At 40.0% G+C, this 144,179-nt stretch overlaps 5 protein-coding genes and 1 long non-coding RNA gene across 6 annotated transcripts in view; 4 read left to right on the forward strand and 2 right to left on the reverse strand.

The window, feature by feature from the left end:
- The first annotated feature begins 12,949 nt into the window (after positions 1-12,949).
- LOC124407719 lies at positions 12,950-97,272 on the forward strand. The gene is made up of 28 exons (XM_046884149.1): positions 12,950-13,211; positions 45,465-45,616; positions 47,806-47,882; positions 48,193-48,261; positions 54,779-54,862; positions 56,406-61,625; positions 66,202-66,249; positions 68,005-68,213; positions 68,531-68,732; positions 68,876-68,974; positions 69,483-69,622; positions 69,921-69,993; positions 70,261-70,296; positions 71,391-71,538; positions 71,630-71,741; positions 73,407-73,439; positions 74,374-74,529; positions 75,934-75,980; positions 76,122-76,291; positions 77,195-82,267; positions 82,819-82,878; positions 93,977-94,181; positions 95,126-95,384; positions 95,793-95,910; positions 95,988-96,110; positions 96,287-96,441; positions 96,888-96,967; positions 97,077-97,272. Exons 1-28 carry the CDS (start codon positions 13,116-13,118, stop codon positions 97,243-97,245), a joined length of 13,413 nt encoding a protein of 4,470 aa, XP_046740105.1. The 5' UTR covers positions 12,950-13,115; the 3' UTR covers positions 97,246-97,272.
- On the forward strand, positions 85,549-86,525 carry LOC124407734. The gene is made up of 2 exons (XR_006929349.1): positions 85,549-85,594; positions 86,432-86,525. It is a non-coding gene; the product is annotated as an uncharacterized LOC124407734 (long non-coding RNA).
- Positions 97,273-100,582: 3,310 nt separating the features above from the next.
- Positions 100,583-107,168, reverse strand: LOC124407726 (A disintegrin and metalloproteinase with thrombospondin motifs 3-like). The gene is made up of 14 exons (XM_046884163.1): positions 105,993-107,168; positions 105,778-105,902; positions 105,137-105,229; positions 104,809-105,044; positions 104,574-104,726; positions 104,366-104,479; positions 104,156-104,288; positions 103,907-104,076; positions 103,353-103,656; positions 102,522-102,654; positions 102,163-102,428; positions 101,828-102,093; positions 101,081-101,333; positions 100,583-100,837 (listed from the first exon to the last, which is right to left on the reverse strand). The coding sequence occupies exons 1-14, from the start codon at positions 106,957-106,959 to the stop codon at positions 100,583-100,585; spliced, it is 3,468 nt and encodes a 1,155-aa protein (XP_046740119.1). The 5' UTR covers positions 106,960-107,168.
- Positions 107,169-110,375: 3,207 nt separating this feature from the next.
- Positions 110,376-111,562, reverse strand: LOC124413924. Its single transcript, XM_046894768.1, has 3 exons — positions 111,349-111,562; positions 110,943-111,112; positions 110,376-110,668 (listed from the first exon to the last, which is right to left on the reverse strand). Exons 1-3 carry the CDS (start codon positions 111,413-111,415, stop codon positions 110,399-110,401), a joined length of 507 nt encoding a protein of 168 aa, XP_046750724.1. The 5' UTR covers positions 111,416-111,562; the 3' UTR covers positions 110,376-110,398.
- Positions 111,563-120,568: 9,006 nt separating this feature from the next.
- Positions 120,569-144,179, forward strand: part of LOC124406709 — a 38,019-nt gene continuing 14,408 nt past the window's right edge. Inside the window, exons 1-2 of the mRNA XM_046882244.1 lie at positions 120,569-120,700; positions 134,971-135,026. The gene's annotated coding sequence lies outside the window, so the exon portion shown is untranslated. The remainder of the gene's footprint in view (positions 120,701-134,970; positions 135,027-144,179) is intronic.
- The window catches only part of LOC124409149 (defensin-2-like), a 449-nt gene continuing 411 nt past the window's right edge, over positions 144,142-144,179 (forward strand). Inside the window, exon 1 of the mRNA XM_046886565.1 lies at positions 144,142-144,179. This exon is cut by the window's right edge and continues 56 nt beyond it. Coding sequence (XP_046742521.1) covers positions 144,142-144,179 — 38 coding nt within the window.

The following is a 144,179-nucleotide window of genomic DNA, read 5'->3' on the forward strand; positions in this document are numbered from 1 at the left end:
TCCTTTCATAAGTTAAACTCTGTGCATCAGGTGATTGAAATAACGAACCTCGGTTATTCTTCGTGACGTATAAATTAAATACGTTTGATTCCGACGCGAATTTTTTCATTTAAAATTATTATCACCATTTGGTTGATTGAGTTAGCAGCGAGAAAATATTTGAAAATATTATGCATCTCGGGCTGGCTGTGAGTTGCGTATTAAATTATATCTGGCTCAAATTGTTTGTGCATATAAAACGAGGGTAAATACAGCAAGTGAAATAGTGGACTAGAAATTGTTAAGGATTCATCGATAAAGAGAAAGCGAAATTGGGGTAGAAATTTTATTTTATCAAATTATCGTTTTTTGGTTTACACGTTTTGGTGTTTCAGTCTTGCTTCAAAATCTCGGAACAAAAGATCCAATATTTCTGTCTTGATTTTTGCGCATGACTTTAAGATTTTTGATAGCTGAATTCTAGCAAACATTTAATTTCTTCGTTCACGCAAGATTCGACGCAAGAAAAAAGTATCAGTTGTACATCATTTTAGTAAGAAAAAGCATGATCTAGACTGTAAAGTGTTTAAAAAGTTTGAAAAATTTAGTTAGTTATCAGCAGTAGGCATTTGTTAGTTGTAAAATCTCGATATAATTTATTACGATTATTGATGATCGAAAAAGGAGAGAAAAATTTCGGAAAATTCAACCGTGAAAAAAAAAAATGCAAAAAAAATATTAGGGAGCTTGTATGAATTCGATTAAAAAAAAAATTTTCCCAGTGCCTAAAAGTGAAGATTCCGGTTCTTCGTCGTGTACTTTCGAAAATTTCACCAAAACAAATCTGGCCTGAAAGACCAAATTAGTCTTGAGACCATGACGAAATGGAAACACGTTGGAAATCCGATCTTTCTCTCTCATTCTCTCTCTCCTCCCCGTCTCACTTTGGAGTTTCCAACGCAGTAAACTCGACTTGAAAATAACAATGGGCATCTACCTATACAAGCGGGGGGCCTAGCGAGATCCCGACGAAATAAATAACGACAAAAGGCTTGACTTACCACCCGGGAGACTTTCCTTATTCAACCTTTCAAGGCTCATTGTACAATTTGAACCCACCACCCTTAATTTTACAGCCCTGTGACAAACCTTGCGCGATTTTACAATTCCGGATACAATAGCACAGTTTTGTCTCACTCTGGCGACGTAATATATAATTTATTACATTATTATAAACAGGCGCAAAAATCTGACCAAAGATAAGGCTGAAAGAAATTACACGTCTCTTTTCGTTTTCTGTTCACTCGATTATCATCCGGTAGTTTTCACGATTCGCCCATCCGTAGTTTCCCCGTTGTCTCCCAGTTTCGAATCTTATCGCTTTGTAGCTAACACTCACACCTCCCCAGGTACCGGAAGAAGAAGCTGGACGCTCGTTCAACGGGGAAAAACTTGGATCATCGGTGTCCCAGAGACGAAGGACCACCCTGGATGAATGGAATGACCAAATGGCGGAAATCAGTTCATTCGTGTCAGAAATGATCCGACGCGAGGCGAAACCTGGACCAAAAAATAGCCAAATTCAAATGCAAATTGAACCAATTCGCTGACAATCATCACCCGCGAATCAGACAGTTTTTGACGGGGGTTGAGACAAAGAAAAGGAATCTCGTTCATCGATTAAAAATGTTTCACAACGGCTTTGATCATCGACTGGAATTGTACCGTGGAATTCTGTAAATACTCCATGCAGTTTTTTTTCTCTTTTCTTCTTTTACTAAGAAGACCGAAGACTGATCTTCGCGCCAATTTTTATGGAAGCCAAACGATCTTAATACACAGAATACAGCTGAAGAAGAAGCTCAAAGTTTCTACATTTCGGTAAAAACCGTGGAACGATTCGAGAATCAAATTCAAAAGAGGTAATCCGTTCCCACGGTTTCACAGACGACAATTATTATCATTGGACAATTGGTTGTACCAAAACGGAAATCATATCACTTTGAGCATGGTAGATAACACGTTGAAAATCATTCGAGAACGGACGTAACAAGCTTTTCAAAATCGTTGTTTCAGACTTATTTTTTTATTCGTGATAACAGGGCAAAGTAGAAAAAAATTGGTCAACCAGCCAATTCATGGCCTCTCAATTATCGCACGTTCAGTTCCAAACACTTCAACCCTGAACCTGTCGTTTCGCATATCGGGACCAAAGACAAATTCACCGAATCCGATTGTTCCCTGAGAGAGCGATTCAGCGCGAGGGATTAATTGATCTGATTGAAAATTGACGGTTCCATTGCTCACATTTTACGATAAAAATTAAATCAAAGACACTTGCTTGAATCACAAAAGCACCAAATTTACACAGCGAGTGAAACGTAACGACAAAGATTCTGAACACGCGATGCTGCTGTTCGGTAAAACAAAAATTTGGAAAGTTCCAATCGATTTCCAGGAAACAAGTTCGTCGTACGGTCAAGTTCGTTCGGTCTAATTTAAAGCAATAAAATTCAGTCCAGTTCTATCCAATTCCCAAAATTCAGAGTTCCTCGTCAAGATTGGGAGAAAAACACTGTTCTGCAAATCAATCAAGTTAACTGTATTAAAAAACGACACATCGTCGACGCGAAAATTATTGTTTAAATACCGTACGAGAAAGAAGAGGTAAGATCTCTTACCGATGAAAAAAAAGGTACCGGACTCAAACCGACGATGTTACAAATCCGAAATTCAAGGTGCGGAATCAAAACCACGAAGGATCGTCAAGCAGCACCCGAAAATTAGAATTCTAACGCACATATCGTTGCTCTGAAGTTCGCGTTAAAAAACGTTAATGTTATCGGCCCGAAATCGCAAGAATCTGAATACGACACAGGCCCAAGAAAATCATCGAGAAACATGATGAGCGGCAAGGCATTCGACTCCAAAACCCAATCACTGAAATGCAATATATCAGAGCATTTTTTTCATCGATTCATTTTACTTCCAAAAATCTGAAACTACATTCCGACGCCAAAATCCAATCACTGAAATGCAATATGTCAAAACATTTTTTTCATCGATTCATTTTACTTTTAAAAATCTGAAACAACCTTCCGACGCCAAAATCCATCATCTGCATTCACGTATTGACGATATTCGCGGTCTTTCGCGACCTTAATAAACCGGCAAACCACTTGAATGGGTGATAAAAGTACCCGAAACAGACAAGAAGAGGAAAACTGAGAGCCAAATTCATTCGTCTGGACACGCAATTGAAACGGGGAGGAAAAACTAGACGCACAAAAATGAGCAGACATCAGCAGCCAACATCGCCAAATTTGTACAACAAAACAAATCCGAAAATCTACAAATCATACGAGCATAATTAAACTAAATCTTAGGTAACGCGACGTTCTTTACGAAGGCTGATCGAAGCGGATGAACCGCGGATCATTGAATAATTAAGAATTGCTAGATCATATAAAATATAGAGTCGCTGAACACAGGTTCAAAGGGGAGTTCAAACTTCGAATTAGGTATCGAAGCCAATCACTTGGGCATTCTTATTCACCGAGGGAGCTTTCTTCTCGTCGAGGAGACGACATCGAGTCACCGTCGTGGAATAATCAAGCATGATCTGACCACCGAGCTGAGAAATCAACACGCAACGACAACAACAACAACAACAACAACAAAAAGTAATAACTTTTGTTTTAATACTTTAATATGCATAGTTGTTTAACGCTTATATATCGTATTATATGTAGCATAATTAACAGCACAGCCGATGTAAAATACCTAATTATTATTATTATTATTATTATTATTTTAACATTTGAAGAACTCTAATAGTTCAGACATATTTAGACAACGAGAATCTCCAAATGATTCGGCTCAATTGTCAAATTTCACAGACGATCGTACACGGTTCATTGTCATAATTATATTATAACTATTTTTTTCATTTTACTTTCATTTTTTCACTTTCATTATCACTGAGATCTGAGACTGGCTTGAAATTCACACGGCTGTTTAGTGTGTACGTCATAAGTTAGCTTCATTTTATTATAATTTTAAGTTTATTTCTTATTTCCACAAAATTTTTTTCTACCGTTACATTATTATTTCATTTCTTTTCAATTATCGTTCTTTTTTATTTCACTTTCCTTATTTATTTTCATCAATTTTTAAATACCTGCAACACCGTCGCAAAGTTCAAAAATCAATTCAATTCAATTCATTCACAATCAATGATTGCTTTGTTGAATTATATTTTCGAAATTTAGAGAACATTGTGACAGTTTTACAGACGGAATTTTTCTTCAATGTTTCATTGTATTATAATTTTATGGTTTCACTTGGTTTTTTCGTTCGACTTGTTTGGTTATTTTATTTTGAAAAAAAAAAAAATACATGAGTAAAGAATCAAAAGAAAAAACAAAAAAAAAAAAAAAAACGGAAGGAAATAAGAGAAAGGGGAACGGGAAGGGGAAAAAGTAAACAAAAATACACATCGAGAGAGAAACGCATCGAAAAACAAATTTATGTTACCGTTGAAACCTTTTTGGATGGTTCGATGTTATATACCGGTTGCAAATTTTTTTTTTTCATTCAAACGCATCAAAATTGACCTTTTGTACATAATCCGGATCGAGAAATAAATTTCGGTTATTAAAAATTAGCTGTTAAATTTCTATATGTCAATTTTAACAAAAAACATTGTTATGTAGTTGTTTAGAATTTGTTACCCAGTGCGTGCGTTCTTTGAAATATGTTAAGAAGGGTTAATTTCACGAAATCGCGCGAAATCTAATATCCGTTATAAGTTTGATTTTCAATAACAGCTTGACGACAAACCGCAATAGATAATTTACAGTTTACAGCAAATAGAAAATCCCTGCTGTAATTTTCAGCGATGGTTTGACATTGTGTAAATTATATCACAGGTTTACTCTGTTGGTCAGAGATCTTTTCAAAAAGATAACAAATTATACGGAGACACGTGATCTGGCGAAATTTCCTGTATAAGGTTTCCGACAACGCACGCTATATATAATTTATTATAATTAAACGCTTTTTGAACGATCAAAAATAATATCCGATTCAAAGAGTTGACGATTATAATTTTTATAACGCACCTGTTTTGGTTGATTATTATTATATTTTATTTATTTATGACCATTATTATTTTTTTATTCTCCTTTTTATTTCGTTTTCTTTTTCGTCATTAATGTACTCTTCTTGCATCTGTAAGATAGCTTGTTTTTTCTGATTTCGTTTATATTATTTTACACTTCGACTTCGTCGAAGCTCGTTAAACCGGTCCATTCCGTTACTTCATTTTTATTCTTACAATGGGAGCAAAATTATCTAAATTAACGTTTCTCACTGCTGGCAGTGAGCAAAGAGGTTCTTTTTTTTCTCTGTTCTGGCTATGAATCCGAACCTTGTTGAAAATTTCTTTTCAAATTGTTTGTTTGATTCTTTTCATTCAATTTGATGTATTGGAGCAGCGAGCTTTTCGACGTTGTCGAGTATTCCTTATTGTTATATTTTTAATTTAATCTTTAGTTTGAATTTAATGTTCATTTGCTTTGACGCAATGACAATAAGAGGATGAGTATCCCGGTGAAAAAAAAAAAAATAGAATTGATCAAACTACCGAAAACTCCTGAAAAGGAACGACGGAGTTTTGGTTACTTTGTCGTATTTTTATTAGATTAGACTTAGGATAGGTTAGCATTAGGGCGAAGTTTTGTTCGCGTGTTTGAACACTTACGTATATCCTTTGTGTGTTTCTCATTAATCAAGTAGAATGTAGGTCAACTTTTATTTTACCAACTTTTTCTCTTTATTTATACTCAAGTTACATTCATCTGGGATAAGTCCAATCGTCGCTTGAGGGTTAATCAATTATATCAATTCGAATAATACAAGTTTCTTTCGAATAGAATCAACAGTTTTCCAATCGTTAATATGAATTCTTTTTATCGAACACAGTATTTTTGCACTTGAGTTTAATCTAGTAATAGTAAGGGTATATATTCGCTTCACGGGTATAAAATAGATCGTTAGTTTAACGCGTGCTACACTTAATTAGGATATGGAAAAGTAAATGAAAAACAAGAAAACAAGAAAAAAAAACAATCTTTAAATAATTAGGGATAATTCATACCAGCTAGGTTAACTTAGAATTATTTTATGCACATTTCACATGGTATTAGGGAAAGTATTCAGTGAAACGTTGGCGTTAAATCATCCTATAATTTTGGATTACTATTTTGGATAGATTATTAAAAATTTGTTCATTTGTTAGATATATCGTCTCGGCATCCAGATTTCTGCCTAATTTCTCGTCGTTTTTGCTTTCTTGTTTTCAAAATTACCTTATTGTTTGTTACATTTTATTAAATTTTCGCCGTCAAAGATTCAATTGATAACGCAGTTTGTTGTTAATTTGTTACCATGAAGTTTACATGGTCCGACGTTTTTTTTTTTAACAATATGTTTTTATTGTCATTGTTAAAACGTTAAACACTTACGGTAAAATCGGTTATTCAAATTCATCGTTCGGTTGTTTCATTTAAGTTTCAAAATTGTTGTTTTTTGGGTGGATTTTCACAGTTTTACCGTTGTGAAGATAAATTATTCTCGTGGTTAACGCGTGTTAAGTTTTTATCGTTGAACATTTGTTGCCGTGTTGTTATCGAAACGTTACTTTCTGCATGTTATTTTTCGGTCATGTTTTTTTATAAAATTTTAACGATTCACGTTGATGTTAAGTTTCATCAAATTACTGTTCTTGTTAACAATTTCTTTTCACAGTTTCGATCTTAAAAATTTACCTCCAGAATAAAAAATATCAAGACCTCAAAATTTCCGTTTTCAAGATCCGTATATTCGATCATTTCTGTTTTCTTTTTGGAACAAACGTTATTTTTCGACTCAAATTTTAGCTGCTGCATATTTTTGGACAGAAAATTTTCATCATGCACCAACTATCACTCAGTTGAATCGACTTTAAATATTCTTTGAAATTCTCAGGTATTTTCGATTACGTATCAAAATTTTTATTTCACGATGCCGTAAAATATGAACACTGAAAATTTAACCGATTTGTTGATTTAATGCATGAAATTACGATTAAGTTTTTGACTAATTTGAAAATTTCTATGCAGTTACCGTTATGCAACTCCGTTGATTTATCACGCACGTATACTAAACGCATGTTATTATAAACATTTTTCATGGAATTATTTTACGATGGTTATAAAAAAGTTGACTTTATAGATACAGTTGAAGTTATTCGTTCTAACGACAATGTATGTTACTGTTTTGGTTTCTTTGATTTTTCAATGTTTCATCCGGTTGTTATACATTCTTGTTCGATATCTCTTTAATCATTAAGTTTTCTTTATATGTTTGACATTTCAAAATTACGTTTCTTGTTTGAAAAATTATCACCGTTATTTCTCTCCCACGTTTCAAAATATTACGTTTCTAGTTCAATTTATATAAACCTGTTAACATGTGAAAGCTGAGGATGAAAACAGACATGGACCAACGTCTTCGAAACTAGAAACTCTGAAATTGAAAAAAAAACAAACACACAAACATAACAAAATTTATTCAACTCAATTTCATCAGTCTGGCATGGGTTCAAAATTTTTCTTCCAAACAGCTCAATACGTCATATTTCGTTTCAAATCACTGTTGACACAATTTGGCCGCCACGTATTTCTATATTGGAAAACTTTGTACCATATTTTCATCGTTCTCTCACATTGTAGCGAATTGTTATTACAGTTCGATTACTTCTTATTACATGTGTAAGTTACGGTTGAAGTTATTTGTTACTCAGGAAAAAATTGACTAAAAAGAAAAAAAAAAAATGCAAAACCGAAAACAAAAATTACGGCAAAAAATTATCGAATCCAATTGTCTGAAATTTTTTTTTTAATCAATCAACTGGCATCAATGTTCATTCCCAAATTATTCCCCTTTTTTCGACGAGTTATCGCCGATGGTATATACATAAATATATTGTCCTTCGATTTTATACCGTATTTTGTTTAATCTTTGGCAACGATTGTTTATTGTTACAAGTTGCATAATGATTACCTATGTTACCTCTTAACTGTTATACATACTTATTATAGTAATAAGTACGGGTATTTCAATCCTGCAACTGTCAAACGTAGATTGTACAGCAAATTTATTTCGATCGAAGCATACTTGTATTTTTTTAAATTCTACCATCAGCTTTGAAGGCTTCAGTTTTTCATTATGCTGAAACAAATTGACAACAAACTACTAAACGCAGATGCAGTATCGATACTCGTTATTTGCAAGACTCAAAAATCTGTACCATCAATGCTAGTCACGAGAATTTTATTGTTATTCCTTTCGTTGCTGGCCTGGGTTCAGATTTTTGAGCTCTCTGATGATCGATTGACGACGTTTTCAAATCTTGAATTGAAATCGGAGTGTTTAAATTACTAATTAACATAGTCTATCATTTATACTTGGTTTTCACCGCAGTGCCTTAATTTTACCATTATAACACGTTTCACGATACTTTCCATAATCTTAATATATCACTATTTCATAAGTTAGATATTAATATTTAGACGATAATCGTGTTTAGTTATTAAGTTAGACATACTACTTGCATTATTACCACTATTCAATAGGAATATACGGGATTTTATAATAATTCAATCGTAATTCCTGAATCAACACGCTATTTTACACATGTAACCGAGTTTTTCGCACAAATATATAATAAGAGAATAAAAAAAAAAAAAAAAACATTAAAAAAAACACCTCTACGCGCTTATCTCTTCTATAATCAAATTTATCCTGAATGCCTGTTTAAAAATTTCTTTCTTTCCCGTTGATAAAATTAATTCCAAACTTGGGAATAAAAAAAAAAAAATCTAAGAACGTTGAATATTTTACAAGCTCTATAAATAAAAAAAACCCTTCAATACCCATTGAGGAACATTTACACCGCGTGTGACCAAAGGCAGATACATTCTCGACGGAAAGTACAAAGTCAGTACCTTACCACGGTTGGCTAAGCGATCGATGGGGTTGTGCAGCAGTCGATAAAAGTTCGCGACTCTTCCGCTCACAACAAGGGTAAAAGCTCAAACTTCCCGATAAATTGGGGCTGGACTACCCATCGCAGGTATAGGAGGGTGGAGCCTGGAACGTTGAGGAAAATCGCATCAGATCACACTGCATTTCCCTTGTCGCGAAGTCGCATGCGCGCGGAAAATGGTGGCTCAATATTACACGGTGAAAAACACTTATCGAACACGGGATAAATATATATAGTTTTGGCGGAGGGCCGGTCTTTGATCCCGATTAGAATTCCCTTCCTGGTCACCACTTCCGGGTGACTAATTCACGCCGAAGTCAATCATGTGCGCGGCGCGATTGGCAGCTAAGGTGACTCCATCTGCAGAGGAAATTGGGAAACCAGGGAAAGGGTAGCAGGTAATGAATTTCACCAATCATCGTTATTTTTTCGAGAACACCCCCGAAGCGAACCTCCATTCGTCATATTCGTCGGAACTCGAACTTCCCTCCGATTTATTTTCCCCAAAAACCTCCCCCCAACCCCTAAACAAATCCAAATTTATGGAGACGAAGGAATTTATCTCATCTTTCACTGTCCGGTATTAAGTATTTCGCGAAACACTTGGTATCCTGTAACCATAATCAGACACCCACCCCTGCAAGCATTAATCTACGTATAAACTTCCCCAGTTTTGCTTTTTATCTCGATATTTCGAAGCCCGATGAAGTATCTTATGGATCGCGGATTTCACCAGACTCTTCCATTCGTCGTACGCGATAAGGCGAAATCGCTCTGCGGAATCCGTATAGATTCCCGAGGTATAATGAAAGGAAAATGTTATTCCAACGATCCAATTTCCCCGACAGGAGCTTTTTACTTGGTATGTTATATTTCTATAATAACAAGATGTTATAAAATACTTCGATAGATTATTACAGGGAAAAAATTATCCTACTGATAATAACGTTCGCTAAACCTATATACTTTCGTATCACCCAAATCGTAGAAATTTTCTCACACTTAAATCCATATTCGAAATGATCTGACCAGATAATGCGAAAAATTATTCCGAATTCAACTCTTTCGTCATCATTCAAAAACCGAAACTCAAAGTCTTGCGTTCCTCGCAATCAATCGTGCATTTCTTAACTAAGGAACTTTCTCAGCACTTGTTAACCCATGCAGTCATCGTTTTCTCTGGACAAATTCAGTCCAACATCGATTCCGCACAAACCAATCACTCTCACTCTCGTCAATTCTATTCCACATTCCGTTTCATACGTATTATACCTGTGATCGAGTATTCCATCCAAAACTATCGAAATACAGTCGGTATTTGGTGTTTGCTGAAATATAACAACTGCAGTTTCGTCAATCAGGATCATCGATTTCGATCCCGATGTCCGTCCGTCAATGATGCGTCGAGAGTTGGGCAGACGGTTATTCCGATATACATATTAACCGATAAGTTTTATATATCACTAGTTTCAAGAGGCTAGATTATAATGCAATCTCGCTAATTTCAATAGTCTTTCCACTGCGCTTATATCCCTTCGCGTTTCTGTAAATAACACAATAAATCCTCGGTGAGATCAAGCCGTCAAATTTTTCTCCCGACTTCGGTTCCAGGATTCACAATTTGAATTTGGAAATTTTTCCTGCGGCTCCTGTAACGAGACGATCGTGTTGGAAAGAGGAAAATGAACTCCCAAACCTTGGGCAACGCGTCTGATCAAGTTCCGAAGCCTCTCTCTCTCTCTTTCTCTCTCCCTCTCTCTCAGTGACGGTTGGTCTAAGCTCACGTTCGAAACCGTTTAACGGGTCGCCGTTTTCCCCACTGACCGACTCTCCAGTCCCTCCGATCAGCTGTCGTCCGGTTGTTAAACCGCTACTTACTTCTCTGTCTGTAAGTCAGCGGGAATTATGACAGCAAGCTTTGCGCAATAGCGATGATGACGTGTGTGAATTATTTTAGAGATTAGCTAAGCAGCAGACGATCCGTAACGTCGGGCCAACGCAAATAAACTCGAGACGAATCAATTAGTGTGAATTTAGAAGAACGGAGAAATAGAAGCGAGAGGGACAAGCAAACGGTGTGAAAAAATATAATATTGTTTAGATTTTTTTTTTTTGCAAATTTCACCTCAAATTATTCCTTCAGCGGCGCAGAAATGTAGGTGTTTAAAGTTGTGTCGTTTTTTTTATCTAAATTTCAGTCACGTTGAGAGATAAAAAATGATCGGTTGATCGTAGTTGGTACTTTATACTTTAACGAACGATCAGAGATTAGGAAATCTAATATCTAAACAGCGGTCATAAATAGGCGAGCAGCTTCGGCCTTGTCCGCTTGTAGTTTAGTTTCAAATCCTTACATAACCAGAGTGTAAAGTCGAAATAACGTTGCTCCAGAATATATGTATCCTCCAGACACCTCTGAGTTGCTGAAAAAGGAAGAAAATACCTCTTTTAAGACAGACACGTACCCTCTCAGACCCCTTCGTGCAACGGATAAAGAATGAGAAGCTTATGCGGAGAAGGAGAGAGAGAGAGAGAGAGGAGCGGAAAAATAGTGGCGCTACGTAGGAGTTGGTGAAATAGCATGTAGTGCTGGATGTAATAAAATCTAGTGAAGTGAAGATCATACAGAGCAGCGCTTTAAAGCTGATACAGGATAAAAATACTTGAGAGTAAACGTGCAGTGAAAATTAATTTTGCAATTCAAATGCGAACAATAATTGCAATAATAACGGAGAATAATTTATTGGAGAAGATTTTAATAGAGTCGGTATTGTTGGAACGAGGGTTTAAATATTGTTAGAATTATAAACAAATACATGGTCTAATCATACTTGTCAATACAACATTTTATGATTATTGCAAGATTGAATCTGCAGATTATCCGGATAAACTATTTTACTTCTATTTCAGTCATGATAAAAAAAATGGAATATTGTTTACAACGAGCGTATATATATATATATATATATATGTATACACATACTATGTACATAGTAACCTACACAGCAGTAGGTCAAATTTCTCTTTCCGATGAAGTAACTATCAGTAACACGTGCTTTAATCCAAAATCTTTTAAAAAGCAAAATGATAAAACGAATTAAAACAAGAGATAACAATTAAAAAAATAATAATAATAATATGAAAAAGAATTAGAAAACTGTATCGAGGATGAGAGGCATTAAGATCAAAAGCAGAACAATCACTCATATCTGATCTGCCAATCGGTCTATATACTGTCCTAAACAGCGTATAAATACAGGTGTAATCCTGTTGAACAAGCATATGTGCAACGTGCGCCGGATGTAGGTGAAAGCGTACAAAAACAAATCTCGTAAACAAAACCAAAAAAAAAAAAAAAAAAAAAAAGTAATTATACATCCGTACAACATCTTCCAGGTATAATTATAAGTACCAATATTATAATCTTCCTAAAGTATCCCGATAGTGAGTGGGGTGAACAGAGTCCACGGCGAGGGGGGGGAGGAGGAAGAAGAAAGAAGATTGACAACAACGGCGCCGGCATATGTAGCGTGTACGCGGTGTATATACATCGAAACGATGTTTGTTTTCGAAGATGATGAGACGAAAGGTGGAAAGTGGCGGCAGGGGGGGTGGGAGTGAGGGGGGGGGGGCAATTGTACCATCCACACATGACACAACAAACGCCGACACAAATCGCACACCTCTCCTACACACACCTGGAGGAGGGCGTCGCGATCTGGCACAAGTATAGCCTCCCCCTCCCCCCCCCCCCGCCCCCCTCTCTCGGGCTCTCTCTCTCTCTTCGAGGCTGCGCTGATCGCTGTGTGTAGTGGATCAGCTGATTGGCGTTGGCGTGGCTTTGAGCGAGGGCGTAGCGGCGTACGTAGAGCGGAAGGGGCCAGGTTAGTGTTAGTGCGGAGCGAACCGCTGCGGAGTGCGGTGCAGGCTGCGAGGAGGAGGACGCGATCTTTCGCGACTTCCGGTTAATAACGCGACACCTCCACCTTGCTGCCTTTCACCCCCTCGACTCGAGGGACGGACCGGAAGATACGGAAACTGCGATATGAGCGCGCGCGAAGTCGTCCTACAAGGTGGATCCCCATGGGGATTCCGTATGCACGGTGGCAGCGACCTTCACCAACCCCTGCGCATATCAAGGGTGAGTAGAGAGACATTTTTTTGGAAATTTTTAACACTCGGGAAAGGAAAATTTGGAATCTTATTCGTCGGTTGGAATGTTATTGTTGAATTATCGGTATCGTTGTGATTAATTGTTTAGAGATTTTTAGAAAGTTGAAGGTGAAAAAGAAAAAAGAAAAATAGAGTCATTATGGTTTTCGATAATAATTAAATTTTGTGGACATCGAAACGTGCGAATCTGACTCTTCGGCTTGTACTGAAGGAAATACATTTTCTTTAATCAAACAAGAGTTTGATATCAATTCAAATAAAAAAGAACACTATCAGATACGCACTAGATTTTATAGCCATACAGTTTCAATAATTTCTCATTTTCATTTTTTATAACTCATTAGCACATATTCTTCCGTATCAATAAAAATCGAAAATATTTTAGTACTCTTTTCTGCCACAAAATTTCTCCTAGTATTCACAAGGTACACAAGCCCGGCGCACGTGGATTTAGAATCGGGGGTTCAAATTTTTCACCAATAGTGTAAAGCTTGTTCCGCATTTTGGTCGAAGGTATTTTTCAGCCGTAGAATCTGATGTGTATTCACGTATTGTATAATACAGTGTAATGGGATAAAAAAAATTTCCCCCACTCCAAGATTCTCGAGCAAAATCGGCTTATTACTTAAAGTTTAAACTGTGCCAAGTGAATCCAATGCATCCGCCCTCCGCTTACGGAGCTTCGGCTATAATTTTCACCGAACAGTCTCTTCCCTTCTCTTATCATGATTCCCTGCGGGCTTCACCGTTTTTCAAGCTTTTCCACTGCTGTCTGAAATACGACTTTGCGTATTGCCTTAATTTTTATTTTTTTATTTTTGTCTTTTTCTTTTTTTGCCAAAAAGTATATTCCAAATTCCAAACCGGTGAATCGATCATCTGACCGCTCGATCGTGAAGGAATGATAAATTTTGTGGTCACGAGTTGATTCGGGATTCAGGTAACGAGTGTATAAAAACATTCTTTCGTTGATTCAGTCATCGATATGTTTTTTTTTTTTTTTGTTTTTTTTTTTAACGCTCCAACAAGAATTTAAAAAAAAAAACAATAATTTCGCGCGAGTTGCAATGGTTCAAAAAGAAAAAGAAAAGGATAAAACTAACGAGCAGACATCAGTGACCAGAATAGATCGTGATAGTGATGGATTTAAGAGAGACATACAATGAATGGAAAGCTCGTGGTTGAATAGCTCAGCATATATTATAATAAAGTATGTAAATTGACAAATTAATGAGGGTTCACATCACGCTGCGTCACCCTGGTCATCGATTACGTAAATCCATGTCCGAGGATCGGTTATCACAGGTATATTTATGTAATAATATATGTATCGAAAAAAATTTTAGCCCATGATAGAGAAACGAGAGAAGGCTTTATGCAGACATGTGTGTGTGTTTTTTCCGCTATCCAAGGACGGAATAATGGTTCGGTAACTGTATGACGCGCAGTGACATCATTCACCTGTTTAACCATTTAAATTCATATCATTGAATCAAGTTTACCGTTAAACCTTGCGCGTTATATGGGACTCGAGCGGTCAGTTGGTCAGCTGTTTCCAGCAGAGGACGAGAAAATTATGCAATTTTCCCAACGAAGCCGAGGTCTTTGAAAAGACGCAATTTTTCTCATCGTCATCGTCATTTTATCATTGATGACACTACCTTTAACGATTCTGTGAAAAAAAAGCACGCTTCACGCAAGCTCGTACTTGCTATACGCTTTCGCGATGCGTATCAAGCCGTGAACTAGTTTGTTTGAACTGAAAACCGGGCGAATAAACATTCGTTAAAATAAACCGTCGCTCGGTACGATTTCTCGGTTTTAAACATCACGGAAGCAAAAATCTTCCGCCTAAACGTGTATTTTTAACTACGTGATTAACGCAGATACTATTCAGGGTCCTATAAATTTGCCAAAAATTTCTTCATCGACGATTGCTTATTGCTATAAAGCAGCAACGTACGTGTACGTTACACATCGGTTACTCTTCCTGGTATAAAAACATGGCGATTTACAGCCACGTTAAAATCTTCAAAGATAAAAATTACTCTCAAATGGACTGTCGGAAACGAAAAATTAATCCTTTCGGTTGCTTATACGATTATCTGTGTTTATATATATTTTTAGAAATGAAAATACATCCGGTATCTGAAATTTTACAACATCAGGTATCCAATCTGCTCGTGAAACAATCAACCAATCATTCAACGTCTCGCAGCACAATTTTCACTTTCTTTATCGATCCTGAACCTGTTCAATTATCACGCTAGAAATCGAGTTTACCAAGTTTTACTGAGTTGTGTCGTTTAACTGAAATTCGGCCACTTGTCGTTCCCTCTAATTAGGCCGCTCTCATAATTGCTGCCGCGGTGGTGAATAAACTAGACTAGCGCAACCTGTCGCATGCAATACCTCCGAGATGGAAATTATTCCGTTAGCAAAATTTCGCATATTTCATTCCGTTGGCATAAAACAATAAATACGGTTATCGAAGATCGTCAGAGAGCAATGCGATTACTTAAAATCGTATAATAATCGAACTAAAACGAGTTCAAGTTCCAAGCGAGCTATGATTGGAACGAGTTAGCAAAGCAGAAACGATTGCTACGTACAATCGTTGTCTAATTTCAGTTATAAATAGGAAAGATAATTAAATCCTCAACATAAATAGATAAATTCTCCAGTTTCTTTTTTAAAAAAGTCATTTATTCCGGGGCAATTTAACGCTTGGATAAAGTTGAGGAGCGAGCCGCAAATGAAATGCGAATGGGTCGGAAAATAAATATTTGTATTATATATGTATACATAGATGTTCCATGCTCTGCGGGAAATACTCTAGATTCAAGAAAGAAACGCGAAGAAGAAGAAATACACAAAGCGAGGAAGAGGAAAATGAAGGAGGAAAAATTAAACCTCGTCGGTTAAGAGTGTAGAAGGAGAAAAAAATAAATAAAAAAACAACAATAACCCCTCCAACCTGAGACAGCCACTTAGTTTTCGTTGGCGATGAGATAAGCATCTGGACACTGGATTCTCGTGCAATGTCGCCGTTATTTAAATCTCCCGAGCTATCTCGAATTGCCTCAACTCAATTATTCTTACACCTGCGACTTCGCGTAACTGTGCGGCAAATTTTCCGCCAATTGTAAGCCCTCTTTGTTATCTTTTTCCGCGAAAATTGGCTGGCAGATTACACCGATGAAGAATATCTTTCATCTGATATAATAATAAGATTAAAGAAAAAAAAATCATGATAATCAACAGTACAATCTGCCAATTAACATGGAAATTGATAATAGCTAATACCAATCATTTTCCTATCAGTTTATATTTTGATAATTAATGGTATTAAAAAAAATTTCGATTATATTAACCGATCAGAATTTCTTGCCAAATTTCTCGATCAAAAAACGTTTCAATCGTTGAATTTTAATTTCGGGCGTGTCAGAGGAAACGGGCACGATCGATTAACCGGCGGCATTGCAGGCGTGATAAGCTCGTGACTTCCAACCTTTGCAGCCGAGAGCAAGTAAACCATTGTCCTTATCGGATTCAAGGGTGTGCGTATAACGCACCTATATATATATATATATATATAGAAAAGCGAATCGCGTTATAGCTCAGGTCTGATTCGGAGGACCACGTAGAGTCGATATTTCTCTCAATTTATCTCAAGCCTGAAACCTACGTCCATCCATTAATATATATGTATATATATAATATATTTATATCTGCGTATATCGCGCCATTTGTATACAAATCAAAATTTATTTCACCCCAAGGATCTGGAGGAAGGATTCTTTTCTCGAACCGAGAGAGACAAGAACGGTCGTTATTCTTCAGTCAGTCTTGAGTTATAAATTTTGGCCTATTTCGCTTTATGATTAACGCGAAGCTAAAGAAAAAACTAAAAAATATTTTTTATCTGGCCACTCGCCACGATCGGTGGATTCTTCGCGATCAGGAATTCGTTTCACATGGCTTCTGGCTGTAATAACAGTACATATCTCCCGAAATAAGCTCAGAAACATCCTCTGCGTCTGCGTATAGTTATTACGAGCTACGCTACGAAATTTTGCATTCTCAATGTCGCGAAATGTTGTAACAATTTCGTAACAATTTCCACAAACAACGGCGAACGAAACTTATACACGTCAGCTAATATCACAAGTCGAAATATCTGTTACTGGATCTCCTGCACGGATATTCTTACTCTGAGACTGTCTAATATTAGATCAAATCATAATCAAGTAGGGGTTCTAAAACCGCGGGAATTTTCTTAACAACCTCGTTACTCTTGTCTCTCCTATGATCAGGCGTAGCAGTATAACGTTACATACTCTTTGAACGAGTACAACGGCTTTTAGCAGGGAAGGGACAAGCTTGCGATCGAACCCATTAGCCTCGGCCCTTTTAAGCCTCGAGCCAATTATTGGCGAAGGTGCACCACTCGTTTAGGTTTGCGGTTTCAAAATCACACTTCGTTTCAGACCACCGAATTTTATTGATCCCGGAAATTGAAACGGACTTTTTCAAGTACCTTAAGGCTTTCTTTGATGTCGCAGTTTCGCGAATATTCATCCATTTTTATTTAATTTGTTGCTCTAATTGATCACGTTTACGTGAATTTGTCCGATGAATTTATTTTCATCAACGCATTTGTCGCTTGATTAAATTGAAAATTCAATCAGACGAACTGAGAAGTCATTAAGGATTATTCAAATAACTTCAGTCTGTTTTATCAAGTGTACAGAAATTATAGAGGGATAAATTGAAGACTTTAAAGGTAGCGAAGTGTGGCCACGTGCTGAGGATGGATCGATTATTCCCTGCTTAACACTCGAGAGTCAAATTTCAAGTCCCGAGTTATTTTGGCGCCTCGAAATCGAGGCTATCGCGAGTTTTTCTTACTTCATTCTTCGACTTCTTTTCACACTTGGAACCAAAAATTGATCACCGGTCGCAGAGAGGAGCTGCCGAAGACCGATCAATCCGGTTTCATTAATCAACAACTATTTTCAAAGCGCCGTAACACCTTCGATACGCAGCTGCCTTGGATTTATAACATTTTTTTTTTTTTTTCTTTTTTTGTCGTGTTAATGTTTCGTGTACGCAATCGACGCGCCCGATTCCTTGAAGCTGTCGTTCACTTTGGTAATTTAGAAAGCAGCCCGTCACAGTGACCTTGAATTTCAGTCACGTGACGTGGCAACTCTTGGATAATTATACGGAAGATCGTCACACTCAATTTCTCTTTCGATCAAACTCTAATCTAACTCTGATCTCATTAGAGAAAACTGCAGATTCATGTAATTTGAAGAAACTTTAATTAGGTTATTGCTGATAATAGTGAGCCCTAAGGTTCGTTTTTTGAGTGAAAATTTATCAATCTTTTATCATTTTTGTCAATCTTTGGGTACAAGGTACTCGAATTTGAATGCGTTTTTTTACAGATATTTTCAAACAAAATCTACACCGCAATAGTTTTCTGGAAGGTGTTCCAGCAAGTTTTCTGATTTTTACGGAACAACCAAGTTTCGAATCGTCGAAAATCTGACGGCTCAAAGTTCCGGAATGCAATGTTTTGGAAATTTAAGTTAGGATAAAGCTAAGTTCCGAAAAATGAAGTTCCGATGGAGCAAAATTACGAAAAGTAAAATATACTCACGCGACGTAGTGGGTGTAAAAAATTAGAAGAACCGAAAATCGGAATAACCAGAATTCCGAACGTAGAAATATTGAAACCAGTTATTCAAGAAATTGAAAATCTTCGATCATTCGGAATTTAGCGCCTTTCGAACTTTTCAAAATAGTAATTTCAACCCCGTCCCAAAATATATTATTATTGCATTGACTATGAAATCTTCTCGAAATGACCAAGACAAGCCGGTTTTCACGGAACGGTCATCAGAGGTTATCGAATAGGCCAGGAGACGCGAAATACCATGATAATAGATATTACGCGTCGGTAAATGTATTATGGGTTTGGAATGCTGGTTCTACTTGGTGCCTAGCTCGGACTAATCGTTCCTTTTTATATCACCACGGAGATGAATTCGGCCCAAAAAAATCAATTACTTGACCTCTCTCAAGTTTTCAAGCTGACAGAGTCAAGTTATCGCTAATTGATGATAAAATTGATCAGAACCCACACAAAAAACCGCCTCGAGTTGACTTTAAAATGTCGGAAGAAATGGCTTCAGTCACGTTTTGTAATGCGTACCAAAGAAGTATCAACTTCTGACCAAATCAAAAAACCATTCGACAATATGAATTTGAAATTATAAATCCTTGCATTTTCAAACGATTTTCATACTCTTCATTTTCTTGTCTTTTGCTGATCGAACCAGAAATAAATCTGGACATTTTTCTGAGACGATCCTTCTGCTTCGATTATTACGAGCAAGTATCTCTTGACACTGACAACCGGAAGTTGCATAACATGCATGTAATCTTCGCCAAGGGGCGAGGCCAAGATTATTGCAATTGACTCGCACCTCTTCGATTTATTCTGTCGATTAATTTTCCCAGGTGTTTTCCTACTCCTTCCTCCTCTCGGTATTTATTCCCGTTGCAGTATAATGGCCGCGGGTACGCAAATGGGCCTGATCCAACGGCTTGACAACGTCTAGCTGTTTACCTCGCGGAACGAATGCACCTGGATGTTTAGCAGCGAGGTATAAAATACGCTCACGTGTTCAAATTGACTCTAGTCTCAGGCGATGCAATACGCATATCCGCACTGCAACGCAACAAGGTCAAGTTTGCTCGGCTGCATGCGAAATCTAGTCGAATGGAATAATGAAAATTGCTGTCGAACGATCGTTTAAGACGATTCGATTAAATTGGTAGTTATATATATATATATACATATATATATATTTCATTTCACGAATTATTACACAGCGGATTAATTTATGCCGCGTAAAAGTGCAGAGTAAAGGAACAGATCGTATCATTTGGAGATATTTTTCTCCCATTAAGGGATTATATACAGTTAAATTTTTGAAAAAATCGATATTTAAAAAAAAAATTTATTCTCGTAATTTAGATGAATTTAAGTACACATACACAGAAAATTTCCTGTCAATCCAGAAAATATTGACAACTCGATGTTAGGTGAACAAAAATTTTCTACTACATGTAAAATGCTTCTGAAACTTGAAACGCGTTTTTCTCAAAACTGTGTTTTCAAAGTCGGTGAGCAAGATTTTTCGGAAATGGTTCAACCAATCAGTCTCAAATTTTAACACAAGGCCTCTAAGTACATTTTTTAGTAATTAATCGAAGGTTTTTTCTCACCGATAAATATTTTCCATTTCATAAACAATTTAAGGTCTAAGTTTTTCAATCAACAATTCGATTTTTTCGGACCTCCTAACTGTGTATAACCCCTTAAGCGAGTGAACTTACGACTAATCATCGATCATAATCAATTGTCAATGCTGCTATATTCTATTCGATATCATTGTTGAGCATGGTTGAACGGTTTTTGTTCCCTTTTACATCGACGAGACATGTTTTATCGGTGCGGAATATTCTCTCGTGCAATCGCCTTTATTGCGAGTATGCATCTGGGTCCATGCTGCACGTACGCCAGAGGAATGCATCGGGAATGCGATGCATCGAGCGCATGCCACTGCACCGCGGAATTCCGCGCTTCCAAAAACCCTGCCCACATAGTGATTCTGGTTTACAGTGCGATAAGACAGGAAATGTGTTGGAGACGATCGGTGAATTGAGAGTCAATGAACCCGCTTGAAATTGCATTCTCATAACAATGTACCAGACTTGAAACCTCCTTTGAAATACGACTCAATGAAATAATTATTATAATCAAAAATTTTCAAGACGTGCAAAATTTTTTACCTTCTTTAGACTGAATCGAAAACAATTTGCAAAAGAATAATTTCAACGCAGAAGCTCGGTTATTACAATAGATTCAATCAGAAGCTTATCACATTATTATTAGATTTCTAATATTCTAAAAGCGTATATTATCTAATTTAGAAGAATTACTTTTCTAGCTCAATTCATTGATAATAATTATTGATGCGATTGAGCTTCTGACTTTGAAATTCCAAAATTCTCATTCTAATGAACAATTTGTTCTGTACTGATGGAATGGTGGATCTTGATTTATTCATTTTTACATTGAAGTAACGTTAAGATCCTCACGATCTATTATTATTGAGGATACGGAAGTTCGGAGCTTCCAGTTTCGCACTCAATTTAGCAACAGCTGTTCGGTTTATTGTCAGGCAGACGAAGTCGAGCTTTTCTCACTGCTTCTCACTTCATTATATTATCTACGCATAAATCGTTGAATCGACGCCGTGCTGCTGAAGTATCCGTTGAAGTAAATATAAACGCGTTCATTGACTGACGACACATAAGCGAGCATTGTTTGCCTTTCAAACAGCAAAGCAACTCTCTCTTTCCGTCTCTTTTTCCATCAGCAATCACGAACGTACCAGAATTAAACGCATCCTGCATCTATCGATTTGAATTGATTTGCATTCAATGACACAATTCCAGGAGAGATGATATGTATGAAAAGGGGAAGGAATACAGAGAAATTAAACGACGAAGAATTACTTGTTTTGCTTTTGACTAAGGCGATATTTCGCGACACTCAATTTCCCCATTGCACAAGTTTTGCACCACCGCAGTACGTAATTGCGATATAAACGTCACGCGTGACGTCTCTCCCGATTTTCGACAGGATTTCTTATCGCGTTTCTTTCACTCCATGCGCAGTCCAGAATCAATTTCGTTAATCTCAAGAATCCAATAGCACCTGCAACGTTTCTCTACACTATTTTCTGGTCTTTTTTTCACCATCCTTTTCGCGAGTACAAAGCGACCGGGAAATCCGATTAGTCTCAACCGTCTGACCGTAGTTTCTTCTCACGATTTGTTTTCACCCATCCAGCCAGCGAGGTGAAAATACTTTCGCGTTACAGAAGGAGAATAAACACGATTAGCAAAGTGAATTCAGCGGGAGATGAGACGCTGCTGATCTCGCTACTGTACCGATATTATTAATATCTATCCTTTCTATTTCGATGGTGCGTCTGCGCGGAATTTCGGTCAAACTTTTTGCCGGCTTTGCGAGATTTACCGAGAGTCGCTTCATCACTTTAACGAATTACGTAACATTGTCCATTAGATTCAGCGAGTTGGTTTCATTCAACGCCAAGTAGACGCTGTTTAACCGTACTCGACGTAATATCTACGCTCTGTAATGCTGCAGAACCGTTATTACACTCTATTACACGTGGGCATACGAATCGCGAATATTTTCGGCGCTTATGCAAGTCCCGTTTTATGCTGCTACGTATTTTCCAGTATTGGCAAAAGTAAATCGTGTCTCGGGAATTTCTGCTGGTCAAACCGAGTTCGATGTCCGATTTCTCTTTAATTAACAATAAGTTCAACGTATCTACGTATTCACTGCTCGCACGCATTGCGAAGTGAATTATATATTACGTCCGAGTGACGCAATATCAGTTGTCTTCTAATACTTGTTATTTTTTCGTACCATCGCGGTGCAAAATCTCAATTTCGCCATCCTTTGATCCCCGATTTTCAACTAGCAGACCATACACATAAAGATGGTTTTTCGAGAACCGAATATATTGTAACAATTTATTTTTACCTCCCCATTCATTCGCATCTGGTTGTTATATACACAATTCTAAGAGTACTGCAGTAATAATGCCTGCCTGGCCGCCTACTCAGCCTCTCAATAACTTTAATGTCGAAGGAAGTTGGTATAAGCTCGTGCTTTTCACAATTATATAAGTGCGCTGCAGGTCACAGGCTAGAAATATGTACTTTGTACTAAAATACACGCATATAACACGTTCGTAGCAAGTATGTAAAATAGAGTAGCTGCTGCAGGTTTTCGATAGAAAAGATCGACTTTTCATTCATTTTTCCCGTATATATATATGTACATCGAGCGATCTTTTCTGCACACCGAATATCCCCCGGGAATTTTTCCTGCAAAACCCTTTCACATACCTATGCATGCGAGGGAAGAATTTATACTGCCACGTTTTGTGGGCCCGAGACCATCCAGATATTGCAAACTAAAGTCTCTTCGCGTTTTTCGTACAGAGTTCGATCGATTTCTCAATTTTGTAAAAAAAAAATACTTTTCCAGAGAATTTAAACAAAGATTTAATGATTCTTGTCATATTTGTTTAATTTATTTCTATATAATTATTTTTTTACAGAATACCGATGAAAAACCTTCACTATTTCCGCTTCTTTCCTATTTTTATCAATTTGACTTTTTAGATTAATATATTTTGGCTGGCATCGCTGTCGTAAATTATCAGCGATGACGATAATAACGGCCAAGTTCCGGCCGAAAGGGAATCTCATATATTACGTTGATAATCCTGGTGTAACCTTTGAAAAAAAATAACCGTCATACCCACGCACGTGTTCTCTGGGCAATAGGTAGCCATAATTTTTTCATGCATTCGTACAGCGTAGACCAGACGTCTATTTCGGCCGAATCTAGCCGCGGCATATAACGTATATCAGACGCCGGCGCTAACTTTGGCGATGACGGTTCATCCAAGAGCAACTGAAATAGACACTCGAATCATAGGTGATGGCTGGCTGCCGCTGTTTGCCCGTTGTCGCGATATTACCTGCACAACCATGCGGTAACCTCTGTTAGGAAATTACCAATCATTGCTAAAATTTTGCAGGAGAAAAATAACGGCGAGTCGGTTCCTCAGTTCCGTTCTTCCTCACGCGTAAGATGATTTTTATTCTGATCTAGACGTTCGCGTTTATAGTTATTAACGAGTGATCGAAAAGCGCATAATCGCTGGCTGGTACCACACGATGCATCTACGTCTGATGCATTTACTAGTGCAGCACGTTAACTGCAGTGGCAGAACAATAGCTGCGGTGTTAATTGTCGGAACAGAGTACCATAGACGTGTTCTCGTGTCGTGATGAACTCGTTGCATAATAGTTGGGTAATCACAGTGCATATTGTTCGCCTCTGCCTACCTGCAGTGTTGTTGGTATCCGCAATCGGAGACCTTGACACGACCTAGATCATAAGTTGTTGTGCCAGATTTGCATGGCATCTGTTCACGCATACATCATCCAACCTTTGAGAGTAAAAATTCAATGTCAAACGAGGTAGAGAGTTGGCTGATTTCTGAGACCTGTTTCTGTCTATAACCGCAGTCGAATTTTTCTAGCTTCTCTTTTCACCTCGTGATGCGTCTCGTTTTAAATTATCTCTTTGTCTCGATATTCGTTTGACTCGAAACGATTTCGCGCAAAAATTTATGCCACACTTGCAAATGTCGTCTACTCGTGAAATCTTGATTACCCAGTTTTTAACAGGAATACTTGAAGTCTCGACCTTGTTTTTGCACTCGATTTCTGGCTTCGTTCAACCTTCGTCGAAAGATCACTTTTATTAATTCCCAGATTGTGGGTAAAAAATTTTGAAACCGTTTCTGATTGGGGCCATTTGCATCATTCTCGCGGTTTCATAATCGAATGGTGTAGGTATTAGGTATAACGGCTGTCTTCATCTGGCATTGATAAAGGACAGATATTTACTTTCTCTCGTGTTTCATTTCCCCTCGTCTTCGCCTTTCTTTCGCTTCTTTTTTACGCTACTTCTATATCGGTTATACCGATAAGTGCCACCCTGTCTCGGCGTATGAGCGCTGTAACGAGTACCCGAGAATAGTGCCTTGGCCCTAGCTCTCGCAGTAATCAATTACTTACTATGTAGTGAGTCTAACCTGACCCGGACTGACACGCCCAGACCATAAAGCATCGCGTTATATCACCGGTCGACCAGTGATCTTTCAATAAAACAGCTGCTGCCCTCACTCTCTGACCTCCCACCTCGATCGATCAGTTCGGGACACGAAATGAAAGGGTGGATTCCACGCCTTGTCAAATCACCATAGAGATTAGGAGAAGGGGAATAAAACAAGCTCGGAATATGACTTGATGATGTATCGTTTAGCCATACGCATGAACGATCGATTGGTAACAAAAAAAAAACACTGAGAATCTATCAATCCTAAGATGCTCTTTCACTTTCGTAACTTGGAAGCAAGCTTTCTAAACCCCTAAAAATTCAATTATACATTAATTTTATGACAGTCATTCTACTTCATATGGTTATTTAGGGGATTTTTTTTTTTTTTTTGAACCAATCAAAATACTGTGCAATAATTTTTGGCGTCATCTTTGACGCAGCTTCAGGCTCACGGATAATGCGACGAATTCTTGTTCCATCCGTCCAATTGTATGCATGAAAAGGAAGGCTTAATTATATCGGATTATCATGAGGGTGAGGGTCCAGCTGCTGCGGCGCATCCGCAGGGTCACAAGTGAGCGGTACGACGTTAATTGGCTTTCTAATTGGTCGACACTCGACAAAGCCGTGCAATAGCGACGAGTTCTTGCTACTGCAGTATAAAATCTCGCGAGGAGCGCAGACCACAAATAATTCATTCAGAGACGTTGACATCGTTCGCTCTGTGTGTGTGCAGCTTGACACAAGAGGCTATTAAACGCTGAAAATTGATCTTTTCACAGGGTACCGAGGGTCAAATAGGCACTTTCGATTCATGCGAATAACCGAACGACCCGCGGTTTTTTCCCGGTAACCAATTATACCCGTAGACCGAACGGAGATTGGATCACTGATAATCATAAGGTTCGACGAAATTCGAGGAGGTACCTGACGAGATTATTCATAAAAAAAAAACGGGAACGTGGAATTTTTATTCTGATTCGATAATTTTACGATATAAATTCTCGTCCCGGAAATCGTTGTTTGACGTCTATTGAAGCTGGTCAGAACTTTTTCCGGACACGCTGGAGGCGATCGAGGAATCAGTTGAGGCCTTGTATCTCGGGTTGCAATACATGTCGGACAGCTGATGGGGTGACGATTGGTTGCGAGCTTTTTTAGGCCGCTTGCGAACGGAGAGAAGCGGCTTTCTCACCACCATGTGAAACGGATCGACCCTGCGTCGATTTACAGTTTTTCTGCTCTTTTTCACCGAGGATGATTCGCGCTGCGTCGATTCTCTCCTCCGCTTCCGTTTGTTCCTCCTCGGTGACGATGAGTCGGTTTGAAATTTTGACGAACTTACGAAGGGTGAGTCTAAGTCTAGCGAGTAGCGGCCATGCTCTCGTTTCAGGACGCCGCAATTCACGCCGCGTTTCAGCGCAGCTTCCACCTGGGAAGAGGAAGAGATCCATGAATCTTGGAACTCTGATGCAAGCATGTAAACTGATGAATAAACTTTAGTAAGAATGACCAAAAATTAATCTATTTTCGATTGAATCGATTATTTTTTACCGGTTAATCGAGTATGATCGATTAATTTTAGCTTAGTGGCCATCGATAGTACACGGCAATGTTTTTTTTTTCGCTCCTACCTGAAAAACTTGTTTTCTATAGCAAAAAAGAAATCCTCGCCAGAAAGCATCTCTCAAATCCAATTTTTAAAGGTCGCTCTCGGAAACCAAAGTTTTCTCATTTACATAAAAAGGACAAGATTTCATTGTTATTATTATTTTATATTTTATATTTTTTTTCAAACTGTCATCACTTAGTACAATTGAATTCCTTTGGGAATTTGTTCCGATGTCGAATAGTTTAGGAACTGAAAACGTTTGAAGAATAATCTTTAAACAAAAATTTATTTTTAAAACTATTACTTGAAGTTGTTTCATAAAATTAATTTTAAAACCGAGGTTTATCACTTTGACGGTTTGAGTTACGAATTTCACTCCATCGAGTGAAATATGTTGCAATATGTTTTCAGAATCAAGTCCGTATCATTAAATGCAGACGAGCGGTATCATATTAAAACAAAATTACTTCTTCCGACTTATGTTTAAGGCGGAAAACTTAGAAATGCGAGTTCGCCCTTTCACAATTTAGTTCATGAAATTCCCCTCCGCTTAAATTCTTTTTGTGAAACAAGTTTCTCGGATCTTAGAAGCGAAAAAGATAAAATATCGTTCCCAAACGATACACCCTCGCTTTTATTTTCAAGTTAATATCTCACCCGACGTTTGGCATCGGATTTGGAAATGTCTGAAACCTTAGCCACGTAGTTGAGGATTCTGGTCGGCGTGGATCCGTTCGAATTTCGCAAATTTTTCACCGCTGAGACGACGAGAAGCGGGATCTTGACCCTCCTGATTCTCGGCGAGCGTTTCGGAGCCTCCCTGCGCCTGATTCTTCTAGCCATTTCAACTCCCCCTTGAAATGAAGTAAGACGTCTCTTTCCGCATCTTATGGCAACCTCCCGTCTATCCTGATGACTGACGTATTTGGCAGCTGTCAGATTATACGACGTTGTCATGGAGACGAGATCTCGCTTGTTTTACACGTGTTTGCGAATCCTCCTAGCAGACTCCAAGTGCTCAGGATTTGATGTTCAACCCACTAGACTCGTGAAAACGCGAATTAACGATCCACGGTGAGAAATTAGGAGCCTAAGTATACGTACACAGATAGGGAGTGTTTGTTTCTGAAAACCAAAGCAGAATTCCTACCCTGAAGTTTGATTCCGGAATTATGTTGGAAACTTTGAATTTGCAGCTTGAGGTCGGTTTTTCGGTTTTAACTCGAAGTGCAGAGCGATTTTGTAGACTGCATTTTTTCGTGGAAATGTGACCATCATAATATGGGCAATTTAGGTCGCGTAAACCGCCTGCATCTATGCAATTCAGGGTGAATTCAACATAACTGTAACCTTAGTTGTCGAAATGTAGGCGGACTACGCGTAAGCGTACATATTTTGAAATTGCAAACATGCAATAAAAATTGCAGTAAAACGCTCGTGTGACATTTCCACGGAATAACTTTGTACGCAACTTGGCTTTTCGAGTGCGTGAATTATATTCGTGTTGAGTATAACTCAAGTGGATTCCAACAAAGTTCTGAAGAGCGAGTTGTACACGGTATATGAGGAAGTGTATTTTACATGTGACAAAACTTTGTTCGAGTTAGTTGAAACGAGCTGAAGCGGCGATCCATTGCGGGGAATTCTCTGACATAGAATTTCTGCGAGTAGGTAGAGAGGCGATGGGAACCCACTTGAATTTACTTTAATTAAATTTAACAGCTTCTGCCGTGCCGGTGACGAGGATGAAATCAATACCTACGGCACCTCGCTGTGTTGTTATTATAGTTGGAAGGAGTGAGAAGATCGACGATTGAAATCCTGTATGTGTTCAAAGTGTGAGAGGAGATTGACAGGCTCAATTGAATCGGAGCGGATTCATCCTGACATCGGTCATTAATTACGGGGAAAAGTTTATCGTGCGGGAACGCGAAACAAATGTTGAAGCGCATGAAACGTAAGTCCGGTGTCAAAACAGGATAATATTTTCCGCGTTGGTCTGCCCTTTGCTTTATTTTTGAGTTAAAAATATACTCCGGTAGCGAGAAAGGCGCCGCAATGCGCGTCTGTCTGGCTTCGTTATATCCCTTAGGGATTCCTGGAATTCCCTTATGTTCACGTTCACTCTTGCGGGGAAGAATTGTGCCTATTACACGTCCTGGCATTCGGCATGAAATGAAACTCTGCCTTCCCAGCTCTCGCGAATAATGGACCACCACCCCACAAAAGGTGCTATCCGTTTATTGTTGGTCCCGCCGCCTTACTGACGTTAACGATATAATATCGGAGGTGCCAATCTTCCTATTTCAGGCTTCAAGATAAACCCGGTTTTCCGCGAATCGCGAAGAAAAGCTTTGAACACAAGAGGTATTCACCTTTTCTTCAGGAATCTTTGTCCCGATGAAAATTTACACAAGAAATCAGACGGCCTGGTGGATGCTTGAATTGAAAAACGTCACTCATTCTCCCTCCCTCTTTCTCTCTATTCCTCTTTCGTCATCGATCATACCTACTCAGAATACACGCATGAACTGATTTTGACAAATGAAATCCGCAGTCAGACTGTGATTGGTTTTCTGACAGAATCAGTATAGATATACGACAATATTGACGAAGCTAAAAAGCTTCCCGAAAAGTCACTTCATTCTTTTTTGGTCATGATTGATTGTAATTAAAAATTCATTCAATTTTCAAGAATCAAAAGTTCAAGGTAAATAAGCTGGTCAGATTTTTTGTTGAAAAATTGATATCTCTATCAATCCACATGCATATTGTAGTTAATTCCTGATGATCAATGGAACAAAGCGATTCGAAATCGTTGAATGAAATCAATAAAATTTTCCCCAAAGTGGAAAGTCAACCATACCAGAAATCTATCACATCATAAACAAATCCGAATTGTCTGAACCTTCAAAACTTCACTCATGGCGTTTTTCCTTGGTACCTAAATCGCCATAAGCGCCCGGTCAGCTGAGTTCAAGTATACAGAAATGTTTCGCTGGTTGCATAGAAATAGGCTTTTTCGTTATTGGCTGAGCTCCAATGCTCGGCTGCAAATCGTGCGTAGGATTGTAGCTATACAAAATCCCGTCTGTGGTATGAAATATAAAAAATGTGTAGAAAAATCGCTCAGCTTCTCGTCTAACATTTCCCTGTGCGTCGTACAGAATTGCATACTTCTATCGGAATGTGGAAACCGTAGAATCAATAACGATTTCCGATTTTTGATACCCAATTTCTAACCCAAGAAGCACAAGCGAGTTTCCTGATAAAAATTATTTCTCACCTGACGAAAAGGAACTTTTATTTTGCTCAAATACCGCTCGTTGCCGATATTTAAATCTTCTGTAATGTCCCTGATTCTTTAATGTCAATCATAGTGTCTCTATTTTCTGCCACCTGCGTTATTTGATCATTATTTCTACTCAGCATGGCGAGAGCGAAGTGTCTGCAATATGCGGGTGGAATCGTGTTTCATTAGACTCGTGCACTAGAAGTGTCTGCAAATATAAATTATACATACATACATATGTATGTGTATGTATATATCCATGTGTCTATGTAACCGTAGATCCCATTGAGCTAGGATTTGCCAACTGTGGTTTCGCTAGCCTGAATCAGCTGATATAATTATTACACCTTATTTATTATTTCTTTACACCCTGAACACGCGCTCACTTCGAGGTCGTCAAGATGGTAAGACGTAACTGTTACCGCAACCCATACATCCATCCAAAACAGAAATACCGCAACGCGATCCGAGGGATTCTGGTTACAGGAAATCGCGATCCCGATACCACACTACATATCACACTCGACAGAAATAAGATTCCGAAAATTGAATTGCAAAGGAAATCGATAACGTGGCGTCGAATTCGATGAGCGAAAAGGAGCCTTTTTTCAACTACCAAAACCACTTACAATCACGTACTAATAATTAATTTCTCTGCAAAAAAATTCATTCCAATATTTCCATACATTATACTATACGCTGATATTTATTCGTCCATTGAACAAATTGAATTTCTAATTTGTTCACGGTTGATTAAATTTTTTTTTTTTGCTTCCTGAAGATGATAATACGGACTGCTCGAGTCGATAATGTGTATGGCCGTTCCAGTGGAGGAGGGAGGAGTCACGTTTCGAACCCTGCCTGCATTCCCGAGCCCTTTCGTTCACTTACGCCCGCGTTCCTGCTCCGGGACCCACATATGAGTGTAGAATATACAACTGTGCAGCATGTGGTTCGAGCCAGTGCTTAAAGCATTACGCTTCGCCGAGCTCAGGGACGTAGTAAAAGTCGAAGGTGCGCCCCTCGAAGTCGGGCCTTTTTCAGAAACTCATCGTCCTCTTATCTGATCCGACATTGAACGTGTCGATTGAACTTGAAACCTCTTCAATCTCTTGTATGTTTGAGAATAGTCTTGAACGTCAAAACGTCAACAAAGGTGTAACACATGTACGTATCTCGTATTCCACAGACAGCAGTTTATACATGGCTTATCGAAAAATCGTATCTGCTTTATTCTCAACTGTCCAACGATCGCGATCCTTATCATCTCCTGCAAGTGGCTTATCTCGCTTACGTAGTCAAAAAATTTTTAAATCTATTTTTACTCGCTTCTTTTATCTTATTTATCAAGTGCAAATAACAAGGAACGCTTTCTTAAATCACTTCTAGTTCCTTATTTTACGAGCTAGTAACTGAACGGTTGAAAATTTTTTATCAAACGTAAATATCGATCACGTTTTAGTATCCTCCTAATATCCATAGATCATTTACTCTAAAAAAAAAAAACAACTCTGAAATCGAAAACGAAACTCATCAAATCGTCGACAAAATGTCAATCCCATGTGACAATTTCTAGTTAAAATAAACACTCAGTGTTTGCCTTCGTATTTTTTGGGTTCCTTTTTTAGCTCACTCTCAGTGCTTGCGGCGCGTTGAAGAAGGCGTGGAACCCGCGTTTTCGATCCGCCCCTGGCAGCCCCGTGTCATGAGCGTCGTACCCTGTGCAGGCATTCTTTCATACACAACCACTTAGGATCGGTTCGTCGCTGGGCTGCGTCATTTCTCGCAGCAGTTATACACCAGGCATGCAGTAGATGAGTTGGGTGGGTGAAGAGCGTCAAGTCGAAGTCCGAAAGGCGCAGTTGTAGTTTGACGAGAGCGTTTCTAGTCGCACGTCGGTCTCGGAGGATCCTTATCATGGCCGTTCGTCAGGTCGGCGTGACAGGCGTCTAAACGTGCTTACAACGTAGGTAAAGTCCTTGCCATAATCGCGCGATAAGGCCCCAAAGTATTTCTATTCGTTTTCCTACTTGCTCGCGGTGTTTGTTTCACCGAAACGTAAAGTGAGCAGCAAACGAAGTCGCAAAGTCGAAGGAGAGACCTAAACTACAAGGTGTTAAAACTTAACTGTCAGTCGGGTTTCGACGTCTGGGCGATTAGCACCGCGATAAAAGACGCGTTTTTGGATTCGCGGTGAGTGGCGTTAAGTGGACCGAAGACTTCGCAGTGCTTTATCAATTTTCATCTCGTCGTTGGAGCGTATCGTTGGCCGGAAGTCGCCTCAAGTATGGTCCACATGAGCTACGCGCAGTGGGCTTGCTTGCCGAGCACTTATCGGAACAAGGTTTGTACAAGCTAATCGCACTTCCGATTCGCGCCCTCGCAGCCATGCCATTCCGCATAACTTTGCGGCTCTGAATTTCAAGCTGCTTTCGAACTTATTCCTGCCAATTCACCAAGCGAACTTGAATCCGTAGAATCTGACTCATTGTCAGCGTTGAATTAAATTGTTACGTTTATTGCACGTTCCCTTCGACCTGCAGCCCTCGTTTTACTTGCCCTATACACACAATATGTATAGACTGTAAAAGCACTTAACTTTATTACTCACTGTTCGAGACACTGGAACAGGCAATGCAGCTGGAACTTTAGCTGCAGGTTTAGCTACGCAGTTTGTTATTTCATTTCTGGTTTCTCCGTCTTGAAACTCGACGCGAAACGGTTGAAATAATTTTATGGAAACTAGCTAATTCAGGAATTTTATAAACTTTCTTCGTGATTTATGGAAGGCCCGCGCGCTTAGAGATTATATCTGACCTAAAAAATTCTCGAAGCAATTAACGTCCGTTTGAAATTAGACGTCTTGTCTAAAACAACTTTCATTGACCATGAATTTTCGAACTAAACCGACAATTTAGATTTCCATTTTTATCTACCCTGCATGCTTTTCGCCCCAAATAGTCGACAAAATTTATCGTTCCGTGTTCAGTCAGACTCTCACAACACGCTGATGGAACAGAAGGAGAACCGGTGAATTTCCTTCGGCATTCATGTACTCGGAATTCTTGAGGCCACTGGCCAAGGCAATAACAACCCGAAGACTTTCATTTTCGATATACTGCCTTGATCGTCAAATGATCAGGTGGTAATGTGGAATCAGTCGAATTAGCGATCCGGCATAGCAATCGGTATTGCACGGATAACTGATTTCCCGACTAGCGGCTGATGCCCCCTGAGTAATTAGCGCCCGACTGATTTCCCTTGATTGGCAACGTTGATCCCTGCTTGATTTTTTTCTTCAAATTCTCGAATAAAATGAGATACACTCAACAGCTGTCGCGATTTTACTCTACTGATTACTTTACTGATAATTGTCGCAGTCATTGATCCGACGATTGATAATTCCGATCGTGACGTCATTCTCCGATCGATGACAACTGATAGCCCGTGTAAAAGTAGACGAACGTAATCCGGGGAGAAAGGTGAGTCGTAATTCATTGGCCGGTGACGTGATAGAAAGATATATTTGTTAATGGAAGTCTAAGAGATTCCTTGGTCATTATCGGCTGTATTTCACAACCACGGCGGGCGTAATAATCGGTCTTTAACAGTCCGTCGAACGAACCGTGATACCTAATCACCTGGATCATTGCTCAGACATTGTATTCCCCATTCTGATTTTACTCTACGACGTGTAACAACGCAAGGTACCTATATATCCTTCGACAATACAGTTATATATGCAGAGTAGGTGTACGAGCCGTGCCAGTTTTATTATCTTATTATCTTATTATCTTATTATCTTATTATCTTATTATCGTGTCTTTTTCAACCACTCAACTAGACATTCGGGTGAGAGAAAAATAGCCACCAAGCGGGGACAATGGGCCACCCATTACCACTCCTTACATTATTCTTATTTTCATTCTAATCATTCCCTCCATTCGTGCGAGTGTCACGTCTTTCAGACCAACGTTCGATGGACTGACTCTAAGGCTGATATGAGGCTATAAGGGAATTGTTGTATTTGCACCCATACTTGAGCGCATTATATATACGCACTTTGGGTGTGCGTATGGCTAGAAGAATGAATTCTTACACGCGGGCCAAGCTGTATAACCCGAATCGCGTACTGAATAAACAGCTCACCTTTCGGCATATACATTTATGCTAATAAAATGATAATGACTTAAGCCCGCGAGGCGTTACGGGCAATTATTCGACATTCGTGACCCACAATCTTTACGCTTTGCGACGCTTGATCTACGGATTATTTGCCTGACTGCTCGTGGCCAGAATTAAAACTTCAGTTTTTACACCACGCATCGTGTGCTCTCGAGAATCGGAGGAATCACCTTGCTTGAAATTTCTGAACCAGAGATAGGCAAGCCGCAGCTCATTAATAACGAGCAACTCGGGCTGCCGCGATTATTCCCGAATATTCCGGTGTGTCTAAACTATGCAGCAAGCCATTCGTTGAAAACGAGCGTAAATCAAACCGACGATCTCTGCTTCGCTTATATTGAGGAAAAAATAATGTCTTTCATAGAAAAGGAGAAATTGATAGTGGTTCAGTTTGCGAACTTGTAAATTATATGCTTTAGTGAAATTTATCGTATGATTTTGATGAACTGCTTCAAAGGATTAATGGAAAATTTAACCATATTTGTTTTTGTTAATGGGGCGGGGTTGATGTTCCGAATTTGAAAAGTTCTAAAAGCGCGTAATGAGGAATTATTTGGCGGCGAAACTTTGAGTAAAGAAATCAAACAAACTTTGGAATTGTCGGAAATCAGACGGTTTAAAAATTCAAGTTACGACATAGAAAAGTTCCAAAACGTAAAATTTCCATAGAGTAATTTCATAAAATTAAAATATACTTGCACAGCGTAGTTTATTAAATTTTCTCATTCTCGCACTTTCGAAACTTTGAGCCTCGGGTTTCGAACCATTTGAATTTCGTCAGATTTTGATTTCATTACTCCAAATTTCACCCCCAAAAAATTCGGAATTCAGCGCTCTTGGAACTTTTCAAATTCGGAATTTCAACCCTCGCCCCTTGTCCTTAATTATGGAGGAAATGCAACTTTCAAATCGCAGATTTACAATTTTCTCATTTTTCCAACTCGATTTCCCCGTTATTAAAAAATGCCTTCGGACACGCGGGTCGGGTGCCAAGTGCCAACGGACGAAGAGACCGACGCATACGATGTCTAATATTGTCCTAGGCAGACCGGCGATGTTCGCGTGGACGCTCGTCCGGTTGATCCGGCAGCACAGTGGCCGTCTAAACGCCGCCAGGTCGCCTGAAGTGCTTCGAGAAATTCACGGGTTCATTGAAAAACCGAAGGAAAAATACCGGGTCAAAATTTCAGGCGCCATTCCGGAGTAGAATTTAAATAGTTGAAATTTAACATCGTCGTTCATATATACATTTACAAAAGTGCAGTTCAGGAGAAATATTTATTATCGTAAGTTTGACTCCTGTAAGCTTTCAACAATTTTTCAACTTTCTAATTATCGATAATCTGCAGTGTGCAAAACAGCTTGTCTTGACGAAGTGAACAATATATGAATTATACAGCTCAAAAATTTTTTTTTGTGATTATGTGCCGTGTTTCTGTTATTCGGTTCAGTTCGTCCTTTGCAAATTTTCCAATTTGACATTTTGGAGTCGGTGGTGGAGAAATTATTTCTCCGATTTTACCTCGCAGATTATACTTATATCTAATATTTGTCTCCGCGGTGTTGTGAGATTTTATTTTAAGCGAGACGCGAGTGTGATTTTGTTGCTTATATATTATTTATTCCACTGTTATTCTCAACTTTTTGTGCAGCATGTATAAATAAATACACTGGAAACCGGCTATTCCTGGCAAATAAAACTTACAGCGCGAATAAGCTTCGGTTCTCCAAGGTGACACGTTTCCAAAATTTCAAACTAATCGCGGAACACTGGCATTTAACCATGATCAAGGATCTTCTGCAATCTCAGATCATTCTAGCGTTAAAATATTCAATTAAATCTCTTCTATTAAATCGCGAATATTCGCCACCAACGCTGCGACCGTTTTTATTCACGATTATCATTCACGAATGCGCTATAGAAGCGAAGCAAATCGGCGGTCGTAATGTCAGAAAGTTTCATTGAAATCGGCGATGTGAATCTGAAAATTATAATACTGCTCCGCAAGCATGATAATATGACGGTAGTCAGCGCGGGGTTTAACCGGTTTATTTTTAAATATATACCTACCTATAGATACCTACACCAGTTTCGCTCGGCGTACATGTCTTAGCTCATCTTCTATTTTGCGGGAAACTCAACGTAAACCATCAAATTATATAACTCGTTTTGCCTGCACGTGAATTGCTTTTATTAACATTTTTTTTCTCTATTTTTTTCTTTTTCTTTTTCTTTTTTCTATAACACAAGCAGCAGCCGTCAGTCAATATTCTTTTTCAAAGTCTTCATCACTCCGACTGCACGCATTACGTGTGCAAGGTACACGTTCCATTTCACAGAATTCTAAATCTTATTCAACCGGATCGGATTTTTCACTTAGTTCGATCACGCGATCGAGGGAATAGAAAAAGAAGAAAGAAAGAAGAAAAAAGAAAAAAAATTCTCATCGCTGATATTTCTCCCGGCTTCCCTGTAATCTATGAAATGGGGTCCGCGATTCTTGGGCAACTCCATGAGCAAATTATCCTGCAAAAGTGTATCGCGTGCTCCTGCAGTAACGAATTGGCTAACACCTGACCCCGGTTTTTTAACCCCGGAGATGGTTATGGCTGAACAGATACTCGGATGTTATAAGTTTGTGTTTCGATCGAGTTTCGATTTTAATACAGGCTCACCTTGGCCCAGAATCGGGATCAAGTTGAGCGAAAACAACTTGGCGGTTTTATTGTGTAAAAATACATCTGGAGAGCTTTTGCGATGACGAAAGTACTTGGGCTATTGGAAATTAGGTATATATGTTTATTATATATATATTATATACAAAGATTCAGGCATTTGACACACTTGCACCTGCAGTCGTGCGATTTTCATCTTCATGGCCAATGAAATAACCACCCTGTGATTCTCGGAGTATATATATATATATATATATATATATATAACGAACAATCGGAGAGTCGAATCGGCGCAGAATCAAACGGTAACCGAGTGCTTTCAGTCTGGGGTTATTTTTACTTCATTTCCTGCCGAACCGCGATGTTGACGCCGAGCCATTGCAGCGACATTTAAACTTTCCTGTCGAGAAAATAGCGGCGATGCCTCGATCTTGATGGAAAAAAATCCCTTCAACGAATGAAAATGAAAACAAGAATGAAATTACGACTATGAAAATTCACGCGCGATGCCAAAAACGCTTTACGAGCTGACTAACCCTGCAGTCACTGATAAGACACGCGCTTGTCGTATTTAAAAGAAAAACAAGAATTCGCGATGAAAATAAGCGTACACAACGTCGTAAAAAGGCCTGTTTAATATCACTTTTTTTTCACTCGAGATTTTCTCGCGCTTTGAGAAACACAGATAAGTCAAATTATTACCGCAATGAAATAATTCACTTAACTATTACGCACTGAGCTGCTTTTAAAATAAAATTAAAAAAAAAAAAGAAACATGGGAGTATTTTTGATAAACTGTATCGAGACATTTGACGCTGCAAAAATAAAAAAAAAAAAATAAATCAAGTTCAAAAGCGTCAATAAAAATTGAATGAAGCAACCTTTACTTCCAACTATTTTAAAACGGTGATGCAGTTGGCTTTGAGATAAATCGATGGGCGTTTTAGTGTCAAGTTTCGTTTGATATAGGATATCAAAAATTTTCTCGTCCGAGAGATCAGTTCAGTGGCGAGCTTCGCGCATCGTGGAAGTTGGATCTATACAAGCAGAGTGTGAAAAGTCAATAAAAGAAATCGTATCACAGTGCGGGGTGTGAAAATTTTTGTCAAATATCTCGATCCAATCGGGTATAGCAGAATTATAATCTTGCAATTTCGTCTCCAACTTTTGCAGCTGCCGCGCGGATCTTCCGATCAACCTCGAACCCTCGAACTCGGTACAATAAAACAGCTTTCAAGTCTAACTATTCGCAGGGTGATGATCGCTGCCTGCTTTATCCCTTTCTTTAGACAGGAATCCGGGAGTTTGCGACGCGACATTAACTTCCCAGGACCAAAGCAACCGTCGTTAACTGATCTGAGCTCTTTGCTCTCCAAGAGATTTATCTCATTGCCCATCTCGTATAACCCTTCGTCGCGACCCATTGTCGGCTTGAAATAACGCCGCGTGGATTAAACCGCGTCTCTCAGACGAGATATATCGATTCTTCAAATACGGTTAAGAAGATCCTCACAATGCGGTGGCATTATTCACTCTCGTCTCCTGCAACGTCTCGGTATGAATACGGGGTTAAAGATATTTACAGAAAATGTTTCGCCTGGAGTTTGAAAAGTTTTGTACTTCGACGATCGATCGACTTTTGAATTATTAATTTTTAACCGAAGCTTCAAAATATTATACAACGAAAATTGTCAATATTTAGGGAGTTGAAGGAAAAAATTAGTGTAATTAAAATAACTGACCTACGATTCGTGCACTGTTTATAAGAAAATACGAATTATACGTTTTTCTTTTCACGCTGAGCGTTTTGAGTTTCGGATTTCTCTTCACCAGCAGTCCAGCAGTCTTTAGGGGCGGTAAAACCGTTGAGTCGAGAAGCGTGCGAGAGGCGGGAAATAAAAAAAGAGACCAAAATCTAGGCAGTATGTATGTCGTTACAGAGTTGTGGCACGATCGCTTGTCCCAACGGGGAACGAAGAACACGTCGTTGGATGTAACAGGCGTCGTTATACGTGCTGCGAGGCGTCGGGACGCGGGGGTGGAAGCCCGTCGACGTCCGCTGCATTATGCATTATCCTTGCCCAACCGACGTCCTGCGCCGAGACGCTGGGATGAGCTTTAATTGCAGTGAAGATCGTTGAATTAATAACTAGCCCTAGCTGTGGGGGCGGAACAACCCCCGGGAAATCGAATTTCCTTCGCCTCCTTTACATTTTTCGTAATTAATATTCTCTCGAATTTATACTTAAGACTTTTTTTTTTTGATAGAATAACGCGATTTTTTTCCAGTTCGATTTCATTCCAGTTTGGATAATCTAAATTGTTCCAATCATTCGGTCAGAACCTCCAGTCTTCGATTTTTATTTTGAATACCGTGACAAAATATCCTTTGAAATTATCCGATTTTTTTAATTTAAAAACAGGGAAAAAAATGAAGAATTCGAGATACTCGCAATATTCGGGACATTCGACTCGATCACTATAATTCGCGCACTTCTAATATAACTCAAACAGTGAATTGAGGTGCGGAAAAGTATCTCCACAAGACGAGGATGAGCATCCAAGAGACTAGAGAGATAAGGCGAGTCGTTCCTGTGAAAAAAAGTTGCTGGCTTTTCACGCTTCGCGGATTTCTTGCCTGCATATAACCATACACATACCGTGTTACCCGTCAAAGGAAACATCCCACTTGTTTCTTGCTCGTAGAAGAGCTCCAGTTACCATCCGCTTTTATTTATAGCGGAACGAACAATTTTTCACCGGTAAAAAGCCGAACACCGATATCATCTCTTCGTTATGTACCGTTCTATACCCAGTTACGTTCATCTTGCGTATAATGTACGTCCATTATTCAACGGTAGAAATAAAAAGTGTGCATAAGCTTCACGCGTGACTTTACATCCCCGAGAAAAATCTACTAACTTTTTAGTGTAAAAATTTTCTCCTACCCCTGATTCCAGACTAAGCATTATTATACGTAATTATCACCGTCAACTCTATAATGAAAGGCTTAGCTTAACTTAACACGGATTAATGGAGCTAAGCAAATTGCAACGATATTAACGCTTTTTATTCAGCATGGAATACATCCGGTCTTATTCCATTAGGTTCTTCAACACGCGCAATCTGCCCTCTCGATTGCATACGTATATAATGTGCAAAGTTAATTGATGGAGCGATTTTGCCCCATTACGTCGTTGTAACCATGAGACTAAACTGGACTGTAACGTATATATCTTGCCAAGTACCTACATGTCATAACTGGGTCAAAATGGTCGCGTACTTATGCCAATCGCAAGGTTATACTACGTAGCTGAAACGTTCAATTTTCACTCCATCAAAAATGATTTAGACAATTGTGGTTTATCGGTGGAACGAATGTAGTTTTCCATGGTTAATATCAACCGCGTGTTTTTGTCTCTGAACGTTCGATTTCAGGATGTTTGAAGAAAGTTTTGATCCGATCTTGAACCAGCCGATAATGCATGTGAAATAATTGCATGCTGTAGAAATCGTGGAGCTTGCTTGCTTAGGATGGATAAATTATTCCCGAAAATTGAAACGCCGCATATTTCACCATAGAGGAAAAGTGGCGAGTAAAAAAATGTAACTTCTTATGGCAGCTTATTTTTTCAAACATTGTAACAATTTTAACACCGGAACAATGACCCGACGAGTATGTAATAGTTTACTAGGCTATAACGCCAGTTTTACCTGTCGTCAACTGCAGGCGAAGCACCGAGAAGCCCGTGAGGTGCCTTGGCTAACAAATGCTGAGTACTATAAGTGCCGCTTATATCTACGTACGTACCGCGAAAAGTTGAGGGTGGTTTTTGCTGCGGTTTATGTGCATTATATACGTCCTACACGTTCTGGGAAACGTTTTTGTCGCATGTATTTCTGCGGGACCTAAGTAAAAATGTGAATAGATGAGAAAATAGAAGGGCCTAAACATGGAATTTTTATGAGGACGCGAAAATATATTTTATAACATTTGAAAATGTAGAAATAATCGAATTGTAGGAAATTGAAAATGTAGAAACGTCAGGGTGCAGAAAAACAATCTTGTGGCTTTATATGTTTTCACTCAACTTGACGATTCTATATACTTTGAAATTCTATAAACTAGATTTTCGGTGATTCATTTCTGCGTAACGCGGTTCCAGTTTCTGCTCACTTTTCATTTCACCTAAGTCTAAGAGTCTAGGAAGTCTAAAACAGGAATAAACATTCCCTCTTCTAAATTTGATCGTTCCGTATAATTCGATAATTGGCTTAATGCGCAACGCGTGCTGATTGGTGTAGTAGATTTTTTTCAATATAATCATTGACAGAGCTTTGATGATGATTGATGGCTTTCGTGCGATTTATGCACCTCATCGGGGTAGAAAATTGCCAATGGCGTCATGCGATTTCAATTTTTCACCTGTGCTTCCACGCTCCCGTTGGAGTAAAATATTTTCTACAAGCATTTTTTCATCTCCATACCTATAATCAACTCGCCACGTTTTTTTTTTCTTCACCACAATCTCACGCGATCTTAACCTGCTTCTGGTCCATTGCGCGAATCACGAAATTACTCAACTTTGCACGTAAACATTTCGCGCGGTTTTTACCGTAGCGCAAAATGCCTCGATTCTATTTTGGGTTATATTATTAATCTTTTTTCATACTTCAACGATCACGATATCCTTATTTCGTTAAATTTTTCTATTTCTTATCAAACATTCTAGGTTTTTTGTTCAAGCAGCGTTTTACCCCGGGGAACCCCTTAAGTCAAGTGTTTGCAAACTTGCGATACCACCAAACAATTCACCCCTTAAAGCTGTTTTATCCACAGTGTCATTGTAGACGAACTAAATTATATGTTCGGCGGTATACGCAGCGCGATTTTACGCTCTTCGAGCGCTAAACGCTGCGTTAAATCAAAAACGTCAATCGACTTCATGAATTATTCTAAACGCTGATTACAATATTGAGTGCTGGTACGTGTATACGTAAACTTTTGTCGTTTCCTTGGTATTATAAATTGTCCACTTTCTTTCACGACTCCCTCGCAAGATTTTCGTTTCGTATACAGCGAGGCTAACAGGAGGATGAAGCAAGGCCGTGAATTGAATAACAATTACGTCTCCAGTACCTACAGGGTTGTCGACTTGACGGCTGGTTATGGAATAAGTTTACTCGTAAATGACATCCGTTTCATTTTCCACGAAGAAAATATCCATTATGTAATATAAATATACAATATATACATATTTTTTTCCATTTATTTTCATACGAGAGAGCTTTTTTACTCAAGATTCATTTATTATTTTCAAATACAATATTCGTTTACTCCCATTACGTATATTTCATTACAAATTCGCTAGAAAATTTTCTATACCTACTGAATTTCTGTATAACTCTTTTCGCATTCAGCTAAAAATTATGGTACAAAAGTTGTGAATCACTGCAGAGAAATGCAGAGATTTGAATTTTCCTCAAAGGAATTCTATACATCACGTGCATTGAATTTAAATTCAGTGAAGGATTTCGTGTCAACCTGTAGCCAGCACGTTTACCTGGCTGGAATTCCTGGAAGGAATGTATCATTTTATCTTGCGTCTATTATACCTGCAGCAACGGATGCACCTAGCTCGAAAGGGGAAAGTCATATTTAGTCGCCATGCATGGGGTTTATGGACTCAGGGCTGAAATATCCGGGATTAAAATTTTCGACTTGTACCCAGCCGCGGGGTCACTGATGGCTATTTAATGATTTCACCGCGCCCAGGTAGAACCGCAGAGTGGGAGGCGACTCGGGGTCAGTCTTGAAGGAACACCCGCATTGATCGCATCGCTGGAAGCCAGGAGACAAGCCGAGAGCCAGCTCTAGTTGTTACAAAACTCGGGCTAGACAACAAATCGCAAAGAGAGTCGGGCTCGAAAGGCCTGCAAGGCAGAAAAAGAATTCAGATTTTTTGAGGTCTCGCTTTTTCGGAAAGCTGAAAAATAAGAAAACGCCGAGGTGACGGTGCTCATAAAAATTTCACCCACGTTTCAGCTTCATCTTTGACATTTGAGAGGGGGGGGCGGGGGGGGGGGGGGGGGGGGTAGAAATGTAAAAAAATACGTGAAAAGAAATCGTCTAGAGCCGGATAAAAATTTATTCCAAAAGTCTGCAGTGGGTGGGATTTGTAGATTCGTGATTCGAGGAAAGTTGGATTCAAAAGAAAAAAAGAAAATTCTTAGGAGGAAAACCTCACGCAGAATCATAACGGCAATGTTGTTGTACCGAAATCACTTCCGGTTTCCGTGTAAGAGCCAACATGGGACGCGGTCGCGCCGAAAGACTCGGAGGGTGGATCACCTAGAAAGACTTGCGTGTTGAGTCATCCTCTAGAGATGGGAGATGCACCCCCAGGCCTTGCGCCATCTCTCTGGCCAGGGAATTCCGTGGACTTCAGTCCTCTCGTTCACCTACTTAGGCGCGGATCGTGTAGTCTGGGGACTCGTGGATTTTTATCCGAATCCCGTACGGTCATCATGAGTGATTATTCTGGCTCGTCCAGGACGTTGTTTGAACGGGATTATCCGGTTGTCGAATTATATTCCGCCGTCAGGATTTTTCCCAAATTTCTTTGACTCTTCTTCTCGCCAGTTTCAACGAAATCGTCGTACTTGTTTGCTTTTTATTTACTCTAAGTGACGCGGTGACAGTTTTTTAATCCGAATTCTTGCTCTCTTGTAATAATTACTCCAGGTCTTATCGGTGAGCGGTGAAGAACTCAGAAAACAGAATATCAAAATTCGGTGTCGGTTTATTGTAACTAAATGGAACAATTTATCTCAGTTTGAAGATCGTAGAATGTTTGAAAAATTAATCTTTCTTTATACTTTACGAAATAAAGTCCGATTGTGAAATTGGGTTCCTGCGATTGTTGACTTTGTTTAGTAATTAGCTGAATATTTGATATTCCTGCACTTATTACGCTGCTGGAGATACACTGAGACGAATTAAAACGAGATGTCAGATGTCACTTTGATCTCTGAATTGACCTGCGCCGAATCCAGATACGTACGTTTTAATTTATCTCGCGACGAAGTGGGTCGCCTGCAGTATTTCCACAATTCAATGCAGTATATCCACAAAGCGCGGTAAACATTGTTACAATTTGGCAAAGGTTTTTCTTTGAGTTTCATGATTTTTACTCAACAATACGAAACGATAAAAATACCGACACCAGCAATTTCGATAACAATTTATGCGGTTGAAGAAAAAAAGATTGAAGTGAAGAAGTGTAAATGTCGCAGTGCAGTGTAGAAAAGATTTCACATAATTGTGTAGATTCTATTCATTGCTGAGGTTTTTCGTTCCGATATTTTTCGTTACAGCTTCTCGTTGAGACAGAGATATTATATTTGAAATTTGATTGAACAGTGCTTGTATTTTGACAGAACTATTACGAAAAATTCCCCAAGTTATCGAGATGTTGAAATTTTGCTCGCCCAGCGGACGGCGGCGTAACGCAACGGTGAGACTTAGTTGAAAATATTAAATTTTCATCATAATTTAACATTATCGGTGTCATTTAACGATTGTTAGATTTTCCCGCTTCACTTCGTATCCGTTTTTATCGTACTGATTTATTCAGTTCGTTGCCTGAACGCACGAGTGTTTATAGCTATAGTGATAATTTTTCTACCGCGGTTCTTGTTATCCGAACGTGGAAAAATTCGGCCTAAAAAAATTTCTTGCAACACTTTTACGATATCGTATGCGTATATAGCGGGCCACGTGTCGATGGGAGAAAAGCAGCCAAGGCACTATCTAATATTAGAGTTTAGTGTAAACTGGAGAACGCAGCCCGGCTAACATTCGTGTATACTTGGTGGCGGTTCGATAGGCGTGAAGTGAAGATCATCGTGTTTAGTTGCCGTCGAGGAATAGTTACTGGATTTAAACACGCCGCGATACAAAAACAAACGGAAATCAGAAAAATCACCTTACAGCTCAATCTTTAAGAAAAAATTTTATTGGAATAAATGAAATTAATCAATCAATCTCTCAAGCCATTTTGAATATTCAATCGTGTATGGAAAAATGTATCTTCGCACGTCAAGTGGTTTCTTTTGTTTAAATTATTGTTATTCTAAACCCGAAAATTATAATTTAAATTTCAATTCCCCGTGTATGAATAGTTTTCATAACCATATAGAAAAAAATACTTTTATCTCCGGAATTATTTCGGTACAATATTAATCAGAAACGTTAAACAGGTATTGTAATTTAAATCGCGTTGCCCGATCTCACATCTGTGTAACACGTATAATATAAATGCATTGAAGCATCGCGTGCCTGAGAAACTTTTAATACACTTTTTATCCCCGCATCGTAATTTACCGGAGTTGTAGAGTACATGTATATATAGTATATGAGGGGTTGCGATACCTTTAATGACATGTATTATCGATCAGACGGCATCAGCGAAGAACGCGATGGGAACTGCAATAGCCATGTTTTATTACATTTTCGACTTTTTACAGTGATCATTTTTGTACATATTCGTTACGTGTAATTTCACGCAACTTTTCAACGTTACGTATAGAATCTCTTGCAGCTCAGTTGGTATTGACGATATTTTTATTACAGGTGAATCCAGGCAGCAAAGCTGCGCAGCAAGGCGTTCGAGAGGGCGATTTGATTAGCAGCATAAACGGTAAACTGACACGAAATCTCACAAACAGTGAATCTCACGATCTTCTTCGAAGCGCCGGGGAAAAACTGACCCTCAGTTTAAACCAGTGAGTATTTATCGTAAACGATGTTTATCATTTGTTTAGTTATTTTTTTTATTTTTTTATCACATGTATATTTTATATAGATACGTATGTTTATTAGATATATATTTATACATATATATGTTTATTATGTGTATATTCGAGGCTTGAAATCCATGCCCTTAGAATTTTTTTCACTTTGAAATTTAATCCCAACGAAGAAAGATATTCGGGCAAAGAAATTCAAATAAGCCGTGAAATGCGACTGACGATAATTTTGTACGAGTCAGTGCCAGACGACGCGATAAACGAATTACACCGCGAAAAACGCCTACGAGTGATTTGCAATCTCTCTCTCTCTCTCTCTCTCTGTCTCTCCCTTCCTTTTGTATGTAATTGAAGTTTTTTAATCCCAAGAGTAAGATTTATCATAATTCAAAACCGTGTAATCTCCGAAATGGCGGTATTTGTCAAGTTTCTTAAGCTAAGATTTTCATTATTATTATCATCCCACTTCTGAGTACCTATAATGCAATTTTTCCCTCTTCGTTCCATTTTTGTCACGAATTCAACACGCGTTCTTTGATAAATAAAAAAATTTTCCGCGACCCAGTGATATTTTTTCCATCAGCTCGTTAGTTACGCGTAATCAAACATCATGGCAGTTAAATTCTAATGGATTATTGATTTGAAACTCCCTCGTGAAATTGCGTGAACACATGACGTGCAGCAATTTTTTCCACTGCACCAAGTAGAACCTGTTAAATAAACTACTCTTCCTCTGGTGTACGTTTGAAATTTGTTTTTTTTTTTTTTTTTTTTGCTTTTCTTTTTCCTTTTTCTTTCTTTCTCTCGGTAATGTATTCTACCCACAATATTATACCTACTTTCGTGCAGACAGAATTTCCCGTCTCTTATCAATGATACGGAATCCGTGTGTCCCATTAAATCGCATCACAAAATGCTGTCCGGAAATAAATCCTGCACAAACCCTGCAGTGCAGGAACAGTGATTATTTCAATCGCGTATTTCACCCGAGCTGGGCTTTGATATATGTGTGTGTATGTATGTGTGTGTGCATGTGACAGGAATACAGTTTCACCGTTAATTTCAACAATAAGAGCTTGTTCGCTAATCGTCGATGATTCACGAACGGCTGCAGCAGATACGTAATTAACAGGATTAACACTTGTAACGCAGAAGCATCGCTGCGTGTTTGCATTTATATTACGGTGCTATTTGTTAGATCGCGATTTTACTTGATAGAGTTTTTCCGCATTTGCGCTGTAATCCCTTCCGGCTTAAATGACGAATTGCGTTGTAAATCAGTGTACAGAATTGATAGATTTATTAATAATTGTATACAATAATTGCTTGCATATTTCTCTAACCATCATATATTTCGTTTTCGTGATCAAATAATCTCAACAATATCTGTGAACATTCGTAGAGAAATTCTTTAACATCGACATATTGCATATATTATTATAGTTTCTTACCTACCATTCTTAAATGGGCTCAAAAACAATTGGAGATTCGAAAAACAGGGTATATATTTATGAGTTTGCGAATGAAGAATAAAAACAAAAAAAAAAAAAAAATTTTACCGACGAAAAAGAGATGAAATTGGTAAATCCGAGTTAAGATCCACGTGGGGATCTCAAGAGGAATAAAATATCGTATACCTACCATAATAAAAGTGTCGCACAATGGGCACAGATAGACTGATGGAAGCCGGAAACACGCCGACAGGCAGTGAGGTCACGTGACGTCAGAGGGGAGCGCCGTTTTTCTTTTTTTCCCTTTATTTCTTTCCTCTTTTTTGTTCCCTCCCTCTTTCCTTCGCTCTTTTTCGGTACACTTGTATTTTCAATTGTATTCAATAGATTATTCGGTCTCGTCTCTGTACAATATCTATAGGTATAATCACCGTTCGACGTGCAGTCATCGACTTGACTCTGCGTTAGATATTACGGTCATCCCGCATGGCGAATTTGCTAAATTTAATCGCGAAACTGCTGCAGCCGTCGAATCATGCATTAATTTTCGCAGCGTGTTCAAGGGGCAAATTATTTTTAACGAATAGATTCTGTGAAGTGAAGATAAAATTTACTGTATTTTTACACAAGTCCAAGTCTGGCGCGATGATCTGATTCGTTTTTAATTTTATTAAATCAATTTAAAGTTCTTCGTTTTTTTCGCTCTTTTTACAGAGAAGGCACTAGCTCGCCAAAACGGCGGATATATAAGAGCAGTCTGCAGGAAAACACCTCCACGGAGACTTTGAAGCGTAAGTAGTAAAGAAATTCTTTATTTTATTATCCGTACTGACGGAGAAAAATTAATTTTTTACTATTAAACAACGAAGTAAATCAGTGATTATATAAATCAAGAGTTTCCAGTCCATGCAATTTAATTGGTTTAGTGTATCGCGATTATTATGATTATCATGACGGGTTTTTTTCTGTCACACATTTCTTTAAATTTATCAATAAAAATTAATGTCAGAAAAATTTTTTCATCTCATTGAACCGACCAAATCACACCGATGAATAATTCGATGTTCACAAAACGTAATATTTCGAAATTTTGTATTCCAGGGATCACGACCAAGACAATCAGTTCAAACACCAAGCTACTGACATCGGAAGTCAAGACCAACGGATCGGGTGAGTGACGTTAATAAATTTTCCATACGAGTATCTGCAGTGCGAAAATTCGCGATTCGAACTGTATAACCTTATGGCTGAAACGAATTAGGAGAGCAGTCAGAGGTTGAATTAGCAATCCCATCATCCGATTATAGTCCAGGTACGTTTCCTTAAACGCGAGTTAGAGTGTTGAACTCGAGCGAAACTCGGCGGTAATCGAAAGCCGATATTTATTCAGACAGAGGCCCTTTTCCTTCGATAACCCGAATTTCGCGAGAGGTAGAAGAGTTAGGTTGAACCGATTTTGAATAAATTACGCCGATCGTCGGGCCTCTTTATTTCTGGTTTCCTCTAACTCAACGTCTTCTGTATTATTCCGTCTGACGGATTATATTAGGGTCACGTAACTCCCGTGACAATTTAGATAAAGTCGAAAATCTATCAGGCCCAAAAATCGCTCAGGCATTTCGATGATAAAACACTTTCGATTCATTCCATCGGTTGTAGGTTGCAGATTCTGTTATTGGCCAGCTCAGCTTGATTGTGCTGAAATAATTGAAATCAAGTTACGACTGTTCATTACAGGCGGATCGTAGGATTCAATTATAATCCTATTCTAAGCACGGCTCCTTTCAACTCGACCATTCGATAATGCGACCATTCAACGTTTACGTGGGTCGTTTTCCAGTGATTACTTATTCTGTTATTCGAATACAAAGAGTTTGGATTCCATCGCGGAGATTTTTTACGTTTCTGTTTTTCGCGGTCCAAAAATTCAGCGGCTAGATCATCCTAAACACGTTGCACTTGACAGGATAATAATAAGTTCGTATATCAGGGTAAAATTTTTCTGCAAAATAAATCTGTTCAAAAATGTTGCAATTTACGAGACGATTTAAGTCTGGTAAAAATTCTAACCAATTTCTCAATAGGCACAAAATTACGATTGGCGCCGATTGCCGTCCTGCAAGACTTGCCTAATGGTTTGAGAAAATAAATAACAAGACAAACAAGCAAAAATAAATAAATAAATAGAAACCTGCAGTCTCCCCGAAAAAGGCAAGGCGACGACGAAGAGAACAGCCCACGCTTAAAATTGCCAAATTACAGAGCGGAATGCCTCGCAACTAGCAAATGAGGATCTCTGATCGGTGATCGGTGATCGGCGGACTTTCGACGCTGGGCCCGAAACTTTGTCTGGGTCCTATAGGCGGCTGCCAATTGGGCCGGCTTTGTTGTGCTTCCTTCTCTCTTCTAATGCCCACACGAACTTGGGACGATCGGATATCTCAGAAACGAAATTACCCGACGTCACGGACTCGTGGTTTCCCATCGTACTCTTGGCGCACCCTTTCTCGCTTACACTAGACGTTCTCTGACTACCGGCCAAAGCGATCGTTCTTACGAACTTCTTTTACTTTCACGAAGACCCGCGCATCGTTCATTCGATCCTTTTCGCCTTCTTGACGTACCGATCGTCGGACCGATCTCGTTTATTCGTGGTGACGAATCTTCTCTTCACTCTTCACACTTGGAATTTCAAACGGATTCGAAAGAGAGGAATCGATCAAGCAACACGTGTGTTTCAAACACGTGACGTTTTACTTCATAATAATTGTGACGTACCGAATGGAGTTTGTGCTGTGAATACATGAATAGTTAATATGTAATTGATCGAGTTCCTTTTTTTTTCTCATTTACAAGTGAAATTTTCTTTCATTAATGTTTCACCCTTGGATTGTTTTAATTATTGATTACGCTTGGTGACGTTCAAATGTAATTTAATACTTTTTGTTTCACGCATGTGGGTTTGTATATACACATATATACATATATATATACGTACATATATGTATACATAGAAAGAATATGGCAAACCACGTGTTGAATCATGGAACATCACAACGCAACGTAAAACTTCGGGACGTGTTTTAATTATTGATGAGTCGCGAACCGAATTGCGGTGCGCAAACTTTGGTGATAAATTAAATAATTGACAAAGTTTGATGAAACATGATTTCAAGTATAAATCTAAACTAAACGATAAATGAAAGAAAACCTGCGCTCCGTTCCCCCCTTGACGTCTCGGTTATCCTCATGGACATTTATTGAGGACGGTAATTAGTCAACGGTAGAATTTGACATTGAGCCTGATCGAGCGACAGCTAAATCCATAGACAATAAAGCCGGGAGGTGGGAAATGAAATTGTTTGTGAAATTTAAACAGTTGATTAAACGTCGTGCAATTATTGAACAGTAATGAAAATTTCGATCAGAGAAAAGAGCGAAATATTAAACCTGAAATTTGCGTGGAAGAAATGAAGCTGCTCGCATGTTCTCGGTGCTTATCAAGCGTCGATCAGGATCAGCCAGGATCGTCGCGGCGTCTCGGCTCAACCGAGATCGCAAATCCGTTGATCATAACAAAGCGACCTGTTATGAACTCCCCGAAGAAGACGTCTTTCCCTTCGAAAAGATCGCTGCCAAGAGTATTTAGGGCTCTCGCAGCTCCGTGGAAATCGAGGAAGTCTAAGCCGAAGGCGAAACTCGTTGAAACTCGACGAAGGGTGAAGAAACGCGACTTGCTAAGGGAGGAAAAATCCGGGGGAGTTTCATTATACAGCGACCTGAATGATAAATCTTGGAAAAGATCCAGCGACGAATCGAGTAAATTTTATCTCGAACCTCTATCGCCGGAGCATATCGAGAGGATCAAGATTTTGGATAATCGGAGATCGGAAGAGACGGTCGGCGGAAGTTCCGCGCGGAAAGACGGGAAGGCGGATGATCTCGAAGCTGAATATTACAGGCACTTGGAGGCTCTCAGATTTTTCATCGACCCGCCGCCCCGATTCAAGGATTATCACAAGGACGAGAGTGATTATGCTAAGGATAGACTTAACGCACAGGATTTTGAACGGATGAACACGATCGCCGTGCCGGAAGATGAGAAAACGAACGACGTGAACCGCAGCTTCGAGAGCAAACTGAGCACCTTGGATTTCAGAAAAATGAACACCGTTGGCATATCGAGCGAATTTTGCCTAGAACCGTTGGACGAAATGATACAGGAACAGGTTAAAATCGAAAGAGCCAGGATCAACTTGTTTGGTAACAACGAATCGATTCTCAAGAGAAATCTATACGATACATCAAAACGATCCTCGAACCCTAAACGAGAGGGCAAGTCTGTACGATTCAAAGTCCTGGAGGAAGAACAAAAGGAACAGGATAACGAACGCGAGAGAATCGTTGTCGATAGTCTGTGGAACGTTCAACGAGAAGCTGAGGATCTGAACAAGGCGTTTGCCGTCAAAAAGTCAATGAGTATCGACGATCTCATCGCGGTCACGAATCTCGATTTATTTAACGAAATTCTGCGCCCGTTGGATGTCAGAACATTGATAGGTACGTTTTTGTACTCGGATGCTGGTTCAGGGAGAAACGATCATCCTGAGATTCGGTTTGGAGTATAGATAAAATTACTGTTCTCGAAAAATTTTGAAAAAGTTGATGAAGTCCTTTGATTGTTTTGAAAATGAAAATTTCATTCACGTACTGCGATGTGAGTTCATAATAAAAATTGAGATATTAGGAAGAAGGAATTTTTTGACAGTCGATCTGAAGTAGAAAATTGCACGGATCAATTTATTCCTCTTCTCTTATCCTTTTACCCCTCATTTTCTCGCAACTCATCCTTATGACACGGTGAATATATTCTTACGAAGTATTAGCTCGGCCGCACCTTCTTTCGCGGATGAAATAATACAGCAGCGAGTGATTAATGGAGAGTAATGACTAAAGGACACACCAAACCTCGCAGACTGACAACCGGTCAAGCTCATCAAAGCGTTCTGCCTACGGAGATGCGCGCATTTATATACTATTCTCGGTTGAACAATGCTTCCCGGAAATAGCTATCTCCGTTGTTGTTGTTGCTGTTGTTGTTGCTCCTCTTGTTGGTATTTTCTGTCGCGTTCTATGCTCGTTGCCTACCTACGATTCAGCCGTTTGAAACGATACAGGAAATTGTTCCTTTATCGATCAAGTCACTCGGATGGCATCCGAGTTTGTTTCACAAAGGATCCCTCTGTCGAAATGGATCAGGTGACAACACAACTGACGCTACTCCAATGACTCAGGAATTTTCTCATATCCTGAACTTAATTAGTGCGTAAATTTTGCGATAATCTCACCTCAGTTGCAAACATTTCATTGTTTTTTTTTTCTTCTTGATGATTGAATCAAATTTCATTCGGATGAATTCGTGTTTAGATTCGTTCATTCGACGTAAAATATTACGATTTAAAATAAATTTTGTTTTTGATTGATCTTTCAATTGATTTTAAAACACTATCTTGAATTGAGGAAATTTTTCAGTAAGGCCAGTTTTGATTTTCATTTCATTTTTCAATAAAGAACAAATTGGTAACAATAATCATCGTTTCGAGAATCTTGCACAATTTGACTCAGCATAGTTCCAAAATACTCGACAATTGAACACCGGACATTAGATACAAATTACTCAACCAATACTAATAATGAAAAAAAACACCAAGAATAGATCGCCAAAATGACGTGATCGATACACGATATACTCAAACAATAATAACGATCTCGAATAAGTTTGTAAGAAGCTTGATTCACTGTGATTTGATGCAAAGACAAGAAAAATGAAATAGTCAAGAAAAAAAAAAAACAAATAAACAAATAAAGAAAGAAAGATCTAAAAAATTGGGAAACCCATTTCCCACCCAAATTTCAATTCGTTGTGTAATTCGCCCATTGTAGAAAAGCGATTATGCGTTATAGGCAACGAATGCGTGCGAAGGGCCGATCGCGGCGAGTTAAACGCTTGGACACGTCGGTATATCAATAAAAGCATTTTACACCGAGTATCCCATCGACTCGTATGGGGCCCCATGGGACACCGTCATGCAGATGGGTGCGTCGTCACGGGCCAAATCCGCCAAGCCCTCGCTTCCGCAAGTCGTCATCCATCTTCCGCATGGTCGCATCACCGGGCCCCTTTTTTCACCCTCCCCCCCCCCCCCCCCCTTCGCTTCCCTTCCCTTCCCCGCCCATCCCCCTTCCTCTCTCGTTTTCGTCCCGCTCCCATTTTAGCGCCACGGTCAAATGTGTAACGCGTTTGGATTTAAGGAGAATGATACGCGTCTGTGCGTAATGCAATTATGTAATCCAATCCAACCCCACGACCTAATTCTGCGTTTTGTTACGCTCGATTGGAATATCTTCTATAATTAGAGAAGAAAATTTAAATTTTTCTTACCAAATTGCTAGACTTTACTTTCAGACCTCTTTCTTGTACTCGTCTCGAGAAACGCTTTTGCGAGAACTAATTGGAATCTCTCATCTGCGCACCTTTGTTCTAGAAAAAAAAAATGTATAAGTCTGTTTTTTTTTATCCTCGATACAGAAGGAACTGAATAATTATTATTATACATGAAAAATACAGGTAATACTAGTTTCCGAAGGGTATAAAATCGGTTGAAAAAGAGTGATTAACGTTACGGTTGATTGATGATCTCTGACCTATTATTGTTGATTGAAAATTGAGATGACGTGTACACGAAGTTCTTGGTCATAGATCGTAGTATCTTGAATTAATTTAAGAAAATTAGTTTTTTCGATTAGCTTGCGATGTTGTGGAACGATGTTATCGAAATTGACCTAAAAATAAAGTTCAACGAAATCGCGAATGTCGATTACATCTGTTCCGATTTTCCTCTCGCTCGTATACAGCAACGCCCGTTCTTTATCCACGTATATATGTGTTTTTACTAATACATACATATGTGTGATAAAAAAAGAATAAAAAAAAAATATTACATATCGTTCGGTGTGATCAGGCACGCTGGCGTAATGAGGCGAGTTGGTAGCGGGAGGAATCGAGAGGGGAAAACGGACGAAGAGGGATGAATATAGAGACACGGAAGGAAGTGGGGCTTGGAAATGTCGCGATGCGTGATCGGAGGGCCTCATGGGTGGGGATGCGGCTAAAATCACGGCGGAAAGCTCACCTCGGTTTGCGTGCATTTCCACACTCGGTACTCGGTGGGTCGGCTTCAAACGCGTAACATTGGGCCATCGGGATTACAATTTTTTTTAAACATACGTGGAATATTGTGTGGAATTCGTTTCTTTCATCTCCGGCACGAATTGGTGCAAATTGTGTCGATTTCAGCCTGCGTTTCAGTGATCCAGTGACGTTTGCGTGGTCAACTGTCAACTGTTTCGTCAGGTGAGCCGAAAATCCAACTTCGAACGTATCGCGTTATTCGAAAATATTCGCGAAATTCTTCTTCGGGCAAGAATATAATTTTCTGTCTAATTTGAAAAAAAAAGTGTTGAACGATTACCGAGAAAACTAAGAAAAGGAATCAAAGCTTTTTGCGATAAGAAATAAATGACGAAAATTGAGATTCAGTCTGCATTGCTATTAGTATAATAATCTGCATAATCGATCATGGCAGTCTTATTAAACTCGTGCAATTTCCGTTTTCCGATGTTTCAGATGATACGAAAAATGACAAAGTATACGTCAACGAAAACGGTGGCCTGAACACATCGACGAATCACAGCAACGGTGACGTCAAAAGTAAGTTTCATCCTTTGACTTGATTATAACATGCACGAAAAACTATTGCAAATAGATCTAACAAGTTTTCCTTGACATGAATAAAACTGGACTAAAATCATCTCATCTGCGCCCTTCATTCTCTCGCTGTAATATAAAACTTATCGATGCACGAAGACTGCATGACGCCAATAATAACAACAACAACGGGATCCTTTTTTACCTCCTAAATTACACCCATGCATATATATATACCAGACCTTATACCTCATACCTACGTATAATACACGAAGCGATAACACGGCTGCTCAAATGTTTGCCAACGTAAAACACACACACACACGCACGCAGGTTGATTGCCAGACACAACATATGTTATCGACATCTACCTACAACAGGTTGAACCGATGACTCTCCTTAGGTCACGTGGTTCCTGAAAAATCCGGAGTACATACCTGTTACTTACCTACTTAACTTTAATCTCGCGACCAATAAAGCCGACCAATGTTAGCCTGCACACGAGGAGTAAGGCCAACAGTGTACGTAGTATATATAGTATATTCTAATCGTATATATATGTATATATATCTTCACCTGTATTGGTGATACGGTCGCAGCTGTCATCTCAGTTTCTCCAAGACACGCTGCTCGTGCTCTCTTTCTTATCGTTTCTTATCAACCGAAGGTGCGTTCGCGCTGGTGAATTTTACACACACGTTTTGACAGTTACTTGCCTGACTTCGTCGTAGCTGGCGGCAGTGTGCGAATGGCGGACACATTTTTCCCTCCCACCTGATCTCTCTTTCTCTCTCTTTTTCCTTAAGTGATTTACGACGGTTTGTTGTGGTTCTATTTTTTCTTCAACGATTTTCAGTGCGTTTTTTACTCTTCGTTTTTACTTCAATCCTCATCTTCATCGCATTGTTTTACTTTATCGCTCTCTCGCGTACAGCTGAGATAAGTTTAGATTCAAACCGGAGTGGCCGGAGGCATGATCGTATATTAATAAATGTGACTCGTTATACTAGCTTGTGGAAATTATAATAACTGTGGCTTGTGAATATTTTCTGCATTACATACCTAAACTATACACATTATACTATATAAATAATATGAATTGTTATACGATCTCGTGTTCATTATTCATCCTGATCGCGCAATAGTGTGACGTGTTATCGCCTCATCTTTACATCGATTACGTACTCATTCATGATTAATCTAACGAAACTCTAATTAAAATTACCGGAAACTCGATCGTAATTCTTGATATAAATCTTATTACCAATAGTGTGTACATTTTACTTTCTTTATCTTATTTTCGACGTCGTGAATAGATGATAATATCATGGGATCAGAAATGGACACGCGAGGTATACATAAAAGTGTGTTACATAATGAATTTTTCTACCGAGTGACCATAGATTTAAGAATTTAATCAAGCTTCCGTCATCTTTTGCAAAAAATAAACAAAAAAAAAAAAATCAGCCTGCTTCCGCCAGTCGTTCGGTCGATTATAATTGATAAATAAAACGCGTTCACCCGGTGCTGTATGTGCAATCTCTAGGAATAGAGGATCATTTTGAGGAATTGGATTACGCAACAGACGCGGAAGAAGCTTACGGCAGAATGCCGAACAACTCGCGATCGCGGAAGAACCGTAGAAACAGAAACCGTAAACGGTACCAAACGTCGAATGGGAGTAAATGCACCTCGAACATCGAAGCCTCCGCAGATGTAGCTCCGCCTATAACGCACGAAACAATTATCGACGAAAAGCCAGACGGCGAAGATGAATCAGAAGTCACGACGACGAACGGTAGATCGACGTCGGAGAACGTCGACTCGGAGAAGGATGACGTGGTATACGAGAGCCTCAATTTCTCTACGAGGAAGCCGAAGAATCGGTACCGAATCGAGAAGCGATCACTGGACACGGGGACCAGGATATGCGAGATCACCACCATCCAAAACACGCCCTGCGAGGCCAAGGTCGACCACATTCCCGGCGTTGGGATCCTCGAGACGGGGATAACGAAGGGTGTCGAGCCCGTCATGACGGTCGTCGAGCCGATCGAGCCGCTCTCCTCGGCCGTGACGTCGAGGGTGAACACCCTCGGTGATCGCAGCTTCGCCCTGACCCTACTCGCGAAGAACAACAGCCTCGACATCCACGAGGTCAGTGACAGCGACATCGAGCCCGATAACAGCAGGGTCGTCGTTATAGAGGCGGAATCTGACGTCGAAAAGGAACCCGTCGGTGAAATTGTTCAGATAGAAAAGAGCCCGGAAGTTGAGACGGTGAATGGTGTCGAGGAGCATATGAGCCTCGAGAAGTACTACGACGGTCTCAAACAGGATGCGGAGGGTGTTGAGGAACCAGATCCGATCACCGCCGAGGAGGAAGAGCTCCCTAAACTTGAACCACCGATGTCGAAGGACGTCGAGGAGAAGCTGAGGTGCTTCATAGAAGGTCTGAATCTACCCTCTTCGCCGGAAGAGGCCAGGGACGATTGCCAGCGTGCCGAGGACGAAAAGACGATGGCGGAAAGTAAAGCCGCGAAGAAGGCGAGAAAGAGGGCGATCCTCGAATCTTACTTCGCACAGACCCAGGCGGCGAACAGGTTCCTCGGTATAATACAGGAGGAGGGTGAAAAACTATCGGAAGACGACGAGCAGCATATCAGAGACTTCATTAACGAGGAGATAAGCAAGTATAGGCGAGAGGAGCGAAGGCAGAGGGAAAATACCGAGGAATTCCGGGAGGGTCAGACTAGAGTGAAGATCGATGCTCCTGAGATCGTCTTCCTCAATGACGGCCCAGACTCGCCGACGGCCAAGGAGAGCGAGAATGTTTACGAGAACGTAGAGTTCAAGCGACCGGAAGTCGTCAAGGTTACCGCTATCGTTCGGGAATTGCCGGTTGTAGAGGACCTGAAAAATCCTGCGCCAAAGTCTCCGACTGTTACGACATCTGGTAACCGGGTAAACGAACCGGACGCTGAAACCAGACGAGCACCAAACCCGCCGAAGAGATCGTCAAGTTTCAACAGCGACGCGGAAGCGGCTCCTCAGCGGCCGTTAACTCCACCGGAAGTCGATTACCCGGAGAACTTACCTGCGGTTCCACCACTGCCCTTCGGCGTTGATTCCGCTCCGAAAGTACCGCCGATACCACCGGCGCGAAGGAAAAGTGTACACTTTGCTGAAGAGGACGAGATGATCGTGATCCCGGAACGACCGCCGGTCCCGAAATCGCAGGATCACGACGCCGGGCATTCCCAGGATTGCATCGCCGACTCGATATACGAGAACGTGAACTTGACACGGAGTACATGCAATCTGCAATCGACGACGGGTAGAAACAAGGTCCGGGTGTGCCAGTCGAACGTGAAGACAGAGCAGAACACCGTGGACTTCATAAAAACGCTGCTGACGGTTCTGACGCAACGGAACACCACGTATCAGGACGTGCAGGGGTTCCTTGAGGGGTTTGATCTCGGTGTGCTGCCGAAGAATATAAGGGACATCATCGACGAGCTCATGGAACCCAGTTCAAGGGCGTCGAGCGAGAGTGATTGCAACGAGGCTTCACGAAACTCCGAGAATATTGCTTGCGAGGTTACTCAACGGTCCGACGGCGGTGACGCCACCCCCGAAACGGCGCATGAGCGAGGTGACGGAATTCCTAAGGTATTGCCAAACTCGAGTCATTCGACGACGCGGGAGAACGGCGGACGTTCGTCGGGTGAAAGTCATTCACATGAGGACCTTCATCGGGCGGAGGAGGGTGTTGGTACCGGAGTCATCGAATCGGGGGGTGAATTCGAGGGAGTTTCTGGCGGTAAAAGAGGTGGAAAAAAACCGCAAACCGTAACGACGGATCGTATCGACGCGTCGGTGGATGCTGCCCAACTTGAGGCTAAGAATAACCTGCAGACTGCAGAAGCGGCGCCGGATAAGCGTGGGAATAATAGTGAGGTACATGAGTTTGAACCGGCGTTGTGCACGTCGAGCGCTCTTAGTCCTACCGAATTTCTTACTCAGCAGGACTCGTCGAGCAGCACTGCTTCTCTGAGCACGGCAAAGTACAACCCTGAGAGGTCATCGCTGACTGACATCAACTCCGTACTTCGCGACGAGGAGAATCCAGATACTATTGCCAACAATTCGCCTCAATTAAAGCGGAAGTTGAAGCTTCTCAAGGAGGACCAGGACCCCAAAGACGCGGCGAAGGACGATCAGGACTCTCCGCAGCCGATACCGTATTCTCCCGTCGAGGAGTTTTATCAGACGGATCAGTTTGAGAAGAACGTCGAAGGATCTGAAGGGTTAATCGACGCGAAACCGGATCTACTGAAGGACTTGTGCATCAGGAAGATTCTCTCGCTACCGTACGGTGAACATATCATCAACGAGATAACACTTCCGAAGTTCAACATATTTAAGAACTTGCAGACTATTCACGACACCGTGAACGAAGCGAAGGACGTGGAAACGCTTCCCAAGGTTCCTGACGCGAAAACTGCCCAGGATCCGACGTCGGAGGACATGGACAAACGGAGACCGCGAAGTTGGATCGGAGTTCAAACCAGGGAGAACCCTCAGGTTTTCGTCTGTCTCTCGCCGTCTCAGCAGACGACGAAAGGCAGTCACGTGAGTGCCGATAACTTGCTTGACCTTCATAGAAAGTTTGTAGAACGTCGAAGCTACCACGAGGAGGATAAGAGGGATGGAAAGAGCGTGATGAAGCAGAGCGTCATCGAGGTGCGCAGTGAAAACGAAACTGTTGGCTCGACTTCTGAGTCTGTGGGTGTGAATGATGGGAGGAATGATGGTTGCTCGACGCGCTGGAGTGGGGATTGGCACATTCCGATGCCGGGCAATCGGCTGTTGGAAATTATAAAGGAAAACTCAGTGGCCAGTCCAGGAGCTCGTGGAAAGGAGACGATAGTGCCGAGGAATAGAGACGCGATATACAATTACTACGGAGCCAAGTGCAACGGGTCCTTCGTGGGTCAGAAGAGTCCAGCGTCTAGTGCACCGGGCAAGACGATGACACGCGTACCTTCTTTGGAAGAAAGTCAGGAGAGGCTGAGGGCAACGCGACTTTCCGATTGGCTAAACTTGGCGAGACGAAACTCGGTCGATGATACGAATAACGCCCCGAAGATGAGTGGTAATTTATTAATAGAGGAATCCAGAGCCAGGCGTAAACATGAAACCACTGATAATAAGCCCGCGGCTTGTAGCGCCGGCGATCAGCAGGCAGTAAACAAGAACGCGGTTAACAACGTGCCACGTTCGTCCGAACGGAATTTCAGCGAGTGTGAAAACGCGGTTAAGATCATCAGAGAGGAGCACGTCGAACACAGAACGACGAGCAGCGTGACCACGGTGAAAAACTCCGAACCGACAAATCCAGGAACGGTAAGGAAGTCTGGAGGAGGAGACCAGGTTCATCACGTTAACAGTGCGCTGATCGAACATGTAGACAAACCACGTGATCGGCCGGTTACACCGTTCAGCAAGAACCCGATATCCTGCAACAGTGCCATCATCGATAAATCGGCGACTACGAACTTTGAGTTTGAGAGGAAGACGCCGGTGCCACGGAAAAACGATGCCAAGCATAACGTGAACTCGGCTCTGATAAACGACAAGCCGGAAGTACCGCCGAAGGTGAAGAGGACCGTTAATGTCGACCGATCCTGCATCGATACCACGAGTATATTCGATCAAACACCACCGCGAAGTCATCTGGAGAAACGGCGACATCCGGAGGCTGACAAGGTGAAGAAACTTACCGCCATTGAGATCATGGATAACCTGAAGCAGCTTCAGTCTGATATGAAACGGCAGATGGACGATCGCCGGAGGTTCTCACTGCCTCAGGAATACTTCGATAGACAGCTGAGCTACATTGAGGAACTCGAGGATCAACTGAAAAACGTGATTATCGCCGAGGAAGAGGAGCAGAAGGCGTTTGAGGAGGTGGTCCAGCAGGTGGACAGGATGAAGCCGAGACCCCACAGTGTTATTGGCGGACCTTCGGTGAACTTGACCGATCACCAGTCGGCTTCCGGTTCGGACTCCTGGATGTCCAAGGAGCGTCGGGAGGACCAGAATGGTTACATGCACAAGGACAGCTGGCACGAAGAATCGAAGAACGTGTCTCGGGACAAGTCGGAGTTCGTGAAGAAGGAGGGACACATTGAGGCCTCGAAGAAGACTTCAAACGAGAACGGGTGCAGGTCCGAAGAAGAGTCCAGGAGCTCCGAAAGCAGGGAGGAGAGATTCGTCCTGTCAAAGAGGTCGGGGAACGTGGTTGAGAGGGTTCAACCGCGGCTGCAGAACGCAGGGAAAACGGACCGGCCCAAGTCCGCGATTTCGGCGATACCAACGAGTGGTGAAAAGTTTCGGGAACAGATGTACAACGAATACGTGAACAAGGTTCAGGAACGGGAAGAACGCAAGCAGCACAAAGTCGTCAAGATAAGCTCCCACAAAGAGCTGCCCAGGCGGGATGAGGAACGCGGGAATCGGGCTCGGGGCGGAAGCATAGAGAACGAGTTTATAGAACGGGCGAAAAATAGACTCGATAAATTTGGCATCAAGCTTGACGAGAGCGAGTCCGAGGCCGAAGGTTACTTCGGCGAAGCTAGGGTCAGGGCCGATCAGACACCGAGCCGATACGTGATCGACGGCGACGAGGTGATCGATATCAAGAAGTTGCCTAAACATCTTCAGGAATTCCTGAGGCTAGCCTCCCAGGAGGACGCTGATGGTGAGTCCGTGTCGTGTGAGAGAGGATTGCCGTTTGCTCTTTAGTGTTCCGCAGTTCGTTTACTGTTTTATCGTGTTTTTCGATATCTCGTTCTGTTTAATCAAGCCCCCCCGTGTATACGTATATCGTAGATTTACTTATTTCGTTGGACGTTTAGCGCTAAGATTTTTTTTTTTTTTTCTTTTTTTTCTTATGTTTAGAATTTAACAACGGCTTTTTTCACTGGCGAGCTTTATTAACAAATTCATACTTAATTTGTCTAACGTTGATGTCTGTCTGTGTAACAACGTCTGTCAATCGTTACTAGGGTGGTCGAATTTATTGATCCGACTTTAAAGTACTTTAAATTTGAAAATACTCTTTTAATCTTCTATCCCAAACTCATGAACCTCTTTCACACTCCAACCGAATTTACCGTGAGTGTAATTTTAAGTTTCGAGCTTCCAACCGGAAGCTCAAGACTGCAAGGAGCGAAAAGATTTACTCCGCCCTATTGAGGGTGCAAAGCACGTGTCTTGAGCTTCTTCTCCTAATTAATCCAGCATCAGCTTGCCGTTAATAAGCGTCTAATCACTTTTTCGGTACACATGAATATTGTCTCGTCTCCTCGGCTAAGAATAAGACTAAAAATACTATGTACACTATTTATAAATTTCACGTTTATTTTTCAACGTCTGGGCCACTCGCGGTAGTCGCATAATAGGCAGGTTAAAGAATACGAGCTTAGGTAGAAGAAAAAGAAGAAGAAGAAAAAGAATCGTACGAAAGAGCGAAGAACGCAATTATATCCCGAACGCATAATTACTATACATACTTAACGTAACGCTGCACTTTGCGCTAATTAAGTTTGTGGAAAAATCAACGACGGAGATACGGCGTCAAGTTTGTTTCGTTTCGTTAGAAGCCCGGTTTCCTTCATTCACATTTTCCAAGATTAGATATGTATATATATACATCTACAAAAACATATATAAATATGTCATTCTTCAAAATTTTATTTCGTTTACATCTCAAGGCAGTAAAGAAGCTAAAGCTTCCTGCGTTCGAATTGCGCAATGGATGTGAAACTTTTTCCTTGATGATATCATCGTAGCTAGGCAACTGCACTGTTTTATTCACATATACCTGTGTGTAAAAATGAAAAGAAGAAGAAAAAAAAAGAATACATATAAAAAAAAAAAAAAAAAAAAAAAAACAGTTTCAGTTTATTTTCATGTAACTGTTGGTGATTTTAAAATTACCGCTCGTTTAGAATGCTGATTCATAACGCAAAGTTTTCGACTAAAATTAAACCTCTGAAGGTAGGTAAAAAAATAGGCCAACAAACCGACGTCACAGCAGACTCCGTATAACCTACGAAACGGCTACGCTGCCGCCACCGTCGTCGTCGTCGTCGTCTTTGAATTCGGCTATTTCTGAGCGTTGCAACACCGACGTTGCAGACGTCGCGACGCAAACGATACGGAATATCTAAGGCAAAAGGCTGCCCATATCGATGAAAATTATGTTACATTCGCTCGATGCATCAATTCGTTTCGTGTATCAATGAACTTTATCATTCGATTCATATTTCGCTTCTTCTCATTCCATCTAGTCTATCGTCAGGCCGCCGTTATTGCAAAACTGTCAGTTTCACAAAGATATAGAAATTCGAACGATTCCCTCTACGTTTCACGTAATTCTCTCCATTAATTGTCGATAATTGACGACAGCAAATCGTGTTACTAATTCAACTGACATATACACAACTTTTTCATTATCCAGATAACCTCGTTGACCGTTATTTTCTTATTTTATTTTTTTCATTTTTTTTTTTACTATCCTGCAATTTCTTAGGCATTGCAAATCAACCGGCACTTGGTTGTAATTAACGACTAACATCACTTAGCAAATAATGCATGGCAGAGTTATTTACTATCGCATTATGGGCATGCTTTGTAGTTAACGAATGTGTGGCTATGGTATTGCAGCAACTCGAGGAAAAGACAATGCGACTGACCTGCTGCACGAGATTGATAAGGCTTTGAAATTTGGAAAAGGATTCCTGCTTGGTGAAGGTGCGTTTGGATCAATCCATCTTGCAACAATTCGACTCGCGATAATTTTCTGGTGGTTCAAAAAAATTAAACAATTACCTGTAAGGTGATGACAACCAAGTACAAATTTCCTTTCGTTATAAACCATAAATCATAAATTCCGTGAACATCAGAAAATTATTTAAACGAATTACAAGCTGCAGAATTAAAAAAGCTTACAACTAAAAATATTTACAGGTTTGTATTATTGCGTGTCGTTCTAACAACTGTTTCGCTTTTTACACTATCAAGTCGTTCTTGTTATTTTCATTTTCTTTTTTTTTTTCTCCACTCTAGATACGCTTATCAGAAACGATACTGAATTTGCCGAATACGTAACTGTATCAGTATATACATATGTATATACATACATATATATATATATATATATAACCATGACCTAATGATAAGCAATTAGTAAGTCAAAAGAATAAGTAAGGAAATAAAATAAACAAGCAGAAAATTAGGAAGCGTTCTATTTTCGCTACCTAGCTCTGCAACAGACGTATATCTACACGTATGTATAAACCACATATATTTACTCCGTATAGCTGCATAACAGCCTGGCGTGCCCGAGTCATAAACACGAGACCCTAACGCCACGTTGCATAATAATTTGTAGCAGGGGGCCAGATAACGTGATGCGGAGAAATCACGTACCGTTCACATATACATACATACATGTTATATATGTATATTCATGTATATATAATCCTGAACTTGCAGGGGTTAAACAAATCAAAGCTTCGTTATAAGAATTTAAGGCGAAATATTTCAAATAGCTTCGGCGAATGGTGAGGGATGAAAATGAAAAATCTTATAAGGAGGAATAAATAAATAAGGAGGAAGATGAAATCAATCGACCATATGAATACTGCAAAGTCTGCAATTTTGGCCTGCAGTTTGAAACTCAGGAATACATAGGCGAAATGGGTCCGGAAGTTGGGTCGGAAAACTACTCCTTGTAAATGAGCGAGGTGGTTGGTTTTGGCTTCGGTTGTGGAAATCGGTGGGGTTCGAGACGCGTGGAAGACCGTTGCGACGCCCAGTTCTCATCCATCGGTCGGTCCGGACGACGAACCAGCCTTCGCGATATGTTTTGAGCTTGCACAAGCGAGCCGACGTCGCGACGTGCACACGAAACTGCCTAGAAACTGACCGTAATATTATAGAAAATCTGTAACCGGTGATACTATGTTGGAAAAAAAAAGTGAGTGATTGCCGTAAAAATAAATCAATCGTCAGAAACCTCTGCTTATATGACTGTAGCGAAAATTGTTTTTAAATTCGGAAATCAGAAACGAAATTCAAAGCTAATTTTAACAAATAATTTTTTCGTTTGTTCGAAATTTCATAGAGAAATAAAAATATTGCATTTATTACTGTATTTTATGTTCTAACTTTTGAACAATTGTAGTTTGCAATTTGAAGTTAATTATTGATCAATTTTTTCAACGGGTATTCGGAGTATTTTATCTGTATCGAAATGTAGGAAATTGGCGGGAAAAATTAATCGAACTAGCGAAGAGTAAACGATTTAAAATACGAGCTGAGAATTACGTGCAAAAATTGGAAATCAATTTTTTTGCAAACGGCGGGCTTCCGGTTGAATTGTAAATGCGGATCGTATTTCCTCGCGGAGTATTCATCTGCGGCACCTGTTCGTTTTCGTATTCTAGGCACGGAAATCTGGAACTCTGGCCAAATCTGACGACTAACGTAAGAAAACGACGAGCCTAGCTAGACTCGCGTCGAGCTACGACCCTCATCAACTCCGGTTCTATATTAATGAACACCAGAACAGCGGTGTGTTACAAACAGCAGCGGTGCTTTGCCTCCGGTCTTTACTAACCTTTTCCACTTCCTCTTTCATTTTTCTTTTCAACGTCTTGAAAGAGCTCGTCTCGCGTCGTCTTTCGGTTTATTCAAGTACACGCGAGCAATTTCGAAAGGAAATAATGACACGGATTTCCTCCGAAACATCAGCTTCTCGAAATACCGACAACGAGGGCGAAATTTTTATGCGTTTTTTTTCGCACACCCGTAACTTTAGTTTTGCTTAGATTTACTGTCTTGATCTGGTTTCATATGTGGTTTGTGCGCCTAAGGATTCAGCCACACTTCATAATTTGATATTAGAAAGTTTTTTAGAAAAAAAAATTGATTCAAAGGGCTGGACCTTTTCGATCTTTTGCATCTGTTGTTTGAGTTGAATAAACAAACGCGCTTTTCCACCGACTTTTATAACATCTCGTTTCGTTGCCTTGGTAATCTTTAAATAGGTATAGTGATCGCATTCGCGTGTGTATATTGCGATACGATTTTACATATACGAACCTAAGAAGAACGAGAAAAACATACGTCGAAACGACGTTGACTCTGAGTTAAATATAAATTGCAGGCTACGTTGTGGTTTAGTAGTAAGGTTTTTTTTTTACGTGAGTGGATTACGTATAATAAAGAAAACTACATTTTTTAAAATGCTTATTTCGTCGTTACAGAAAACAACATGTTCGCACCTTCGTTTAAAGCGACTGCAACTAAACCAGGTAAATCCTGTGTACTTTTTTTTTTTTTATCAAGTGTGTCGATGTTGTCTTTTTACGTACACATTATACTGCATATATATATATATGCGTATAATATAATTTTTTATATTGTACCGCGTTGTGAGGTCATGCGAACTTTGTGACGTCCTCGATGAATACTTTTGTTCTGTTTTAACATGCGACTTGAAAAAATGTTTTTTCGCAACTCCACACTGACTAACCTTGAATGTTAAGTTTTTCTAGCAATTTTCTATCTTTCTCTTACGTCAAACCTGAATATAATTCATTGTTCTGGTATAAAAGTCACCGATTCGCGAAAATTTTCCACTTATTATTATTGAGACAAATCAAAGAAGCAGATTTTTTGTTAACAAATTATTGATTATTTGATGCAAAACAATTTCGAACTTATCGTAGTCTGAATGGAGAAAGTTAAGGGAAATATTTTCTCTAATTCTCTTCACGGTGAGAGACGGCAGCTGCTTCAATAGTTGAAATCTTTCTCGACACAAATTAACCCTGCACCTTGCGGTCTATAAAAAACGAGCGTAAACCAACGGATGAGAAACATGCTTTATTTCTAGAATGCATCAGACTGAGTATAAGTTTGTACGTATATAAAAAAGGGTAATAAAGTAAATATCATCGAGTGAGATGTAAATGTTTGCCTTAACCGAGACACGGGTGTCACTGATTCGTAATTAATACTTGCGGCGTTCGACTTTTAACGTGACTATAGAATAAAATCTGAGATCTCGAGATTTCATGAAAATTGTATTTTCTGTCGTTTTCATGATTCCTCTTACAATCTTTTGCAAATTCGTTTCAATTATTTCTCCGTCTACCATACAGTCTCTGCAATGTCTTGAATATCCATCTTTGTAAATATATCACCATCTTTATGAACATTAAGAAAACATCACGACGTTCCCAGTGCACGTGTGAAAATATGTTTTCCATTCATTTCGTCCACCCACATTCAACTCTGAAAACTTGAATTCAGTCATAGTTTGAAAGACGTTCGTTCAAAGTTCACAACAAATAATTCCCGATAAAAAATAATCTAGCCTCACTCTATGCGTTTTTCAAATCTATTGTACTGTTCGTCCTTTGTGTCTGCAAACTCTAGTGCTCGTTGATTGGTCCAACCAACTTTGCCAGTCTATCCGCAGTGTAATTTGAACTTGTATTATTAACTGCATCCGTTTGCGTCTACCTTGCGCCAATACAGTTTCAGTCTTCTGGTCCAGTCACGTAACAGTAAAAATGTGTATACACATGCGGCATAGTTAGCAAATGTAAAGTGGAATTACATAATTATATTACTCTGGCCGGTTGTACGTACCTACCTATATCTGTAACCCTGATTTGGCAGGCGAGAGAAATAAGAGCGTGGTCTGAGTCATTGAGTAGTTCTGTGCCAGGAAATCCCAACACTCGGTTATACTACGGGTTTATATACTTTATTCATCACCGAGTGTGGTTTTTTATTTTTTATTTTATTGCTTTTCTCGCTGTCCACCATTTATATCCCGCAGCTCGTACTGTCATTTTTTCAAAACACAATTCTATCCCTGCCCAAGGAAAAGAACAACAAGAACCGTCGACGAATTTCAGTGATAAACCAACCTTAATTTAAAAAACTGCAGAGAGAAAGCTTCGCCGAGTTCTTATTGAGCCACGCTTTGAACCCTTGCCAAAGGCGAATTATGCTGGAGTTAAATTCTAAAAAGTCTGACATCCTTTTGCTGACAGGAGTTTGGTCGCCCGGCAGCGAACCTCCCAAGGAATCGAGCCCCGATCGTACCAAAGAAACTGACGCCACCTCGGGCAAAGATGCTGGAATACCTCCCGTATGGACTCCCAGCAGCGCAACCACCAGCCCTGTTGCTGAACGGAAGGAATTTCGTCCTGTACCCTTCGAGAGCCCCGTGTTAGGTCGGAAAAACAAACCTCAGTCTCAGGTGGGTTTTTAAAAACTAAACTTCCACTAACGATAAAGTTCCATGGAGCTTGCAGCCTGCGTCGAAAGATAGAAAACGGAAAACTCAATTTAACAACTTCCGAAAGCTCCAAAATCGGAAATTTAAAAAAAAACCAAACTGGTGAAACGTCAATTATTTGGTTTCACCATCAAATAATTCGTATATGAGCACTTTTGGAACTTTAACCCCGCCCGAATAAAACTACCCCTAAATTCCAACCGTCCAAGATTCACTTTTATTCTCCTAATCAGTGGTTTTTTCGTGTGATGAAAGGACTTTTCACATTTTTATTACAGTCTTCGACTGAGGAGGCGCCACCCCCGTGGGAGGGTGAAGAATACAAGAAACACGAGGCGAGCCAGGTGCTGTCGCAGACGATAACGACGCGTATCGTAAATTCACATTCTGCGCCCAGTCAAGGGTTGAACACGTTAGCCAGTCTTCCACGTTTACCTCGAGCTCAAAATCCGACAATCACCTTGCTGCAGAAGGCCAGAGGTATGAACTTTAGCCGATGTTACTGGGACGAAAATGGCGCGAGCTGCAAAGAGGATCCGCTGATTTTCCTCGATCCTTTGGAATATGATCGATCGATACTACTCGCAGCGATGAGTTTGCTCAAATTCAAACTCTCTTTACAGAGGGACAATTGCCCAAGGGAGCCGCTTATTTGGAAGAGGGTAACCACCCTTCGCCCAGTCAAAACGACGACAAGCCAGTCATCAGTCCGGGGGAAATAAGTGAGTGGATTGTAGACATTTTTCATTCCCTTCATTCGCTGTAATGAGTCAACATGTTCGTCGTTATTCATAATATGCATGATATCCGGTAAAGTGAGGCTTTTTCGTATTTCTCTGAACGAGCATCTCAAATCGTGAGATAACAGTCGATTTCAATTTATTGACTGCATCGGTGTTGCGTTATTAATTTTACGGCTATTCGAGCCAATTTTTTATCCGAATTTTCACGTGGTTTTTAAGATCGTTTTATCATCGTTGATTTGTTATTCGGAGGTGCATTGAAATTGGAATGCATTATTTATACATATAATATGTATGTATTATTTTTTGATAAGTTTTTTTTTTCAACACGAGGTACTGTTACGACAAACCTCAGAGGATCGATTCACGCGTCTAATCGTAAGTGTTACTCACCCTTATAAATATATCTTAACACATGTTATACGTATAATATTAATCGACGGGAATGACTGGGATTGCTAAGCTTGTTTTTAAATTCTTCGCCCAGTTTACACAGTTAAGAAAGAGTACGAGAGTGAACCGGAGTCGGAAAACGATCGGCCCAAAAAAATGGCGGATCTTGGCCCAAGGAAATTCGAGGGTATCGGACCGATCACCAAAGAGGGAATTCCACTGGTGCTGAGATCAGTAAGTTACTGATGCCCTGGAAAAATAAGGAATACGTTTTTGGCCTCGGCTCAGGTCGTTCTGAAATTCTATTAGTTTTCGGAAAAAGATTAAATCATTACTGAGCAGAAAAATCTTATGCATTTAATAAATATTCAATGTGTGTCCTGCGGTATAAACTTTACGGTGGAAATAAATTAAGAAATAAGCTCTCGAATTATCGTATTCCAAATACCCAGGTATTGAATTAAATATATATATATATATACATATATATATGCGTGTATATTGTCTATGAAGATTTGCATTTCCATTTCAGGAAGTTAAGGAAAACAATCAGGCTAAGTGGTACAAGAAAATGTACGATTCTCTTCACCGCGCCGAGAATGACGGTTAGTTCGTTGATTTTAATTAATCTGTTATTATTTCTACACCGAAATGTAGAAGCTTAATTCTAACCGCTTGTTCATTCATTCGTGATTCACAAATCCCTGAAATTTTTAATGGTTCAAACCACAAGCGGATTTCCCGAAAGTTAGTTAATATTTATTTTGGTTAATTAAGCGGCTTACTCGTCGTGATGATATATTGAAAATAATTTAAAAAATGAGAAATAACATCTGATTTCGATTAACATTGGACAAAAATTTTTATTTCAGAAGACTATATTACCATTCGCTACAAACCACGAAGAGGTGATTATTTACTCGCAGCGATCGAGGCGCTGTTAAAGATAGTTATTTTCACATGCACGCTACACTGATTATTGTTTAATTTTTTAACACAAGGCTAATGGTCGTTTCATTTGTTGTTGAGAAAAAATAATGCCTGTTTTCACGGTTTTTCTTTCCATTGTTTCTATATATACGACTAAATATGTAACAAACATTTCTTCCAGCATTCGATGTAGAAATGTATTCATATTGTAAATACGTAACATTATAGATAATTGTAAATTGGTGAAGTTCACTCTTCAACGTACGATATATTAACCCTTCACTCAACCGTTAAATTAACAATAAAGATCTGAACAAATTACTGTGTGAAACCGGTTACTGTGCACCGTCCATGTAATTACTTATTTCCTAACCTCCTGTACAATACCAATTACTAATCGATTTTCATTACAAGGTTTTATTGCGTAACTTATTGCTTTCCTCCATATTATACCCTTAACCTTAATACGAATCGATATTCAACTTCCGCTCTCGTGCTATAGAAATGTGAATGAAATACTTACTGACCGTAAAACAAGACTACGAAGAAAGGTTTCTTGGTATTTACAAGCAACTTTTTTAGTCTCATAACTTTCGAAGCTTTACTTTTTCGGAAATATGCTTAACAAAAAAAAAAGGAAAATATAAATAATTAACAAATAACGCAGACACGAGGATTTTTCTTTCACGAGAACATATTAACTCAATTGGGGTTAATCACTGTGCAAAAATGGCCTGCACTGATTACAATTACAAAGATCACAAATTTATTACAATGATTACAGGGATTACAGAAGGATTACCAAGATTATAAAAATTTATAACAAATTGCAAGTATTTCAGGTCAAAGTTTACAGAGATTACAAAAAAATACGAGTACATGAGACTACAGTAACCCGTGTAGACCAGATTACAACAGTGATTAACCCGTCGATTAATTCTAAACTCGATTTGAAAAATAAAAAAATATAACCAAATCAATTGTGACTAATCGCAAAATCAAATTTTCTGTCATATCTACGGGTGAAGAAGTGACGGATAGTTATGTTAATAAAAAATCTATGAAATTTCAGGAACCCGATATGGATACGGAAGCGCCAGCGGATATCTAAGCGAACCGGAACCACGAGCGAGTAATACTGACCGAAGTGCAACGTTGGACAGTCGTCGTAGGCAGAGGAACAAGGAAAATGATTTTTCGACATCAACGATACCAAGAAAGTGAGAATCACTCGATCTAGCATTATCGAAAATCAGTTTGGGCGAATATTTTTTTCATAAAAAATAATAAAAATCATAATATCTTTTCCAGAAACGGACCAGCCACAGTCAAGCACGTCGGTGAAGTTTACCGTAATCAGCCAGGTCGTATAGAGGATTACGAACCCGGCCGATCCTCGATAGCCGATAAAGAAACTAAGGAGGTAGGTCAAGCAGTTTTTTGTTATCTTGCATTCTGATTCCGACCCCTTGATTTTCACACGCCTGGAACCTGAGTAAGAAATGCTAAAAACGAAAGCAAAGAAAAAAGAAAATAGCTGGATCAAAGCGAGTCGATTTTACGATCCTCGGACTAACGACTTTCTAACTAATTCTCTGTTTTCACATACCTGATACACGAGTATTATAAAATTTTCTTCACTGAGTTCAAGAGTTGGTTGAATTATCCACGAGAAAATAAGGGAGCCTGAATTACGATCTCTCAGATTATACATTTTTTACGATTTTTCACTGCTCGTGCATTTGCAAGCTGTAACTTTTATACGCGTATAATATATGTACAGATTAACGATACTTAACACGCAACAAGCCGCCTCAATATAACATAACAATCGAATAATCAGCATCTTGATTTTCCGTAGGATAACGTCGATATGGCATTACGTCTACACGTATGTTTGTATGTTACACTAATTGCAAAACGATCTTGAAAAGAAAAAAAACAAAAAAAAAAACAAAACATATAACAACAATATAGTATAAAAATAATTACCCAATTGTTTGTGAGTCAGCTTCGCGCTAACGATTCAATGCTATATATGGTATGCTCAAACATATATATCATCATGTGATTAAGCGTGATATAGTTTGTATTGAACTGGCTTTGCTAATTCCAGCCAACGTACGTAACTTGGACAAGACGTAAGGTAATTAATACGTCGCCTAAAGAGTTTCAAATACCAATACATACATTATATATATATATATATATATATATACGTAAATGCGTCAAATATTTATTAAACTTATGTTGCCAGTACACGATATTGTTATAATTACTAATCGTTAATTTTCTTTCTTTGCCAAATTTTTCTATTATCTCATTATATCTGTGCCGTAAAATGCAGATCATTTGCCTCGTCCAAGATATTACACAGTTTATACCTGCTGTACGCATATTTATACACAAGCCAACTCCTTAACTGTTCATTTATCATGCATAATTATTATCGCCATAAAGTGTCGCTATATTCGTATCCACACACTATACTGTACACGAATTAAAAAATCGGTTTAATTTTTTATTCTGTTGGTATTTTCTTTTTTTTTCTTTTTTTTTTCTTCAATTGTTTTAGTTTTCATTTCTCCTTCGATTTCCATTAAGCTTCGGTAGTGCAGCTTGTAGTTGATCCCGTTCTTCCATTAATATACGTGGAATGATTTTCGAATTTCAATCGCGTCACGTTTCACCTGAACGTATGGCAAATGGGTTAATCATACAAAGTGTAATAACGTGTGATTCGTTAAGTGTAAACGGAAACTCGCCGGTTTGTACCTAAATACTATTGTACAGTACAAAAAAAAAAACAATTCAAACGTGTTCGATCGATTGATCCATTTGCACGCATTCGGCCGAAAACTGACTGAATATAAGTTTTATTTTATGCATATATCTGTATACCGCGTGTAGATCCTGCTCTTTTGTATTACACCTTTTACAATCACAACAAAGTGACGATATCGATGTTATTGTATACCTTAAATGAGCGCAATATCTTGATGTACCCTCCAGAACGGTAGGGTACATGCATATTAGCGCGCTTAAAACGCCTAGTATATAACGCAATTTTTTTATTCTATTTTTCTAGTGGTGGGACGAGGTCATGGACATATTTGACGGGGTACGAGATTTTTATATTAGCGTAGCTTAAGCCTATCCTCAAGAAAAAAAAGAAACGAATCCCTCCTTCGTCCAGACTTTTTTTCAATTTTGTCCTCCGCAGCGTCGTTATTCACCCTCTGAATACTTTGGTGGAAAATCACAGCTTTGAAATTGAAGAATAGCTGCTTACATACTTGATTCGAGTGAATAAAAAAAAAAAAACAAAAAAAAAAGAAAGAAAAAAAAAACGCTGGTCTTGTTTCTGTAATTAGAATACTGGGGTGAATTATCGACGTTCATTTTCTCAGGATTAATAACTTTTGGGTGCATTCATTATAGTTTTTCCCCCTCGCTATTTTAATTTTCTTTCATTCTCTGATCATCGGTGCAGCATTTTGCTATGTAACTCAGATTAAAAAGAAAACTGAGCAATACGTATATCTGTGTGTTAGTTTTGGTGATGGTGGGAATAACGATGAATCGACTAATGAATTATATTCTCTTAAATACATTTTACTAATTGGCTCTATTATACAAAACTCACACCACTCATCCAGCAAATAATCTTTCACCTGCCATCAGACTGTCATGTGATGATCGTATAACGTAAATCATCCCCAAGTAAAATCACCGAATGAATCAATGCATACTTAGATCACTGTGTTCTCGTTGCGTGCAGAAAGTGGCAAAAAGTAAAGCAATTTGTGACTTCCCCCCCTCCTCATACCTCACCTCACGACACTTCAGTTCTCACTTCACTTCACTTCACTGACTTCGGTCACGTGCTATAATAAACAGTAGCCACGAGATAATAATCTTGGCTGTAAAATTGTAAATGTGTATATTTCGATCGATGTTTGACCTTTGTGTGTGGGTCTCGTATTGCGTTGCGGGGGCGTCGCGACGCCCGGTTTCATCATCATCTTCGATACCTCGCACCCCGCCCTCTGAAGTGGTTGGACGAAAACGTCTCTGCACCCCGGGACCGTTGTTGGTCTGAAAAATCGAGCCTGCATCATCGTCGGCTGTCCGAGTCCTCCTCGCGTCAGCCGTTAAGCCTGTCCTACATGGAGGCGAAGCCTCGTCCGGACGACAGCAGCGAGCAAAGCGTAAGAGTCTTATCATCAGCAAGTACTTCGGGTCCAAAACGCCCCGGAATCGCGTCGAAGTTGCGCCGACGAAGTCCCGAAAAACTTTTGACAGGACGATTCGCGCGGGCCGACAGTCAGCCGATGATTTATCGCGAAACGGAGGCGAAACCGCGGCGAATCGATCCTTCCGCGAAAACGAGGCGTGAACGGGATCCAATCAAAGCCGAATCGAGGTCCAGGTCGGTCCTCGATCTGAATCGCGCGAAATTTCAACCCTTGAAGAACGACGATCACCGCGAGCTGGACAAGATTTCACCCTCGGCGTTCAGCGACGTGGAATCGACGGGTCGAGGCGACGGGATTCTTGGAAGGACGAACAGCCTGCCAGATGGAAAGTCCAGGAGCTTTGTCATCCCGGACTGGCATCGCAGAGATAATCATGTCGCAGTGCCGATCGTCCGCGCCAAACGACCCACTCGATTAGCTCGTGATCCTGAGCAATCGGATCGCGTCATGTTCGCTTCCCAATACCAGCAAATGACAAGCCTCGACAATCATCGCCTGCAACAATGCCTCTCGTCACCCTGTCGCCCCGCCACCTTCGGCACCAATCATACCATTCAGCCACCTGCAGCACCGCCACAAACTTCTTCATCCTCTTCTTCTTCTGCTAAGACCTCTTCAGCACTTATAATACGGGTTAGACCGGTCTCCCTAGGCACGATCTCTCTGCATTATATCCGTTAAGCTCAGATCACTCATTCAAGTTTTTTCATTCAAGATCATTCCATGCGTTGCGCCCATGCACGGAATCACCCTATTTTCGCGACCGGACGAAACCAGCGAACAGTTTTGTTGTACTTTTGTGTACTGGATGAACAAAGAGCGTTCACGATTCTCTATCTGTGCGGTGGATTCGACCGGCTTCATCGTACTTTTTTCTTTCTTCGTGTTCATATTCGGTAGCTCTGTCGTAAATCCATCATCGTCGATAATCGAATATACATATATCATTTATCTGTTTCATGTGCATTCAAGTCATTAATGTCTTGTAGCTCGATGTTTAGCATGTGTATTTTCGTGTCTCTCTCTCTCTCTCTCTCTCTCTCTCTCTCTCTTTCTCTCTCCTAATCTTCTGTCGATTGTAATAAGTGGAATTAAACAGGGTGGAGAAGACAATTGTATATAATATTCGATCACAAGTCATTAGAGTAACGAAAATTGTCTCTTCACCCGATCCACCTGTGTATTCATAACGTCTATAATATAAATATTCGTTTCTGTGTGTGTATGTCTTTCCGGAAATCCATGATATATAAATAACAACAATGCACGTAGCATGTCTATGGTTGTCGTAATACCTTACTTAAATTGTGATCATTGGAATGGAGGATGGACAATAATTCATCCTTTCGATTACAGCCCTTCGAACAGCATAGCACCCACACAGCTAAGCCGTACATGTCACAGTGAGTATTAATTTTTATACACGCTTGAGTAAATCAGTAATAACTGGTATTAGAAATCTATCAAATTCACACACTCGAGTTGCCAATCGCGCAAGAAAATAGCTAATTAAAATCATTAATTATTATTAATTACTCGCACAGTGCCCTAAAGGAGTCCGGCTACGAGAGTGACTCTACTCTGGTCTTCCGTCGACGCGAAGACGCCAGTCCCTTAAGTCCCCTGGAGCAGAGGCTCGCCTATAAAACTGTCCAACGTGGAGGCGACGTCCCTCTGCACGGCCTTCGCAAACCGGCGCCAGAACGTCCAAAGGGTGAGTCGAGCTTTTGGGATAATTTGAAAAATTTTCTTCTTCCACGTATATTTTTTCCATATTTTTTCACCTCGCCTTCGTTCTTCTACCACGTTATCTTATTTCATTTATACTCGAATTCTTGCGTTCGTATTCAAACATTCACGCGAATCACTCTATTTTCACCGATTTTTTAACCCTTCAATAACTTTACGCCTTAATTTTCACCACGCATAATCAGTCTTTTTTATTTATAATGAAGGAATGGATTCGAAGCGCAGAAATCAAGCTCACATTAAATTAATACCGATCTATGCAGACGTATTAATTTATTGGTCGCAAGATTATCGAGCTTGCGGTACCCACGACTAACCCACTGATATGTAATCATTTAGTCTTGTTTATCTCAAGCATGCTTTGGCATCCTAATTGAATATATTTAGAAATTGAATAGCGCATGAATGAATTAATTCTAGTGTATAAAGTTATGTAGCTATAATACAGAGTAGCAATATATATATTATATAGAAATTACAATCTTGGCATGTTAGAAAAAATAGTTTCTTACAACGAAATTTTTTCTGAAGCTCTACGCACTCGCAGCTGCCTTGAAATCTATCGATATTGGAATGCGGTCGAAAGATTTTCTCCGCCTTGGCACAAGTTTCTATATTTATATCTCATATACCTACGTATACCTACTTTAAGAGCACCGGATGTCGAGGAAGCGACAAGTACTACCACCATAATCCACACACGTATAAAAAAAAAAAAAAAAAACACACGCTGAAATTGAAACACGCGACCACCAGCTTAACAATATATCTCTACAATATCCTTGGTGAAAGGGTTCAGAATCGGGTAAAAAGAATTTCTAAAACCGTCTAATATCGGGGGGGTGGTGTGAAAAAAATTTGTCCACAGACGAAGACGGCTCGGTGATCGAGTACTTCCCGATATCTCCGACCCTGACGCGAATTCGTATTCACAAGAAGATCCCCTCCGCCTCAGCAGCTGCGAAAGACTCTTTGCCTCGATCAAGGTCTACGATTCCAAAACCTCCGCCGCCACCTCCGCCCTCAATGATATTTTCTCAGTACAAAAGGTCCGCTCCATCGCTGGCCAGTTTGCCGAGCAGGTCGTCCCGATCTGTACTCAACGGACGCTCGCAGTCCGCGTCGTCTAGAGTCCCGTCACCGTCGACGGGAAGACCTTCCTCCAGAGTGACGTCTCCTTTCGGCCGGGCACCGTCACCACCCCGAAGAAAGTCGTCCCGGCACAACACAACCCTCAGACTGTACTCGAAGATGCAAGTGGGGGAGAACCCACACTCGACAAACCCGAGACACGAGCAATGCTTTAGCGCTGACAGTGTTTCCAACATTCGCTTCCTGCGAGACAGGCTCTCCGGTAACCTCGAAAAACATCGGAGGGATAAGGAAGAGGCACAGAGAGTCAGGATCCACCGAACACTCTCCTCAAGCCCGGTCGCAGCCAGGACCAGGATCTCTTCTACTGTGACAGCTGATTTTCCGGGACGGAATATCAGCCGGAGCAGCTCGGGGCCCGACAGGTTCAGACCCAGAACGGTAACTTCGCCTAGTCCAGTGTCCAGGCAATCCAGAGGTCAGGAGCAGAAGGTCCTGGGGGTGAAACGTCCGCTCGAAGATAAGTCACCGATAAAACGTGTGCCTTCTAAGAGCCCGATGTCAACTTGCAGCTCGAGGGAATCGACTGTAGACAGACTGTACTCGCCCGAAAGGAGCTGCAGTCACGGCAGTCGGTCGAGACTCGTGGAAACCTCGGCGAAAAAGGAGCAAGCCAGACCCAGACGAACTAGGAAGGAACAGGACGAAGTGTGCAAGAGATTGAGCAGATCACCGGACTTGGCTTCGCCGCAGGAAGTGAGGAGAGCCGTTCAGAAGCAGCGGGAAAAGGACGTTCAAACGAAGCTACTGCCTTCTGGTACCGTGGTTAAGAGCTCGACCACGTTGTACTCCTCGGCTCGGGGGAGTAAGCAGAGTTCGCAGGAAGACAAGTCCTTGAAGGTGACCGTTGCCATATCCTCCAAGGGTCGCGAACTCCTGCGCCGGACCGCGGAGGCTTCGACTTCGAGTAAAAATCCAGCTTCGAAGTCTATTGCAGAAAATTCGCCGGTGGGTAGTCGTAAGACGACTTTTGCTGAGCCTGTGGAGAGCGCAAGGACGAAGGTGTCCAAGTCTTTTGAGAGCAAGGAATCGGTCAAGTTGATTTCGACCGTTGACACCGAGGTTGGGGGAACTGGCGAGGGAAACAACAAGAGAAAACGACTCCGTGAAAAGCCGCAAACGATCGTGAAGTCACCGATTAGAAAGCCGGAAACTATCTGCGTGAATCCCGAGAGCAAGGAGAGGAGAGAGGAGAAGAGAAAATCGCGGAAAGAGAGAAACTCCGAATCTTCGAAGAGCAAAAAGTCGTCCAATGGTAAACGGAACGAAGGAGAGAAGAAGAAGTCTAAGAAAGCTCTTGGCAAGGCCGCCGGAAATGAGGTCGCTAAGGAGTTGAAGAAGCAGGATCATCGGGAGCAAACGAACGTCCAGAGACTTACGGTAGAGCAAATAAGGCGGCATCAGGAGATCATGAAGTCAGATACGTTCTTCCAGAACCTCTTCCTGAGAAACTCTGCCTCCCCGACACCGTCTCAAAGCAGCGTCATGAGGACGTCTTCGGTGATGGAAAGGGCGAGGATATTCCAGGCCGAGAACTGTGATACCTTCAAGTCGGAGCCGTCCATCCGGTCCTTGAACATCTACCTGAGTAGCAAGAAGCCGGTTTCGAATTCAAAGTTCAAGAACTGGGAACGCGAGAGCATTTCCTCTCGATGTTCAAGCCCCTACGGTGTGAGCTGGCCGGGTCGCTCGATCTACCAAAAGATCAGTAAGTTTGACAGCCTGCAGAGCATAGACGATTACGCCATGGAATTCGGATCGGTATCATCGTTTCGCGGACGAAGTCCTGACATCACCCGAGACTGTCACAAGGAGAGAAGCCTCAGCGAGCCACCGTTAAAGGTGCTTCCGGAGAACGAGGAAAAGATTTTTATGGATGGGGTGGTGCCACCTAGACCAGCTTCTCCGTCGCCAATCAGATCCCCGGCTTGTCGAAGGATACAGAGTCTACGACAACAAGACACACCGGGGATGACGATAGTGCGGAAAGCGAGGGCGAGAAGCGCCGAGGAAGTTGACCAGAGAAGAAAACTGATGTTGGGGTCGAATTTGTCTCTGTGTAAAAGCACAAGCTCGTTGAATCTCTCGCAGATAGATAGAGAGGAGTACCAACAGTACGTTCTCGAGATGTTGCACTGCAAAAGAAAATCGAAGAGGTACAAGGACCTCCACGATTTTTACGCGAGCTTGGAGCGCATGGGAGAATTGGAACGAACCACTTCGACCGGTGATCTCAGACCTCGCCTGCGAAACGAAGAAATCATAGATTACGATCGATGGATGGAGGTGCGATCCAAGGAGCGAGCCGAGCGGGAACTTGAAGTGCTATATGGAAAATTGAAGAATGTCCAAAAGGAAAAGGACTTTCTGTTTCGGCCTAAGGAGGTGGAGCAGTTCAGATGGAAGGGAGACTCTGGTCTTAGGTGCAAGGAAAAATCGGTAGAGAATATCCGTGAACAATTTCAAAAGCTTGAAAGCCAGGAGAGTGACCTGGAGTCCGCACGTCGGCGAGATATGGCAGCTCGCAAAGACGTCTACAAGCCACTTTGGCGTGGCAATTCGGTAGTCAGCGTGGCTCACACGCTCGACAAGCGCGCGACGATGTCCGAAAGTCTAAATCATACGACAAGACCCGAGTCCTCGAAGACCCTCGGGATTAGTCGGAAGCTCTGGAGCAGTTTGTCCGTGGAGCAAGTGAATGCGCTGAAGAACCAGCTGAACGAAATTTACAGTAACGAAAATGGAAAGCCGGATAGCGAGAGGGTGAAGCCGACGTCGAAGACGGACTACGAGATAGTCGTACCTCCTCAGGAGGAGTTCGGCGAGGATTTCCAGGACGACAACAAGACGCTCCACGTGCGATGCCACTCCATGGTGACCCCCGATATATGCAAAATGGCGGAAAAGGCGGACGGCAGACTCGAAGAGGAGCGTCTTCAGAAGTCACCCTTGAAGCGGAGCGGGTCGATCAGTCGGGGCAGAAGCGTGGAAAGGTCACAGTCCGAGAGGTCTTCGGGAGTTCCGCCGATGTCCGAGCTCGAGAAGAAACGGCTATCCCTAACGCTGAGCAAGGAGGTTCTGGACAAGGTCACCCAGAAGAAGGCCTTGCAGACGTCGATTTCCCCCCGCGAAACTCGCGGTGCGATTGCCGCTGCCTCGGCTCACCCGAAGCCAACTTTGCCGAGCGCTAGTCCAAGCTTTTCTAGCGCTTCACCGCGGACCTGCTACTCTTTGGAAATGTCCGAGGAGGGAACGACCAAGTCGAAGGACAAGAGCGACTTCCTGCTGGTCTTGACGCCGACCGACGAAACGCCAAAGAGCAAACGCAGGGTGGAAAACGTTCTTGAACAGTGGTCGAAAAAGCAGCCGGAAATCGCGATGGTCGTTTCGGACGAAACGGCGAAGCCACCACGAACAGGTTCGACCAGCGAAGTTGACAGCACGACCGAAAGCTCGGAGGCATCGGTGAGGACTGTGATAAGACAGGGAAGCGCGGAAGACGTGCCCAGGAAGGTCGAGTTCTTCGAAAAGATAGACACCGGAATTTCGGATGTCAAGTCTCCTGCTCCGGACGGTCTTCAAAGGTCTTCGAATGCGCGATCGACCTTCTCGCAGAGTTTCGCCGACCTGAAAGAGCTCTTCGGCGAGTCGGAATCCGCCAAGTTCGGGACCTCATCAAGCTACGGATCACGACCGCGTTCTACTTCGCCTAGAAGAAGTCCCACCGCGCTTCCGGAAGTCGTTCAAGCTCGGTCAAGCCGCCCTCGACTTCCGGACGACGATCGAGAACGACCGAGGAGTGCCAGTCCGTTCCGAGCAGCGTCGAACACTTCGAGTACCGATAGCGTGTGGAAACGAAGCGAATCTCCAGACCCGGAAAGGTACTGGCGAGCTTACCTGAAGCTGGTGCGAAGCGGGGCGGTAAAAAGACTTCGCGCGAAGTACGAAAGCCTCGAGGAACTGACCGGGGGAAGAATCAAGATAATACCTGCGCCAAAACGGTTCCAAAGCGATCCGGAGCTGACGAGAAACTTGCTGAAGAGGGACATCGACAGGGTCATAGTCAAGGGGCAGGAAATCGCGGATGTCAACTGGCTTCGACGGAAGTACGAACCAATACCCGGGAGGGCAAGAAGAAGGGGTGCCTCCTCACCTATACCGAGGGTCCCTCTGCGCGTCGAGGACTTGGGGATGCCACGGATCCACGTGATCAGTAAGCTGGCTGAGCTCAAGGGGCAGCGAGCATCCACGACGAGCAGCTCCAGGGTGACGGAAGCCGACGAGCTCCAAGCTAGACGGGCGGTTGGAAGGATCCGAAAGAAATTCGAGAGGGATGGTGTGGATGACGTGTCCATACTAGGTGAGATGTTCACTTCGGCACCAAACGTTCATGAGCTCCGTGATATTGCACCGTATTTGGCCGGTCAGTGGGTAGCGCACAGGTTTCCTAGTCGTCGCGACAACGCACGCTCACTGTCGTCACCGGAGTTAGAAAAAGCATCTACGAGGCCGGGTCGGGTCAGCGGGGATTCGGGGAGGAACTCTTTCGGAAGACCTCGCGCCACTTCTTCCTCGCCCGTTCGACCCCGCAGACCACCCTCGATTTTGAAGCAGTCATCCAGGCTTCTTGCCGCCACGGATCCCTTCGCTAACCAACATTTTGACCCCAGCAAACACAGGCCGAGGTATAGGTACCAGCCGCCACCGCCAAAAGTCATCCACAGGGAATCGACTCCCTGGTGGCCGCCGATTCCAACCTACACTGCTCGCCCTACCGTCACGTTCGAAGGTCTCTATTTGGTCCGATCTTTGTCCGAACCTAGCTTGTAGATTTTCATCGCTCTGAGGCTTTTAGTTATACCCTGGCCAGGATGATCGCTATCGTCGAATTTTACCGAAATTTTTTTACCTCAATTCTACAATTCTTTGGATACTTAAGGTTTCTAATTTCAGGCATGAAAACCGTTCAAGTTTGAGGTATCGTTTATACGCAGCACCAAGATCGGCCTGATAATATGAGGCTGCTATTGATTGAATTCGTTGTAGTGATCCTCCTTGGCCTGTTCAGAGACATGCGAAAATATCACAGCACCAATATCGATAGATTTATAAACAAAGGCACGCGGCTTACAATTAGGTAGACGAAAAGAGCGAAGCTTGTCAATTTGTATGATTAATCTTTGTTATTTATATAATCATACGTATATTTGAATTAGAATTGGATAATGTGTTGTGTCTTTGATCATTCTAATATTCTAGTTTAGTACCCATAGATCGGCTCGGCTATTTATCATTGTTGTTATCTTTCTTTCTTTTCATTTTTGTTTCGCTGAAATATAGAGTACGCCACTGCACCCCCACCGCCACCAAAAGCTCCACACTACAAAGGCGATCGCCAAGGTAATGCTATTAGCTGATAATAATTATATATTATCTGTATATATTCCCAGGAAGAAACAAAAAAAAAACAATAATTTGAGACCTAGCTCAAACCTTTAACTGCCTCAATCAGGTCTGATAAAAATTTATATTGTATGTAATATAAAAATGAAAACAAGACAGAGAACAGAAATTTTTCTACAATAGTAAAAATCGTGTCTGTTCAGAGAAAAATATACGTACAAGTACACAAATTTTGAATCTCAAAAATCGCATGTATTTTATTTTGTGTTACGATACATTGCATTGATTTATCTATTAGCTTACGCTGCTGTATCGGCTGTATCTACTTCGATATGATAATTTAGTCTCACCAAGATGCAGTGTCAGACAGTGCATGTTGAAATGGTAGACTGGCTGTTCTATAATATGTTGCAAATGCTTGCACGGTTACGATTTAAAAATATGTTCATCTGTGCTACTCTTTGTATAAAATTAAGTTGGCATTTATACGTATATCTAATTCGTGTGTCCGTTAGTATTAGTTAATAATCAACTAGTGCAAAACTTGCTTCCGATGTCTTTTCATCGTTTCTTATTTTTCACTGCCGATTTATTCATATTCTAGATCATCAATTTCATCAAGACAGAATGCGTCAGTGACGTACATGTGTGTTAATGTATAATTGAAACGTATACATGATCACTATTCGTTACACCCTTGTGTCAATATTTCCCCACGCAATTTTCGTTTGTCCAGTGATATGGTCTGAAAAAATTAAATTTAACAAAGTCAAGCCGAGAGCAGGAATCATCTTCGTTTCTCAGCGGTTAGATAATTGCATATTAAATTCGTGTGATTAATTCAGGCGCCATGGATTTACCGCAAAATCGAGTTCCTAAGTAAGAAATGCATGAGAAAAGGAGGCTAATGAGGGAATTCATTGTACGAGTCGAAAAGCAATTCCAACCATCATTAAAATAAAGGGTTTCAATTTCCGAGAAAATTTATACAAAATGAAACACTTTGTTGTTAAGGAAATTCTGGTCGGTCAACTTTTGACCCCTAAACAAGATAAGCGACTCCCGCTTACAAATCTGGGCTCGTCTTCATTTTCTGATAAGTTTTTGCACCGAATCCAATGAATGATTCGAATGTGGGAATGACGATGGCTCGGTTCGACGTTATTTTACTACAACCGTGTAATACAACAAAATTCTCGCTAATTCTCACTGCCAGTTCAGTTCCAGACAACGACGCAGCGTTGGGCAATCGCTTTTAAACTATGTACCTGTCTACTTATGCCGTAACACTTGTCGTTACCTACGATCTATACTAGCCTTGATAGCGTAACGATATACATAAGCGGGGGAAACGCACGGCGATTCGCAATCGTCAAAAACCGGCGAATCGGAGAGAGGCCGAGCAGACTAGCGAGCGCCGACTCAACCTTGATCCAAATATTGGCAAAACCAAATGTCCGCGCTTTCGCGGTTGCGCTAATCGAAGACGGACTCTTCATCGCGGTACAGCCTGCCGAACAATGGAGAACTATTATCGTGCAACGTCTTTCACGCCGCAAACCTTTATCTAATCTCTATGCTCTCTGATAACTCGTAGTCAGGCTTGACTTATTGGCGGAGAGTCCGGACAGTTTCGACGATGCTCTTGGTGCGCGATCAACTTGTTATTCGCTTTGACTACTCGTATAAACTGAGTGTTGGAACGCCGGCAACGATACGTCGTCAGTGCGGATTTTTTTTTGCGGATGAAAAGGTGCGGTGAAAGCTTGAAGGTAACGAGTGTGCAAAGTGTTTCAGAAAATGTATTTCTTCTTGTCTGTCGTAACTGATCCGCAAGACGTCAACCCCGAAATTAACTCCTGGATCAATTTTTCACGGAAATTTTTCAACGCACAGAGAATTGCAGAAGCTTTCGCGCGGGGGAGAAAGACGCTTCGTTTCGTTTCGCTTGTGCTTTAAATAAATATTACGCAAAAGCTGTTGACGTTCAACTGTGGTTTTTAAATATTGAAAACATGCGATAACACCTACGGTGCTTCGAAGCTACCGTGAAACGCGACGCGGACGAGTTTTGACGAAAAAAAAGTGTACACCGAGGAAAGAGTTTATTTACTGTTAAAAAACTTATAATTGGATATAGCGAAATAAATGTTGATTTATTATTATCAAATTTTAGTTGAGCCAAATATGATTTTTTGCTGAGTGATAGACGTGTCTAAAAAAATAAGAGCCAAACAGGAATTCTGAATTTACGATTTTAACCTAATCGGAAATAAATTGGTTCGAACTTCCGCTTCATCAAAAATCGATTCCAGTAAACATTAGGAATTTTATATCGGTTCACCAGCATAATTACTGATATCGCTCTGAGTATAATATCTGTCTCGTGATTAGTCCATAACCCAAATACGCTTATAGCTGTGACCATCGAAGAGTTCCGATCACAGAACCGTGACCAAAAAATTATAACCAACCATAATGGTGAGCTATAGCTTGTGTGTGTGGGAATCGGTTTCAAAGGTCAATTCGCGGTTCAACCTTGGCCGGTAACAGCTGCATCAATCTATTCCACACACATGCACCTATAAACGGAAGGAGAATACGTCATATGTCATGGATGAAGCATACGTAGATAGATGCCCATCACCCATGGATACACACATGTACACGCATGATGTCCAAGACCCCGATTACGTAATTCCGCGAAACTACTGTAAAAATTGTTTATTGTTTTATTGTACACGGTTAAAATATCAGTCGGCTTAATTATCTTTCAGTTCGCTTCACTACTGCGCAGCGATAATCTAACCACGCAAAGTCAAGATAGTCGGTATAATCAGAGTGGCAGGCATGTGTGTTGAGCCCTGCAGCAGGTGCGCTACTTTTACACTCTTTTAACGAATATGTATGCTGCGCATAGCTGCACGCTTATCTTTCTAATGACTCATACGGTTCGTTCGACGGTATTAAAACAGATTATCAATCGATATTGTCAACGTCCGTAACTTAACGATGCCGCGAGTTAAGGTGTAAAACATTCCTCCGTTCAAAATATCAATTCAAATTCAATCCACTATTTATCCACAGTATCTAATACATCTTGCGTCATTCGATGTATTTACCACGTTTCGGTTTCACTCAAAATACAAGCTATTAATTAGTCGGTGTCTAGACATCGAAGAGAAAAGAAATGAATTTTACCAATCGTCAATGTAACTATGAAAAACAAAAAAATACATGCATATATATGTATACATACTTGAACTGCGAAGAGGATTAAACTACACCGTTATTTTTTTTCTTTTTTTCTCACTTTACCTAAGATTGAAATTTTTTTCATTCATCTTGAAAACGACAAAAATTGCTTTACGAATAACCAAACAGTGGCGAATCGAACTTCATCCATTAAAAATTATACCACAGCGATTAAGATCCGGGGAATGGGGATACGATAAGAAATCTGTGCGGGGTCAGGGAGCGTGACGTCTTAGCGGAGAAGTTCCCCAGTCGTAGACCTTATTGTGTTCCATATTCTCTGTGTTCCTTGCAGTGTGCGTCGGGTCACCGAAGAAGGCGAGGCGGCCTCTCTCCTCGCGGAGAGCAATTCTCGCCTTCGAATTGCCGCTTCTAGAGTCGGGAGAGTGCATAAATAATAAAAAGTTACACTTGCAGTATAAATTTCGTGATATTATACCTTGCAGTGAGTGACCGAGTTTCCGAATAATATCACAACGCGTTGAGGTATACCTGATGACACGCGCTTTATACGGTGAGGGGATCTGCACAGCTTAAGGAGAAGACTTATGGTGCGTGTCAGGCGCACGAGAACGATCAGGAATATACGAATCGTCCCGGGCGAGGGGCTGACGGGGTACGGAAGCGAAGCTCGATACAAACGCACAGGCAAAAAACTCTATACGTGTTGGCCTATGTAAAGAAGAACCGCGTAATCGACGTCGCGATCCGGAAACCCGATGGAGCGAATCGGAGGCGTCGTTTCCCCACCCGGAAACGGACTGACCAGGGTGACGGACCTGGAACGAAGTCAGCAGTGGACGAGTCTTGCCTCGGACATAAACGACCTTGAGCGATCGAGGATGCGGACGCATCGGGAGGACGCGGATCCCCGGAAGCGGATGCTGCAACGGCGCTCGATGCCGGAACCGCAGCAGACCTCGATGATATACGTCGACGTTAACACCGAGGACTACGGGACTCACGAGGAAAAGTACTTCCTCCCCATCGGCTCGGACTCACTCGACGAAAGCGTCGACAGCTGGAGCTGGAGGCCGGACAGCGCGGGAAATTCCGTCTCGGAGAAGAGCTACTTGTACTCCAACAACAACAATAACATCAACAACAATTACGAGAGCTACGGGTCTCGTGGCGAGGGGAATGGAACGAGGAAAAGCGACTGCGAGGAGGTGGAAGCGTATCGTGGAAGCCGGGAAAAACTGCACGAGATATTCCGCAGGAACCGGGATCTACGTCGACAGTTTTTCGCCGATTTACCGCAGCCGGAATTGAAGCAGGAGAAAACGGAAGCTGGGAACGGCTACGGCAGCGTAGAGACCCTCACCAGCCAGAGCAACCACTCGGAGACCGGAAGTGGAAACGCTGAGCTGACTGCGGCCGCGCGGAAGAACAGCAGAAACTTGAAATACGCAACGCTCGTCGACCAGACGGCGAGTCTTCGGGAATTCGGCGGATCGGCACGCGACCGGAAGGAAAAACTACACTTTAGTCTTCCTAGACGCGGAACGAGTCGATCCTACGCCTTCAATTCCGGCGTCGCGACGCCCTCTGATAACGGAAGCCCGGATATCGACGGAACTCAGACTCCACCACCTCCGCTGCCCGCCTCCGAACCACCCGCCTCTATTTCCGCCGATGAATCGTTGATTGAACGACTCGAGATCCGGGAGTCAAAAGACGCGGATCACTCGCCATTTTTGCACCGGCAATTCGACGCCGATCGATCGATCTACAAGCCAGAATCCGAGGGGTTGAAAATGCTGGATAGATTCGAAGCCTGCATCGAGCAGCGGAAGCAGCCGTCGATGTTCAGCCGGTCTAAGACCGCCTACAAGTCCCTTCCCAACCTCGCGCATACCGGAAGTAGCCGACGTTCAGGGATCATCTCACGGCTTGCGATCAACGGCTCGACTATGGACGTCGATTTTATCGACGAGAGGGTTCGTCCTGCGGCATTGAAACGTGGTCGAGAGCCGGAGGAGATCCGGGCGACTCGAGTCGACCTCGAAAATCTGCGACTCGGGGATCGAAGGCGGGGAATCCCGCCGCCTCTCGATCTTTCCGAAGTATCGGAAGCCCTCAGACGCGAAGACATGCGCTGGGATCGACACGTCCTGAGGGACTATTCCCTTGAGGAGACGCCACTAAAGGACGACCAGCAACCGATTAAGTGCACGGTGACAGTCGTCGAGGGTGCGGAGGTCCGGAAACCCCGGCCTTCGGCCGGCAAGGCGACCCTCGAAACGGCTACCAACTTGATCGGTCATTCCCGAAACGCTCCTTCGGTTCCCGTTCGTGCGGGGAATATCCTGAAGGACGAGGAAATCAGTCCGACGACTTCGTCGGGGGTATCGAACAGGTTCAGGAGCTCCGTTGTTGTCTGGTGTGAGGGAAAGGACGCTGCCAAGGACGTCGGGAACGCGGAGACCGACCGGATGCTGACGAGGAGGATGAACCTGGAACACCGGAAGTCGACTGGGAGTCTTAGACCCGCAACCGGAAACGTCTTTCCATCTGTTTACGCCCCGATACCGTACAGTCAGTATTATTATTAATAGGCGGATTTTGTTACATCGTGTAGGAGAGTTTCGAGTTGAGTTATTACACTTGTTGTTCTTCTTGTTCTTCTTTTTCAATTGTGTACAGAGACTGATTTATGGGTAACGCGATACTTTCGGACGCCTGCGGTACATACATACACTTGCTTGTGTTGGTTATGTGCACGAGTTTGGCTAAATAATTGCCGCATTGTTCCTACGAGGGATGTGATAAAGAGTGCCGCGATGGTTTCTTATACATTTTTAGCGTATCGAGAGACGAAACGAATCGTGAGATAATTAAACAAGTTTCAGAAATTTGTTTTCTCAGAGAATTCATTCATGGAAATACAGAATGTATGGTGTTCTAGAAATTATCTGAACTAGGTGAAATTGCTGAGGTTTGTGGAAAGTTTACATAGTTTGACTAGAGGGCTCGGAAAAATATTCTCGACATTGTATAGTTTTGAAAAAATTTAGTGATCGTGATTCACCTTGAATCAGTGAAATTCTTTTCTGGCTTCAGTTTGACTCCTTGCTTTGGAATTAAGATCGTTTTTATCGAAATTCAGTGGCAGGTGGTTGAAATACTTTTGATCGTTGAATCTCAAAAGGCCAGATTAGCCAGCGATAAGATAATGAAAAATCGTTATCCGTCCTTGTTACGAATATTTGGTGACTCAAATCCACAGCGACGTTTCTGAACAAGATAAAGGATTTCAACATCGTGCGATACGCAAACACGTTATTATTTCACGTGCATGTACATATGGGGCATTCCATGCCAATTCGACCTGGGTTTTACCATTGGTCTCTCAGATTTGGCGCGCGATTTTTTTTACGATTGTTGTTCTTTGAAAGGTACTCGGATATTTTTTTTCAACTCAATTTTAATTTTCTACAATTTTTATAAACGATTTTATCGTTCGATCAAAATTAAAAATGAAGAGGAAAAAAAATGTCTTGTGTATATATATATACATTAAAAAATATCAATATAAATAGAAAATCGGAGAAAAAAATATCTACTACTTAGGAACAGTGTATTCTTAACGAATTTCAATTTTCGTTCACATCGAAAAGGAAAATCTGAATTTGATCGTTTGGTTAAATTTGTAAAAATTTCCTGAACGGAAATACGGCAGTTATATTATCTGAATTTCTCATCGGCAGAGTCATGGTGACGTTAACAAGCGTCGTACCTGCCAATTTCACTGTTACACGACGTAACGGTGACAAAAAAAAAAAAAAAAAAAAAAAAAGCTACAACAAATGGAAAAAAAAATTGTGATAAATTTTCCGTTTTTTTTTCTTCTCTCTCTGTCTGTATTCTTATCTCAAGCTTTATACACGAAGTTGTACCGCGCACGATTTTCACGCGTTGCCAAATCCGCTCCGTCCAGCTCCGCAGCGCGTGCAACACTTAAGCCTCGGCTAATTACACGTGGTAATACATGTGTAGTAAAAAACGCGGAGATACCAATCTCGGAGCAGCGGTTGAAGGAGATTTTTCTCTTTGAAAAGTTGCGAGAAGTCCGGTTACTTTTTCCATGTAAATTTGAACTATCCATCTTCTATCGGAGATGTCGAACTGGGTCAGCAGAAGCGGAAAACGAGAAACGCGCTTCAAGGCCAAAAATTGAATACGACTGCAGCCTGGGTCGAATTCCTCAACTTTTACTCGGGCCACTTATCATTAGTTGGTATGTGGATGTTGTTGTTCTAAAAGAATTGGATATCGCGCTCTTTTTGAGAAAGCGATTCCAGCTCTTCAGGGGTTTTCATCGGGATTCGGAATTCGAGTGAAGCGCTGAAATCAAGGGACCGAGACACCCTCTGTGATTTCGGAATCACGGAAATTGCGAATCACGTAAAAAGTTGTAACGGCCGATTGATAGAAGGACCGAAATACCCGTTTCCAATTAATAAAATAGAAAATATATAAAATCGAAGTACTGAAATACAAAACATAGAAAGTTTAAGATATAGAAGTGAAAAATCTAAAATCCGTATACGATTCTATATTATCGAATCCCTTCTATATTATGTAATTCGACTTCCTATGTTTGCAAATTTCAAAAATCAAATGATCGTTTCTTTGAATCTACGATATTGTGGCCTTTCTAATTTTTAATATTTCTATCGTTTTACCCCCACTCGTTCGATCGACCAGGAAGACGCGACACCGCGGTGTAAATGATCCGCGTGCTCGTGCATAAATACGTCACCCGTGATCCGTGAAACTGGAACAACGGCCTCCTTCGGTTCGTTTCCCTCGCTTTCAGTTACGACGACTTCCACGCATGCGTCCGGCTTTAATTCGAATCAGGATTTACCCGCCGACATGTCACGTCCCTCCTCCTCCTCCTCCTCTTCCTCCTCTTCCTCCTCTTCCTCCTCCTCCTCCTGTCCCTGCTGTTCTCTATTTCTCGTATCAGTCGAATCTTCGCTCAGCTACGCGTGTATCGTCATTGAACACAAGTTTTTCCACTGTATTCTGTCTCGGAAAGAAAAGCCACCTGGATTATAATTATACCTGCTACCTGAGAGCTGTTTTTCTGCTCTTACAGTTTCGGTATGTCGCAATTAATTCTCAAACATATATAAACCTGTGTATCGTATACTGATCTGATTCACTCACGTATAACCGTTCCTAATGCGATAATCGCACGCAATCTAATTATTTTGTCGAACACTACCTGCTGCTATGTAGAGGTTTGATACTATAAAAAGATTAATATCCGAATTGAAACACGACGGAAAATATTTGGCATTCGATCTACGAAATATTAACGATTTTTCTGTCAGTGTTTTCTTTTTGTTTTTGTTTTTTTTTTTCCGTTTTCCTCTCCCTTATTTTCTCATAATATTCATCAATTTTTCCTAAAGCAAATATTGATGGTATTTGTTAATGATAAAAGTCAATCGAAATTATTGTATATATATTATATGTCACTCAAGGTTCGTTGTGAAATTCAGCTTCGCGTAATAAGCTGGGTAAGCCATTTAATTGACCCCAATTATGACTGGAGCACAGAAGGAGATCTGGAACGTCAATTAAGGTTCATGAAAATCTATCTGTGTTTCTATTAATATACCAGCAAGAAGAATTATTGTATATATATTAGTTTCTGTGTTATTGAACAAAAAATAAGTGAATAATAAAAAACTAAACAACGTTGCCCCGTGAAAACAGTAATTAAATTTCCGAGGTGAAGAAACTCCTAATATTTCTAATCTGTTCCGCATTTAATAGCCGAGGGGAAAAAAGTGATGAATAAAAGAGGAAACACAGAACCAGTATTTTGTTGTGAACGGCAAAATGAGACATTTTCGACGGGTGGGAGATGCGTAATTTTATACCAAAGCTATATAATCACGATTCGTTGCGCAACAATCCGCGAATGACTCATATAATATGTTTATTTTCAATACCGAACAAGCTCGGTGAAGTGAATGCCTGAACGCCTATAAAAAGAAAAGTAATAATTTGTTAGCGATGCAAATAAAGTATAATTAGACGAAGCAATTCGCCTTTCAATCGTCGTTCGCAAAGTGTAAAGTGATTCGAAGACGGAATATGCCTACTTAGATGCATAAGTATACACAATTAGAGAAAAATAACGCGATGTAAAATTGCAGCGAACGCGAAGCCGTACAAGAATTTACGTCGAATGAATCGAATAAGTCTAAGCTGCATGGAATGTAGGACAAATCTCATTAATCGGTCACAGTTATGCGTTTTGTCGTTGTGGCGAATAACGCATTGATTTATTTGTTTTTTCCGACAGTTATCGTCGGTGGAAAAATTTGGTGTCGAATTTCCGTTCCACTAATAGTCGTTCGAAATTTTTCAAAAATAGCTTCGCATCTGTTTAATATGATTTTTCATTTTATTTACTTATCTGTTTTTCTCAATAAATTAGATGCGAATTTACATCTTGAATCTGTGATGGTCGAATGTTCGGAACATATTTTGCAAACTCTATTTGTGCACAAACTTTCTTTGAAGAAATAGATATTTTCAAACTGCGTATAAAACTTCTGCTTCTTATTAAATTGTTTCACTTTCGACAAGCGGAAATTACTTACGTTAGATGCCCTTTTTTTCTTCAATTTCACTTTCAAATGTCAGATAGCGGTTGGATCTAGATTGAGACAGAACATTGCGCAACGATCTTGCGTGTATTTGGGTTTAATTACCAGCCAACTCAATTATTTTAATTATTATCGTGCCTCCCGTTTATTTCTGTGGATTAATTATATTCGTACAGCAATAAGTTGGTTCATTTTTAATTTTCTTCTTCCCGAATATGCAGCGAAAAACATGGAGTAAAAACTATATCTCAAAAAAAATATTATAAATAATCCGTCGTCGTAAAATTCCGTTCACCCCGGCGAATATAATCTGTATAAATAATCATATCTACAAAAGTAAAATTACAAATTGCTTTTCATTCAATCAATCATGTCATACGTTATCAGAAAACTTTTGAATCATCACCTTCGTGAACTTTATTCCCGTTAAACAAGTCGAGAATTAAATTTCGATAAGAATTATCAGATCACCTATATGGCTCTTGTAATTTTATCGATAGCAATCTGACTGGTTGTAATAAAAAAAAAAATCTGATCTAAAAACGGTGCACAGAAAGATTAAACCGTTTCCGGAACAACAACATCGCATTAAGTAATTGTGTTTTTGGTTATTTTTTTTATTTACTATTTATCTTTTCCCTAATCAGAAGCAATCGACTAACGTTTCGTCAAGGTTTCTCGCCGTTAATCACCCCGGATGCGAATGAACTCGAGTACGAATTTCCTGTTTTCACGTTAAAGTATGCCACTAAACCATAGCCACGCATATCCCCATTTCTATATAGAATATATATATATATATATATATATATATATACATACAATGCGTTGTCTATTCGACTGAATGAATTTGAACAACACGCAATCTGTCTCGCACTATCGCTCGCGTGCTTAGGTCTAACTAACACTAATTAATCGAAAGCAACGATAAAGGAAATATGTATAACAATAATGATTATACACAAACATACCTAATTGCATATTGACATATTATCTAACCTGCAGAACGAGGACCTTAATATAAAATGTCACACCGATACGTCAATAAGCTGGGCTTACGAACTTTGCTAATCAGAAGTTTTGTTTCTTTCCTTTTTATCTTTCTTTTTTTTTCTACTTTCCTCGCCACTTCATTCACTTAATCCTTAAATAATTCCCAGACATTCGGCTAATTAATTGACGTGTACTTTTTATTCCTTCGACAGAGTCGCCAAGGCGATATGTGGAGGGTGAGGTGACCATCCATTATCGTTCCCCGGTTCGCACTGAGGCTAAAGAAGTTCTTAGCGAGGCTGAATTGGCGCGAAGAAGCGCCGAAAACATGCGCCGGGTTTATCAGGAGGAACGTCGACGAAAATATCTTCAGGAATTACACGACATCGACTCGCGTCGTCACACCGATAACTTCACGTAAGCTCTTTAGGAGTTCTCGATAATTCATACTCTGGGTACCAACAAAATTAAAAATCACGAGAAAATCAACTTCGTCTTCTTCGAAAGTTCATTTCTATACTCATATAATTCCCGACAAGCCATAAAAACTTGAAACTCCTCTACCTTAAAACACTCGCGGCTTGAGTAGGTCAAACCAACTAATCACCCTCAAATGTCAGTATTTCATAATGTCAACGATCGATGCGATTTAGCGTCGGATGAGATGTGAAATTTCACGTCATTGTTGCGTCAATGAAGTTATTTTTTTCACCATTGTCTAACAATTACAGTTTTTCTACAATAAATTTTCTAAATTTTTTTTATTTTTTCTCTCCCTCTTCTTTTTACTTCATTCTGAGAAAATTAAACGCTCGAATAAATTATTCTGTCTTATGTATCGCGTGACAGTTTTGGCATATTTTTCTAAACTATTGTTATCAGGTTTATTTTGTCGTTATTTTTTGCTCGCCAGTTTGTTCAATTTTTTTTTGTTTTTTTTTTTCGAATGCCGATGTCTAGCGGTACACGTGCACTTCTGCAATCTGACAAAAGTCCGAACTAGGTGGATGCGATTCTCGTGTCACGCAGCCTGAGCACCATGCATTAATTCAACAATGACGATGGCACAAAAGCTGAAAATAGACAATAGCGCTATCGTTACTCGAGCTATCCAACCTAAAACCGACATCATTCAGTGGGCAGAATAAATTGTTGACCGAAGTGTGCAGGAAATAGTAAATCATCGTAGTTGCGTACATTCCAAATCTCCGAACAATTTTATTTTAAGATTTCCTATAAATCATACGAAGTCTAAAATTTGAATTTTTATACACAGAATTAAGGAAGTAGTAGAAAAAAAGTATATTTTTCTTTAGTTTGACGAAAACAATGTATAATTTATTTCATCAATCCTTTTACAGGCCCTCCCAAAAATCACCGATCCCGTTGAACCGATACGATGATTTCGTCGACGATCTCAGCCACAGAAGCCGTTCGCAAGAACAAACGCCAGAGCCACGTCTGGTAGCAAAGGCGCTTTATAATTTCGTCGGGCAATCGTCGCGGGAGTTGACTTTCCGTCGCGGTGATATTATTTTCGTACGTCGTCAAGTCGACAAAAACTGGTACGAGGGTGAACACAACGCCATGATCGGACTCTTTCCGTTCAACTACGTCGAGGTGAGGAGGAATTAAAAGTCACTTCGTCAAAAGAAATTTACAACTCCAACTAGAGAATTAAAAAAGGCTGCAAAAACGAAGAAAAACTGTTTTTTTTTCGCTGCATAGTGACTTTTTTTTCTCAATGGAACTTTCAGTCTCTTCTGCATGATTCTTCCCTCCAATAGTTGCTGCTATACCGTCCTAAATTATCTTCATACACATGAAACCTGTAAGATCTAGCGTCAGGCACTTTTTGTTTGTTACTTTTTTGATAATAACTAGAAAATTTAAAGCTATCTATATTACCAGAATTTTTCGATACTTGTAAGGAATGAAATTTTTTTCAATCTTCAGAGAAAATAATAGATCTTCCTTTTTTTCTTGTATTCAAAATGAAAGATGAGAAAATTTTGCGACTGGTTGCAGATTCTTCCGTACGATGGAATAAGGACAACAACAACGCCGAAGAAACCGTACGAAGGACAGGCCAGAGCTAAATTCAACTTCGTTGCACAAACAACGCACGAATTGTCGTTACTCAAAGGTGACATTATTGTTCAAGCGTAAAATATTTCATTACAACACCACGATATTTGACAACGTCGCAAAAACGGTTTTCAGGTGATTTGGTGGTTCTTACGCGAAGAGTGGATGAGAATTGGTACGAGGGTCGCATAGGGAATAGGAAAGGAATATTCCCGATTTCTTATGTTGAAGTTCTCGTCGAGCCAGGAATAAGATCAGGTAATTGATATACGAACAAGTGATCGACTGATTGCAATAGATCTATAAAAAGATTTCACCTTTACTCACCGTTGATGAAACGTTCACAAAGCTGATCTATATACTCGTTTTCTAAATATATAAAATTCACGCTGCTTAATTTTATGTTAATAACCGGATAATCTTTCACTCCGCAGAAACCCCAGCTCAGAATAAACCAGTCGCCGCGCCGGCTGCTCACAGTCTATTATCAAATGGTTCGGCTGGAGGAAAACTCAGCATGGGTCCTCACCATTACACCCCGTCTATTCCGGCGAGCACGAACACGTCACAGTCCCATTACAACTCAATGGTAACTCGTCTCTGATTTAAAGAAAGAATAAAAAAATTGATAGATTATTGCATGATTTTAAAAAAATATAATAATAATGATCAAACCGATTGAAAATATTTTCTATCAGCTTCATTCGGATTTCTATTTATGATATTTTTTACTGAATGGTCGTCGGAATTAACCCGTTAAATTTGCCGATTTTTATTCTTGTAAAAAAATATTATAATAATTCGATGAAAGTTAAGGTCTTGTCGAGATGGATCAATTTTTATCAATTTTCTAACAGAAACCGAAAGCTGTCATAGCCATGTCTGAACCGATTGATCCGATTCAATTCCGATCGATTTTTATCGGTTTCTATGGTTATTTATCGAGTTTTTTAACCAGTGGTAGTCGATCGATAGACGAGGGATGGAAATGGCTCTTTTGATCGATCTTTCACCCCAAAGATTTCCTTGTTTTAGCCACGCGTGGGGGGATCGAAACTGCACGTGGCGCCTGTGAACGAAACTCTTCATATTGACACGCATTCGGAACCCCTTCGGTGAGTCAGGTTTCAAAATCGTTGGAAAATTGGGAGTTGAAAAGTGAATTAAAAAGAAAGAGTTGGTCAATTTTAAATCGGTACCTTTTTCTATTTCTTCTTCTTCTAGGTATCGGGCTCTGTACAATTACAGGCCACAGAACGACGACGAATTAGAATTAAAGGAGGGAGACACGGTTTATGTTATGGAGAAATGTGACGACGGTTGGTTCGTTGGATCGAGTCAAAGAACCGGATGCTTCGGTACCTTTCCCGGCAACTACGTCGAGCGGTTGTGAAAACCGAAGTCAACGTTACTGCGAAATAAAAACTAGGGAGGCCGAGGAAGGAGAAGTAAAAATTAGGGCCTCGTACGTCTATCAATCAGATTTTATTAGAGAATAAAACACAATTACGACGTTTACTGTAGAGAAAAAAAAAAAAAAAAAATTTTTTTTTGCGGCAAGATTAAATCCGTGCCAGTTATAATTTATAATTTAACAAAATCAAATGCCTGCATGTTGCAATCTATAATATTTCGGTATTTTTTTTTCTTCCAATTCTTTTCTTCTATGAAATCTAAGTCGCGTTCATCTGAGAGAAAATATCATAAGAAAATATACAAATACGCATATACATGTATAGATTTAATGGAATTAATATATAAGATATCTATATATTAAATCTTGACGATGATTAGTCTTCCCCAAAATCGTTCGCGTATTCGCCTATAAATATATAAATATATATATTATAGTAATACTATAACGTATATAAAAATCATTGCATATCATATAATTGTAATATATACAAATGAATATAATATTATATACAATATATACAGTATATATATATATATATATACTAGCGAATACACACGAATACTCGATAATCGTATAATACGATAACACGATAGAAAACCATCGTGATTATTATACACATTTACAGAATTATAATAATGGGTATAACGTCACAAATAGAATTTGCATCTACCAAAAATAACGTATTCTTAAGCAAATATCCATGCGTAAGCTAGAATTTAACGTGTAAGTAGTGTATATGATAACGATAGTAATTTATTGATATACGAAATACATAATTATAACAGAGATCGAAGTGTTAAATCGCTATGTTAAAACAATTATTTCTGTTGAACAAAAAGAAATCTATTGAAAAGAAAAAAATCAAACATTTGTACGTTATATGTATATTATACATACATTACATATATATAGATATGTAATAATATATGCTTGTCTACTGTCGGAATAATGAATTAAACAGTTATGTCGACGAAGCGTCGTTAATATTTTGAAGAACATAAATGCGTAACCCTATATGATGAACTTTGTTATTCTCAAGTGTTATATATATATATATATATATATATAAAAATACACTTATTATTGCGATAGCCAGAAATCTATAACGGCGATATAACAATTACAAAAAATTTATTTACTCCGTTAAATCAGTTTACACGTAACAAACACACATATTATAGGATATCATGCCTATGAGCTTTCAGTGAATCGCTGATAAGATAGATTAAACTATACACGTTCATCGCACTCGTTAATTAAACAGCCGAGCGTGTATTCTATTACAAATATGAACGTATATACAGAGTTTCCATCGAAATAAATTAGCCTATTTTGAAATAAAATATGCACTAACGAATATCCTTACTCTAACGTCGTTTTATCGAAGAGAGAAGATAATTTATACGTAATATATATACTCGTACGCATAATTCTTGTACACCTATCTGATTATAAAAAATCAATCACAACAACTGTTCACGTAAAATAAAACTTTGCAGACGAATTAAAAATTGATAAGTTTACTGACACGCGTAGATTTATGATAGTGGAAAAAAGCCAGGACTAAAAAACGAGGAAACAAGTATAATAAAGTTCTGTCGATAAAGTTCTTTAATTAGACGAAATTTTGTCACGGTTCTAATGCTTACGATATCCCGATAATTCAATGAAACTTTAATGATTATTCACTGTTTCTTGAAATTCATGAGAATATAAAAAATATATACGAATAAATAACGAATATATATATGTAGCTGGATAAATTGAGTTGAAACTTTTCTAATCTGTACGTTGAAATTAAAGCCCATCTTCGTTACTTGAATATAGATAGTTTAGAGTAAATATTGTGTATCAAAATATGATTGAAAATTTACCTTCCCGAAATACATATTTTTGTAAAAATGATTTATATCTAATGAGTATAATATATATATATATATACATATATATATACTATATGTATATAATAGTATATAAATAGGAACTGCATGAAGTAGGGCAGAAGAAAAGAAATAAGAAGAAAAACAAAACAAACTGTTATGATATAAGTTTTTAGGCGCGGATTTATATTAGTAGTAATATATCCGTACATTATAGCGATAAGATGAATAAAAAATGTGACCTTTCAAAATATGTAGAACGAATAAGAAGTTTCCCACGTTTAACGTCGTATAGAAAAAAAAAATAACAGACACACACACACACACCCACATAATGTTACATTAAGAAAAAAAGGAAAGAAAATCACATGACCTTAAATTACGAATAATTACAATAATAAAATAGTCATAAAAAAATATACGGTCAGTGTGATATAGGTATGATAGAAAGACGAACGCAGTTGAAAATTATTCTCATTCTTACACGTATGAACATAGATATATGATGTATGAATATACTGAAGTGGTAGGTGAAAAAAAAAAAAAAGATATAAAAGGAAACGACCCAGTTCAAAATCAGACAATACTAAGAAGATAACGAAAAATGTAAAATAAAAGGTGATACATATTTACAAAGTGTTGAGAAATATTTGCACAAGTGCATATTTCATCTCGGCTATAATAATGTAGCGACCTACATTTATACGGTAAATCTTGTACAAATTTTCGAGACAATTGCTTTTAATCGGTAGATCAAATATTGTACCGGCTTAACAGCCGAACATACGTAAATCGATTCGAAACATATCGAAGTTAAAAAAATATGTTAATCAACATCCAGTCACGTCGTCACGAGAGGTTAAGTTTTTTAACGAAAGGAGTGGAACAAATCAATTTATTAACGTGATCGCTTTGATCGTTAATCATGAGAAGGCAGGAAAGAAATTATCTCCGTTTCAGCAAATAATCAAATTTGAGTTTTAACATGCTTATATATGCAATGATACTTCCTCTTGTATTGTTTACAAATTCACCATCTTAGCTACTTGGCTCTTGGCATGTTTAATAATAATTTACACAATGTTGTTTTATTCAATAATATTATCAATTGTATTATTATTAATTACCGCTATAACGACATCTGAAAATAATATGCGCTGTACACTTGACCCACAAATAAAATCCTAGTCTATACAGCTGGTATCGGGTATTAATTTTACAGTGAATCAAATGGTTGGTATTCATTTAATAATAAAACTAATAACTAAGTTATAAAAAAAAAAAAAGAAAAATCTATCGCTCACGCTGATTGTGAAAGGAACAAAGTTAAATAATATCGAAACCTCGATTGAAAATATATTTGTAAAATGTATAAAGTTTTACATCGTATTGTTGAATCGAATAATAATTGTTACCGTAACTTTCAATCACGTCTACTGACAGCTTAAGCAGCATCTCCTTTTGAAGCCTGGAACCTCGCAATAACGACGAAGCACCGAAAGCGAGCAGTGCTCACTACTGTCGCTTTTGCAAGACTCTAAACAAATCGGACTCTGCTTGTCGAGCGTTTTGCACGGTCGAAATTCGTACGGTGCTACCATCCCACAATCGTATAAAGAATCCGTCGGCTCATCTGGTCCACATCGAGCTAAACGAGTCTGTATGCCACGGCCACAGCTTTGAGAACACTGGAAAGTGAAACGAGCGTGAAGAAGATCGAGGAACACAAAATGAAGAGGAACAGAATCAAAAAAAAAATTCATTGAGTACCCGCAGTTAAGTGAATAAATTAATATCACTCCAATAATTTGAAAATTTGAATTTTTTAATCATAAGATCACAAAATGTTCTGTTTCATGGTAGTTCACAAGTATTTTCCAAATGCCTTGAATTCCGTGGTTGACGAGATTCGATCTAATTTCACGACTTACAGGTGACCAATCGGCGCTGAAAAGCCAGCGACCCTGACACGGAACTCTGTTGCATTCCCTCTCAGCCTGGGGTGGTGGTCCACATCGATCCGGAGGTAACATGTCTCTGTAAATAATTGTTGCCGTGTCGTTCGAGACCTCAGTCACGTCCACGGACACATGGACGCAGTATAGTTGCCTGTGTTGGATGCCGGTCAAACCGCACGTCGCTGTACACTCTTCCCATTCGCCGGAAATCCATTTCAACTCGCAGCTGAAATTTGGAAAAGGATTTTCCAGCATTCATATCGTTGAATGAGGCAGAACGCGAAAGAACTCGAACTAGGCGCAATTTACTCGATTTTCAACGCAGTCAGGAAACGTTGATACTCTTTCTTGCGACGTGTCTTTGCTCTAAACTACAACTCGGGAATGAAATGTGCTGAGATAAGATTTAATCTATATTTTAAGCTCTCTCCCGACTTTCTAACAGTATCAAAATCATGTGTTTTTTTCCTTATTTCGATCTCGTTCAGGAATTTCGATGTTTCTTGGTACTCTTTAGAACTTAATTGAAATTTGAAATCAGCGAATGTAGAAGAAAAACTGAGCGTGGATAAACCAATCCATGAACATTGGAACAAACGAGAACATCGAGTAATTGACTGACAGTCATCTTTGCTTCACAAATAATATTGAAAGCACGTCGAAAGACGATTCGTGAACGGTGTTCACTCCAATTATACCGATTGATGAAAAGCATATCACCTGAGCAGGTTGCACCTTTCACTTTCGAGCGAAGGTTTGACCGTCAAGGAGCACTTTCTCCTGGGGACAATTTTCCCCGTGATATCATCCCTGCAGGCGATTGTCTTGTGGCGATTGCCACCCCCGCAGCTGACCGAGCATGGACCCCACCCCCCAGGAAGCCAGGAGTATCTTGCGGTGGCGTTCTGCTCGTGACGATTAATGGAGTACCGAGAAGAGACGAAGAGCGAGAGACCAAGGCGAAGGATGTCGTCGGGAACTCCGAGCTGAAAGCATACCCTTGAGGTGAATTTCTGGAATGAAATAAAGGGTGAAATTCGGAGGACAAGACCTACGGATATAACGATCTCAGCGAAAACCGGGCCTCGTGACCATATTGTGTAAGTGTCACCGAGCTTTTGGGGGCGGAAAGCTGCGCCCTCGACGACGAGGATGTCGGCCCGTCCCGAGGTGTCAAAGATCCCGACGTCGTTGCGCCGTCGACGTCTGTCGCGTATCGTTATCACGGCGTCTCTGAGCTGCTCGACAGCAAGATGAGGGAGAGTCAGCTGGACCCTGACGTTGTATGCTGACCGAGGAATTACCGCCAGCCGAGTCATCCCTGGAGAGATAATTGAGGTGTGGGTTTAATCGTGCCCAGGTGCATGTATGCCTATGGCAGTTATTAACGGATTATTGGAGATGGGCTTTAAACCTCTTCGCAACTTGCGCTGATAGCCGCTGGTCACGTTGATGCAGCTTTCGTTCCGACCCCCGCATTCGCCACAGTTATCGATCAGTGTAGTCGAGTTTATCACGTTGTCGCATCCCATTTTACTGCAATTTCCCTGGACGAATAATACAGACAAGTTTTTTAAAATTATTCAGCCAATGACAAGGAAGGAATCCCAGGTTGATCGGTGTGATCAAGTGTTGAGGAAGGAACACTTTAAGGGGGTGAAACCACCCTCCAAAGTCATTTGGCAGTTTCACCCACAAGATCATAATACTTCTTGGCCAATCGAACTGGAAAAGTTTTCTCTTTAAATTACAAAAAAAAAAACTTCCAAATCACCCCTTGACATACCTTACTTTGGAGAGTGGTTTCACCCCCTTAAACTGTTTAATGGCAGTTAAAAAAAGTACGTATCGCTCGGTTTCAAGTCTGATACATATTACAAAAGAAATCAAATCGGAAAGATCGACCTGGGATACCTTCCTTGTGAGTTGAGAGATGAAAGCTCCACTTGCGGGGTTCGAGTATCAGTGTCAAGTTTCATGAACGAAAATCATTCACCTCGGGCCGATTTAACGAGTCAACTTTACTAGTTAGTACTCTACGTCTTTGACTAAAAACTTGGGCAATTACGATGCCGACACTCGTTTGAGCGCATGAAATATCAACATCTCGTTAAAATTCGTTCATTGTTTTTACGAACTTTCCAACTGTAATTGGACTATAACAATTCCCCGCGGTTTCTTCTTCGTTCACGTATTTTCACTTCGTTTTCGAATGTAACTTTACGCGTACTTCGATTACGTTTACCTGGACGCAAATATCTGAGCTTCCGTAGGAGCAGGGCGTTCCGTCGACAAGATTTTCACCGCTGAGAAATATCTCCCCGGTCTGCCGACTTCGACATACTAATTGGCACTTGAGGTGATCCTCTTCAGGCTCGTAGGGTAGCCAAGTTGAATTGTACATCTGCGACAGCGCCGGAAATCCCATAAGTATAGCAAGTCGAGCACACTGTTGGGCTCGGAGGTCAATTCGTTCTGGACACTGAATAATTTGACAGACTTTGAACTCCTCGCTGTCCCCCTCGCAGTTCGCACCGCCGTAGGCAGGACTGTGGATTAAAAAAAGCTTCGCGTCTGAGACTGACAGAATTACAGGTGCAGGGTGAAAAAACTCGTTGTTATTCAAAACAGGATTTGGCTGTGACGGAAAACAGGATACACAGTTCAAAGGCCCAGTCAGTCAAGTCGGTCGATCGAGCTGTACAGCTGTGTCGAGGCTACAGAATTTTTTCCGTCTAATTGAAAAACGAAAAAGAAGAAAAAACACGAGGCCTAAACACCCCCTTGAACTGGACCCACGTTGGCTCGCTACATTTCCTCGAACGAAACTGAACGCCCACACCGCAGGACCTCGAACACTTTCCCCAGGGACTCCAGCTGCTCCAGCCGCCGTCTCTGACGTTGTGGATAACTGGACCGAGGCCGAAACGTCGTCTATCAACAAGTTCGCAGTAGCCGTTGATGCACCACTAAAGGAAGAAGAATGAGATTTTGGAAAAGGTACCGTTCTACGATTTCAGTTTTCTTAACCGACTAACGAAGCCTCACCTTGTCTTCACCGCACTCGGTTCCTTCGAGAGGTGGACCCTTTTTCGTCTTGCAAATTTGAGAGGTGTTACCGTAACCGCACCATAGATGAGAACACGGTTCGGGCAAATCGAAGGACCTGCAGAGACTGTAGCTGGAAAAAAAATTAGGGAAAAGGTAAAGTGTTTGATAGTGATTGATCGCTGGTTGTTGCTGCAGGTGGTTTTTTACCCCTCTCCAAACTCCATTCTGCATTGCTCGTCCATTGTGAATGTCGTCTGAATGGTGGCTTTAAGGAGAGTAGCATTGTGGTCGTTGGGCTCGTTGAGCAGGCACTCCCATTTCCTATAACGTTTTTCAAACATGACCACCTTGTATTTCACATCAACTACACCATAAAAAGTTTCGGAAACATAAATCTCCGATTGTGGCTTCTCACTTGACTCTGTGATGAAATTCCTTCTTCGAACAAGTTGACCAGTGAAATCTGTGGAAGGTAGCCGCAACCATGGGTGCCATGACGCTTCCCATCGAGGCCTCATCTCCGCAAGAATTTCCCACACCCTCGTCTCCGTCGTGAGTTAAACCCAGGCTGTGTGAAATGAATTAAAAAATTATTAAAGTGCAAAATTCGGCTTGTTACTATTATCATTTTTCCAAAGTAAATTACTTACACGTGTGCCAGCTCGTGAGCAATTATGAACGCGCTAGTCAGACCTTCGTCGCGATTCAACGCGCAGGATCTCGAAGGATCGCAGACACCGGAAACAGGAGCGTAGCCGGAAGGACCACCGAGATCGAGACGTGTCAGCCAAACCGCGACGTCGTGACTCTCCTTTGACGATAATAAAAATTTTCTATTCCAACGATTCACGTTCTCCAAGGACCTTCTAGCGTTTCCTCGACGAACCTGTGACGCGGACGGGACGAGATATATGAGCTGACTATGGGAAAAGTAATTCAAGTAAGAAAAAACATTTAACCACGCCAAAATATACTCACTATACCGTCTTTCTTATCAGTGTACAAAACCATGCGAACTATCACCAGCTTCATGTTCGATTCCAACGATGGATCCCTATAAATCGCGCTCACCTGAACACATAAAGAGCGAGATACTGGAACGAATATTAGCGTACGAGCTTCCATTAAGAAGGATTTTGTTTTATCAACAGCCATTCGATGTCTGGGCATAAGCTTCTACATGCGAAGCGGTTATTCGTCACTCCTAAATTGAATTGTAAGTGCTCGGACTAGTAAGCGCGAAATCTTTTGTGACCCTCAGCCGGAGTTTTTTGCAATTGGGTGTTTAATTAGTTTTTCCGAATCCCCACCGCAGCTTTCACACCCTTGTCAGACAATTTTAAGGACGACTTAGGGCGCGTTAATTATCAACGAAACTCGTGCCGACTCAGTATGACAAGACCGAAAATTTTAATTAGCTTAACTTTGCTTATTACTTAACGACTGTATTCAGATTATTATATAGAATATCCAACAAGCTTTGCTTCGCCATTTTGCACATCACCGCAAAAACATTCAGTGATTATAAAGTGAATTGTCTTCCTGTACATTATAGCCTCTGTAAGAAATTTCAATTTAGATATATCTCATTCACTGAATGGCGTAGGATCAATACGTACGATATTAAAGAGGGCTAAAATGTACTGTTGAACCCTTGATCCATGGAATTCGACCACTGAATAATCCGCAGCAATGCCAATCTCTAACCAACGCCAACGCGGTTCTCTAGTGATCGGTCTTTTTTCTAAGAGAGATAGAAACGGATGCTTGTGAATAGGAAGTCTTGAGGAAATTGAACACAGTGATAACTTTGCGGTGCTACGTAGGTACTCACTAGGCAATTTATTCCGCTCCCAGGATCGGTCGTAGAAGTATCCAACATCTTCCGAGTCCTCCTCGACCGGGAGTTGGAAGTTTTTATCCCGTTCTTGAGCGGCCCGCAGCCTCGGTTCAAGGTCGATAACGTCCCCGGTCAGATTATGGAACTCCCGGGTATTGCAGACCATCAAATTTCGTTTGACTCGTTCGTTGCTGCCGGAGGGAGAAGAGGATGAGGAGTTGCTCGGCTGAGCGAGCACCCCGTTTGAATTTATGTAAAATTTTTCGTCCCTCCCGTGGCTGGATTCGGGTCTGGACCACACGGCGTCTAAGAGCCTCGAGGCGGAGAGGAAAATGTCATTTGCACTGGATGTATTGAAATTTTTTGGTCGAAGATAGTCGTCGTGGAGCAGGTGCTGGAGGCCATTGTCTGGCGCCTCGATAACTTCGCTGGAATCGAATGGAGGCGTCTTCGCCGAATCCATATTCAAAGTCTTCCTCGTCTCGTAAACAAGATGACGTCCGTCTGACAGCGGTTGGAGGAAAAACGAGCCGCCAGTCACGTTGACAATCCCGTAAATCCAGGGTCCATTGCAGACGGTTATCGCAGCCAGGGACTCCGGCTGGTCGATGACAAACCCACGACGGACCTGGCAGGATAACGGATCCTCGTCGACGACGTTTTGTGGCCCTTGAAACTTCCCGCGGGGAAAGATTCTCTGTGCCACAAAACCGGGGGAGATGATCAGGTGCTCGTTTAACGACGTCTCCAGAGTCCAATCGTCGAGGGAAATTCTCAACGACTTTCCGTTCACACTCGACCTTTTTACCCGCGATCCCTCGGGCGGTTCAATTATTGGATAAACGATTTTATACGACTGGATGTGGTCGAAGGTTGTTAAAAAATCGTCGAGGTTTTGCGATTTTAAACTGTCAAACGACCAGCAGATGAAAATAATGCGAATATAATTTACGTGCCCCATTTGTGAAGTTTAAAAGGAATTACAGTTACAGTTACGAATTATTCGATCGACTTTGCTGTCGCGATTTGTGACTGATTAAACTGCCTTGGTATGCTTCAACCGACACGTTATACGCTGTTGAAGTCAAGTCGCATTTTCAATTTACTCTTAATTACACAAACCTGCACTTCCTCCGTTAGCGTTCACGCTGCAACTGGCTACCACATGGAGGTCTACAAGTATACTTAAAATACTTTGATGGTAGCGTTTACTTACGGACGGACGGAGCCGAGCATGTACTACATCAAACACACATACCCACGAGCACGCGGGAGTTTCTAATAATGGACGCTTTATGAGAGGACAAGTCTACGACAGAGCAAACAGTGTTCACGGCGACGAACGGCAGTGAGAAGAAAGATTGATACGCCGATCAGAGAGGATTGTATTAGCACACTTATCCTCAAGGCATAATATGCTGGATACTGTTCATCGCTTTATTCAAGTCGTTCAACATTTCCTGCCAGAGACTGCAACACTTTGTAGCCAAAGCTTGCAAGAGGATTTAAGGACAGTGAAGGAACAGGTTCAAGATCATTGACGAAATTTTAACACTGAAAGTAATTCGCTTAAGGTGAACTTTATTTTGAGAACCAGTTACAGGGTAGTGGTGAATTGTGAACTGCGAAAACATCAACACATTCATACTACAATCTGAACTCAAGCTATTTCTAAAACACGTGTCAGAGCTATAATTTGTTACATCGATTACAATTTCAAGGCAACATCACACCAAAGTTCAATTGTTGCAATATCTTTCGATCGGAACCTCGATTACAAAAAAGGTGGGATGACCATCTGATGCATAAAATAATAAATGGGTCTGTGTAGTCAGTCCTATCGAATATTTTGTGAAAACACTATGGAAAATCCTTGGGTGTATCTTTGCTCTTTTCGACTGTCAACAGTACGTCTTTGCATTTTACAACCCCTAATTCTAGGTTGCAATTTTTTACAACCACTATTAACTAAATTTGTAGTGGCTACCGTGAAACACCAGTTATCAGAGATCACAATATAACAAAGTTAAATCCGTCGGAATAAGAGGCTTGTGCTATAATCTTGACTCACTTGTTTCTACACTGTTCAATAATCTAATTTGTTACATTCACTGTGAACTCGAATCAAGGGTGATGAAATTTAATTTTTACCGTACCGTTTGACCAGAATTTCAATAACAAATGTGACAATACTACATGCCCATCCGACGTAAAGTATGACAGCGACGTCTTTGAAGTCTGACATATCGAATGTGTTACGGTCAGATTCGACAGAACCAATTTCATGATTCCGATAATGGACAAGTGGGTACAGGTAATTACCAGATTGAAAAACCCTCCGGGACACGTTCACCATTTTCTTAAAAACATCTTCGTTTGCATTTGTGTAAATCATACCGGGCGACGTTCCGATTGGTTCTTTAATTTTGGTGAACGGTTTAAAATCGAACCTATTGTTGAATGTTTCCTTGTCCAAAGTGAAAGCAAATGGTCGCCAGGATGTATTAGCAAGTAATTCTGTGGGATTGATCTGCAAAAGCCAGTTTTTGTCACGCACCATACATTTCTCGCAGAAATAGTTGTCAATTGTACTGTTGAAGCTGCAAAAGAAATTCCTTGCCTCCGGAAAGCAGTAGACATCAATTTCAGACTCCATCAGATCCAGCAGGGTACGGACGTTCTTGCAGGAAACCGGGATCGAAAAGTCAGTTATCAACACAGCGAGGTACCCCTGAATGAGTACGTAAGTAGAGAAGCACCACAACACTAGCAGAAAACGATGTAACATTTTCTTCGGCGACCAACCGACACTGATTCCGAAAAACATACCGAAGAAATACAGTATAAGTTTGATCCTAGGAAGATGTCGACAAAGGAACAACATGATAGCGATGTAAGCCATCAATAACGCTGCGTGCCACAACGTGTTTATTCCCAAGGGTCGAAACAAGACATTCTTTCCTTTACAGTTGTCCGCAATCACGAAAACTCCTTGTTCCATTGTCAGAGAAGAGAATGACTTTGGAGTTGCTATTTTTGGTGCGGCTCGAAAATCAAAAACTATACAGAAACCGTCCTGGTCAAGAAAATCGAGTAACCGATCTGACGTAACGTTCCAAAAGTATTTCGATGTGAAGTTGAACTGTTTCTCCCACGTGCCCATCAACTCTTCTACAATGCCGCCCGGATTATCGGTTTTTCTCTCAACGTATGGTGGACGATGGGTCATTATAACGGTCACTTTCACGATAGCCTTGTCAGGCCCGGTGACTTTAGAATTGGTGCTTGGTACTCCGTGGTTGCAAATGTTCAGTTTCTCGAAATTTCTGGCACTCCAAATTCGAGGGACTTTGACAGGGGTTCCAAACACTTGCAACTCGCCTTTAAACAAGCCTATAAATATAATTCCCAACGCTTTGTCGACTCGCCAGTCTCCGGGAATCTTAGCCCTGATGTAGTTCGCGAGATCAAAACGAGTCAGGTTCAAATGCACCAAAACGACGTATTGCATCTCTGACTCGGCGACCCGAAAATGCTGGAACGTTATTTTAAGGTCTACCTCTGTGTTCGCCAGGTATATACCGACTCTGTCAAATGCTTGGTTCTCGTATCTGGGACGGTCCATGGTGTACTTGGTCATCACGTACAGCTGAGTCTGTGACTGGTTAGAAAAGTGGGTAACCAGGAGATCCGCCTGCCAGGATCGCGACGCTGGAATTACGAGACTGACACTGATGCAATTGGGGCAGATTTTCTCAATTATGACAGACGCGCAGGTCGTCATTTTTTTGAAACGTTCTCTATGGTCTCCATAGCCAGCGGTGAAAATTGCACCGAAGAAACAGAGGTAGGACAAGATTTTCAAAATCATCCCTGATCAACCGAATACCGTTCGGTAACAGTAAATGCACTGCATAGAAACCTAAGCCCTACTGGTGACTTTCCCACCAGAAGCTTACCAGTTGCGTCATATTCTTACCACCTCATCGAGTATTCCACTTTACAACCCATCATTAGGGCCAATTATTATGCACACTCGACAGTGACAAAATCATTGTTTGAAGCATCACTGCTGGTGATACAGGCCTCAGGTTATTCTCGTGTTTGCTGTGTTGTGCAAGCTTTAAACACAAGGTGATAGTCTGCCGTTTCGAAAAACTCCTAAACGACCTACTGCAAGTGAACTCGCTATTCCAATCGATAAGAAAATGTGACGAGAAGGTACCAATTGTGAAATTTTACCAACGTGGTTAAATAACCTTACGACACTTTCTCTAGGTCACATGCCTTCCCTGATAGTTTGACAAAAGGTTCCCCTGGCAACACCTAATTGTAATTCAAAAACTGGTGAAACCATTTTGAGACAACCATGATGGTGGAAATTTAGTTTATTTTAACTGTCACGATGGATACATAATGGCGGTCAGTAGTCCTTGGACTACCAGAGCAGGGAAAAGTCCTATTCTGTTTGTCGACAGATCCGATGCTCTTCCTTTTCCGGTGTTGCACAGTGATTTCTCGCAGCAAGCTGTGCAGGCGTACAATTTTGTTCGCTCTCCGATCACGATGCAGCCAGCCTCACATTTGTTTGTACAGTTCCTCTCCAAGGACCACATCATTGGTATTGAAGTTGAATTCTCGGTGCTCGTTGTGTACGAAACCCTTTTCACCTGCAGGTAATAAATCAATTTTTAACTATACGGTACTTGACATACATCGCTTCAAAGTTTCATTACGCATATTTATACTGTTAAATTATTGTTTAAAATTTTTTCCACCAGAGGAAAGTCGTGCCGATAGTCATATAACTTCGCGAAAGAGTAACCCCACTAAAATTTAAGCCAATCTAGCTTGAGACCCACTCGAACTTTGGATAACTTTGTAATTTATCTTTGAAGAAGAAGGCAGAAGGCTCTTCTTCAAAACCACCACCGCCACACTCACCGTGCAAATGCGCTTATCATCTTTGCATTTCTGCATCAGAGAACTGTGGTTGCCAACGAGATCGACGCACTTCTCACCGTCATCCATCGTGTCGCATTGGTAGCACCAGAGGTCGTTCGGTCTCTCGGAAGCTGCGTGAGTCCGATGCAATTCCTTGGACATCAGTTGGCCTGCAAGATAAGTAAATGAATAAAAGAATATTTGACATTTTCTGGCTGCTCTATGTTTAAAATTTGAAGAAACAATTTGAAGAAATTATAAATATCCAATAAAAATCCCAATTAATTCATAAACAAAGCGGCACATCTCATAAAATTTTTGATTATAAATGAACACGAATAGATCTGGTCAGAAAGCGTTTATATTACCGATTGTTTGTTCACGTGACAATAATGGACCGACTCACCGTTCGATATGGCAAAAAGCATAGCGAAGATGGAGATGAACATGACGACGCAGTTTTCACGGTTCATGATTCGACGCCAGTCCTTCGTGAAGGCTAGTATCCGTCAAACTCAGATTTCCTTCGGCGCGTTATCATCTTCCCAAATCAAACACTGCGACAGAGTAATTCCATCCGGAGGCTGTGGTCCGCCATATTGGGACGCGAAACGCATGCGTCGCTCTTGCGCGAGGAATAATTTTCTCGGTTCTAATATCTCCCTCGCGTTTTCCCTCTCCCTCCGTCACTCTGATATAAACTTTATTCCACCACCCCCGTCTAAAATCGATGACAAGAAATTGAGCTTCTTCGCAATTCCTGCAGTATAAATGCCCAGATCTCGGTACAAGGACGAATCTACCTGTACAAGATGTCTCCTTTTGAACAAGGACCAGACACTCGGGAGCTGGAAAATTTCCATGCGTTGAATTATTGATCCTTATATATATCTATACATGAGGTCACTGACGCATGTTTTTGCACAATTTCTCGCATCGCTTCCTCCTAATGACGTAAAAACTTGCAACACTGACGTGCCAGACTGACAACGATTCAGCGGTGGTCAAAACTGTAAGCCCTCGTTCGATTTCGGACAAGAAACTTTTTTTTTCACGCAATTTGAAAAGATTTCGCGACGGTGAATATTTATCGGTTGCGAGTATCTTTCTTCTTCTTTCAAATTGAAATACGATTCAGCCGGGATGTGAAATCCAAAAATCCAATCTCCTGCCTCACCCCCCATTCTTTACGTCAACAAAGGTAATTATTTACCGTCCTGGCAAAAATGATTCTCTCCGATGTTTCGAAGATGAGAAAATAACTTGTTAACTCTATTTACTTTTATCAATATCATCCACTTTTACCTAACCGTTATTTTCTAGAAATGAAAGCAACATGTTTCGGACTTATTAGACGTCTGAACCCTTTGACCCTGTAAACTGTAAGTTACCATTCGGAAGATCGTCAAGGCATGATTAATTAAAGAGAAAGTGGTTATTCCTCTAAAAGAGCTTTTCCTTTGAGTCAGAGCTTGGAGTTAATTAAATAAAAAAAGTTCAACCAATCAATTTTGTAAATATGAACCCTCGGAAAAGCAACAAAAAAATAGTCGTTCTTGTAAGAACTTTCTTAAATAATTCCAAATAAAAAGGGTAACGTAAGAACAGAGTTCACCAATCATTTTGAAGATTGCTGATTTCTATTTTTAACACTGTTCCGTGAATTTATTTCCCATTTTCCGTCGTCGGGTTTTATTCTATGAAACCTTGGCTAATCGAACGTAAATCAGAAATGCCGGAGGAGAAAGAGGAAAAAAGGGGGAAGTGACTGCAATAAAAACTCACCCATTTGGAAGGAGAGGTTTATGTATACATATACATACATAAAATATATATAAATGGCCGGGAAATAAATGGAGAATCTGATAGCGTTTTCAAATTCTTCCTACGTAGGCCTCGAATCCCCAAGTTCATGGTAATTGTCTCTGACAACCCTGCACACACACCCCCGATTAACTATACATATTTATTTCCCCGGCAAAACGAAAATTTCGCTGAGTATCCGAGCGAGAATCTCATCACCAAATCAATATTTTACCTTTAAAGATGTTCGAGTTTCTAAAATTTTTGTATACACGCAAGATTGGCAAACCAGATAATCAGTTTTCACCCTTTTTCAGTGCACCTCGTTGATTGCAAGTGAGCATAACATTTGTAATCATTATCTCGGTCAAATGAAATATTATTACTAATGGTTATCATTTCGTATCCTAAACAGGTTTATTTAATAATTGAAACACATAAAAGTTCGAGCAATAATTCATGACGGCCAATTTATTTCATTTGTAAATTGTGACACAGGATTCACGATAAATCGTTCATTCAGAGCTTTGCGTATGATTCCCAAAACTCGAACGTATATTGAATGGACGATGAAATTTGATACACTCGTTGTATATAGCGTCTCGTCGTCGTGGACCATAAAATCTTTGAAATACGTTCATTGAGTATATTTAACACGTCAAATTATGTCCCAATACTTGTAATGTTACCTACTCTGTTCTCTACTGCGAACACGTGTTAAAGGGCTCATGAAATTCTCGTTCCGTCAATATAACACAGTATGTAACAATGCTCGTCACAATGCGGAGCAACCATTACGGGATGAACTAATTCGCGCTGTGCTGTGGTCGGAACCAACACTGCCGATTTCAATTTGTCAGGCTGATAATGAACCGTGAATAGTGGGGCTTGACCGTGGCCATGTGGTCAGGCTATATGGCCATCATGATGGATGACCCTCAATGCGGCGGAACGATAACGGACATTTTGATATGGTTGATTGGTTGAGAACGGAGTTTTTTCTCGAAAAATTCTATAATTACTTCGAGGATAAGTTTTTCGCTGTTTTCCGAAAGCCTAAAAAACGTGTCAGTCTTAACGCAAAAATAACATTTACACGATTCGATGGTAATAACGAGAACCAGGGCTTGTCGAGGAATTTTTTGCACCGTTGATATATGAAACACACTGCAGAAAATCGTCGAGTATAGCTCGAGCCACGGAAAATTAACTTCTTTGTCCGAGGATTACTCTTTACCCTTTTCGTTTTTCTTTTTTTTTTTTTTTTTATAACTCGGTGTTATAATATTTATTTTCACTGACCCCTGACATGTGAATTTTATGAATAAAAGTTACGCTTTCAATACGATTCCAGCGGCTGCTGCACCCGCAGACTTTTCAACTTCACCGGTACCCCTGGGATTATTACAAACGTAATGAAATTGCAAAATTTTGCTCCTCTAACGGACCCAGCTGGCAATTTAGAACCCCTAATGAAGAACCAATTTCTCGCTCTGCACCCAGCTGATATAGTACGCACAACATGACTGTGCTGTTCTCTGAGGGACACCGCAACTTCTAATTAGAATATATGTACTGTGAACAGGAGAGGAGTCTACTCTGCATGGTGAAAACGACGCATCCAGACCGCCTACGCACCCTCAAACTGAACAGGAAGTCCCGAGAAAGTCTGCAATGCAGTTCTGTGTCGTACAGTCTGAAATCGTGCCAGCAGGTTGATCGAATAACCATCGATGACTACAGTGCTAATCTTGTGGCTGAATGGACTTATTACAATTACATGAGAAATGGAATTAGGTTAGGTGGATTATATTTTAACACTTAAGGTGAGTGTTGCAATTGTTGACCTTTTTTGGTTGTATTTGTTTGATCCTTAGTTCTAAAATTATCAAAAAATGAATTTGGAGTGTCTAATCTAGATCTTCTATAGCGAATCGTTTCAGTAATTGAGAAATTCACGATTTTTACCGTAAATTTATAATTTTGGAAAATAAAAGGTTCAACAATTGGCTCTAAGCGTGTCAATAACTGGTACACTTACCTTAACTTGATTTATTATCATTTTTTAAATACACCCAGGTCATCTGCAATTAACATTGGGATTTTTTTATTAACAATACTTTTCACAAGGAATTATTTCAGTGTGCAGAACATTATATAATATACATACATTGTTAGTGCAGTATCATAAAATTTCACAAATGGTAAGCCCTTGGAATAATGATCACTGATAACCGTGCTTTAATTACGGCGCCTCTGGCGAATACGTGACTCTTTCGCATTCACCTCGCAATTTATAACTGATCGCGTCTATGTCATCATCTTTATAATTTCACGAATGGAATATTTCCATGGTGGGCAGTTTTTGGTGGCAACCAGCTTTTCGTGGGTTGATTTAACTCATTTTTTAATCCATTCCAAAAGCCGATCTTTAAGTACTGCGAAAAAAATTCCGACCTAATTATTTGTTTATGGTAAGAAAAAGTGAATTAAAGAGTTATAAAATTGGCAGTAATTTTTGCACAGGTAAGAATGGTGTCAATTAGAGTGAGAGAGCGATAAAACGATTTGAGATGACGTTCTCGGATCTACTTGCTATTTCGGAAGATATTGGAAACCGACGTTTTGGCATTAACACTTCGGCAAAGTACGGTATGTATAATGTGTCTCATAGTCTGTACATTTTTGCAAGAAAATAGCGGTTTAAGGAGGCAAAAGCCGGCCTCGCGTCTCCTTAACTCTTAGTACACGCGCGATGTTGAAAATTATTAACTTAGTAAGAGCGAAGCAACGACGCGCAGCGAAGTTGGCACTCAAGTTGTGACGCTGTTATCGCTCCTTCATCTTCTCTCCGAGGACATTTTCCTCTCCCTTGTTTCAGTCCGTATCTGTTTGCATCTCCAGAGCTATATCTGTATCCATATTCCTCTCTTCTCTCCGCACGCGCTGAGTGGTTGGAAGAAAATGAGAAACGTTTTAAATATAAGCTTCCCTCGAACCTCAACAATCAATATCTCGCTCTGCTCGCGAATTTTGACAAGTATAAAAGAGTGCCGTGAAAAAATTAAAGCTTTGTGTCGCAAAAAAGGATGTCATTTCTACAGTTTTCATCTTTTTTTGAAACCAAACCCCAACTTTCCAAGGCCGCAAAGTTTGCGCTTATTGCAATTAAACCGATTGTGGTGCGAAAATAATCAGAAGCGAGTGATCCGCGTGTAAAAAGCTGAGTTCGAACCAAGTTGAAAAATCTTTGAGCAGTTGCGTAACGCATGAAATTTTTTACTTATTCACGACTATTCCTGATACATACCAATTACATCGGCGTGCATAAATCCCTACAAATTACGGTTACAAAAAAACTATAATCCGAATGACCGTATTAAAAAAAAAATAGTAAGACATACTAGAATTTTCAATAACAACTAAAAACATCAATTTCATTTTATAATAGTCATAAATAAATAGAATTTTCTCTCAGTGCGGTATTTACTTTCAGGGTGAAAATAAAAAAAGTATATTCAGGTTCATCATTCTCTCGAGTGAAAATTACCATTCGATCGAACAACCTTCGAGGGATGAAATTTATTCAAAAATATGCACGAATTGAACTGGGCTTTTACAATCGATCGGGGACGGGCACATTATTTCAAGTCATAAATGCGGCTCCATACGAAAAAAACAAAAAAAAAAAAAAAAAAAAAAAAAAAAAAACTGGTAGCCACGACGATGGCTTAGTTTCTATATCTTCGCTGCGGCGGCCTGCACCTGCACGACAAGTTGTTCAGGGGTGAATAGCCGAGGCCAAAAATCGATCCTGTCGACTTACACGTTACACAGCGAGTCGGAATTAGCTTTTCCACCCCCTAGTCAAACAGACTCGGCTATGATTTGGCATAATCGAACTTGGCTGTTGGCAGTTTATTCCTTTATCTGTATATTTTTTCAGACATCATTCAAAACGTTCTTTTCAGCACCGTTTTTTTGTTTTTTTGTTTTTATTTTATTTTGTATTCAATTACAATCACCCGGTGGTCTCAAAAAAATTAAGGATAAATAATTCTGCTGCTATAATTTTAACCAAATTATTATATACTATAATGTACGTACTGTTCGTAGGTATCATTAATAAGAGCCAAGTAGATTCTGCTACACGTTTTATCACTTTAAGTATGCTCTCTGACTTGCCAAGGTACAGAAAATGCCGATCCATACTGCCTTTTCTAAGTCGCGAACTGTGCAGCGGGTAATTTGATTTTCGAAATTGGCCGGTACATAGAATTCCGAACAATCGGGTTACCCGCAGAGGGAAGGATTCTCAGCCTCTTTTGAAGAGGTAATTTTTATTAAATCACCAGATCCGTGACGCTCTGTATGCTTATACATATAACCTGCGACTTTTTCTCTCTGCCTTCTCGTCCCGTCGATTCCGTTTTTAATCTACATTCGTTATTATTATTATTATTATTATTATTATTATTTTATTTATTTATAATTTTTTTTTTCTCTGTCGACAGGATGAAATTAGTGATTAATTAGTATTATATCCACAGGCAAGAGGAGATGCCTTTCAGGCGAGTAAATTTCGCGTGGAGTTTTTTTTTCTTTCCTTCTTTCCTTCTGTCGTTCTTTTTTTTTCTACATCAACGACGAAGTTTATCAACCCATTGCCAACGTGACACGCAGACTTTTCCTTTCAATCCATGATCGATGTCAGTCACACACAGTTCATTTTACAAGCTCGAGTCAGACGCACATCAGACTGTATCAACGGATAATAATCGGTAATTTGATAAGATATATATATATATATATACCTATTCTTTTCTCCGTTTTTATCTCTTCTACTTTGCCATTTTATGCGTCATGCATATGTAAACTCAACGATACACGTAAGCTCGCATATTTTAGCTACCTGCTCGAAAATATTCGCATATAAACCACTAGAATGGGGCAAAATAATAAAAAAGAAAGACGGTGGCAGTCTTGAATCGAGAATTTAGAGTCAGACGTTCTTACTTACTTATGCTAAATAAACGTGAGATTTTCAGTACTCCAATATTTTTGTTGTAACGATGTAGATGACGAAGTTTTCATTCGAACAACTCTAAGCACTTCAAGTAAGTAGTTATATCAAATTTCACCTTAATAATAATGAAACCATCGAACAGATCATTAAAATATCAGACATCCACTTCGATATATGTATATATATATATATATATATATATATATATATATATATATATATTCCTCTCGTATAAAAAATACTCTCCAGAAATAACAAATTCAACACAATATACTTAATACATTTCTAACAAGCAATATTAATTGCGTACGATATAATTTTTTATACAAACTTGTTTTCGTTGCAGAAAATGCCACAAATATTACAGTTCAGTTATTAAAATTCTGTATAATAATAAAAAACATGTCAAGTAAGCCAAAGATTAAAATGAATACACACATAAGCTTTTAGATTTTTATAATAATCGATAGAAAATGAAATTGTCATCTCTGAAGTAGATATCCGAATATAGCTTGCTTTTCTGTACTTTGACAGTTGAATTTTTTTCCCTCCGAACGAATTTCGAAAAATATATAATATACCTGTGTACGTTCGTACAGCAAAATTCCAGGGAAGCAACACGTGAACCGTCGGGGGAGAGAGAAAATCCGGTGACTCCTGAGGGATCCCACCCCCCACCACATCCACCACCGAGCCCGGCACCCCCGGTAAACGTAACGACGGACAGACGAAGAGACAGAAGTACGCGGTGCGTAGCGGTTGCGTGCGGGGGTGGGTCAATGACGGGGGAAGGGGCGGAGGGGGCGCCGGGACGCCGACAAGCTCGCAGTACCGTCTCGACCACCGTCGCTGTTCACGTGCCGGCTTCCCAGCGTGTTTATTCCAATCGGATATCGTGCTGTCAATTATTTGGAAAAATATTATTACAGAACGAGAATTGAGGTGAATGATAGAGAGAGAAAGAGAGAGTGAAAGAGAGAGAGCGAGAGCACGAGGGGGGAGAGGAATCTGGAAGGAATTCATTCGCGGCGAAATTCATCCGTCAAAGTTACTAAAGGGGTGAAAAAGTTGCTTACTTTTTCGGAAAACTGAAAAATCGAGTTTGTGAGATATTGTTATTTTATTTATTTATTTTATTTGTTTATTTTTCATTCTGTTTTACAAATAGTTTATCGTGCTGTGTATAATATAATATATTCAGTAACAAGGTGAAAAAAGAGAACACACGTTGTATTTATTGTAAGAACAGGGGAAAGACGAGTTTCCAACGTCACTGACCTATGTAGGTAATAATAACATACGCACGCATGTTTCTTGTTGTTGTTGTTGTTTTTTTTTTTTTTTTTTCTCACTGATCGATACTCGATATAGTTGTTAGTAGATTCTGTGGTGAATGTTGTTTCATCAACTATACTCGTAGCTATACGACTCGGTGTTGTTTGCTGTTTCGAAAGCTAATTACATCGGGATGGGAAAATTGACGTCCTTTAATCCCTTTTCATCCCTTGGTATACTCGTGTTGCGATGGGTCGAGGTGTGATTATTACAATGACGCATTGCTCGCGTCAGATTTGATTAAATTCTTTTACCTTGAATAAGAGAAGAAGAAGAAGAAGAAGAAAAAAATACTTTCATTTTACAGGTTGAATCATTTTTCACAATCTAACTCTCTTTCACTCTCCTACTCTGCTGCTCTCTCTCTCTCTCTCTGATACACGAGAGTTTTTCTGCTGTGGTGAACAGTGTAATTATTTGTTTCATTTTCTCGAAACAAACACTCTAACCCCCGAGGGAAACAACCCGCGGCTATAATTTCGTATTGTTTAGAAGGGTTCTTCGGCCCTTTGGGAGTTTTCCATCCGTGCAATAATTTTCGTTCTACGCAACTAGCTCGTGTAGGTACGCGACAAAAAACGGATTCGGTATTACCGAATATGTACAGTGGCCGATGCATCAATCAATTGAAGACAGCTGCTACAGAGATCCGCGATTCGAGTTACCGTATGGACGAGAAGGATAAAAATTTTACGACACAGATGCCCGACCGAATATGCAAAAATTAACATTCTCATTCGTACATACGTCAATCGAATTATGCACTCGGAAATATTCGCGTGATATTGAAATAATAAAAATAACCAATTTTTGCGATTCGGCTAAATCACTGAAATTCGATACCCTAAAAATTTCAGACTTTTCGTCCAAATAAATTTCAGAATCGATTGCATAATTGGTAAAAAAAAAAAAAAAAGTGGCTATTCGCCTTGCTCCTAGATTTTGGCTGATTCGTATTTCCTAATTCTACTCTTTTTCTGGCCCTGCGGAAAGCTGAGCGTCGAGATTAGTCTTACAAATCGAGTTTACGCTAACCATGAGCGATTTGAATTCTGGTCAGGCGGGAAGGAGTAGAGGGGGAGGGGGGGGCCTCAGAAGGGTACGAAATATCGTTCAATGTTTCCAGTGTTACTCGAACCGATCTCGGCGCGAGTACCCAGCGGCGGATGTATAAGTTTGGCTAGAATTTCTAGACATCGATTTGTCTCTCGCCACCCGCGTTAAATGAGTCGATTTTTTTTTTCATCCACCTCGTTTAATGTAAGGCAAAAAATGAAGTTGTGAATTGCACAGTGAAGACAGGTGTATAAATTTCACCGAATAATTTTCAGACGCGGTATAATCTACGAGTAAAATATATACATTCGTATATTATCGAGTGTTAAGGATTGACTTTTCTGTTAAACATAATAAAAGAAACGGTCGAAAAGTTGTTGAAATCAGTTGGGAAACAACAAGGCAGCTAATTTCGTTAATTTATTCTGATAAAACGACAACTAAACTAATTGTGTGTGTGTAAATCTTTGCTGGAGCTTGAAGAGAAATGTAACCTGCGCGAGGAAGGAAGAACTGCTCCTGCAACTGCATCTGATCGGTAAGTCTTACTGTGCAAGTTTAAAAAAAAAAAAAAAGAAGCTTCTTCTCAATAACGTAGAATCTAAGTTATATCGCGTATATACGACGAAGATAGCAGAAGCAGAGTTCAGGTTTTATTGACTCGTTGAAAAGATCCGTTCAAAATTTCCTCTCTCTCATCCTCTCCTTCCCTCTATTTTTCTCTCTCTCTCTCTCTCTCTCTCTATCTCTCTCGCCTTGTTCATGGAGCTATACTTACTTTCCCGAATGAATTTGCGGCAAATTTCTAGGTTTAACCTACGCGTCAAGCGCGGAGAGCTTAAAACTGTAAGTCGTAAATTACGTTGAAACTATTTTCTGAGAAACCAGAAGGCGAGGATCAGGTCTTTCGATTTGTTTATCATAACGCAATGGTTGGTTAGAAATTTTCCAAGCTCAGATACTCTATAATTTGCATCTTTGACCAGATAGCAACACACCCTTAGGGTTAATTTTCTAAGTTCAAGCTGCCACCACGTTTCGTATTTAATCGATTTTGATTTCGAAAGACGGTAGATCAATTCGAGAAACAAATCATATCGCTGTCCACACAACGAAATTGACGTTGTAAACAAATCAAACTTTGCGTTGTCAAAGACGAGGTGAAATTTTCAATAACTTCAACTCAAACATTCGCAACAAGTAGATATCGCTGTGCAGGTTCGCGAGTTTGAAACCGCGGTTTTATACCCATAATACCTCAGTTTTACGGTTATATCGGCTCGATGCATGCAACAGTTTTACGCGAGGTGTGGGAAGATGACGATATGTGCTCTTTACACGGTCGGAGAGAAACATCGTGTCTATCCGCAAGAGAGTTTCACCCTCGTTGCGTCGCTAGGAAATTCGCTGCGGTATTTGTCCCCTTCAAATATCGTCGGCGTAATATAATATAATCACGCAGTGGAAGGTGTGCGGATGTAATCAGACCGGCTCGCTCACATCGCCGCGCAGAAGGCTGACAGAAGCCAGGCTTCACTACTGATGTCCGACATTCTGTCGGAGTATTTTCTTTCTTTTTTTTTTTTTGTTCCTTTTTTGTTTCTTTTTTTTTTTTGTTTGTTTTTTTGTTGTGTGTTTTTTTTCCACCACCTCTTCGACATACGTAACCGTGCGTCGGTTATTAAAGCGAATCGTGAAAGCGGGATTCAAAACGGCAACGCTGAGTCTGTGGACAGTTTTTTTTTTCTTTAAATCTGTTTTCCGTTTGTTTGATTATGTTTTTTATTATTTATTTTTTTTTTTTATTCGTTGTGTTCCGACGCTCGTGTCTACCCGATTTTTAGTTTTTTTCCTCCCTGCGTGTTTCGAGTTCACTGTTAGAACTCGTGAAAATTTGATTGAAGCTTTTACAGTTTTCATTTGAAATAACGAGCAATCAGTTTTGCCGGTAAGCCTCTTAATATAGAGATTATCCGGTGTTACGATTTTTCGAGGATATAACAGGCGCGGATCAATTTCAGATTAAAAATGAACCGAAAACATGAACGTATCTCAAATTTTATACGCGTGAATTTTTATCACGTTTCCCGATGTTTTTTCAAATAAATGACAACCAACTAAAAGAATTTTGTTGAAAGACTCGAACGTTAATAATCAGACATCATGAAATGCGGGAATATTTTTTTTTTTTTGTTTTTTTTTTGTTTCATTTCACATTCGCTAATTTCTTTCCCCGACGTGTTTGTTTTTCATGGTACGGCAATTCTGCGGTCATGAAAAAAAAAAAGAAAACGAGTAAAAGGTGCGACGCGCTTTGTGTCCCTCTGAGTATAAACGTCAAATTCACGAGTGTCTGTGCATGAATGCGTAAATAGAAAAATATACCCAGAAATGTTGGACAGGTGTATAAAATTTACGTCGCGTGGGTTGAAAGGAACGATATAAACGAAAAAGCAGAACGAGCAGAAAAAAAAAACAATAGAGAAGTAATTTGACGAACGTATATTAAAATTGAAAATTTAATATTATACCTTCGGCAACAAAACACTGTGAAAAAGTTATTCAGCACGTGACAACGTATCTCATCATATAGGTATTATATGTATATTAGGGTGGCGGATGTGAAAAAAAAAAGTTCATGCTCCAACTTGAAAAATCTGGAGTTCACCTTGAAGAAAAAGATCCTGAAAGTTTCAATGCTCTATCTCACTATTAAGGGGTACCTACCGGCAGATAATTTTATTGAATTTTTGTTTTTGTTTAATCGTTTTCCTCATAAAATAAGATATCATTTTTTCTCGCACCCCGATGTTTTTTTAATTTTATAACAAAACAAAAAAAAAACAAACGGTAAACACATAAATCTGGGATGAAAAGTACTTTTTTACTCAAACATTTTCAATTTTTCATGACGAAATAAACGACATACCGTATATAAAAAATATAGCCTAGATATTAGTAAATAAAAAATTTCAAGGCAGGCTAGAATAAAAATTGAACAATTCAAAATGGTAACAAAAAAAAAACAAATAAATAAATCAATCAAAAAATTATCTTAAAAAACTGTCGGCACCCCGATAATAGCCAGACAGAGCATTGAAACTTTCAGGATCTTTTTTTTTCAAGGTTAATTAAAGATTCTTCAAGTTGGAATATAAACTTTTTTTTAACCCCCACCCTAATGTAAATATATAATTTTTGGGGAAAAGATTTTTGCGCCGTTCAACACTTCGCGACATCTCAAGGATGTGCGTCTCGTTAACGTGATTACGTTGCTGTTCGCAAATCGGGGATCACGAACTACTACTTAGGAACAGAGTTCCTCCATCTCCCCTTCGACTAGGCGATCATTTTTCGAGTCTCCCCCAGTTTCGCACGACGCTGACGTGCCGATGATGCAGTCGCTCGTTTCGCTGTAAAACGAGTCTGCAGACTTGATGACGAGGAGCTTCTCAGGCTCTCCGTGAGAATAATTAATACTCTCATTCCTCTGAGAGAAATTCGGATAGCCCTTTTGGAGTTTCAAACAGAGTCTATTTGCAGAGTCTTGAACGCATGCGGCGTATCACCCTGTACGTACCTTCACCCTTTGTGAAGAAGGGTCAAGGCTCGACGAGGGTTCCTTATAACCCAGCTTTGCGCATGAATTTGTTATACCTACCGCGTTTCCGTCGTGAAAAGCGAGAACCTTCGTTATACTCTGTAAGAATTAACAAAAATATTCTATTTTCGATTAAATCGATTATTTTTTCACGGTTAATCGAGTATAATCGATTACTTTTCGAACTCGATTGATCGGTTTTTATTTTTAACACCCATAAACGATGTAATACGATGTCAATTCACGTGATTAATGTATAAATTATTATCATTGTTTTGCACTCGCTAAGTACCTATTTGATATAATAAGTGAAAGATAAATGAATATTTTTACCTAAAATTGAGAAATATTTTTGATAAGCTTTTCCACCATCAAGACTACGTAGTAATAATTACAAAATCCTGGTTTCAAATGCACCATTTCAAAACAAAAAAAATATATGATAGATTATTCTTTACCGATTTAATCGAATCACGTTCGATTATTATTGCGGCCTTGATTAATCGATGCTACAATTATTTTCATCTTACAATTAGCAGTCGTCGCTAATTTACAGAAGTGAGTTAATTAAATCGCATTGATCGAATGAGCGGATCTAGGAAACCGAATAATTCGTAAAACTGTATAAAAAAAATTGCGGTTCGAGTTGAAGGAAAAGATGGTATTTTTCATTCGAATGAAAGATCCGAGGAAGACTGCAACGAAGTATGCAATAGACGCATGGAGACCGGAAAGAGGTGTTGCTTACGAGTTTGCTCGAGTGTAGAATCTTGAAAGGAACTTTGAAGCTCGAAATAAACTCTTCGCGAACGCGTATGGCAAACCCGCAGCGCTACACACACCCACATCCATATCTATACGCACGTTACAACCGGTTCTCTCTCCTCGTCTTCTCTATTTTTCATAGCTGAATATGCTGTGCAGCAGCTTACGGGATAAATTCCTCTGGGAATAACGCTATTCCCTTTGTGCGAGAATACACTGCTGCATTTCATCCCGTGGATAAATTCCCGACGGGGAAACGGAATTCTCTCACGTTTTTACCCGAACGCAGAATTGTCGGAATTGTTGAACTGAAATTAAGATTTTACAGAACTTGGAGGAAATAATATAACGCCAAACAGAACGGGCAGATTGAGGTTTGAAAAATTTAATCACCTTCAGGATTCAGTTAACCCTTACGCTGCACAACGGGGTCGAAATGACCCCACGCTATGTTCACCGTAAATTCCATATGAAAAATATACAAAATAATCTGATTTTATCCAAGATAAATAACGAAATATCGTAAAAACCGTTCATTTATTCTTATTTCCAAAAACTCAATCTCATTCACTCTAATAAATATATTTTTTCATCTCGCAGTGTCTAAATATTTTTTAGCTCAAAATATTGAATGTGCAGTGAGTTATGGTTTTTTTTTTTTTTTTATTAAAATGATCCATTTTCCGTAATTATTTATTGTTTTGAAAATTATTTATGTTTTTTTTTTTTCTGCACTGAAAATTTCATTTTGCCGAGGACAACTCATTTGCTTTGATATATTATAGTTAAAAAGTATCCCAACATTTTTTCAAACTAATTGAATCGATATCACCGTTTCTATGCAATGATATTTGATGTGGGGTCTGAAGTGACCCCGGTGCAACACCAGCGTTATACACAGATGTGCAGCGTATGGTTTAATATCTTTTGCGAGATTAGATAACTAAATTGAATCGTTTAATGCTGAAATTATATTGTTATGCCAAACTTTTATGTAAATTAAAGCTGATTTCGTTCGTTAGCAGCTTTATTGTGAAAATGATTCTGAAATGCTTTTTTCACAGTGTTAATGCGTCACGTTACAACGGATAAGTTTATTCATAACAAGCTATAGCGATAATTGAGCAGCTTCAGAGAACACTCATCTCAGAAAAATTGTAGGGAATTGGTTAACGAACAGAATAAGTTCTTTTTCATGAAAATTGGAGAAACGATGATGTTTCTTTGGCATAAAATGAGAAAGAAAAGAACGAAAAGAAAATAATCTGTCGAGCTTTTTCACCTAAAAATTCAAAATTTAATATAGTTCATCTTTTTCCTATTCGATACCCTTTTGCCGAGTCTGTACTTCAATCTATCCTTAATTGAGAGTGAAGATCAATTCACCGGAGCTTTCGCTGCACCGTTGATATCAATCGGACGCCTCAAATCACGAGGGTGGAAAAGTGGCTGCACTTTTATCCGGTGCCCGAGAGTTAACTCGGCGTCGACGTTGACGGGGCGGAAAAGATCGGAGGATGCAGGAGCTCGTTCCTTGCGGAAGGATATAGAGTAGATGGGCTGTCGATCGAGATTCCCATTAGCGCAGGGTTTGCCCCTCCATTCAGTATCAGTCCCACTTGAACCAACCTCTGAAATACAATCCCGCGGACCGATTACCCAGCTGTGATTCAAGGGCCATTTTAAACCTCAAACCCGACCATCTAACCGGCCCTAATTGGATTAATACTCGAGTTGAACCTCGCGATGAGGGTGAAGGACGAAGTCAGGGGGTTGAAGAGTCGAGGACGAAGAAAAGAGGAGAAAGAATTGCTGGAAATGAGCTCGCGTGGCTTTTGTCCTGAAGATTATCGTGGGAGTTTTTCACATCCATTCACGACGTCACCCTCACAATAACTAGCGACAAGTCCTTCGCCTTTTCGAGGCGTCGCTAAAAAATTTCATCCCCCATATAATCGCGTCGAAGCGTGAAGGCGAAGCTCGGCACGTATCCCTCGCTCCGTGTCACCTGCTGAATTCCAAGAGCCTACTTGACTCTTCCGCCATCCAAAAATGGGTAGTTCAATGCGAAAATACGTCCTCAAGATATTTTCACGCCCCTAATTTTCGAGTTACATGAAATACAATCAGATTTTGCATTCACCGATTGCTACTGGACTAAGATTTGTGTATCCAATTTCGATTTTTTCAAACTCTCTAAGCTATAAGTACAATTTTGACTGTATCTAAAATATCGACAATGTTTTTTGTTTTTTTTTCAAAATTCAAATCAAACATGTTGTTTGAATTGATGAAAAAAATATGATGTCCAAATTTCAGCTCTTAATATTAATATTTATGAGATTCCTCATCACGATTTTCTGTTTCCCACTTAAATGACGTGGAATACTTTTTTTTTGGGGGGGGGGGGGGGGGGGATTGAACGCTCTGTAAAATAAGGTCTCTTATCATTTTATGATAAATCTACTCTTTCAAAAGTTATTTAAGGTCAAAGGTTAAAGGTCAACTAAGGATCTCAAATAACTTTTGAAAGAGTAGATTTATCATAAAATGATAAGAGACCTTATTTTACAAAGCGTTCAATTTCCCCCCCAAAAAAAAAAAATGTTCTCACGTCATTTAAGTCAGAAATATGAAATCGCGATGAGGCACCTCTAAGAAATAATAATAAGAGTTGTAACTTGGACAGTATATTTTTTTCGTCACTTTGAAAAATATTTTTAATAAAAAAGTGAGCAAACTGCAGAGGCGAAAAACTTGTCAACTTCTATCAATCAGGTACAGACTCGTCTTTTGTCCTGTTCGCGATGAAGAGGAAAGGGAAAAATTGAAAGTCTGCAGGACGATGTCATTGAAAGGGAGAAGCTGCGTCCCCGCGTCTTTATGGGAGAACCCACTTTACTTTCTTTCGCTAACTTAGTCCGCACTTTCTTATGCGCCTGCCTGTCCATCCGTCCATCCGTGAGCTTCAAGTAACAACTTTTCCCTGCAAGCACCGAGATTGAAACAGAGATAATATTTCTCGGCCTCAATTTCCTCCGGATAATCGTTTGTCGATTCGTTTCAAATCCATCTCGCGCTATTTATCTGCCGAATAATTCCTAACTTTGCGGCAGGAGATACCGACTTCAACCTACCATCTGGACCCCGTACGATGTAGCCTTGGCCCTAATCCCAAAGCCCTCGAGCAATGGCACGTCCTTACGTCTATATAATGCAAGCCGGCGACGAGGCATGACGAGAATCGAAAATTTCTTACTCGAATAAGTATATATATATATATATATATATATTATATATACGACAATCTCCGATGAAGGGATATCGTTTGAATTTTCAAAACACTGCGGAGCGCTGCATTAATCAAGATTCCTACTCTAACTTCTTGATCAAATAGATAGTGAAGTCTCATCCCAGCGGAATACCTGTGAGATATGACCTTAGAGCATAATCGAATGAAGCCTGAATTCTATATCTTGTCTTTCTTTCTTCCATGGACAGGATATACCGAAGTAAATTAGACCGAATTTATTACCTCTGCTTAATTTTCTCGCCCTTAATTCTTCTCGGCATGTCTTCGCCATGTCTTCGTCAGATTATTTCACTCCCCATTGATTATTGTTATTGTTATTATCGAAAGTATACGTGTAGTTTTCTTTTAGTTACCATGGCCGGCCGAAATACCGGAGATTTCGGAAGGGGTTATATAGAGAAATCCGCCAACCCCTTTGACCGGAGGATTACATTCCCAAGTATCGCTTGTCGGTGTCCAATTAACGGGAAACACCGTTGTTCCTCTCCAAACCACCCCGCAACACTGCTTCTGAATGTTCGGTATTTAAGGGGATGTAGGGAGACGTGATTCGGAGTCAAACCTTGCGGAAATTAGGTGTATCGTCGATAAGCCTCGGGGATGAAAAAGTTTTAATTAAAAATCCGATTCCTTTTTTGTGTGTTTACATTTTTCTAACCATTACACTTTTTTACCTGGTTATCCTGGGAATCAGGCTGAATCACATCTTTTCCTTGCTTTGTTTAAACAGCGAATATATCTTCGTGGATGTTGCGTACCAAAACGAAATTGAAGGAATTGTGGGAATCGGGTAGAAATCTTGGGTTAAGATTTAGGAAAAGAACAAAATTCGATTGAAACTATGCAATAAAAATTTATTTGTTTCAATGCAAATGACACAAGTTAAGATATCAACAATTCTGGAAAATGTTAAATAAATAATTATAACCCTTAAAATGATTAAACTCTGGTGTTTTTTTCTCGGACTCATTTCACCCAAGACGCGATTTTTTATGAACATACATTTTCCAAACGATCTCTGGAAATACGGTGAATAATACAATTCTAAAATCTTGAGAGTCCGGTGAAGAACACCAGAGTTTGTTAATTTGAAACTTTTGAAAGATTCCGAGCCTAAAACCCTTCCGCAGATCGTAGCTATCGTAATTTGCATCATCGAAGTTTGCTCAAATTGACTTCTCCTGCATAGCAGAGACGTTGTTTCATCCACGTTCGTTACTGACGCAGATTTTTTAAAACAGTTTCTTTTTCACCTCAGTTTAGATTAAAACTTCGTACCGATTTGTACTCAACACTAGAAGCACAAAACAATCCGCCCTGTCGACTTGCTTATATCGGTAAGATCGGTCTTCTCCTCGTCAAATTTTCCTTCCATATTAAACTAACGATGCAGAGCCGAGCTGTGCGTGCATGAATACATAAACATGTTTCAAGCAAGCCCAGCTCTCTGTATATGCGGAAAATACCCTTAACGCTAAGTGGGTCGGAGTAACAATTTCGGCAGCGGAGGCTGGGTGAGAGCTTTGCAAGGTGTGTTCAAGGTGGGCGGGCGTAGGCACGCCATGGGAGTAAGAACCGGATTCGCAATATTCCATGAAACACGCGTTTCGACACACATCGGAACCGTAAACTCCTGCAAATGTAATTGAAGAATAATTTCGATTTCAATTACTTTCATCTTTTGTAGTAGCGCAAATTGCTTTATAGATTTTTCCTCGGGCTCGGGAAAAAGGTCAAATACCTATATCTACTGGTCAATATCATGCTCTTCCCTATTCCATAATTAGCACTCTATTCTCCCTACGTAGGTATTATCTGACCTCCTAACAATTTATGATTTAGTTTAAAAAAAATTTCTGCAGTTGTCCCAACTCTGAAACAGTACCTGAAATTTTCAGATTTTTTATTCAACTGCTCAAGTACTTACAGACATTTAGAGTAATTTTGAAAAGGACCTGTTTTGAAAGTTGTAAAAAAATTCTCAGAAACTGTATCTTCTATTCCAAACGCTTCAAGACCGGACCCATGATGGTCCGATTTTTCCTCCTTTTTTTTCATTTTTTTCTCGTCTAAAACATTTTTTGACCGATCTGAAAATTACTGAAAAGTTTTCAACACTATTATTTGTCTATACCATTGTGTAGCAATTTTTGTCTAATTTGTCTATTGTTCTTTGGAAACCACTCGCAATATTTCTAAATGATTAAACAGTTGAATAAAAAATTGAAAAAATTTAGGCTTAGACGTTGGTTGGATTTGCATGGAATTCCTCGTATAAATCAATGTAAAGGTTTGTGAACTTTGACCTTCCACATTTTTTTTACGTACCAAATTTTAGTACGATGCGAAAAGAGACGAGACTCATCAATACTTGTTTATTCCACTGAATTTCACCGGAGATATTCGTCAATATAAGGGCGTCTAATATTATTCATATAATATATATGTATATGATAATATACATATGTATACTTCTTTGGTATTATACCACCATATGCGGCCATGAATGAAGCGAAACGGAAATTTTGTTCCTTGAAAATGTGGCAACGGATCGATGGATCGCCGTCTCATTATATCGCACGCCTTACGATCTAACAATTTTCGTTTTTTATTCCCCTCCTTTGTTGCCTCGGAGATCCTTGAAGGAATTTCTCTCGCAGGCTAGAATGACGTAAGGAAGGAAACATAATTATGAATCTAGAGTAAAGCATTTCAGCTATGCTATGTATTTTCATTAAAAACCGGAGCTTCGCTCCCGTTTCTTTATTTCTTTAGATCCCGAAGGGGGAAAGCGAAACTATGAATAGCCATTGTGCAGGCGTATCTGCACATTTACAGCTTCTTTATTTTTCCATTTTTCCTTTTGAAATATTGCTAAAGTTACGACGACGTATCCGCAGAGTTTCGTCATCTCGCTATCGCGGGGGAAATGAAATATCGCAGATGAGATGCTGCAGAAGATGCCATGCTGTAGCCACCCGGTTTTTATGTATTAATATATAAATGTACACGTATATATATATATATATATATATATATTACACACTTATACACGATAAATAACGTGAAACTTTTTTTTACCCATGAAGCGATAGCAATATCCATCTGTGGGTTCGTATCGACCTGCGTTTTGTCGAATATGCTTCAATAACCCCGAGCTTTACATATTTGTTCTGCAAGATTCAGCTTTCCGTATAGTTGGTTTTGCATGGTTGCAATATTTGTTTTGTTTTTTTATTCTCTCTTCACTCTTTCATCTGCTTCATTCCTTTTTCCTTTTTCCCATCATTTTTCAGCCTTTGATCGTCATGTACCTCCACCCACTTCGATTCAGCCAGCTCAGTGCAAAAGTCAGAAGTTGACAGCCGTTGGGGATGTTGATCATGTTCGTTGGCCGTGAATAATTCTTCATAAATTGGTCGGAAAGTTGGAAGACAATTAGCGAATTTTCTTTTTTCGTTTTACTTTTCTTTTTTTTTTCTTTTTTTTTCTTGTCCTTCCCCCACTTTTTCCTGCATTATACAAATTAACGATGATGCGAACATGTACGTTTATTTTTTATTCTTTTTATTCACTTATTTTCCGTCCCGACTTTCAAGTACTATCACGCTTGTAAAGAAAAATTCGGATTTCCTTACGCCGTCTAAAATCCACGATCCGGAAGAAAATTCGGCGGTGACGAGAAGACGGGAATATCCCTGTTCAAATAACCCTAAGGGTTTACGGTGAGAAAAGTTTGATTTTCACGATTCGCTGGGTATTATATGTATTATATACGTATATATGCCGAGATACACGTATGTATGTGTATGTATATATGTATTACACATACATATTACATATTATACATATAGGGTATGGGTTACGTCAAGCCTCAGTCGACGAATTTTATTTCTTTTTTTTCTTCTCCCTTTTTAGATTTTTCCCCTCTTCTTCTTTTTCTTCTTCTTCTTCTTCCCTTCTGTTTTGTCCCTTCCTCGGGTTAGACTCCCTACTTTACTCTGTGTTTGAATTCGACAAATCGACCCTCAACTGTGATACCTGGGCGGCACGACCGAAGTAAGACACAAAAACGAGCCCATCATCCACGTTTTCATATAAAATATAGATTGTGTGACGAAAAGAAGAAATTTCAATCCCGGTGTTTGACCGATGCAATAGTTGTTTTTATTGCTAATTTTTCGACGGTCATTGTATACTTCTCAACGATATCATTTTGGACAAAATTCGCTGAACAGTAGAGAATACCAAAAAGTGTTTAACAAAAAGAATTTCACCGAAAAATATCAGCTTACATATTTTTGGATATTTTCTTTCAAGCTTACCGACGGGATTTAGTCATCGTGGAAAAACGAAATATTTCCATAAATTAAATGTCATTTATTTTTATGTAGGCAAAAATTTACACGTGCCTCGCAGAGTTGAAAATACAAAATTAAAGAACTGAAAGATTGAAAGTGAAGAAAAAACAAATCGAACCATTGGTAAAATGCTCGATGCCAACCAATTATAAATGACTTACTATAAATCGTAAAGGGTTCGTGTATTTTACTCAAAACGTGGTGAATAAGGTTGACAAAAATTCAATATAACCTTGTATTATTTATTACACCTAAACATGGAAGTAATAATTTTATCTGGATCATTTTTCACGCTGCGGTGTCTCCAGCAAAACCAATTCAACATCGGAACGCAGTCTCGGTAATTATTTTCTATGTTATAAATATAATAAATGATAATTCAGTCGTCAAAGAACGCTTCGTATCTCTCAGAGTTAGAACATGATTTGCTACTTTTACTGCCGTTTGTTCAACGAACCGAAAATTCGCTACTCGTTTCAATTATTTCTTTTCTTCAATCATACCCTGACCATTGCGAAATCGTTTCGTTTATCGTGAAAAATTTCCCTTCTACAAATTCGATGAAATTAAGTTTTACTTGAGAAAACTGAGGCACTTTCCATCGTTCACCACTTGAGTATTAAAATATTATCGCTTGCATGCACATTTTCAGCACCAAGCGGTACGATTCGCTATGTTGTAGGTAGATACACGCGGTTTTGAAAGCCACCTACTCTGGCGCGGTGATAATTTAGCGAACGGAGAGAAAAGGTGGGAGGCTGACTCACGTCGGTGATTTGGAACTCTTCCAAAATATTCGCGTATCAGGCTGTGTATTAGTTTACAAAGAACAGATACACCTGCAGCATTGTTTGGCGGACGCGTTTTTCTCGAGTCATCTCCTTGGGTTTTCCCCTGCGAGACGAGACGAGAATCTCAAATCGTTGATTTCTCGGTTAATTTCAGTGTTCTTTTGTACTTCGTCGTCGCTAAATAGTTATTAAAATATTTTTCCTCATGTATTAGCGTCACGTGTGATGAAATATCGATGCGTGGATGCACGAAGTCGGTTTTATTCTATTATATGAACATACGCCTCACATCTATCACAACGTTATAAATTCTCCGTCGTCGTTCGTGTAGCTGCGGAGAAACGAGCGGAATTTCAACTAGGGTAACCGGAACTTCAACTCTTATACGAGGTACCCGACAACGGTGAGAAATTTTCCACCTCGATTCCTCGTATCTACATGTATATCATATGTGGATATACACACATACGCGTAAAGTCCGTATGTATCTATGTGTGTAGGATGACGTCATTCTATGACTGACGCAAAGCGTCGTCGTGGAGAAATGAGGAATATCCCAACCGTAGAGACGTTGAATGTGCGTGTCTGTACTTTCCATACTCCAAGAATCTACAACTTTGTTCAATCTTCTTAATTGATGTTGGATTCGTTGAACAAATAAAAATTGGCATTTTTTAAAAACAGAGATGCTGTATCTGTCGGTTGTAAATTTTTCCGACATTTTTCTATCTCGTTTCTTTTTACAATGTAACAGGAAACTGCGATTTCCAAACCACAATAATCATATATGGATTCCAGAGTGTATTATTCATGCAAGAATTTTGAAGTTTCGTTATACATATAAATATTAATGGTACTTTTTTTTTACCATAACTTTACCATAAACTAAATAGATAATTTACATAACGAGCAAATTCAATTTTGAAATAACAAAAAATGTAGCATCGACAATTGAAATCAAATCACTGTCACATTTTCTTGTAATTCGAACGGTAGTGAATAGTTATTACAACGATACCTTATAGTTCACTAGAATTCTTTAATACCTGACTAGTAACAGATAAAAATCTGAAATTTTATCTCTGAGTGAATTGAAAATTGTTAGGTAAAGGTCGAAGGTTGTACAGGAATAAATAAAATGTGCGAAAGGTCGGTGGATGCACAGGGTAGAAGGTGCGTAACTACTACTCCAAAATTAGATCCCGCGACCCACCCTTCGGCATAATTTCACCCCCTACACTCTTTTGTTTGCCCAGTTGCATTATCCGTAAGGGTTGATCAAAGTACCAGCAAATAAGATGTTGCCGTTATTCTGTGTATTAAGGACTCCGTATTAAGTGAAGTAAGGCAAGGTAAGAGGCTTTGAGCCGACTGTATCGCATCCGAAAGTAGAGTGCAAAGTCGGTGGAAAATATCGAGGGAAAGAGGGTCGCTCCGTATTACCTCCAAAAAGATCCTCGTCTCCAAAGATGATTATTTTTTCCTTCAAGCCTGTGTTTCGGCTGTCATCCTCCCCGAAAATTCGATTTCGAATTCCCATTGTCTTTGATGGAGTTTTTAAACTCACGGGGTAAAAGTATAAACGACCTCGTTCAACCCTAAGGCGGATTTTGTACTTACACTGCGGTGTGACAATATTCGAGTCAAGTGCAAAAGCGCTCGATGCTTTATTAGACAACTCGGTAAAATTCGCAAATCGCGCGAGGATAGGCGGGATCCTTCGCTATATACCGACGATTTTATCCAATCTGTGTTGAGATTTTTACTCGTGAAAGAAGTTTTTCACTCAGGGTGAATAAAATATACCTACATATGTTTATAGGGTGATTTCTGTTCGTTTTTATACCTATACGGTTAACTTTCTTTCTCTCCTAGAGACTGCACGATGAATATAAGCTTCCAAATTCACTTAATAGATCAAAAAATTTCCATTTTCTTTTACACATAAACTCAAATTCTGTATTCTATCAATTTCAGATTGGCTCTCGGCTGTTCAAGTATAAACCTCAGCCAATTTGTCCTCCGGACGAAAGGTAAGCTCCTTTGCTTGCGTGTCATTTGTACCGATATATATATATATATATATATATATATATAACAAGAATATCGTCTTATCGCTCGAATATATAAAACTACTATACATATAATGTGTCAGTTTGTTACACACAAGTGCCTGTCAAAATGGCGGGATTGAAATTCCGAATTTGAAAAGTTGCGACAGCGCCGAATTCCCAATCTTTCGATGACAAAACTTGAAGTAAAGAAATCATACTTTGACGGAACATGAAATTTTCGAATGGTTCGAAACCAAGTTTTCATTCACTCATTAAGGTCTTGTTATTGGAATTTTCGATCAGGTTTGATCGATTGAAATTAAAGGTGTACCGCGTCCAAGACGAATACTTCGCTTAAAAGTAAAAAAAAGCGAGGCCTGCGAGTCGGGACTAAAAATTTTTCAAACTCCTGCCTTGATAATCTCCTTCCTCAGCATTTCAATCAAGAAGTTTACCGCGCGTTCGACCTGGAAAACTCGTTCCATCCCTCGCGGCTGGTATAACAAGATATTGCAAAGTAATGGTCCTAACGAGCTGGCCGAAATAGGCGCAAGCGTCCAACGAACGTCCTCGGGACGATTTTCTCCGAGTACTTGCAAGCCCACAAATCGACTTGCATTACACAAGAATGATCGAGCCACGCCTCGCAAATATTTGAACAATTTTCAATTTTCGTCACTCCTTTTTTCCCCACCTTTTGCACCAAGGTAAATAATTCTCTCTCTCTCTCTCTCTCTCTCTCTCTCTCTCTTTCTCTTTTTCTCTGTGTGTATATACTAAACTTTCCACCGTCAGAATTCTTTACGCTCCACGATTTTTCAACTTTGGCTTTTCAGCTGGATCTATACCGTGTTGTACATAAGTTAGGTGTAGTTTGACGTAAGGAAAAAAGCAACACCGGCGCAAGACTTTCCAGGCTGATGGCATAACTTTTTAGCGCATCTGGGGCTCCGGCGTCGTTACAGGCATTAGCGTCGATTCGCTCTTTTGAAAACCAGCGTCGTCGTCGCGTCCACTTCATTGTTGAAAAGTTTCTTTTCTCCGCTTGTCTCAGTCTTTTTTGTTCGCATGCGCTCCTCGCTTTTCACTCTCATGTCTTAGTATTTTTTCTAGCTGTTTCTTCGCGTCATTTTTTCACCTTCTATTTCTCTGCATTTTTTTTTTTCTTCGCTATCTCGAACCCCTTAAAACACCAATTTTCATCCTTCGTGAGGTGCATGGTTTTCATTTTATACGAAAGTCTACAGCATTGTCCGATTTTTCTCCGGATTAGTACCTACTCGCGGGAGGGTTGCGAATTAATGGACCTCGTAAATCGACGGAGAAGAATTCTGGCGAGTTGGTCGAGGTGAAAGAAAGAGAGAGAGAGAGAGAGGGGAAAAAGACAAAGCTTAGTAAAGGTACATGGTGTGGAAGAAAAAACCGTCGTTAAGAACTGGGGAAGCGTTGCCGCGTGTAGATAATCATGCAATAAACCCCCCGGTATTTAATTATTATACGCGCTGCGAAAATTCGAGTAACTAATTACTATGGAAAAGTATATACCAAGAGCCGAGGCATGTGCCTCGACTTTTAATTATTATCACTCAAGGCCTTCGTGCCACGAGTCATGTGTAATATTTGAAAAAGAGCAATTTTTCGCTTTTCTCGTTTGTCCTGCTCTTGATTTTAGGGTTATCAAGTCATAAAAAAAAGAATTGCTGATCGATGGTTAACGAAAAAATGGAAAATAGAAGGTGAGAGAAATTACTGGTTTGATTCGAGTGGGGCGATATAATGGCAAATGAAACTCCGCTTACTGTAACAATAACAATGTTTATCCAACCGACTCTTCGCTCAGATCAGCCAGTCTAGAATTGTCTGCTCTTTACGATCCTTGTTCAATCCAGGATCTAGATTTATACCCAGAAGCTTCGTTCGGTTTTTTTCCCCGAATGATCCTAATCCTCGTCCTACCATTGTAAAGGCCTCGTAAATTCTTTAGTCACGTGCAATGAATACATATAAGGCATTCCAGCTGAACTGGAGACAGTTTTGGCCTCATGTTTTCGGATTCAGTTCTCGTTTTTTTCGAAATTAGCGAGTAAAGAATATCTAAGAGATTATTTCTTTTAATGAGATATTCCATATTATGTTAAATCACGGAAGAATTCGTCGTTCCTGTAAGATCTCAAACTTAATCCGAAATTGCGTACCTCCAAATTTAGAATATTTGAAAAACCTCTACAATACAGTCCAATAAGCAATGTCGGAGCAAAAAAAAACTGAGAATTCAAACTCGTTGAGATTTAATCTTGTTTAAAAAAAATCTCACCGTAACACTTGACATTAAAAATTTCCAAGTTCAATAAAGTAAAAATGTAATCCATCATGATTTGGGATTGTCAAAAAAGCGCATTGCTCAGTGAAGATTCTCTGGTTTCGTATTTTCATTTTTTTCAAATTGCTTAACTTTAATGATATAACCAACGAGGACTAAACAAGATTGAATTGCAACAGAGTTTCTATTTTATCAAATCGTGTACGTGAAGCTTTTGTTCAAAACTTGCATCTCCCTCTATGAGACGAGTTTTTCGGATGCGTCTACTATTTCGGTCTGCAGACGAGTCAGGTTTGCGTGAGCTCCGACGTCAGTGGCTCGTTACAACGCAGTGATGCGTGATATTGCACGAGGGATGCTGCAAAGCACTCGCCCCTCTCGTAGTCTCGGTTCTCGCCAAGGCAACAAAGCCGAGCTTTTTTCATTTCGATTTTTCAATTCAATGTCAGGCGAAGGTGAAATTGTCATCCATGGCAAAAACAATTAAGTATATATATTCTCCGATCGAATTTCGGCCGCTGCAGCAAAGTCAGCCAGCCAACTCCATTTGTTAATTAAATGCCTTTGAGCTTAAAGCTGCGGAGTTGGAATAAGCAAACAACATCGACTGAAACTCGTCTTTGACTCCTGCAAATTAACCGTACACAACTTTTCCTCGAGCGTGAAATAATTAAGTGAAGGATCCATCCTTCGATCTAACGCCCAATTTTCTCGGACGGATTCCCCGCATTCAACGAGGGTAAGAATTCCGGCGGAATTGGGGTGCGATTTCGCGAACAAACAGACCTGGATGCGCTGCGATTTTGGTGATGATGGATCGGTTTACTCGGGATCACTGACCAAGAGATTACACGGTGTCGTGGAAATTCCTCTCTCTATCAGATTCAGATCATTATCAACTCCAAAACCAATGACAACAGATGGCGATTAAATTATTTCAGCACCCAAATTCACATTAAGGGGTGACAAAAAAGGGTGAGGGTAGGTATATATAAAATTCGATCATTTCTACGTTTAAATTTTAACCGTTCATCGTAAGCCGTTTTCAACGATGAGCGAATGATTTGATTATTTGACAGTCAATTTTGATTTGCGAGAGAGGCTTATTCACCGAGGAATCACACCCGAGCGAACGTGCTTTCTATTTTCGAAATACTGCAGCAGTGGCAGCAGCAAGAGTAATTACGAGATTAAATTATTCAGCTTCCCTAATTGTTCCGGAACCTAAGATTAATTATAAAGCTCTTTTACTGCAATGAATTACGTAAACCTCCGGCTAATTTTTCACTCTTGGATAATTATCCTCCGGCCAAGAGTGAAGGACCTGGTTCAGGATATTCTGTAATATTCGAACTCCTGTACCTACACAAGGTTATAATAATAAAGCTCAGGAATGCAAAGAAAATAGTCGCAATGTCTCCAATAACGAAACGTGATCATTCGTTCAACATCTGTCAAAGCTCGCTGAGCAGGGTGGAAAACGGACGTTATTACGGTTCCCTGGCACCTGCGCCCTTTTTAATTTTCGCAAGAAATTCCTAGGGTCCCTTGTCCTCTCGTCAAGGTACATTTGACGGTTCCAGAGGGTAAAAAAAACCGGCGTATCTCTATCGACTGACAGTTCAATACGGACTTGATTCGTATCAATTCAACAGAGCAAAATAAGAGAGGCAAGGAAAGAAAACAATATTGAATATGTCGAACTGTAAGGTATTTTTTTTTTTTTTTAACGTATATCGTACGTTCGGAGAAAAATGTAATAAGGAGAATACGGAAGAAAAATATTGTGATTTTATTACTACGGGTACGTGTAAAAAAATTGCAACAGCAGTAGGGAAAATGGATGCAGATTTCAATTCGCTATTCAAAGCTTTCAAGGATGAAAGTAGCTTCAACAACAGTGTTTAATCGAAATTGTGCAAACTTTGAAACGCTTGCTGATTCAGAAAATGAATCGAGCCGAGAAGTGGGTCATATACCAACAAATAATAATAAACTATACATTGTTCCAAGTAAATCAGTATATATATATATATATATATATATATATATGTGTGTTTATACCGATGGGTTTTACACGCAGTCATCATATGCTGATGTAGCAGAATCATCCCTTCTCGAATAATATTGCGAATTGTTTGAAGACCAACATTATAAACGAAAATCCAGACGCGTATGTGTGTCTCATCGTGATTACGGAAACAGTTATATATATCCAACAAAACGAACCAATATCCGCTCGATGAAACGGTACTTCGTTTCGTTTTACAATATAGCGAATCCAATTTGCAGGGGGGTTCACGTGACTAAGGCTCCCTCAATTTTTTACGATTTATCCTGCGGTGGCCAATCGCAATGTGCTCAATAAACAATAAATGAACAGCAGCACGATATTTTCTCTGAATAGGATCCAACTATACGGCGAACTCTGATTTTTTCATCGCGTCACGCCCGTTGGTTCTTCTTGTAATTTGTATTTAGACTTATTGCTCCTTGTAGAGAAGTTAGAAATCTAGACCACGTACTTTGCAATATTCTCTAAAGGCACGATGAGGGGAAGTGCAAACCGGTGAGCGAAGCTATTTCGGTTGAACTCCAATATCCGGGATAGAAACGGTTTTATTAACATAGCCTGGAGCTGTGCTCGCGATTTAATTTCAGCGTTTTTACTTTCTAAATAGCTTGAATCGTGAGTAACATTACATAGGAAAGGGAAAACGTTTCGGCTACAAACTGCAGTGAGATGTCAAAATCTGATCTGCGAAATAATATTTTATCACTCTGAGGTTGTAAAACTGTGATAAAAAAAAAAACGCAGATCATTATGTGAATGATCTGTTCATTCTATCACTATCACAAATCTAAGATAAAATGAGCTAAGAATATAATATGAATAATTCTTTTTTTTCAAGTAGTAACAATTTTACGTTATTCACTTAGTGCGTTTTTTACGTATCTTATACGTTTGCAGATAAAAATAAACCAGATGGATAATACATTTTTTAAATTGACGATCTAAGCTGGATGAAATTGAAAATTCATTTCCAATTTAAACGTACGTGCCTATATATATAAAACTCGTATATAATTTACAACAAAATAACACAGCGGTGGAAAAAAATGATGATAAACAGAAATTACTTGCGCGGTATATCTGTTGAGGATGAGGGAAAAAGAGGATGAGAAAAATAAGGGGGAGAAAAAGCTATGAGATTGCATCAAGTCCAGGGATGATAATAAAATTGGCCGTTGGCAGTCCCTTGCTCGGGCTTTTGCCGGGATGAAAATACCGTCAGAGCCGAATACCCGAAAAATTATACCCGGATTCCCTTACGTTTCGAAAATTCGACGCCGACGCTACTTTGCAGTATTTGAAATTGAAATGTTTTCGTTCAACTTGATTCAAAACGATTCAACCGGTCGAATAACCGGGGTGACGTTCATGTTTTCACGTTTCGGAAAGACAAAGGATTGGAACACGGAATTTTTCCCTTCCAATTCGCAAAAGGGCGGAATAATTACGCGTCGTTCATAATCAACATCTGGCTATAACGGTTATTTGCATTTTCATATATACATTATTGACTAGCGGTTTCTACACTCTGCGGTAATTGTACTCGGTTTATTCCATTAATTTTGGCTCGATCCAAGTGAAAACCGTTTTAATAGTATTAAGTACATTTCTGTGGGTCTGAGTGATTTTTTTTCAGAACTGTTAATGCGTCGTAATTTTTTTTTAACATGAGCATCATTCCGTGGATAAATAATAAAATAATCTGTTTATGTTCAAACTAATTTCAGCTTATTAATCATCAAAATTTATACAGCATATGTAAATGATCGAGTTAAAATTTTGTTGCCCAATTTAAATCTATACACTGTCATGAAGTTGATTTGATTTCAATTCCTTGCAGGATCTCCGAGTATTGAAGAAAGAAAATTATACACTTCTTCAGATTTGCTAAAATTAAATTTTTCCAGATTCCTACAACCGATTCGACAAATTTTTCTCCCCAATTTTCGCCGTCCATGCAGAAAAAAATTTCGAGTTGCAAAAAATTTCGAGACCTCACCGATCGAAAATTTAATTACAAACAAGTAGTTCTCTTCTTTCTTTCGTTAAGAATCTTCCTCCATTAATTGGCGTCGATTTGCACGGGGAATTAGTAAATTCCTGTCCCTGAAGTTTGGAAAAAAGCTTTCCACCCTCGAATCCTTCGCTAAATACCCGAAGTATGTCGAATATGTATTTGCGTAGTGGAATTGCCGCAATTAGTTGAGAATATTGTTATCGTTGGCAGACCGAGTCTGCGGTTGTTGTTTGGGCGACATAGGAAAGAGGCTTAGTCCTTGTGGAAACTAAAAGGAAGCCCGAAGGCTTAATTGAACTCTACGTTATACGCAGCTGGAGAGTTGTACGGTGGCGAACTAACTAATTGTAAGTGCGGCCGCACCCATCATTCGGCAAACTTCCGGCCAATCCTCATTACTTCCACACCAATCACCCGAGTTATTTCTAGCATTATTTTTTTACCCACAACGCCATTCCCATTTTAATTTCCTCACACGCTGCAAGCCTGGAATTGGCAGAACGAACAATTCAAGCACGATATAAGGAAGGTTGGAATAGAAAGTGCGACAGAAGTTAATCGAGATGAATTTAGTCAAGATGATATTCCATTAATGTAGGAAAAAAAAAAGAAAAATTACGAATTTCGGCTACAATGGCACAAGTGTTGATGACGATTTTCAAGTCATCAATAAGTTAAGTTTATAGTTTAAGCAATCCTGTTGTCGAATCATTTCTCCACTGAAGAAATCACATTATTTTTTCCTTAATGAATTCATTAAAAACCTACAAAATTTGATCTTGACAACCAAGGAGTATTTTTTATCAAGGTATTGGTTTACTATTCATCGTTCAAAATAATTTCACCAATCATGTTTGTTTGATCAACTGAGGAGCCAGATAAAAAATACGAATTTGTTCATTTTTACAGAATTCATTTACGATCAAAGTGAGACCTAGTTCAATAAAATAGTTCACAGTAGAAATGATTTTATACCGGGATACATTAAAAGTCATCAATAATTATGCTATTGTAGTAAAAAATCAGGTTTTTTTTTTTTTCTTTTTAATTTTTCTATTCTCTACAAATATCGTTTCACCTAAATTCAACTCTATAGGCATATGAACTTCAGTTGTACTTTAAAACTGTAACTGTTCCCCCCGAATCCCTGATTGTCCAGATGATCCTGTAATTGCTCTGCAGACGTGTGTGCGATTGTCGTGGACAATTACAGAAATTGCCTACATCCCAGAAACACACATGTGTCCCTTTTGGCGAAACTACGTAGATACATAAGGATTACGATGACGAACCTACGTCACAACACAGTCCTCGTGGAAATTTTCCCATTGCTATAAATATGTAACAGATTTGCACAGCGAGCCGGCGTCTTAATTGATTCAATTCGTAATTCGTGAAAGCCCTTTCGACAATTACCGGTTACTGTAGGGTAGACGGAGATGAATTGCTTCTGAATAAACTGTGGATTTGAACAGCGACTAATTCGGGCGACCATCTATTTTAACCAACGGAATATCAAGACTGAGACGTAAAGTTGTACGTACTATACCTATAATATTGAACACAAATATTCGATCCTCATAACTCGGCAATCGACGTCTGAAACCGTAAGGATTACCGATTTTTACCAATTTTTACCAACTTACGGTCTAATTGTTGATATGTTGGTGATAATGAATTGAAAAATTCGTCCATCCTTTTCCTCAACGTGTCCTCTTCCGTAATCCTTACAATGTTTAGGCTCTTTATTGCACCCTCGAACACGATTCACGCTTATAAGTTTCATCAGCTTACCGTTGGCCAATGTCCCTGTAATTTACGATCCCACGTCAACGCGTCACCGACTTGTTAATAGAATTACTGTACCGGCCAATTCAATTAGCTTCCCTCACAGACCGCGTGTTACAGTAGAAATTTGGAAGTCAATTTTATTCGGAAAGATTATACACCGATGGGTTTTGGATTGACAAAATTTATAGATTCGAGTACTTTTAATTATTCGAGAATCGGATGTTTTTAGTCACGATGTACGGTCGAATTCACCTACCAAAATATTCAAAATCGTAAAAGAAAATCTCTGAATAAATCGCTGTAAACAAGGTAAATAAATTCTTCTCGAAAATTCGTGTTGCAGAGAATTTTGCACTTGCGTTTGTTCGCTTCGTTTCATTTGATGTAGAACATTAATTTCCATATCGTATCTGCGGCAAAGCTGGTACACTCAATGGAGACGAATCAATTCAATAAGAGTGAACCGCACGTGCAACTGCAATGCAGAATCCATGGAACAGCGACATATCGAGTAACTCGGAACGTGACGTATATCAACTTCTGCTTAAAAGCCAGACCATCCATCCTATCGCAGAGAGGCGCGCTTCACATGCCTTACCAAGAACACGTTTGCAATATACTCGTATTATAACCAGAGTTGCGTTTTTACCTTCACTTTTAACTGCGATCCAGGTTGTGCGTCGATGGAGTTTCCATGGCACGAGTGGAATTACCACCGTATAAACGTTTCGAGGAATCTGCCCTGGAAACAGAGTCACACCTCGTGATATACGGTAATCACATAAATATATGGTGTTCTTTGATGGGAATTCATCAGTTGAAGCTCAGCTCTCGATCGGGACTCTCGAATACGAACGGCTCAAAAGTTGTAATTAACTAATTAACCGAGACCATGAAGTTCTTAGTGACGATCGCTCTTTTCGCTTCCAT

The sequence above is a fragment of the Diprion similis genome, chromosome 1 (assembly GCF_021155765.1).
Source record: "Diprion similis isolate iyDipSimi1 chromosome 1, iyDipSimi1.1, whole genome shotgun sequence".
In the NCBI taxonomy this organism is placed as follows: Eukaryota; Metazoa; Arthropoda; class Insecta; order Hymenoptera; family Diprionidae; genus Diprion; species Diprion similis.

Coding starts and splice junctions, on each gene's coding strand:
- LOC124407719 (XM_046884149.1), top strand. CDS start 13,116: ATGAGCGCGCGCGAAGTCGTCCTACAAGGTGGATCCCCATGGGGATTC. Junction 71,539..71,629: donor ACATCAACGATACCAAGAAA/GTGAGAATCACT, acceptor TATCTTTTCCAG/AAACGGACCAGCCACAGTCA. Junction 75,981..76,121: donor GCTAAGCCGTACATGTCACA/GTGAGTATTAAT, acceptor TTACTCGCACAG/TGCCCTAAAGGAGTCCGGCT.
- LOC124407726 (XM_046884163.1), bottom strand. CDS start 106,959: ATGGGGCACGTAAATTATATTCGCATTATTTTCATCTGCTGGTCGTTT. Junction 104,727..104,808: donor GCTCACGAGCTGGCACACGT/GTAAGTAATTTA, acceptor CATTTCACACAG/CCTGGGTTTAACTCACGACG. Junction 102,655..103,352: donor GCTCAGATATTTGCGTCCAG/GTAAACGTAATC, acceptor TTATTCGTCCAG/GGAAATTGCAGTAAAATGGG.
- LOC124413924 (XM_046894768.1), bottom strand. CDS start 111,415: ATGAACCGTGAAAACTGCGTCGTCATGTTCATCTCCATCTTCGCTATG. Junction 111,113..111,348: donor GCTTTTTGCCATATCGAACG/GTGAGTCGGTCC, acceptor CTTATCTTGCAG/GCCAACTGATGTCCAAGGAA. Junction 110,669..110,942: donor ATGATAAGCGCATTTGCACG/GTGAGTGTGGCG, acceptor TATTACCTGCAG/GTGAAAAGGGTTTCGTACAC.